This window comes from Coturnix japonica, chromosome 1 (genome assembly GCF_054131305.1).
Source record: "Coturnix japonica strain WE chromosome 1, WE-NBRP24, whole genome shotgun sequence".
Classification (NCBI taxonomy): Eukaryota; Metazoa; Chordata; class Aves; order Galliformes; family Phasianidae; genus Coturnix; species Coturnix japonica.
In genome coordinates, this window is record NC_140663.1 from 111703589 (window position 1) to 111846765 (window position 143177).

The following is a 143177-nucleotide window of genomic DNA, read 5'->3' on the forward strand; positions in this document are numbered from 1 at the left end:
TTTGATAGGAAGTTAAACAAAAACTATTACCTGTCCAGTATGACAACCCTTAGATGCGAGACATTCTTTTGGGGAAATTCACTTGAGGCTCCTATTTCTATTTATTTTATTTTCTCCATACAGCATTTTTAAACAAATGATTACGACAGGCATCCATTTGACTACCCACCATCATCTGTCAGTCATCGCCTTATCTCAGGCAGCTAGTGCATTGCATGGAAATAAAAGGGTAATGTGGGAAAAGAGTGGCCTAGCTCAGTTTGTCTGCTAAATATGCTCCTTTACAAAGAGAACAGTGAGATAAATTAGGTCTCTATCTCCTCAGGTAGTGTCTGCCTCTATAAGATACAATAATCAAGGCACACTCCTTATTTGGAAGAGGAAGAAATCTTCTGAAAATGCTTCTTTGCGTACAGAACCATCAGTCAAAGCAGGCATCCGTGGTGGAGAAACAACTCATCTCTAGTTTTGGACAACTATGCCACTTGTCTTGGTTTTACACTTGCATCTATATCCTTTTTTTAGCTTCTTAGCTGTGTGATGAATTGTAATGGGATGTGTTCTGGGTAACGCAAGTTAAGAGTGGGCTAACGAAGGCGAGTTGCTATATAAATTGTGCTGTTTCTTACAGCTTTTAAGTTTGCTTTAACACACATAATGATGAAATGTTGGTAACCATCTGCTACCAACGTTTGTAAATAAATATAAACCAATTTAAATGTGCCCTGGCTTGCTGCTCTGTTTCAGGCCTGAATCTCTTTTCCTTTTTTCCTTTTCTTTTTCTCATTTTCCTTTCCTCTTTTTCTTCTTTTTCTCTGTTTCTTCCTTTCCTTACCCCATTTTTTCCTTCTTCTTTTCTTGTCTAGAGTTTATGAACTGGCTTAATTTCTTCAGAATCTTTGGTTGCCTGGGGGTGATTTCATTACACTGTTCTTTGGTACCACTCAACACAAATTATTCATGACTGAATAGAGAGAAAAGATGCCTAATTCTGATTATTCAGGGGCGAAGCAAGATGTTAAACTGTAATTTCTTCCTGACAGGCTGCGAAGAGAGATGAATTACAAGCTTTCCTTACATGAGTTCCTTTTGCAAATCTGAGCAAGTGGGACAAACTTGTTCTACTGATAGACGTTAGAGACTTCATAGCATTTAAGAGCCTTAACTAAAGCTCAGCCATGCTTACTGTTCTATAGAAATAAAAGCTGGGATATTAAAAGTCAAAACTTTAGTTTTGGACTTACATCAGAGTTGACTGTATGAATCACAACAGCTCTGGAACACCGCTCATTTCAACGCATCCTCTCCCACACACACTTTGACTTGTGATCACAGAATATCTCGTTTGTTTCTACAACAGGTGCTTACTGGGAAAAGTAATATTATGAAAATTGTTCTAAAACCAGATGTTGGATACTTCTTCAAGCATTTACCAAAATAAATGCTGCTTGTTGACTGTTGCTATCGCTTTGCGCCATAGCGCCCCAGGGAAATAAAAGCTGCTCACTCTCAAATATGATTTCCTTTCTGACAGTTTTGTCTCTGCAGCAAACAGTGCCTCGAGGTTAAGAGCACTCAAAGGGAAAGTCACATTTTGGGGAAAGCATTTAAAAATCATGATGAGAGAAATAAGGTCTTGATAGTCAGATTATCCTATTAGTTACTTTCTGATGGCTGGTAGTTAAGTTTTACGTAGTTTTAAAACACCTCTAGCACATCAAGGGCCTTCTCCCAAGGTATCCCTTTTTCTTTTGTTGGTGCTCTGCACTGAGTTATTATGTCTTACAGAACATGACTTCCAAATACATTTGTTAAATCTAACACAGCAGAAACCTATCTTGATTAATTTTTTAAAAAAGTTTAAGCATTCCTCTCTCACTAGAGAGCAAGATCAAATATGAGCTTAGCTGTATTATTTCACACAAACCAATGATCTTTTTTGCTTCCAGATGACTGCAATGCTTATGAAAGCTGCCAGGATGGATTAAAATCATTCATGAATTTGTAATAAGGGTCTTAGGTTCCACACAGCACGTATTTTGCAGTAGAAAGAATGCACTGCAAAAGGATTCATCCTTGTTAATAGCACACTTTGCAGTTTTGAAACACTGGCCTTTCTGACTTGCACAAACAATTGAATCTCCTTCTGGCTTTGTTCCACTAATGACCCATTGGAACAGAGCAAAATTCTAAAGTCAGAGAGTAAATAGGGTGTTCTTACTGGGACATGCTTACAACAATATTCCATACGCTACAGCAGAGATGGAAATAAAAAGCGAAGCTTGCATTTGAGGAACAAAATGTTCAGAGAAGAAGGAAGAACTATTTGGTTCTCTTGCAGTGATTTCTAACAGATATTAAAAATGTTATTGACAGAGCGTGGGTGGCAGTGTGTGCACGTATGTGTGTGAAAGCACCAGAAGCAGCAGCAGAACATGTATTGGAAAGGAACAAGATGACCTAAAGATAGAGCATCAGACAAAATTAAGAACAAGTCCACAGACATAAAATACCCAAATAAATACAACATATTGTATTTATACAGTGAGGCATTAAATCCCAAACATCACCTCCTCCCGGAGATTAAAAAAAGGCAAATACAATGTCAGTTCATGTTGCCAATCAAGAAGAAACTCAGAGAAACAATGAAGATGTAACAGAGAACATTCTTGTCCTGTGTATGATCTTGGCCAGCCAATTTGGACAGACATATTTTGGTGCTTCTGGGTATGTGGGTCTTAAAGCGCAAAGCAAACTGTACAGAGATTTTGTTTATAAAACTGCGTTCCTTTTTCATACCATATCACAGTGAGTTGTATTACATTAATTTCCTATGCACTTTGGTTCTTCCTGCAAAACCTAGAGAGCACAGGTACACACTTGCATCTGATGCATGCATCCCCCTGGCAGAGATGTTTACGGTAATTGCTGTTCAGAAGCCTAAGGTAGGACAAGGGTAGCACCACAAAGTTGGTCCCTAGTAAGCAAAGGCAACAGGTGGGGGTTCTAAACAGCTTGATGAACTATAATCCACATGGATAAAACTCTACCTTATGTGGACAAAGCCAGAACAAAATCTGTGCATCATTTAAATCATTCTTGATTCTTCAAAATAAGGACCAAGTTATAGGCCTTTGGCTGCCCCAGTTTCATACTCTTAGAACAGTTCAGTCAAAAAGATTAGGTTGGATACTAGGAGGAAGTTTTTCACTCAGAGGGTGGTGACGCACTAGAACAGGTTGCCCAAGGAGGTTGTGGATGCCCCATCCCTGGAGGCATTCAAGGCCAGGCTGGATGTGGTTCTGGGCAGCCTGGTCTGGTAGTTGGTGACCCTGCACATAGCAGAGGGGCTGAAACTACATGATCATCGTGGTCCTTTTCAACACATGCCATTCTGTGATTCTGTGAAGAAGGCAATAAATGAAGGCCATACAGCATATACCATCTCCTTACGTTACTCTCAAGAACTAGGCAGGTCATGCAATATATTTTCTTTATAGCCTGATGGAGGAAGTTGGACTGAGTTATCCAGAAGGATATGAAATGAAAACTTAGTATAAACTGTAGGATCAGTGTGGAAGCTTGGAAGATTTAGGAGCCTGATTATAACACTGAACACTTTAGTTTCAGGTTACCATTTCAGATTTAGACTAGTTTCCATGTTCCCACGAAATATTCTGTTCTCTGCATAATTAGGACACATACTGTGCAAGCCTCTGTCTTCTATCCTGGTTACACAAAGCAGCATGCCAATCTGGGAACGTTGGAAGTTGGCAAATGGACCGCCTCCTTGGTGCAAAAGGCAGCATCTTTTGAGCTACCTTGAGACCAGATCATTGCAGAGTAGGATCAAATGGTCTTGCAGGATCACCAGCTGGATGTTTCTAATAGTGAGAACTGAGGTGGACATACATGACTAAGTGAGAACTTCAGTGGATTTAGAGTTTTAAGACTATATTCAGAAAACCAACACAGTGCATTTTCACATGTCAGAGCAATACTGGTACATATATATAAAAAAAATTCGATTCCTGGGAAAAACTGAGCAGCCTGTAGAAGCTTGCTCAAGTACATCTTCCTCCGAGGAGCAAGACCCAGTAAGTACTTACTGCTTAACCTGCAGCATCAGCCACTTCAGATACTGCAGTCACAGCTACTGCTTTGTTAGGAGTGCCAGAGGATGAACAAGATATATGTGAGGTGCTTTATTCAATGATTCCTTCAAGTACTGATACAGTCACACAAATCCCAGGCCCCATCTTTCCTTTTCTCCCTCTCCCTCTTTCCTTCTCTCCCAAGCAAGTACTTTGTGAGGCTGAAAAGCCAGCTTTCCTCATGCACCTGCTTTTGAAAAGATTCAATTCTTTGCTGCTCTGTGGCACAGTTTGTACCAGCGGAGCAGGAAGGGGCAGTAAGAATCGTGACTATTTCTTCATAAATCTCTGTGGAGCAGATCATTTCTGCTTCATTTCTAGGGCCTCTGAGAATTGCTCCAATATAAACATTGAAAAAAGATCAGAGCGTCACCTAAGTAAAAGAGAGAATCCTGCTGCTGACTAGCCTAACAGACACAATGCTGCCAGCTGGCTCATGCATGTTGTATTCAAATGGCTGCTGTGCCTCACACCAGGCTCAGGCTGATGAACACAGTAAATGAGGGGAAGCCCTGGCTGACTGGCAACTACCACATTCCCTTACCTCAATTCTGCACATTCAGATATTTTCAAAAGCAGGTATTTATTTTCCAAGGAAAATGACTTGTGTAGGCCATGGTTTAGGTTCTGTAATTCATGTTAACTGTGCTGGAAGACCATCACCACATCTTCAAACTACTCTTCCAGCTGTGAAATCCAATTTCAGGGATGCACATCCCTGATGCTGATTTTATGGCCTTGCCTATCACACATGTGGCCTGACATCCATGTTCCTGAAGGAGAAGAAGCATACACAGGTGTTTGAAACCAATCTTATTTAAGGTGATTTCAATGACCAGAAGCCTCTCTTACAAACCCATAACAGCTATCCTGGAAAACAAGCAGATAAGTGTTTCAGGCAGGATCTGATGACTTACTAGCATCCAGCAATAAGGCTACTAGATGGTGCTAATAGTATTTCATCAATACAGAGAGCTGCATATTAAAAAAAAAAAAAAAAAAGCATTACGATGAAAACTGTCATTTACAATCCCACGTATACTTTGGCTCCACTGAGATTAAGTGTTCTGTATGAATCAGTGGTACATGATAGTTTGGCCAATGCTCAGACAGTACATCAGGGAAGAGAATCGCATGTAATTATGCAACATCCTGTTTAGAGGCCTAAGAGGCAAAAATCTAGCAGTAATCACTTCCAAGGCTAGTAACTCAGTTCTTATTGCCTTCATAATGACTGCACAGTTATTCAGTCAATGAAAATGGAGTCTGATATTGTGCATCAAGAAGATAAATTAACAATAAAATGAGTCTCACTGATACATCCGCTGACTACTCTAGTGGAGACGGGTAAAGATACAGAGTGTGCTTTTAAAGCATGCTGTCTCCTCCTTAGGAAGATGAAGACGGTGAAAAGGGAGGCAGAAGCAAAGACTTTCTTTTCTTAATACGGGCTTGCATAAAAGAAACCAACAACCCTGTTAAAATTTAATAGACAAATATTCCATTGGAATTAATAAGCAGTCGAGGGTGTTTTAAAAGCCACTTGGTTTATCATCATTTTGGCTAACACGGAAAACAAAACAAAAAGCTATTAGGGACTTCAGTTTAGGCACAAAGTGCCAAATGCCAGGATGTTGACCTTATTCGTTCTGATACAAAATCCATATTCCAGAGAAATCCACAGTGTTCTAATCTTATTTTGTGTAAGCTTCCTTCATCTCTCCTCCCCTGTCTCTCTTCCCAGCTCCAGGCAGTTCTCTTCTGTGCCGCCAGTTGTGCTGGAAATAATCTCGAGAGCAAAGACTTGGCTGGAGACCCCAAATGTTTTATGGTCAGCGGACACATCCCCTGAAGAACTGCCTTGTGTCTAAAACAGAATACAAAGGATTTTATAACTGCAGCAGTTAGAAGAATCCATCCCATTAATAATGTCACTCGTGACTTAGAAATCAAAACCCTGAGTTCATTCTTTAAAACCCACCTCGTTAAGGCAGGCCATATGACAATAAGCAAAGGCTAATGAGAAGAAGACGCAGCATCTGCCTAAAATTAGAACGCATGACATTTGCATTGCCACGGGCTTGTGGACAACACGGAGGCTATTATATCATAGTATCATAGTCTGGTGCGGGTTGGAAGGGACCTTAAGAGATCATCGAGTCCAACCCCAGGGATTCGAGCCTCTGTGTAGCAGAGCGGCACTGCTACCACTTGCGCCATAGGGGGATTCGAACCCGGGTCCCGGTGTTGCAAGCGGCACTTCTACCACTGCGCCACCGGGGCACATATTATCGGTTTAAGCATCATATGTATCTGGCTCAGTATATAGCGACTCAAGAACAGCACAGTGACCATTAGGGAACAGGCACTTTCTGACACAGCACCACCAGGCCTACGAACAACCGCAATAGCAGCACTCCGCCCACAGCACTAACCATCCCTCCCTCCCCTCCGCCTTAATGGCTCCGATCCCATCCCGCCCCGCCCCGCCCTGCCCCACCGCACGTGCTAGAAGGAAACACAGCCCTGCGCATGCGCGGCACCGCCACCCATTCTCTGCACCATCAGTAGCCGACCCCGGGCACCGGGAGAAAGGAAGGAAGCGCCTCGCCGAACCATGGGCGGCTTGTGTGCCCCGGTGGCGCAGTGGTTAAGGACGCCACTTTGAACCCAGGAGGCCCTGGGTTCGAATCCCCCTGTGGCGCAAGTGGTAGCAGTGCCGCTCTGCTACACAGAGGCTCGAATCCCGGGGGTTGGACTCGATGATCTCTAAGGTCCCTTCCAACCCGCATGAGACTGTGAGACTGTGAGAACCGCTATCTGCCTTCTGATTGGTTGTTGCCGCGGCGGCTGTTGAGGATTAAGCCCTTTAGCCCCGCCCCCTGCTTCGTCCCTCCCACCGCCTCTTCCTCGGCGCTTTTCGCTCTTTCTCATTGGCCAGCGCGGCTCTTCACTCCTCCCTCCCTCCGCCGCGCCGCGCTCTCCAATTGGTCAGCATCGAGCTCCCGTTGCCCCTCAGCTCTCCAACCCCGCACATGCGCCTCGCTCCCGGATCCGGCCCCTCCTTCAAGGCGGCGAACGAAGTTGTGTCCGTCCCCCCGCTGGTCCCGCCCCCCGCCCGGGAGCGGCGTCCTCGAGTCCGGCCCCGCCCCAGGCAGCCCGAGCGAGGCGGTGTGTGTCTGTATGTGTGTGTGTGTTGGGGGGGGGGAAGAGGCGGCCGTTGAGGCGCGCGCGCGCTGGCGCCGGGCTCGAGCCGGCGGCGTCTCCCTTCTCGCCCCTCAGTCCCGCGCGGCGGCTGTAGCGGCAGCATCAAGCTCGGGAGCGGTGCCGCCGCCTCCTCCTCCTCTTCCTCCTCGCTCTCCCCTCCGGGGCACGGTGAGCACCGCGAGCACCGCGGCGCGGGGACGGACTCGCCTCTCTCAGCTCCCTCCTGCCCCGCGCTGCCGGGACCCGCCGCTCTCCGCAACGAGAAGAGCGGCCGCCTGCTTTCCGCTCATCCCCCCCCCTCACACGGCCGCGTTGGGACGGGCGGCGGCTGTCCCCGAACGGGGCGGGCCCGGCCCCGTTGCTCCGTGTGCCCGCGGCTCTGTGCCCTCTGGCAGCGGCTCGGGGCTCCGGGAGGGTCCCCTGGAGGCGGGGGGGAGGGGGTGGTTCGGCGGCCGGAGGGAGGGAGGCTGCGGGCTGACACTGTGGGGGATCCGGGCTGCCGCGTCCTGCCCTCGTCGGACTGTCAGCAGGGAGCGGGCTGGGCTTCTCCGTGGGATTTCACGTCTGCAGTATCGCCTGGGAAACTTCCTCAAGCCCGACATAACTTGGAGCGAAAAGGGGAGGAAAAGCAAAAAAAGAAAGAAAGAAAAGCCATTTCCTTTAATGTTACAGCCGCTGGAAAACACAGCTGACAAGTTCCTCTAAAGATATAATTGCAACATCACTCCTGTAGAGGAAGCGAGACCTGGAACGTAGGACCGCAGGGAAAGCACTTAATCTCTACTCCTTTTGTGCAGTGCAAGAGAAGGCAAGGCTGTTCGATGCCATAGGACTCTCCGGTGGGAGATTTAATGCCTCTTAAAAGTATTTTTAAAGGCTTTTCGGAAAGGTCTTAAGCGCAAATTGCTCGTGCTTGTAAGGCTTTAATCGTGTGAATTGGAAACGAGGTTGGGTGTTGGAGGAGATGGGTGTGCTGCTTTCTGTCGTTTTCTATAGTAAATGCAAACGCGACCATACCAATGCTGGACGTGGTTTGCCAGAATCCCGGGTGTAGTCGCTGCCTGCTGCCTCTGACTGGCGGTTCTGAAAGTTGTGCGTGCTTCCTACTATCTCTGCTCTCACTGACCTTGTTCAGCTGAATCCTTTGTGTTATTGGTGCTTCCGAATCTTGTGTAACGTCTGCCACCGGTGTAGAAATACATCATGTAGATAGGCTTTTGGATGGCTGTCTCGCTTCCCGCTTGGTTTTCCTCGTAGAAATCTTCTTAGAACTTAAGAGACTGAGAATAATCCTTTTTTTCCCCTTCTAATTCAACAGATGCAGTTTATGTTGCTTTTTAGTCGCCAGGGGAAACTGAGACTCCAGAAGTGGTATGTCCCACTATCTGACAAAGAAAAGAAGAAAATCACAAGGGAACTTGTTCAAACAGTATTAGCCCGCAAACCGAAAATGTGCAGCTTCCTGGAATGGAGAGACCTGAAGATTGTCTACAAAAGGTTGTTCTTTCTCACTAACCTCGTAATTGACGTACATCAGAAACAGTGTAATGAGTAGCGAGAAAATAATGATGGTTGATTTTTTTTTTAACCTTAATTTATCTCTGTTTTGTTTTTTTCTTCCCTCTATTGGCTATGGAGGAGACTGACTTCCCTTGAATCTAATTTGATAACCAAGTAGGAATCATTCATGTGTAGCAAGTCATTCATGCGTTTAGAAATGTGCTGAAGAGATGAGCTTTCCTTCTTCTTTCATGAGGAGTGGTGGTTTTTAGTTGCTTAGAAGACCACGGTAAATAGATGAGTAGAAATATAAGGCATGTAGGATTTAATAGGTATAATATAAGCTAAATTTTATCAACATTTACCTCAGGCAGCAACTTCATAAACTTGCAGATACAACTTGCTTTTAAAGGCTCTCATGGAATAAGGGAAACTTTTTCTTCTTTCAGAGTATGTAGTATGTTATTTTACTATGAACGCAAAAGCGTTTCTCCAGCTTAAAAACTCACAACCAGTGTTTTTCTTGTGGTGAAGGTACCGTATGATTCTCTTTGGCAGTGTTTTCCTTTCTCAGTTGTTCGCTATCATTCTGGAGTGCGTGACAAGAGTTTTCTTAGCTTTCTGCTGGTCTTTAGAATGTATGACAATGAAGAGGTGTAGAAATAATTGTCCCTGCAAATAACAGTAATTGTCATTTAGAATTAGTTTAGCCTTGAGAAAAGAAGGCTGAGAGGGGACTTGATCCAGGTTTATAAATACCTGAGGTATGGGGGCCATAGTGGTGAGTCTGGTCTCTTTTCAGTAGTGCTTGGGGACAGGACTAGGGGTAATGGGATGAAAGTACAGCATAGGAAGTTCCGCACAAATGTGCGCAAGAACTTCTTTACAGTGAGGGTGGCAGAGCACTGGAACAGGCTGCCCAGGGAGGTGGTGGAGTCTCCTTCTCTGGAGATATTCAAGACCCGCCTGGACGCCTACCTGTGTGACGTGGTGTAGGGAGCCTGCTTTGGCAGGGGGGTTGGACTCGATCTCTAGAGGTCCCTTCCAACCCCTACAATTCTGTGATTCTGTGATTCATTGCAGTTTGCTAGGCTGCATCTCTTCCATCTGAAGGTAGTGCTACGGAACCTTGAATTAACTCCCTTCCCTGGTTATTTACAAACTTCAAAAGGTTTAGACGTTCTTATTTTCTTTGAGGTAGTAAATAATTCCAACTCTTGACAATATTATTATGTGCTGTCTTTAGGAAAGACAGAACTGGAGCTGAAACAAAGGATTTCTAACTTTTGCCATGAGCCAATTGAGTAGAATTAATAGTAATAATAAAGTATTAGATGTATACATGAAAGCAGGACCTAGAACATCCATGTATGTAACAACATACAACTGAAGACTCCCGGAGTATCTGATGTAACTCTGGAACACTAGGGGGGAGGGAAAATGAGTAAGACTGTGCTTAAGGAAGCATATGTGTTTTCTGCCTTTTAATTTCCTCACAAGACTTCTTGCGTATACGTGTAGACAAAGTTGCTGGAATGCTCTGTGGGTTCCCTTCAGCTTAAAACGCACTTGCATGCATTATCACTTAAGGACTAGATCAGAAAAGCTGGTAATGCATAGGCAACTCTGTTCCCCTTCCTGCCTAGTCTTGCACAGTGGTATCTCTTCTGGCGGTAAGTTCACTCCACAACTGTTCTCTCTCTGTTTAATACTGTTAGCAACTACTTTTTGTGGGGTTTTTGGTTTGTTTTTCTTTTTGCATGTGTTTTTTCTGGCCTAGAAGGCTGATAAAAATCTGGGTATGGCTTTTTGGGTTACTGTAAGTTGTGGTGTTTGTGTATCTCAGTAATCTGCTGTGGGGTCTGTGGTCAAGGAGAATAAAGCACTTGGCTGCTGTGTATCTGTAGACTGCAGTCCATCTGCTAGACTGCTAGTGTGCACAGCTGACTGCAGTAGCAATTTTGCTGTCTGCAAACCAATCTGGCACAGTTAGCCTATGAAATTGCTTAAGATTAGCTTGTATCAAGCTAGTTAACATCTCAGTTTCTGTTCTACTTTTGCTTTATTGGCAAGTTACACAAAGCTAAAACGTTACCAGAATGATAGAGGGGATAGTGAGTTTTATAATCCTATGCCTGGTAACAGTAACTGCTTTTGTGTCTCTGTGGAAAGACTTTTTCCAGTCATCTTACTGTAACTAAGGTTGATGAGTCCCTACTACTATAATCTCTTCGAGAAAGAGAGATCTGTTAGCTCAGAGGCAGACAGTAATACCGAGAAGGCAAGCTATAGTAGTCAAGGTCCAGTACTTCCTGAACAGTGGTTAGCTAAAAGAGAAAGACGTGTAACAGAAACTTTGCATGGTTTGTAGCGTTGCATAAGCTGTACGCGTTTGTTTGCTTGCAGACAAAAGATTACTGCACGTCTTGCTTTAGGGAGTCTGCTTTGGCAGGGGGGTTGGACTCGATGATCTCTAGAGGTCCCTTCCAACCCCTTCAATTCTGTGATTCTGTCTCTCTTAAGATCTTTTCTTATCTGGTTTATTACTGAGAAAGAGCTGAAACTCCCGGTGCAAATGTTATTCAGTATAAACTGTTCCTATTGCTGTTGTACGTGTTGTATGTACGCACTGCTATTATGAGTCTGAAATTGCTGAAATTTGTGCTACGGTTGCTTTTGGAGTGTATTAACTGTCAACTTTTCAGGTGTAAGAGAGAGTTGACCTAGATATTGCAACTCAAAGAATGGTTGGCATTATTAAAAGTATACTCTAGAGTCTCATTGATGTACCTTTGTTCAAGAACAAAACCAGCTCCAATGCAGAATTGACAAGCTGGTAGCTTTTTCTGCTTTCTTGTATTTAACTTTTATTGAGAAAGCTGGACAATTTTGATTAGTCTCTTTAGCTCTGTTTTATTTCATCCTTATCATTTACATGGAATGCTTTCTGGATGAATCTTCAAGATGATGGAACTACAAGCGTCTTTAAAATCCATGTGGATATTTTGCTTTTAGTTCTTGGTTTCACATATGTAGCATTGATACAGTTGCAAAACTAGGTCAGTCATTGTTACCTGCACTTTTTTCATTAGGGAAACAAGTTCTTTTAGATGTCTAAAATGTGCATGGAAATGTGCCCTGTTTTTGGCATAGCTCATGAATTGGGTTGGATGTGTTCTGTAGTTGGTTTGGAAGAGAGTTAGGTTTTCAGGCTGGTGGGCACCAGGAGACTTAAAAAAGAATCTCAACTTCTGATTTCGAGGTTTGAAGCAACTTGCTGGATAGAAAATTGAAATGTAGGAATCCATTAACAGTCGTGCTTTATGACAGTAGAGAGGGGATTGTCTGCAGGCAGCTGATTAGAAACTTAGCGAATACTGTAAATGATTACTATTCATGTGGTCATTTTCTTTTGTAACTAAGTAGTATTGGATCATACACAATAGAAGTTTATGCAGCTTTCCCCTTTTGGCATATAAATCAATATTAAATGTTCTAATTTCTAGTAATTTAGAGAAAAAAGACCTTAAAATAGGATGTGTCTTTTTTTTTTTTTCTTTAAGGATCTCAACTATTTACTGCATTAGCTTCTGACAGTGTTATTTATTTTCATTTAGCGATATAGAATCATAGAATTACCCAGGTTGGAAAAGACCTTGAAGATCATCAAGTCCAACCGCAGCCTAACCAGTACCCTAACTCTAACAACCCTACACTAAATCATATCCCTGAGCACCACATCCAAACGGCTCTTAAACACATCCAGGGATGGCAATTCAACCACCTCCCTGGGGAGCCTATTCCGGTACTTAACTACCCTTTCTGTAAAGAAGTTCTTCCTAATATCCAACCTAAACTTGCCCTGGCTCAACTTGAGGCCATTTCCCCTCGTCCTGTCACTTGTCAGTAGTGAGAAGAGACCTGCCCCACTCTCACTGTAAGAACCTTTCAGGTACTGGAAGAGGGTGTTCTAAGAAAAAGCAAAATAACTTGATGTAAATTTTTCTTGTTCATGTTTGATATACTGAGATTGTAGGATTTGGTTATCATTGGTAGGTAATACAATTAACAAACGTGACTTTTATATGACAGTCTGGGATTTTATTAATGTTATATGGTTTTTAATTGGCGCAGTCTGTACTGCCTTCAATGTTATGACAGTCATCTGTTACCGCAAAATAACCTTAATCATAGGTTACTTTAAAGCTTCACAGAAAAATATGTTTTAAATCTCTCCTACTCCCAAAGAAAGAGCACGTTCTGCAAGTACTGCACATCTCCACTCAAAGCATGTTGATCATCCCATGATACTGTCATGTGGTGAGGGACACAAGCCCAACAGGGGGACGTGATTAGTATCTTTATGTCTGCCTAATTGCCAATTGAATCTGTTAAAATATAACTACAGGGTTGAGTAGGTGGCTATAAAACTAAACAGATGTAATGATAATAGTTAATTAGGTTTGGTAGTTTAACTTGATCAGGTTCTCTGTGCAATATTCTAGTTCTTGTGGCACCTCTGCATCCATCCAAGTAGAAGCAGCATCTTTATCTTAGAGAGGTTTACCAGTACCGAGTTATTGCACATTTCTACTAGAGGTTATAGCCTGCTGAAATTGGAAACTGTAAGATAAATCTTGTGTGGCTTTATTATTGTTGCTTATTTCTGTATCCTAATTAAATAGTGACTGCTCTGCCTGTTCTAGAATCTCAGAACTTCCTGTAAAAATAATGTAATTTCTTTGAAAGAGGGAAAAAAAAATAAATCCCAAGGAAAATTTTAATGATTAGAACTCTCACTGGGTCAGCTGTGATAACCTGTCACCAAAACACAAACTCTCAGGCAACTTGAAATACCTGTTTACGTGTTAGAGGTGGTGTTGTGTTTTTCAGATATAGAATCACAGAATTGTTTGAGTTAGAAGGGATGTTTAAAGGCCAACTAGTCCAACTCCTCTGCAATGAATAGGGGCGCCTACGGCTACATCAGGGTGATCAGAGCTTCGTACAGTCTGACTTTGAGTGTCTTCAGGGATAGGGCTTCCACCACGTCTGGGCAACGTGTGACAGTGCTTCAGTGCCCTTATTGTAAAAAATTTTTTTTCTTCTATCCAATCTAAATCTCCTCTCTCTTAGTTTGAAACCATTTTCCCTTGTCTTATCAAAACAGACCCTGCTGAGGAGTCTGTCCCCTTCCTTCCTTTAGTCCCCCCATTAGATACTGTAAGGCCATTCTCAGGCTACCTTGTAACTTTCTCCGTGCTAAACAGACTCAGCTCTCTCAGCCTGCCCTTATGTGAGAGTGTGTTCATCCCTTGGATCATTTTTGTGTCCCTTCTCTGGATGTGCTCCAACAGGTCTGTGTCTCTCCTGTACCAGGGACTCCACATCTGGACACAGTACTCCAGGTGAGCATTTAACTGCACAGAGTAGAGGGGCAGGATCACTTCCCTTGACCTGCTGGCCATGCTTCTTTGGATACAGCCCAGGATATGGTTGGCTTTCTTGTCTATGAAGGCATACTGTTGGTACGTGTTTAGTTTGCTATCCCTCAGTACTCTAGGTCCTTTTTGTCAGGGCTGTGCTCCATCTTTACATCTGTACGTCCCAGTTTGTCCTGATAGTGGGAGTTGCCATGACTCTGGTGCAAGACTTTGCACTTGGCTTTATTGAATTTCATGAGGTTGTCCAGGCCTGCTGCTTGATCTTGTCTAGTTCTCTCTGAATGGCATTCCGTCCTGCAGGTGTGCCAACCTTACCTCACAGCTTGGTGTGATCTGCAAACTTGCTGAGGGCGCACTTGATTCTACTGTTGATGTTACTGATGAAGTTATTAAACAGCACTGGTTCTGTGCTGACCCTTGAGGGACACCACTTGTCATCATCTCCATCTAGACACTGAGGTGTCAACCACCACTCTCTGGGTATGATCTTGCAACTGATTCCTTGTCCATTGAATGGTCCACCCATCAATTCCATATTCTTCCAGTTGAGTTCTGTTCCTTCCAAGCTCTAGGCCTTAGATGTCTGTAGTTAGAATTTACCTGCAAGCCAACTTAGATGCTGACTGGCAGCTTTACAAACTTTCCAGTGATGTTTTAAGCAGGTGTTCTGTCATCTAGTAGAACACAATTAAAATGACAGGATTTGCAAGCTATGCTCTACCCACAGCGATCTGATACCTTAGCAGAATTAGTGAGCATAGGGGACAAGTTGGCTGGAGTTACGGCCTGCCAGTTATGAGGCTTCCCACTATTGAATGAGTGTAGCTCTTGTGGGGGGATGTTCATGAATTTGGTTCCTTCCTCAAAAATAAACACCTATGAAGTCACTTAGCTAAAAGCAGAAATTGGAGTGTTTTTATTGCTTGCAGTTCCTTTTTGCTCTTCCGTTCTGTATTGCATTTCCAAGTGATATTTTTAAACTGTTTTGGCTCTCTCTGTATTAGTGTCCCTTTTCTGACATGTAGGTAATGCTTATCGTAAAGTATTTCCCTAAACACTTATAACCAACTTATTTTAGGACCAAGGATTCCACTGAGATGGGGAAAAAAACCCACAAGCTGCAATAGGAATGAATATAGCAGAATACTTTTTACAGATTGGGCCATATTTGCTCTTTAGTGTGGTGTATGACTTAGACTGTTTTCAGAATTTTCCTTTTTTGTTGTGCACATTAGAGTTTTCTGACAGACTAAGAAGAAGCAATACTTCTACAAAGCACTTAACGTTTTCAGCTTGCATGCAGGAATTTCTTCATCTTTGTATGGTTACTCTTCATGCAAGCTTATCTACTTGGCAGAAAAGCTTGTTTATCTTCTTTAGACGGTATCTGGACACCCTTTTTTTTCCCCCCTGAAGCCATGGACTACAAAGGAAGAAAATGAGAACAAACTAACGCCTTTGAAAATATGGGTCTGAAGAAACTTGTATTTTTGTAGTATCAACATATTCTTACTAGTGGTGGCTGGTGTGTAAATCCTATACTTTTTGCAGAGTAGGCACATTGAATCTGCATTTGACAGTTACTACTTCAAAACAAAACAAAAAAGCAAACAACAAATCTCCTTGAAGAATGTTCTCTACGTATGTTGATAGATACCCAAGACTCCATTTTGTGTTACGATGAGTAGTTTTTGTTTCTTGGTATTCTTTCTCTAAAACTGCAGCTGGCAGAGCTCGAAAGTGTACTCTGCTTAATAGCTGCCAACTAGAGTCTTTCAAAAGTATGTTTCATTTTCTTTTAAATGAGAACACTGAGAGCAGGCAGCTTTCTTGGAAAGCATTCTATGCAAACTAAACTTTTTCCCCTCTCCCCTTCTTTTTTTTGTACTCAGATAAAATAATTCTGTGCATCAAAAGATGCTCTCAAGTAATAGAGAAACACGAGGAGTTTCCTTTGTGGGTAAATAACACATTTGATAAGATTTATCACTATGTGATTCAACTTTTTGAAGCACTGAAAGGGATCAGCTTACCCATGCTTGTCTGAATATGAAGTTTTGTGTAGATGAATTTGACCTGGGTGCAGGTAGTGAGTGTAAATGTCAGCAAAGCAAGCTACCAGTCTAACATGGAGTTAGACTTAGAAGAAAAATAAATAGAAAAATAGTCAGGAGGCTTGAGAACTTTATAGCGTAACTCTCCAATACTTTTCTTTTTAAACAGCTTTGGCTGAAAGATCTCTTATGCAGATAACATCTTGTAAACTACCACAATGGCTGTAAATGTCCTTGAAGTATTAATGAGAGGGAATAGCGTAGCAGTGTAAAATCAGAAGAACTGTTCTCAGATAGGACTTAAGATGAGCTGACGAGTCACTGTGGTAAAGATATAAAAGGGCAAGGGAATTAGTCTGACGTGTTTCACTGCAAGTGCCTTTACCCTCTTCGCCTTAAGTTCTGTGGAATAGCTTTTCTTCTCTTTATAAGAGTTAAGAGCTTTCAAATGAAAGTGTTTCTGATGAGGTGTACATGATAAAGTAAACCACAGCAATCTGACTTGGCAAGAGAGAGGGAGTGGGACTTGCAGCGTTGTCACGGATGGTGACTTAGTGACTGGGAGACAAATTTAAATGTACTATAAAATAATTTTTATGTGACTCCTACATGAAACCTGTGGCACTTTTCTGGGGGGCTTACAGACTCCCGGCTGGTAAAATTTCTGTGTTAAAAACTTGTATTAATTTCTGCACACAGGAAAAGAATATTCATCTTAAACTTAGCATTTAAATCTTAATGACTTTTTTTAAGCAGGGTTGCCTTCTCTATTTAATGCTGCACATTATTCTCTCTAAACAAGCAAAGCAAAGCAGCTCCTCATTTACACAAATGTCAATTAAAACAGTTCTTGAGATTTCAGGTTTGCAGTGTGTATCTGTGTGGCATATGGTTTTGGCACTTTTCAAAAGGATGAGTAGGTTTTTCTGTTTTGGTTTTCCATCAGCTGTTTTTAAGCAGAAATTGAACAACTCTGTGGTAGTGCACAGTAGAATGGGATGGTCTTTTTGTTAAAGCGGAGCTCAAGATCATATCAGAGGTAGATAATTCCTTGTATTTGAAGGTGGAAGTAAATGCTAGAAACAAGCTGATAGCCTCTCCTGACACCAGAACTGTTAGTAGTAATCAAGTTGTTGACTTCATAGTGACTGGGGTATATGACATTAGCCCTGGAATTATTTGTCGTTAGTTGTATTCTTTAAAGACCAAATCCTAAATTACTAGTTCAGTTTGTTTTTCCCAGTTTGTTTTAATTAGATGTTGATATCTGTATGCTGAACCTGTGTGATGTATGTTTAAAATTGAATGTGTTGATTAGTATATGATTGCTTGGATGTTGCAGGTAGAATAAGCATCTTGCCTCAAAACTGCCAGGAGGCCAAAGAATTAAATGTATTTCCTTTTCCAACCACCACTTAAGTTAATTTAATTCCATCAACTAAAGGGTTTTAAAGACTGAAGCCTTGCTGGACTCAGATCCTTTTGTGCCCAAATGCATGTCTGGTGGTCTCCAAGCTGTTCTTTGATGGAACTTGCATGGCTGTTGATATAGAATATCAGTACTGTAAACTTGAGTTTGAAGGACTACTGAGCATTTAGTACCTCTGAAATGAATGCATTTTACACGTCTTTTGCTAAAATGAAGATTACTTTGTCATTACAGATATGCAAGCCTCTATTTCTGCTGTGCCATTGAAGATCAGGACAATGAACTGATAACTCTGGAAATAATTCATCGTTATGTAGAACTTCTTGACAAGTATTTTGGCAGTGTGAGTTAGTAACTTGTTAATTTTGATGGATTCACTGTTTGTATTATCTTATTATTTTATTCTCACACAGCCTTTTTAAAAACACAAACTTAGCTGTTGAAGAGGTGTATCTTAACAGTTTTTCTGTTGCTTACCTGGCCTAGCTAAACTGACAGCTGCTTAAATAATGCTTACAATATAAAACTAAACTAAGAATTTGGATAACAGTTCTTAATCTGATGTTAATTACCTGTATTTATTTCATTTCTTAGTGGCCTTACTTGAGGTTAGAGAAAATCTTATCCTTAGCTTTATGCGCAGGCTTCCACTTTCTCTTCTTTCTGACAATGCTCTTGTGTGTGTATATCCTGCCCTCCCCCAGCGCTTATGTCTTCTTTCAAGCGAGGCAGTTGGTTGTGAACTAGCAAGAACAGAAGACATCTGCTTTCCCAGATATCGAAACCAAGCAGAACAGAAGTGGTGTGCATTTGCACTTCTAGGAAAACTGCTCATCCTTCTGCTTTCCTACTCTTTTTGACTAGGATACACACAGGGTGAATAAGAAATTGATTGTTTAAAAAAAAATTTTATAAAATTGCATCATCTGCCTGTGGATACTTCAGGGAAAAGGTAGCAACGTTCTATTGCCTCATGAAAAGCCATGTCAGACTGACAGTTGTGAATTGAACACTTTTTTTTTTTTTTTAACAGTAAAAAGGCTTTTAAAAGTGGCTGTTATAATTGTGTAACTTGAGCAGGAAAAAAAAAAAATATATATTGATTTCAATTTTGTTGTTAATTTTATTGTTGTTGCCCTACTTAAAACGTTATAGCCTAAGGCCAATGTCTTGATTTGGTGAAGTTTGTTGAAGCTGTAATTAAAGTTTTCTGAGAGTATCCTCTGAGTACCCGAGGAAATGGCCGTGAGTTGTGTCAGAGGAGGCTTAGATTAGACATAAGGAAAAACTTTTTATCTTGGTTGAGTGGTCAGGCACTGGAATGGCTGCCTGGGGAGGTGGTAGATTCACCATCCGTGGCAGTGTTCAAGAGGCATCTGGATGAGGAGCTACGAGAGATGGTTTAGTGGCTTATGGTAGCAATGGTGTTGAGAGGACAGTTGGACTAGATGATCTTGTAGGTCATTTCCAAGCTTGTGATTCTATGATTTTATGAGTATCCTCCCACTTTGCAGTAATACTTGATGTTCTTTTCAGGTATGTGAACTTGATATCATCTTCAATTTTGAAAAAGCCTATTTTATTCTGGATGAGTTTCTCTTAGGAGGGGAGGTCCAGGAGACTTCCAAGAAAAATGTTCTCAAAGCCATTGAACAGGCAGATCTTCTACAGGAGGTAAGCAAATTAATCTTCTCTGGGCAAAGTATCAGCATGTTAGATTGTGGTTAGAAAAAGCTACCGTTTCTTTCAGCTTGTGGAAGGTATTTTCTGGCACGCTTAGCATGTAGTTACTGCTTAGCTGTTCTAATTGTGCAATGCTACTGCATTATCTGCTCTTTCCATCTTGTTAGGCATGAATGTATTGTAACTTACTGTGATTTTGTGTTCTGCTAGAAATGTAAGTGGCTGTTGTATGTGTGTATATAGGTAATTGTAGATTGTGCAGCTTTAATTTAGTTTTGTTCACGTCTTTGTTTATTTATTTTTTTTTATTAATCAGCAATTAGTTTTTTTGTCATACCTGATGCATGTTCACTTCTTTACTGTTTCATTGCTGAAATCCAGAAGCTAGACTCTCTTCTTTGAGGCTCGTTCAGGTATAGTTCTTCAGATTCTAAAGACCTTCTTTTCTGCTATAGGTTGCTTACTCTGGCACATTTCTAACTTTAAAGTTGACAAAACAATAGTAGTATTGCCATAGAAACACACAGAATGAAGTATAAAAACATCTGGGTTTTCACATTGAATGCTTTTGTCCATTACTAACTTTGAAGAAATACAGATTGCATTTTTCTTTTTTTTTTTTTTTACTATCAGAAGTATTTAATGGGGGGAGGAGTTCAATGACACAAGACTTAATAACGTGTTCCTCTTGTTTCTCCATTCTGTACTTTTCTTTGTAGTTAATTGCTGTAGCTTCGAGGTCAGCATTAATGCCTGAATGTCTAAATGAAATTCATGAAATCCTAGTAGGCTGAAGAAATTTATCAGTCTCTTTGTATGAGAGTCAGTAAAACGTGGTTTAGCAGAGATGATGAATCATATTTTAAACATACAAAGTTTCTCTTATAAGGTAATATGTAAATGTTAGCTGCTTTATTATTACAGTTAATATGAACCTTCCATTTGTTAACTTGCGCAGTCAGTTTATTGTTTAATTCTCACGTGAAAGTTCTGATTTCTACTTGTGGAATGTGCTATTATTAGACTGGGGAAACACAAAGTTCCTTATCATTGTAGTTGTATCTGTAATCCTTTCAGAGTACAGACAAATCCAGATCTTGTTGAAGTTCTCATCCGTCAGCAGCTGAGTTAGTGTAATGAATAGGGCCAGCATTACACAGGTTTTTTAGCATCCTTTTCTAGGAAGGAAATACTTTCACAGACATACAGCTTGTGTTCTGAAGAAGTTGCAGTCTTTTCAAACACTTAAAAGGAATTATCTTAACTGGAAGTCCTGTTTCAGTTTACAAAGTAAGGTGGGGAATTGTCAATTTTACCTTGAAATCTTTTGTTTTCTCTGTGTAAGATCACATTAGAATAGGCAACTAACCTATTATAACTGTCTCCTGCAAATGCAGAGCTAATTACATATAAATTAAAAGTACTGCATTTTCTTAAATTTCAGAGCCCATGAGAGTTTTTTCAGCATTTTCTTAGGGCTCTTCTAAAGCAAAAACTAGGATTTAATTACTGAGCTTGTCCAAGCAATTCACATTCTCTTTTTAGACTAACATAATTCCAAGTTAAAAATGTGCACTCAAATGAAAGTGTTGCTTTTTCAACTGGAGACTTTTCCCTGGCTCTGATAGCATTACCTTTATGCCCTTTACTTCTGAGATTCTTTACTCTTCCCCACCTCCTTGATTTTCTTTCTTCTATCAAGTTTTATTAATTATTTTCTGAATAAATTGGAATTCAGCAGTTGACCATGGATCCATTCTATTGCTTTATTTGATTTTTATAAGCTAATTGATTTTCTTTTCCATTCTTAGTAGAGTTATACTGACTGTCAGTCAAGTATAAACCTACTCTTTATATATGCTTTTTAGTTTATAAGAACTGTGAAGACCTGAGTTTATATTCAAATTGAGCTTCCAATGAGGCTAGACTTCTTTTGTGGATGACATTTTTTTTGTATTAACTGCTACTAAGTGCATGCTGAGTCCAAAGAAGAAGGTTGTTAAAATAATAGTTTGCCACAACTGGAGACTTTTTGTATTTCTATTTAATTTTGCTTCCCAGAATACCTCGAAGCTACTGGAATGAAATGTGTTTTGATTCTAAATGCAAATCTTTTCTTGTGGGGTTATGGTGTGTTTGTTTCTGACCATCTCACATTGTAATTATGTGCGACAAAAGGACTTTGTATTGCCTAATTTAAAAATTATTATTGAATACGCAGCATTATTAATTAGTAATGATGCATACATTAATGTATGAAGTAGTGTACACATCAAAAGCTGTGCAGAATACTTACACAAAGGAAAATCATTACAAATACATTAAGTGGCTGTTTGAGTAATGTTAAAAGAAAATGCAGAGGCAAAAATTGCTGAATAGTGAATCAGTTCTTAATAGTTTTGCTTGCCCTTATTCTTATGGCATTTTTCCAGGGTGTGTTTCTGTTTCCAAGCACCTACTTCAGTGTATCATTAAGTTTCTTAAAGCTGTGCAGTCCACTTAATGCTAGGCTTCACATGACTGAGACACGCTAATTTTTAAAGCCTTTTTCTGCCTTCAGATTCTTGTTAGCTCTTAGTATTGTGATCAGTTCAGGCATTTGTTCCTTACCTTCTATTTATTAGCGCCTGATATAACTTATCAGTAGTCAGTCATTAATACTGACAATGTTACCCTGTGAGTGATAGTAAAAACTAATTCAGTGCTTGCATGCTTCATTGGAAAGCTGTGTCTAGGAGTGCATCTTTTGAATACACTGCTGTTGTGTGTCTTGTTTGATAATTGTTCTTTCGCTGTAGAAATTCTAGATGCTTAACTGGGGATTACAGAGACAAGTGGTTCTGAAAAGGTGGTATTTCATGAAGTCAACTCAATTATGCCAGGAGAAGGATATTTGCATGTAGAGTATATCTATGCGTGAGATGTATGCGCGTGGTCTTTGGAAGAGCTCAAACATGCATGATTTCATAATATTTAACATTTTTAATGCATGAAACTTGACACAGTGCTTCTGCAGAAAGGATCCGTTCTTTTTCCACGTGAAAGTTCGTTTGCTGTGCTTATTTGAACCATCTAAACTAAAAACTAAAACTAAAATGGTGCTTAGAATTGTGCTAAAGTAGTAATATTCTATTATATAAATCAGGCAATTGAACTTGCACAAAATTGCTGATCTTCATTTGAAGTAGATGCAAGTTCTTAAACATTAGTGAAAATTCTTTTGGGTTCATTTCCTATGTAATTTTTGATAAATTATTTCAGAATTCTAATTTTTTTCCCCACCATTATTTTCTTGGTGTGCTTTCAGTAGTTGGTTGTAGAGCCATCTAAAATACATATATATATATCACAGAATTGCATCACAGAATTGTAGGGGTTGGAAGGGACCTCTAGAGATCATCGAGTCTAACCCCCTGCCAAAGCAGGCTCCCTACACCATGTCACACAGGTGGGCATCCAGGCGGGTCTTGAATATCTCCAGAGAAGGAGACTCCACCACCTCCCTGGGCAGCCTGTTCCAGTGCTCCGTCACCCTCACTGTAAAGAAGTTCTGTGTAGAAGCTGTGTGAATGGTTTTGCTGGGCCCTTGCAGTTTGCCTTCTCACAGAGTCCACTAATCCTTCCACATGAAGAATAATAGTTGCACTATGAATCAGCCTCACTTCACAGTTTTAAGCCCTTACCTCATCCTGTATACAGAATGGTGCTTAGTCTGTTAACAATGTGGAAGATGCTTAGACTTGCTATTTAGATCTAGTGTTAGAATGAGCATAATATTAGAACGAGCATCTTTGACATTGAAAATCTGGTCACAAAAAAGTTGTTTTGGGGGATGGAATGTGTTAATTGGAAACTGTGAAGGTAGCGCAAAGTGTATTAGGTGGTTCTTAGAATGTGGAAAAATGTAGGAATGTTAGCATTAGCACTGACAAGCCCACAGTGGATTTGGGAGTGCAGGGCTTTTTTGGTCTGGTTTGGAAATCAAAGCACCTGGTTCTTATGATTCTTCTGAGCGTCTTACCAAAATCATTAATTTAGTCTTAATATTAGCTCTTTAATATGAACTACTGAAAGAGACTTCCTTCCTATGTTGCCAGCAATGTTTTGTGCTTCGGCCATACCCGTGTGCCTCTCAGCATGAAACAAGAATGTGTAATGAAACCATTATTGCAGTGGAGGTCTGACTACCTTATTTGTGGAATATACTTCATGTGTAACTTCTGACTCAGTTCTAAGTAGACAGCTTGGTCAGCTTAAGACTGCAGTTCGTAGAACACATGCTTGGTTTTTATTAGTAGTTAATGGTAAAAAATTTCATTTTTGAAGATGTTTGCAGAGAACTGTATGGCGGGTACTGTGATTGAGAAAAGGTATACTGTTAGTTGATAATATAAAGAGTGGGAAATACTCAAAGTCTGTGTTAACTGGGAATCTCTTTCAACTCTTGGAAGAAGCTGTTGTAGTATTCTGGTAGTTCTTCCTAAAATGAAGTTCAGGTTTCAGTCCCAGAAGAGTGTTGGACTTGTGGCAGGGCAGAGTTAGTCATGTAGTTAGTGCGTGCCTTGTCTGCTTCTATGAAAGTTCTTGACTCTTCATATATTGATCACAAAAGAAGTGATCTTGTATGTGGTACTGATTAGAGACGGTATTTAAGAACCTATAATGAAACACTTTGTTTTTGTGTTATTGGTGTTAGAAAACATGCTTGTTCATGAGATGTGTAAAATAGGTCGACAGGTGTCTTATGAAAGTACATTAGAAAAGAGTTCTCATTTGGGAGTACCTTCTTGAGGTACTGCATGTTTAAAATGTGCTGTTTAAAATGTAGGTGATTGTGAAGTAGTAGGTGAAAAAATGCATGTAGAAAAAGGCTTTTTTTTTCTTTTTTAGATACTTTGGCCTTGACAGATTCTTCTTTTTCCTTCTTTTTCTTTGCAGTATTGGGAATAAAAAGTTTGTTTGCTTGTTGTTAGAGACTAGCATAGCTTGTCACTATGCACATTACTCAAAGCCATACGTAAATGGTCAGTTGCTTTTTTGTTTACTTTCTTGTGTGAGCTGAATAGATGTTTACTTCATTGAGAAAACTATTATAGAACATCACTGTAGTTAAACATATATACATTACTGTACATATAATATGCTTCAGATGGGAAGAACTCATTTGTACCTTGTTTTAGGAAAGTATACTTATGAATTTGTTGGTGCTATGAATTGTTCTTATGGTCATGAAAACTAAACTTTTTAAATTCAAGGCTCACAGGATGCAAAACAAGAATATAATTAAACATTTTGTAACTTCAGTATGTGGAATCGCTAAAATCTGGCATTTATCAATATAGAGTCATAAAATGACCTGAGCTGAGAAGATCATGTAGTTTCAACCCCCCTGCAGTGTGCAGGGTCACCAACCACCAGACCAGGCTGCCCAGAGCCACATCCAGCCTGGCCTTGAATGCCTCCAGGGATGGGGCATCCACAACTTCCTTGGGCAACCTGTTCCAGTGTGTCACCACCCTCTGAGTGAAAAACTTCCTCCTCATATCTAACCTAAACATCCCCTGTCTCAGTTTAAAACCATTCCCCCTTGTCTTATCACTATCTAACATGAATATTAATATGTCAGTTTAACTTCCAAACTTTGTTACCCTTTCATCTTTGTCTGTTTTCTGTTAACTGTTTCATTCTCAGTAGCATTCTGTCTAAGTAAAAAGTTACTTATAACAGTTACAGAATTGCATTCCTGAATTCCTATGAAGATCTGTTTATGACTGTCTTGATTGTAAGCTGGCAACAAGCACTTAAGAAAATTGTCAACTGTTTATGAAGATGTCTTTGTAGTTTCCTGATATATTTAATATAAATTCAGATGGAATGAGCTCTAAGAATATTCATAATCAGAAATGACAGCAATATAACTTCCTAACAAACCTTTAAGTACTCTAAGTTGTTGTTATAATAGTTGCAGAAAGTTCTGTAGTCCTGGATAGCAAAAGTACTTCCTTACTTAAATACATAGTTTTCAGTTGGTGCTGTAGAATAGGCATTCCTCCAAATACTTAACAAATCATAACATTTTTTTTAAAGCATCAGGAGTTTGTCCAAAATAAATAAATATATGAAATAGTAGAAACTGCACCTCTGCTTTTTTTTCCCCCCAATTAGGAGTGAGAAGTGGGGAAACTGGCCTCATTTATTTATTTATTTTCAGTCTCAAATGCCTTCTTGAAAAATTGACATTATTTGTCATACAAGGGCTGCTCTGCAAGTAATGCCTCCTATTTTATTATGTTGGCCCATGATGTCAGAGGCAGATGGTGATAAGGCAGTGGAGGTTGTACCTTCCCACCAATATTCCATTATGTTTTATTGCCGTATAACAGATGGCAGCAGAAGGGCAGTCTGATACAAATGACATCTGATATGGAAGTGCATATGAAGTAAAGATGTGGAATTAAACTTCTCTGTGTGGAAAAAATGGTGCCCACTGACATCTGTTGATGCTTGGTGAACACTTCTGGAGACCAACCAGTAGATGTGAGCACAGTAAGGGGTAGGTGGTGTGTGCTCTTGCTTGTTCATTGCTAGTGAAAATCCATGGCTTATGGTGGTGCCTGTATTGAAAAAATAGTGCTGAGTGTATATGCTCTATCACACAGTGTTACTGTGCTCTTTTGTCAGAGTTTCTTTGGAAATAAAAGGGAGGCATTACTTTCAGAGCTACTTAGGTATCGTACTTCATCCCCTTACTGTTCCAAGACTGCTTATTTTTTCTCTGATAGCTTTAAATAACAATTTGTATAAGATGGTGTGTGATTTGTCTTTTTTTAATTTAAATGCAGTTATATTTTTGGAAGTTTCTCACTTCGGGGATGTTGAGAAGCTTATGGCTCCATTATCATCATAGGTTTGCAGGCTTTGATTGTAAATGTTTTAGAAATCCAGTTGTCTCTCCAGGAACATAGTCAGGTCTTAATCTGTCCTTCACTTTGATTTGAAAATGATAGATTCAGTCTGCACTTCACTTTTTGTGTGGACTTTTAACATCTTATTTTAATTAATCTGTCTCCATATCCATTTTTTCCTTGACATCTTTGTTTGGGGTGTGTGCGTGTGAGATGCTGAGTAATCTGATTTACTTTTTAAAATCAAAAGTTGGTTAGAATATTGTGAGGAAGGAGTCTTCCATGTAAGTGTTGTGTGTACATTCAGTTTGTTTTGCAGGTTGAAATGCTATGAACAGTTATTAGTTTGACAAATTAGTATGAGCTGAGTTCTTGCTGTTTCTAGTAGATATTCAATATGCTCTCTGATATGAATTCCAATACTATTAAACAATATCTACTTCATGCAGCTTTCCATGGAGTTGATTATTTGTTGATATAAGCAATTCTTATAAAACTGTTAAGGGTGTATTAACAGTGTACTGAACTGATACTTAATAGTTCTATTAAGGATATGATTATTATCTCTGTACGGTGAACTCCTGATAGTTTTTTCCAGAAATAGTTTTCTGTTGCTTTTCTGTAGAATCACAGAATGACCTGAGTTGGAAGGGACCTCAAGGATCATGTAGTTCCAACCCCCCTGCCTGGCAGGGCCACCAAACATGCACATTTACTAGATCAGGTTGCCCAGGGCCCCGTCCAACCTGGCCATGAACACCTCCAAGGACGGGGCATCCACAACCTCCCTGGGCAGCCTGTTCCAGGGCCTAACCACTCTCCTAGTGAAGAACTTCCCCCTAACATCCAACCTAAATCTTCCTTCTTTCAACTTAAAACCATTTCCCCTAGTCCTGCTATTGTCAGCCCTTTCGAAGAATTTACTCCCCTCCTGGGAGTAAGTTCCCTTCAGGTATTGAAAGGCTGCAATGAGGTCACCCCGCAACCTTCTCTTCTCCAGGCTGAACAAACCCAACTCCCTCAGCCTGTCCTCATAGGGGAAAGAAGTAGAAGCAGTGCATCATGGTGATATGAAAATCTTAACTCTGCTGAATAAGCCATAGTTGTCTTCAGGAGTTTAGTTCTGTGCTTTCGGTCAATAAACAGTAAATTCTAAGAACAACTGAACAAGATTTCTTGACAGTAAGGGGTATTGTGTCTTCAGAATTCAGTGCCCCTTTTAAATGGGCACATAAACCAGCGTTTTAGTAGAACTTGTTTCCTAAATCTCTCAGACTGCTGGAGAGAGCAAAGCTGAATGTTTGGACCTTGCGGTAGGGAGGAAGAAATGACATTTTACTCCATTATTTGAGATGATACATCATGTTGCAGTGCTACTGTCCTGCACTAAAACACTCATAACTGGTGGAGATGTTTTTAGAGCTCCACAGAATTGTAGACGGAAAAAGTACAAATGCCCCCAGGAGGGATCCCACGGAGTTCAGATTAAGTTCTGATTTTTGTGGCTTTGTCCGTGTGTATTTCAAGTGTTAGGTGTGTTGCTGGTGTATATGGGAGCTCTGTTTTCTATTGCCAATCTGAGAAGAGTAGTTGTTTTGGTGCTGGCTATCAAGTTTCATTGGATGCGTATGTCTTGTAATCTCATATTGAAAATTTGATTTGAAATGGCATAAAGAAGATTCTCAAGATAAACTTGCTGACTTGTAGGCCTTCTCAGACTAAGTACATTTGATTAATGCATGGATTAATGTGAAAATGTTAAAATTCTTGCACCACTCATTACCACATGAAAATGACAAGGTTATCACATATAACTTGGCAAGTAGTGATGGCAACAGTTAGAGGATTAAATGCTATTGCATAGCTCTTGAATTAAGTTGTTTACATTAAAGTGTGGTAGATAATTAGAATGTAACTTTTATCTTCATCTATGGGGCATATCTTGCTTGGATACCAATGTTAGTAACACTGTGTGAAACGGTCACTGCATTAAATATATGTTAATTTGATATCGCCCTGTGCTATTATGTTCTCAAATCTGTTAAGATTGCGCTAATTTACTGATTTTAAGTTCTCATCAAGCACAGGTCAACCTTCCTGAATAACTGCAGAGCTTATTCTCTAGGGTGCTTGTATACTTTAGCTTGTTAAGAAATGAGAAATAAACTAATGCACTTTTTTAATGCATCGTCTTGCGATCCTTGAGCATATGTTCTTTATTGATGCATTTGTTTTCTTAACAGGGAACTGTTAGTAGGACCTAATAAAATTGTATTACTGAGTAACAATAGCTGAAGTAAATCTAAGTTAACTAACTGAATTTATTTTTTATATAGTGCAGAATATTTTTCTAACTTTTATTTTAAATGCAAATAAGCTGTAAATAGATTTGTTTTTGTTTTTTAAAAAGTAGATGGTGTTACATTTTCTTGCTTGATTTTGTGTTTGTAGAGCCAGAATGAAGACTGGGGAGGGATGTCTGAGGATATCTTATGATTAAGAGCAATCTAAGACATTAGCCCCTTTGACCCCCATCTAGACGATTGGTAACTACGAAGTTTACCATTTTGGTGGCATGGATTAAATGGGTGCTATGCAAAGACTGTTGCACGTGTAATTAAATCCTTGCAAGGGTAAACAAAAATGGGTGATGGGCTTAACCTTCTGCAACACTTGCATGACGGTCTTTGAAGAGTGCTTTGAGTGTTCCCTGTTTATTTTCCTTTTTTGTACTAACTGCATCAACTTGAAGCGTCTGACTTCTACTAGCTTTCTTTTGGTGTCGATAATTAATGGGATAATGCAAGTTAGAGAAATGGATACCAAAACTAATAACTAAACTGATGTTTGGCTTTATTTACTTACAATCAACCCATGCAAAAGGGTCCTTACTGGCAAATGAGCTGTTTACATCTGCTGTGCAAAGAAAGTGGGCCCTATAAAGACTGGGTGCTGCTGCAGTTGACTATATATCAAATGCCGGATGCTGCATGACAAAACAAAGCTTATTTGCATATATAGTGCATTGCAACATATTTTTGTCCAAAGCATATGTGGAGTACATTGTGGCAGTCCTACTAATAAAGGTAAGATTTTATCTTAAATAAGGCAAGTTTAAAACACATGGAATTGATTTACTGGTGGAAAACTTAATTAGTTGCTGCTTCTTTGATTCCGTGATGTACAAGTAGTTTAGTAAACAAATTGGCTTTTGTAGTGTGGAACTGTAGGAATAGATACAGTTTCATATGTGGCTTTATAGATACCAGGATTTAGTTTACAGACCAGAGAAAATTACTTCAGTTGACAAACATTTTGTCCCATGTTCAAAACTGAATTCACCGTTGTATGGATAGCTTTGTCATTTAAAAGTTACTTAGTATATACTGTAGTTGATCAGTGCTGGGGAATGAGGAGTAACTAATATGACTGCATATTAGACCTGTAGAATTAGGGCAGCCAGCAAGAGTCACTTATTCAAAATAGAATTACTTACACGTATCTGGACCTAATCTAAAACTAGGAGAAAATGTAGATAATAAAAAAATGATTGCTTCCCACATCTTTCTCTATACAATTATTGTGTTCCCTCTCCTCCATGGTAGCAAGTTTATACATAAGGGGTGATTTTCATGGTGAGGTTAGTATTGATTATGCAAATGTTAAAATTTGTGGCTAGAACTGTAAAAAAAGTATAAATAAGTTGGTTTAGACCTCTGCTAAGCACAGAGCTTTTACTTAACAGTGCTAGTCTATTTTGTTGACTTAGACTGCTACAGAGCAGTCTATTCTGGAACACACAAGCTCGAGCTTATAGAATGTACTGAGCATGATTTCTACCTGTCATGACTCTACAGTTGGACAAATGGGAATGGTGTCTGATGTGGTGAGTGGAAAGGTGAACAGGTAGATGAATGCATGTAATGAAAGGAATAGTTTGCATGCTGGACGTTACTGCTGCTCATGTATTTAGCTGAGGGTGCTTAGTGGTAAAGAATAGCGTGAGATAAAGAAGGTTGGCTGTGGGCAAGATGAGCCTTTGATTCGTAAAGCTTCTGTGCACGGATTATCGTGATACTTAACTAAGAGGTTATCCAGGTTCACTTAATCTGTATTACTCTGTCCAGCATAAACACTCAGGAAAAAAGTAGAACTTGGGTTTTTAAGGGTTATTTCAGAAAGATTTTCTGTGTCTTTGAATTCTGCCCATGCTAAGTTATTGCAAATGTGATAAGATAGATTCAGAAATAGTTTATTCCATACAGAGTGTGGCTAAATTTAACCATTTTGTAACAACGGTCTGTGTATTTGTGTGATAAAAGGCCGGTGTTCCCCAGATGTTTTGTCTTGACTCCTGTCTGCTGTGCACCCTGAAGCTGGTGTAGTTAAGTTCTGATTTACTTATGTTATACTGCAGCCCTGTTATTGCCTGCAATCAAAGGAGTGTGTTAAGTAGCTTCAGCAGCAGTGAACTTGGGGAGTTTTCAACTGTTATTTCTCTTCCTATTTCTTATACGCCCAGTAAACTATTTTCATGGCCATACTATAACTGGATTTCACATCAAACTGATCCTACTTAAATTGTTCATTTATAAAAACAGCAGCTTTTGTTTTCCTTGTTAACAACTCAGTCCTGCAAACATTTGTTCAAAGAACTGTAAGAAAGAAAGATGCTGAAGGAACAGTAAGGAGTGGCACTGCTTAAGTGCTGTTACCAAAGAATCTGGATGATATGGGATATGACACGTCTCTTACGATAATGTGTTCTGGTCATCACTTCAGAAATTCAGCCCAGCAGTTTAAGAAATGCTTTCCTTAAGCAAAGGGGAATAAGTAATGTAAACCTCTAGCTGCAGTGCAGGACTGGAAGAAAAAGGAAGAAAACATTAATGAATCCTAACGTGTGTAGTGTGGCAACCTGCCAAACATGCAGACACTGGTGGAGGAAAACTCAGTGACTTGTTGGAGCTTTGGCTTCAGTACAGAGCACTCATCAGCTGCGTTTGCTTAAAACATCTGTGTTCTTGTGTTGGGGTAACAAAGCCTCCAGTGGATGTTTAGAATCATCCTTCCTTAAAGATCAAACTGTTAATTCTTTGTAGCTCACTTTGTAGCAGCCAATTGGCAGACATAATGCACCGCCTCCCACAGCGATTATCACCTCTGATCCAGCAGATCAGAAATAGCAAGTAAGGAGCGGGAGGCAGCCAGCATTATCCAGTTACAGTTCATGAAGTTTCCGTGGGTATTTTTACTCCTGCTTTTTTGAGAGGGAAGCAAACAAGTCCCTGCTGATCTGATGTTGTATCCTCTGACTGTCGAGGTAGTGTTTTGGACCCAAATAGTGTGCATATGATAGAATGTTTTCCTGAGAAAGACTTGCATGGCGATAGCTGTTTCAAACTGTGTTGTAATGACTAATTTGTATCAGTCATGAATGTTTTTTGTTTCGATCCTGTGTGTCTAGGAGATTGCAGAGAAGATTTTGTCTTGGAGTCGGTACTGGTGCAGGATTGTACTTTGTTTTTCAACAGCATCTTAGCTAAAATAGTTGAACACTTGCAAGATTTCTTGGGTTTTTCTAGGCTCCCTGAGGAAACATTACTTCCAAAGGAGAACAGACCTTTCCCAATAAATATGTAATTGCAGCTTCTAAATACTTACCTAAACAAAGGTTGGGATACAGATGCTCTACTATTTTGAAATCTTTGAAACTTCAAGTGAACAATAGCAATTTTCTATAGCACCTTCTCATTAGAAATATTTCTTAATGAAGACTCAAAAATAGAGTGTAAAGGTAATTGCTTCTGAAGAATTGCTAAACAAGTGCTTGTCAGTGTTAATTTTTTCCTACTGTAAGAGCTTTGAGTTTTTAAACAGAGTAATTCCCAAACTGCAGTGTATTCCATGATGCATTTTGTCTGTTGTTCTTATTTGAGGTTTGTTTAGAGGTTGGGGGGTGGGGGAGAGAACAACCAATGAATCAGCGAGTCTTTATCAAAAGATCACAGAATTATCAAGGTTGGAAAAGACCTAGAAGATCATCTAGTCCAACCATTACCCGGCTAAATCATATTCATCAACACCACATCCAAACGTTTCTTGAACACTCCCATGGTCGGTGACTCCACCACCTCCCTGGGCAGTGCATTCCAATGCCTGACTACCCTTTCCGAGAAGTAATACTTCCTAATGTCCAGCCTGAATCTCCCCTGGCGCAGCTTAAAACCATTCCCTCTAGTTCTATCACTGATTACATGAGAGAGATGACTGCTGTTTTGTTTTGCCTATGTGTTAGAATGGCTTACCTTATTGGATTTGTGCTGGTTTTGATTGGAAAAAGGCTGAGAGTAAAACTTGTGCAAACTTCACCTGACAAAGGAAGCATGCCATGTATCCATGAAGTCTATTTTTTAGCATTGTTAGCAGTGCAAAACACTGAGCTTGAGGAAGCTTGTTTTAGGCATAAATTGTTTCTTTATTGCCTAAAGGAAAGAGTGTTTTCTTGTCCACTGCAGACATAAAATAACTTAAATTGTGGCTAGAAAATACATTTGAATAGAAATTAGTAAAAAAAAAATCAGTGATGCAAATAATGAAATATTGGAGTAGATTGCTTGGAGGACATTAAAAATCTACCATTGCTGGATGCATTAACAGATTAAGTACCTCTACCTAATGTTACAAGTGTGCTGTTTTGAGGGCTGGGTTAAATGAAGTCCCTTCTAATTTTATTATGGCTGATATTTTTAATTAGTCTTAGTCATGACAAAATTGGTTGAGAAATATGTCAGCAGAGTTGGGCTATTTAGATAGCTCTGTGACTCAAATACTACTATTTCTTTTTTTCTAATTTAAAAGTCTCTGAGAACTTGAGCTGAACATTTCAGAGTTTTAACTAATTTTTAAAGCAGGTTTCAAATGCAAATACCTGTTTGAAAAAGGTGAATTTTAGTAACTAGAATCGCAAAACTGCTTAAGTCAAATAAGCAGTATACATTCAACTTTTTAAAGTGATGATTTTTTTCAAGGTAGTATTTTGTGGTAGTTTGACATTGTATTGTGTTGCGAGAACTTCTGTAGCTGCTAGATAGACTTAGGAAGTTGTTAGAACAGATTGCTACCTGGACCTAAAAAAGCATTGTTCAGAGGTCCAGATGTAGCCTGAGTTCTGCGTAGTACTGTACAAGGAGGGCAGCATAACCTAGTTATGCTGGTTACAGAAGTTGACATCTGTCCTTTGCTCCTTACAAGTGGGTATTCAGACCATCACTTCTCTGGAGGCTGTATGGCAGGGAATGCTGTAATAAATTTAACAGATCATAGCTGAAACGTGAGAATTTTACAGAATCACAGAATTATCAAGGTTGGAAGACCTAGAAGATCATCTAGTCCAACCATTACCAATACTTCCCAGCTAAATCATATTCATCAACACAACATCCAGACGTTTCTTGAACACTCCCATGGTTGGTGACTCCACCACCTCCCTGGGCAGTGCATTCCAATGCCTGACTACCCTTTCCGAGAAGTAATACTTCCTAATGTCCAGCCTGAATCTCCTCTGGAGCAGCATAAAACCATTCCCTCTAGTTCTATCACCGATTACACGAGAGAAGAGGCCAACCCCCAGCTCACTACAACCTCCCTTCAGGAAGTTACTGAGAGCAATAAGGTCTCCCCTGAGCCTCCTCTTCTCCAGGCTGAACAATCCCAGCTCCCTCAGCCGCTCCTCATAAGGCCTGTGCTCCAGACCCCTCACCAGTTTTTAGCCCTCCTCTGGATGCGTTCCAGGGCCTCAATGTCTTTCTTGCAGTGAGGGGCCCAAAACTGAACACAGTACTCGAGGTGACGAATTTCCTCCTAGTATCTAATATAAATCTCCCATCTTTTAGTTTAAGCCATCACCCTTCATCCTATTACTATACACTCCCTGATGGAGTCCCTCTCCAGCTTTCCTGTATGTCTCCTGCAGGTAATGGAAGGATGCAGTGAAGTTCCCCCAGAGCCTTCTTTTCTCCAGGCTGAGCAACCCCATCTTCCACAGCCTTTCTTGCTCCAGCCCTCTGACTGTCTTTGCAGCCTCCTCTGGACCTGCTCCAACAGCTCCACATCCTTCCTGCACTGGGGAGCCCCAGGCTGGATGCAGTACTCATGATGGGGCCTCATGAGTAACAATCCCCTGTCTTTTAATGCCATCCAGGATGCATTTGACCTTCTGGGCTGCAAGTGCCCAGTTTTTCTCTGACTAGAAATAGTTGTTCAATTTTATTTTTCCTTTTTGTTGTTTATCAGGCTGTCACAGCACCAGTCTGCCTGTGGTAATGTCCTAGGATGTCTTCAGTGGGTTACAGAGGTCTCACTGAAACTGCGGTGTTTTCTGTTTCACAGTATTGCTGTTATCATTTCATTTCTCAGTTACTGTTGTCTTCCATGTCATCTTTCAGATTTACCTCTACAATGTAAGTTTATTGCTAGTTTAGTTGCAGGTGGTGTTTACATGTTCCATAAGCTAAAAAGCTGTCAGGAGTGAAATGACCGTTTTCTTCCTGTTGTTATCTAACCACCTATCTTGCCTTATCAGTAGACAATAAATTTCTGTCAAGATGAGACACTAATCCTCCAAGAGTAATTTGAGACAGTCATCTAATGTTGTGTGCTGGGGTTTTCACATCAAAGAGATTTCATTCTTTAAGCTATAAAACATAGAAAATAGGAATTGGGTGGAGACACCTGGCGGATGCGTAAAGGGGGATGGAATAGTCGAATAAACTTGTGCAGTAGGTTGAAAAGTATTGGAACTGAAAAGAAACCAAGTGGATAAACAAAAAGGAAATGGACGCTTCCATGTCTTTGTTGTTGTCAGTGATTGCAGGTAAAAACTGAAAATACAGAACTGTAACTATTTGGCATTTTAGACAGTGTGCCCAGATTTCAGTTGTCTTCATGAAGCCAAGTCATGCTGAGAGTAAAGCAGAAGTTCTCCAGAATAATCTTTGGGAATGTTTTATCTGTGGAGACTTCATCAGTTCTGATGTTACTGCAGTGGCTCAAAGCTCCTACGCACTGGGGCTAGTACTGTATACAGTCAGTTTGAAGTTTCCTTTTTCAGTTAAAAATATGCCTAAATTCTCCTGCATTTGGATTTTTACTGTAAACTGTCTCTTCTCTTTAGTAAGAGATTTTGTGAGTTGAAATTCCATTTGTAATTCACTGCTGTACACAGAGTTCTACCCCGAATCACAGGAGATTTCATATAACTTGTTTGCAACTGTCACTTGAGAGCTGCTGGATTTGTAGTTGACTTGTTTATAACGATTTTAAGTAACTAGTATGAAATAATGTTCAGATCACTGATACTGAAAAAGCAGTATAAATCCTGTGAACCTTCTACTGTATTTTGGGGGGGATTTTTTCTAATTAGAGATAACTTCAGAACATTTGAGCTCATATGTTTTGTGGCTCAACTGAGATGACAACACTGCTTTGAAATGTACAGGACAGAAGAAATAGGTTGAGAAGTCATGGGAACTTTCTCAGCTTTTATTCTGAGGCTCCTTTTATTTTCAGGGTGTGGTGCTAAATTAGTTTGAAGCTTTTAATTGGTACAGAATGAAAGATGGTAGCTAATACTCAGAGAGGTTTTTCCTCCTGGAAGATGCTTAATTGGCATATCGAGAATATATAGTTCTCAATAGCTGTTGATCACATAAAATCTATCTTTAGAACACTGATTTATGTACAAAAAAATATTGAGTATTGTGTGATTTGTAACTTGTCTTTCAACTAATTTGGTGGCATAATTGAAAAGCAAAGAACTTTACCTGTTGTGATAGGTGTCTCAGATTCCTCCCATTTTTTATTTATTTTTTTTTTTTTTAAACTGGTAATCTTGAAAAGAACAGTAATTTTTATCTCTAGTATTCCCCCCTGCTGCATTGCCCTGGCATGGTGCTGCTCACAGTTGCATTCTGGAGACCTGTTAGCAGTGAGCCTCTGTGAGAGGGGCAATATGGTAGGTAATGTCAAGAGTTCCTGCAGTATGCTCCCCTGCCTCTGATAGCAGCCAACAGTTGGTATTTGCCCAATGGGCTAGAATGTAGCAGATGCATAGGGTGAGCCATCTCTGGAACTCAGCTTTTAACAATTTTTGGTTGAGAAGAATCATTGGACTTTTGTAATACAGTAATTACAATGTGAAGTACTGTATGTTAGTGCTGCCAGCATACAGTTATGGGGGAGGGGGGTAAAACTGTTATTTTTTTTCCTCTTAGACTTGTCAAAAATACAGTATTTTATTTTTATATAAAATGTAGTTTCATGTCAGGAATACAGGAGAGAATCTTTTTTTTTCCTTGCATATTTGTCTACCTTTCTATTATGTGTAAGAATATGTGCATTTCTTTTGTAGCCACGTCATGAATACTTTAATGTCCCAGTGTACTAAATGGCTTCATTCATCATGCATGCAGAATTTCAGAGGAGATAGACCTGTGCCTTACTCATGACAGAACATTATCATCAGCTTGGTGAATCCAGTCATCTTACATCTAATAGAATACCACAACCATTCTCTGCTGTTGTATTTTCCTTTTCCCCTTCTGTTTTACATTGTTGTCTCTTCACATGTCTCATTTCAACAAAACTTGTGCTTGTCAGCATATGGTTTAACTTTTTTACTGTGTGTAAGCTTGAATTCTTATGCTTAAAAGTTCTGTAGAATTGTGTGAACTAAACATCTATATATTGCAACAGCTGTGCTGTAACACTACTTGACCTGTGTTCATAGAATCATGCTATATACTTTTGAGTTTTGGTGGTATTTAAATATGCCATTAAAAATGGTAGGAGCGAAGGAGTAGTAGTATGTGAAACTGATACATGTGTATACACAAGTATTAAACACTGCACATAATTCTACATAGACCTTGCATCTTGAGTAAGATGCTCATACCAGCATCCTTTTCTGAAGCTGGTACAGTAGTGTGCCTTAGCCTACAAGCGAGGGCAGATAGTATTGTTAGGGCAATCAAAATGACTTGTGTAAATCTGGAAATTACATTTGTATCCCAGTGTTCAAAGCACTGGTGTCAGTAAACAGTTCCTGTCACTGAGGGAGACCTTATAGGTGGTTAGGATGGGAAGGATTTTTAATACTTGAAATACATCTCCTTCAGTTGATATTTGCAGTTTTAAATGCAGAGTACAGTACGTGTTAGCAAACTGCCACATACAGAAATACAATGAACTTTCAGTTAAAAAGAGTGAGCAGACTGGGGAGAGCACCCTCTGTTTGGCTAGTAGAAGAGAATATTTTGTGACCTAAAACTAGTACTATTTTTGAAAATCCCTGAAAAGGTAATAAGCAAAGAGGTGGCTGCTGAGGTTGACTGTAAGCAGTTAACTCTGCATCCTATATGTGGTAATGCACTACATTTCAAATGTTAAACTGACATAACGATGGGTTATTTAGGGGATGGGACAAAAGCTTGGGTTAGACATGCAGCATTCTGAAGTTGCAGAAAACAAGATCATAGGAGTGGTTTTCCATTTCCAAGTTTGCCTTTATTTTTTATTCTAAGACATTAACAATGTGTCTAAATGTCTGGTTAATGCTGCTTTAGCCTGCATTATTTCATGCCTGTTGGCTTAAAATGCTGTGCATTGAGCTGTAATGAGATGCTGTTTTTCTTGTTACCTGTATACAGCTGCTTGCTTCTAAATGACTAGGTAATGAATTAGCTTTCCTGGCATGTTTGAAATAAAAGTATTGCATGCACTTTTGTCTCATGTGAATGGCTTTTTTCCTCATCTGTGTTGTGATATATTTCAAATTTGCATCGTTTGCCTTGGGTGGTTCTGAGCTGCAGGTAGGGTATAATACTGCAGAATGTATTCTGTAACAATTGCATAAAATGTTTGATGCTTCCTAAGACAAGGAACACAGACAAAATATAATATAATCCATTTCATTTGTTTCTTAAAAGTCATAATTAATGAAATACACTAGCTTTTAGATGTTAATTTTGAGATTATATTGTAAATGTGCACATAAGACATGTCTGCTTCAAGGCTAAGGCTGTAGTACTGAAACAGTAACATCTTACTGAGTTTTACCAGTGAGGAGTACCTGTGGGCAAGCAGGCAATGTCCTTGAAATGCATTGCTTTACTTTCATTGTCAGCTAAGGACCTTGATTTATTTGAAGGAACTTAATCTTGATTTAAGTATATGCCTGGTGAAAATGATCTGCAACTTCTACCAGGCAGCAGGGATGATAATGCTAAATTGCTTTAAAGACTGTAGCAGTGGCGCGCAGTATTTCTTCAGTGTTATTGAGCAACTTTTTTTGGTGCAATTTAATACATACACTGCATCACCACTGGCTAATGTCAACTTTCACTCTTGCTTAATCAACTTAGAACTTGGAAATAATGCTTTATTACACATACTTAAAAGACCTGAAATCTTTGAAGTTAAACTTTGTGGGTTTTTTTTTTCCCCGCTTGTATTCTGTTGCTGTAATTGGTTTAAAAGTTTATTTGAAGATTAAGGGTTTGATTTTTTGGTGCAAAGCTCTTGAAGTTTTTAGAAAGGGAAGAGGCATCTCTATTGAATGCAGAAAAAGTAATAAAAGTAATAGAGCAGTGTCTCTTTCTGGAGGATTTCTTTTAAAATACACAAGTAAATCTTTTAGCCTGCCATACTGTCTGTCTTCATCAGGGTCACTGTGTTCTAAGTATATTTAAATATTGCATCAGTGGGAAAACTGTGCATCTTTAATACCCTGGGTACTTTGTGTTCAGTTTTAAGTTGCTTTTTCTTCTTGGAGTTTTTTATTTGGGAGCCACTTCCAAGTGCTCAGCAGTGGCCTTTTCCAAGCACTGACTTATTTGCAAGTGAATTTGCTTTAACATATTATTGTTTTTCTTTCAATGTTAAATAGTCTTATACGCTAACTGAACTTAATGAGGATTGTGAATGTGATCATATTGTGCTACATAGTCGAAATTGGTAGAGACTAAGTTCTGGTGTTTACAAGATTTAAGGCTTTTAATTATGTATTTTACTGACAAATTATTGTTAAAAATATTTAGGAAAGAGTTGAAATATGATTTGTTTGCTGCTTTAACTGCTATCTGCCTTCTTCCTGCTTCATGACATGTCTTGTTTTAGGATGCTAAAGTAAGTTTATTCATACTCTGGATATTAAAACTACTTACATTTCCGTAAAGACACAGTATCCCTTTTTTTATTTACAATTATATTGTTAATATCTAAGGTATCAAAGTACTTTTTTTAAACGAATTTAATTTATGAATTTAATGAATACAAAACTGATGATAACTCTCTGGAATTGTGTATGAAACTTGCTCTGACTATAAACAAGACTAAGACTAGAATTAATGTAAAATTTGGTATTCTACTGGGTGTAGGAGAATTCAATTTCAATCCTGCCAATTTCTCCACCCTGATCAGTTTATTGGTACCAGCGGTACCAAGGTATCTTGACTTGGTTTTGAGTAAATAAAGCATGGGGCCAGCATAAAAAGTCTTTGCTCTTCATAAAAAGCATGAGGGATACTGTATCTAAGTAGCATGGGTCATTTCATTTGTCCATTTGTTCATTCTTCCCTAGCAGAGATCCGTGAAACAATTTACCACAAACATAACTGACAAACTTCATTGCAAGATGCTTCCCCATCCTTCCCCCAGTTCATATCTCTATTACCGGGCTGTGATTTGATCCCTGCTGGTGCATCTGAATTGCTTCTTTTTATTATGCTTCAGGGCAATAAAATCTGCCAGCTATTCCTGTGAACCATGGCAATCTAATTAGCAGCACTTTGAAAAGTGCAGCTAATGCCATGTTTGCAAACCACAGCGCTTCTATACTTTCATGTCTTTCAACTTCTTTAATTAAGCATCTTTCATACTAACTCTCATGTATGGTACTGTTCAGTAGATGTGCAGGATCCATTCACCACTGTCTCAAATTTTCCCTCCTTAGGAAGCAGAGACCCCACGTAGTGTACTTGAAGAAATTGGATTGACATAAGTCTTCACTTCAGCTGATGACATCTCAGTGTTTCATACTGTAAATGTTCACTGCCTTCATTGTAATGTTTAGCTAATGGTGTAAGATGCTGTTTGTCAGTATTACTGTTTTGCTAAGCTGCTTCATTCAGGCCTACAAGGGAAATAGTCCTTTGATAAGGGAACTAGAAATTAAAGGCCAAAAATCACAAATGAAAGGGAATTGGATTTAAATTGATTCAGTGTCTCTTCTCACTGCATTTATAGGAAAAAAAGAATAATGCATTTAATTTCAGTGAGTGTACTGTTTTTATAAGCAAATGACTTCAGGAAATAAATGTATCATTGACATAGCATATCTAAATGAGAAGAATACATGGACACCTTCAAGTATGAAATATTGTAGAAATTGTGTTTATGCAACCAAAGACTTTTTGTTCATCTGCATTTTTTAGTCCGTAGTTGCGATAATTCTGCTTTTATTCAGTTAACATGTTACAATTGGAAATAACTGTTTACTTCTGAATTTGCCATTATACCAAAGAATCCTGTTAGGATCTGCATATCCAACTGGTTAAAACTGTTAAGGTGGCATTGCTTTTTGCAAGACAACTGCAAACTGATCATTTACTAGCAGCGAAAGTGTATTTACATGTAATTATCTTGATCAAAACTGTGCAAGTTACTATATTCAAGAGGGAATGCATGTAGTTTAAAAAAAAAAGAAAAAGAAAAAAAAATCAAAATAGGGAAACTATTTTTAAAGCAGTACTGGCTTGCTCTGAACATACACACAAGAGAAGGAAGTAGCCTTTTTGACTGTATAGAGAGGTATGTAATGAAAATAGGATACTTTTGAACATGGGAGCTTTACAAAAGGGAGTTTTTATGATTTTCTTTTGATCTTTACAAATTAATTTGTATTTATTCGTGTTTTGTAGTTACGCTTTAATGGGTGTATGAGCGCCTTTAAGAAAAAGTGTCAGCTTTATTTTGACTACTTTTCTTGGCTTACACCTTTCACACGTTGACACATCCCTTAAAAACTGTGCAGTAGAAGCAACTGATTTGCAGTGAGAATTTTGTATACTACGTTCATTGCAAATTGGGTAAAGTGAAATGGAAATAAGAGTTTGCCATTTCTTGCAGCCTCTCAGAAGTTGTACGCTAGAACTGTTTCACTTGAAGAAATTTCTTTGATGTATGCTTTTGAGTTCTGGGAAGGTAGTGGCACGCTTTGGAGTAGCAGAGTGCTACTATGTGCATGCATGGTCCCTGAGAATGCTCAGCTTGCTTTCTTTCTCTTCCCATCCCAGGAACTTGACTGTAGAATTCAAGCAAGTAGCGCCATATGTGTTTTCACAAAACTTAGCTTTGGCATTGTCGCTGGAAGCAGTCATGTGGTGCTAGCACAAGCAGTTACACAGCCAGCTGTGGCTTAATCTAATCTAGACTAAATGTAACCCACCAGCAAAAGTTTGGCACTGACATTTGTTTCCTGATCCAGATCCCAGTAGAGGTGCTGGTGGCAGCAAAGGGGATGGTAAGGGCAGAGGTGGGCTGGGTCTGGGACTGCAGCTTCAGTGGCTATTCCAGAGTGGAGCCTAAGAACTTGCAGCATGCAAATTTATCCATTTAAGCCATTTCTGGGATTAAAATATACCAGATTACTCGAGACCATGTTGAACTGAAGGCACACAAAAGCAGTTGTTAGCATTTTAGCCCTGTGCACAAGGGCAGGGATAGATGAGGTTCAGGTGGTGTTTGAAGGACCCTTGGTGTGAGACGGATGTTGTGAAATTACTTTAAGTCAAACCTGAAGCGATTTCCTGTGTATTAAGCATTTTTGAAGTTTACACTGTCACTTGTATGTGCTTGGCTGGGTTAAGCGTTGTTGTGATTGTGACAAATAAACTGTTTGACCTTTGTCGTACTGTCCCATTGGTTTAGTTGTAATAAATGTCCATTTTTACACCATTGCTTTGTGCTTATATGTAATTAGTTCGGATTTTCTGCAGAGGGGAAAAAAAAAAAAGAAGGCTACTCATTGCTAGTTCAAAAAAAGAGGGGAAATTTATTACAGTGCTTAACTTGCTCTGGAGCACTTTATTAAAAAATGTGCGAGAATACTGTGTCCAAGATTAGTTATTTACAGCCATTTAAATTCTACAGAAAGCAATAAATTAGCAAGTTCTTTGGAAGGCTTATCACACTGAACATGGAATTTATTAGAAAGGATGGTAAAGTGATGCCATAGTCCCATTTCATTTGAAATCAAACCACATACTGATTGAGAGAGGGTTCTAGATGATACAAAATCGCTAGCCAGCTCCTCAAGTGGAATTACCTTCACAATGTTAGAATCCTCAGTTCAGCCCCAGATTTCTCTTGGCTGGAAATTTCCAGCTTTCTAAAAGAACTGAACTCCTTGATATTACCAGCAAAAGCATGGGGAAAGCTTAGTGTGCTAGAGCATTTCCTCAACCTAATGTGAAAGTGAAGTTTTGTGTCTTGAATTTCCTGTCCTAGCAGGAGAAGAGCATAATGAGAAGTGAAAAGCATCTGGTAGTTTCTAGATTGTTTAGGTAAAGGATTGTTGTCTTGAATGTCTTCAGTGTAATCGTGGAATCTTTGTTGAAGAGACCTTCCTAACTGTCTGCTATTCCTTCTGAGTCAACGCCGTAGCGATGGTCACGCTGCGGCTGCCTTTGCCAGCTTACCGTGTTCATGGGCTGTGCCTGTACAACTTGCCTTCCAATCTGTCTCATAGTTTTCTGAACCGTAATTTTCAAAGTTACCTTTTATTTATTTATTTACATGTCGGTGACAGATGCTGTGCTCAGCTGATGCATCAGAGCGGAATAAAAGGATGGATGGAGTAACAGGGAGTTATTTTAATTACAGCAAGCTTACAGTGAAAGCAAAATCAGTGGCGCTTTTTATAAGTGTAATTTACTTCCTTATATCATTTAATTTTTTGACTAGCATAGCCTTTCACATTTTGTAAGAAGTGCTGATTCAGGGCAGGAAGTAAGAACATCTCTGAGCAGGCTCTTGCATTTCTTCTGAAAGCCATTACTTTGCTCATCCTAAGGATGCTGCTACTGGTACAGGTATATAAATACACTGAATGTGGTAATGCGCAGCTGAATCCGAGAAAGACATCCTGCTGAAGGATGATGTAATGCTGAAGAAGTTACTTACTTAGAATACATTTCAGACTGTCCGTTTACATGAGCAAGGGAAAAACCTTTGTCTGTGCTTGTTGCCTCTTCATGAAAATGGATGCCTTCCATTCATCCTGTGAGCGTGGGTGAGTCCTCCTGACACCTGTGTGATGATGGCTACTCAGCAAGCATGGCAACCATGATGGGAAGGGAAAAGACTTCAAAGCAGTCACCAGCACAAACCTGAAGGTATGCTGCCTTCCCAGGTGCCTGTGTGCCACCACGTATTCATGCTGCTGGTGCTTAAGGGAGCTCCTTCTCCCTTTTTGCAGCATTCCCTTCTGCTGCAGGACACCTGCTGTCTTACTGTCTTGAAACATTTTGGGGTAAGCACCTGGAGTTGGATGATTTTATGAAGTAGCTGGACTTCCACATTCAAGTTCCTGCTCAGGTACCTTACTTCTTCCATAGGAGAATGGTCAGAGCAGCACCCGTTACCCATCCTGACCTCCTCAACTGTCAGGCCCTGGCAGGAGGGCCCAGCTGCTGCTCTAACCCCCTTCTTGCAGCTCTTGTGTAAATAATGCTTTCATCATCAATCCAAAGCACTTTAGTGATATTTACAAACTTCATAATAAAGTTTGAAAGCAGCTGCTTTAAGCAGTCATTCAAAAAATAAAATAAAAAAAAAAAGCACAAATAAAGCTTGACAACTGTTAATGCACTTTATGTAGACCTTCTATGTGGATTACGCAGAATAGCACAAAGTGAGAACAAGCTATTCCTTGCAAATCTAAATCCATCCTGCATTGTTTCGGGCTTTTCTCCTTTGGAGAAAGAAGCTTAACGTTTAGGAATTTTAGTTCAGAGTAAATAGCTCACTTAGCTAATAAGGAAACAAAACCATGCATACGACACTACTTAAGATTATGAAGTATGGAAACAACATTGAACTATATGAACTCTTAACGTCTGAAAACTGGTTGAATTCCAGGTTTCATGCTAACAAAAGCAAGCAAAATGTCAGATCTAAAGCATTTGTTTCAGTGCAATAAGCAGACAGCATGTGAAACTGAACAGTTACAGCTATCAGTCCTACAGCACACAAGTACAGCCAGGGAGTTTGGATCCAGATATCAAGAAAAAAAGCTGAAGGTTTGACCATCAGAGTAGCAGAAATAAGGTACATTTAAATTTTACATGCATCTCTGAGCAAGTTTTATTATTAATATTATAAGAACCTTTTTTTTTTTAAATACAGCCGCTCAACTTCCCAGATCCCATTACAAAAATGTGGGGAGAAGAAGCCTTGGAATTCTCACGTGGGTCTTAGTTGGCGCATAGTTTCTAATCCTACAGAGGTCAGCTTCACTTATTTCACCCGGCTTGTCACAGATATCACAAAATCAGCATCCCACCACACCCGCCTTAACTTCTGGTCAAGCTTAGTAGTTTATTTCCTTCAGATAACCCTCAGCAGCAGCCTGCTGCATGGCATGGGCTATACAACACACTAGAGCGTGTGTTTTAGAATGCCAGTTGCAGGAAGCAAGGCAGCGCCAGTGGCGTGAGGATCTTACTGGCCTGTTAGCGATGCATCTCAGCAAGCAGTAAAATGACAGTTTAGCTGCATGAGTTTGCTGTACTCTGCATAAGTACCCCAACTAGACAAACGAGCATCCATGAAAAAAATAGAAAACTCAGGGAAGATCTGCATGGTGTAGTCAGAAAAGATACATTATAAAAAACCGGTTGTCGCAAATTTCTCCCATATAGTTTGAAACTTAGTGCTGTCCATTGAAATACGCCTTTCGAGTGAAATTACCCTTATTTCAAAAGTTATGCCATTGAATTACAGTTCCTACATCTGTTAATAACTAAAACATCTAAATCAAATTAACTAAGCTACCGTTCTGTCTACAGTTATGACAATATATAGTGAAAGCTGGGTTTGAACTGAACAACAATATATAGCGCTTTTGTTGTATGACTCCATAGTGGACAACAGTTAAACATGAAAGAAGAAAAGGTATCATCAGCATGCTGGGTGCTATATGCATTAAGAAAAATAATTTTATATTACAATAACAATTTGTAATATATAATAATTTATATATTACAATATATATATTGTAACCAGGAGCAATGTTCATCTGCTCTCAACTGTCCTGGGAAAAAAAAGAATGCTGTGAGAAATGCTATAGTGAGTTTGGAAGTCCAGATTTTTGGTGGGACTTTACGCTGTATTATTGAATCATAACAAATATCTATTTGAAAGCATTTCACATTTGCTTTGGGCTTCTAACAACTTAGAGCTACCTCCTTGAAGGCAGGAATCCCAAATTCTCTAGAGAGGCTGAAGAGAGGGAGGTATCTGCACACAGATCAGGGCAGCTGCACCTTACATACCACAAACTGCTCTCTCCACAAACACACAGATGCCATAAGTGCCTAAGTTAAATACCTGATAAACCGAGTCCATTTAACAGCTTAAATCTTTCATTTAAAAGAGAAATATTTATAAGGACTGTGCTAATTGCAAGTACTTTGCTAACACAGCTGTCATTTCAAGAAAGCTTCATTGTAATAACTTCATTTTTATGTACCCCACTCTTTGCAGTGGCAGTAGGGTGCCTTAAACTGCTTGTAATACAAGCCTGAAAGGGCTTCAAAAAAAAAGTCCTCATCTCAGGAAAAAAAAACAAACAAACCCTGAAGTATTATTTCAGGTATAAACCTTTCAGTTTCTTTAGCCACTCTGCAACATCTCTGCAGTCATCTTGAGCCTTTACAACTTCATTTGCATGTTTAGTGACCAGATTTATACTCTCCCTACCGCTCCACCACAGGTTAAGCAGGAGGTTTCCAACTACAAATGGCATGCAACTAAGAGGTATGAAAACTATTTTCTGTTTTCACTCCAGGATTACAAGTGTGTGGTCTCCTCTCTTACTTGGGGATTAAGGTACTGAATAAGTTGATTGTTTATTTTTTCTGTTCTTCCTACTTGGTTTTAGTCTACTGCAATCCCTACAGGCAATTAGCTCAGCAGCTCAGTCATGGGAGAGAAAAATCCAACACTTACGACCACAAAGCTCCTACTGGGCAACTATTGTACAATCAAACTGTGAAGTCTTTTTAGATCCCTTTTCTCCAAGCATAAGATGATTATATTACTTTGTCTAGAAAGAAAATTCCCATAAACATTTGGTAAACATAAATGGCTCTGTTTTACACAGACTTCAGTTTGCAGTATGCTGTTGTGCGGATTTACAGCACACTAGCTGTTCTGTACTAACTCCTTACAGGGACAGTAAACACTTAACACACACATAACACGGGCATAAGCATATACCAAAAAAGCTTTACTTCTTTCTATTTTGTACTCAGTATGCATCCAAATGTTGCAGTAGTTCAGAGGGACAGAGTAGCTAGAGTACTTGACATTTACACCTTATATAGGACTTTTAATTTTCTGAAGCTTAGCACACAGTAAACTAGGGTCCTTTATTAGGAAGAAACGTTTTAATGTGCAAGAACACTTTATTTGTAACTCAAATGTATCTGGTGCCCTATTGGAAAGGTTTCTTTGTCAGCTCTACATTTTGATCAGTTAGCAATTTCTTAAAATTATTTCTCACTTTGTTTTGGGAGTTTCACTGTTTCTTCCTCTGCTGCTTGACCTCTTTTTGCCCCTACTCCTGGATCGAGAGGAACTCCGACTTCTGCTCCGACTGCGTGTTCGACTGTAACTTCTGCTGCGACTGCGTCCTCTCCTCTTTCTCCCTCTGCTGCGTGACCTCCTCCTTTCTCGACTTCTTGACCTGCCAGACCGGCGCCTTTTCTTGCTTTTGCGGCGATTCTTTTTTCTCTCAGATTCCCCATTTCTCCGGTAAGAATGATCTGGGCTTGGACTGCCCCTTCTCCTTGATCGGCCATAGTAGTCATCACGATGGCTCGATCTGTTTCTCCTTTCAGAGTTTTTAGATAACTGATTAGTCCGTTCTGGAGAAACACGTATGTCTCTATTGGCCTCCCAGAACTCATTGTTTGGATTTTTGAATACATGAAGAAAGTTGCAGTGTTTCCCTCTTGGACACTTCTGCCTTTCAAATAAGCCTGCAACAGATATGGGGTGCTTTTTATGAACCAGACCTGTTAAAACTGCATTATGTACTTAATGGAAAGAAACTCATTGAACTGAATTTTGCTTCTATGAACAGAAAAACATGTACATGAGCACCTATTTTACCCAAGATTACTTCTATGTGTACTTTTCTTGGAATTAACTTTTTAACATATGTTTAAGATGGCTTTTTATGCTTTAGCTTAAAACAATTTTATAAATACTTTTATTAGCCTAAGCTGTCAAAGAATGTACATGGAGCGAAGTCAAGTGCAATAATAACTGCTGATGGTTGAGACACTATTGTTGCTTTTGAAAGAGATAAATTGCTATTTTCTGCACTTCCACCTTATGACTGTTATTATTCTGAAAGCTGGGACCCAAATTTTCCAGTACATGGCAAATCTACCAGGATGATATGAACGCATACGTCATATGACAGAGATATTCCCTTTCCTTCCTAAATCTACACAAGCAAATAAGTATATTTGTCTTTGAAAAAGAAATTAACGTGAACTGAAGCAGTGGGTGAATCAAAGCAACCACTTAACTCCTGTTTTTTTCACTTCTAAGCAAACTTTCAATAACACACGTTCTATTTCCTGAGTGTTTATGCAACTCACCACAAATTGCAGTCTTCCACCTTGTCACAGGACAAAATTCACAATGAAGCTGCCGGCCTGCGTACCATCGGCCACTGAATAGAGCAAGAGCTGCCTGACAGTCCTTTTCCCTTTAAAAAGGAAAAAAAACAACAACCCACATAACCAAACATGCAGTGTTATTGCTGTACAATCGTTTCGGATGTTATTTCCCAGTTTTAAGATCTCATTACAGTATGAGAATAAATCATTTGGATTACACCGTTTTCATTACTGGACTCTGCAGTTTAGTTCTGCAACTTGGTAAGACTGAATACTCACGTCTGATACTGGACGTACACATTTCCTCGTAGGTGAGGCTCATAGTTGCAGCTGACCTAAGGAGATTGAAACATTACATTAGGGCAGTGGAAGGCTCATGCTATACAGCAACTCACACGCGTTGAATTGGCAGCCATTCCAATTTATGACAGCACATCAGCGTGAACTTGCACATTAGTTTCTTCTGAACACAGTTTTAGTAAAATACAAGGTTTAGAAAACAAAAAGATCTTCTGCTTTATTTTTGTATGTTTCCAGCATTTTGCTCTGATTGACACCGTGACCTCTGTTCCAGCCTACAAGGCAGCTTGTACTCAGTTGTCTTACACTGAAGTCTGGGTCAACCCTACTCCACAAAAATCAAATACAGTCATCCTATTCAAGATAAGTAACAATGTCAGTGCAAGAACAAGTAAGAACGACATAGCGATAGGCATGTTTGGGTGGGAAAAAAGAAGAAGCGTGTCTTGTCAAGACCTGCCAGATTCTGGACTAGCTTCCCAGAAAAAACAGTAAGAATAAAACCTTAGGCCATGTTGGAAATGGAAGTCAGTTGAAAGAGGGATGTGCGTTACATGAGTGTAAATGGTAGCAGAGACTCAACCACAGTTGAGATTCTGGCTGTCAACACATAATTTCTAAGCACCTCTAATAAAACAAGAACACCTCCAAAAAATCAAATTAGAGTTGCACAATTGCTTCAGATGCTAAGAAAGCCTTGACTAGAAGCTCTTACCTCATGATTAGCTACAAGGACCCAAATACATGCAACGCAGCAGATAGCTGCATGTAACACAACCAAGATACTACTACCTTAAGGATGTGAGTTTGATGGTAAGACTTTGACCCTTGAGTCAAAGTATGGGGACGTGGGAGTGGATTCTCATCCAAATAAGTGAAGGTTTCTTAGAAAGGTGACTGAGAATTCACTGATTTTACTTAACTTTCCTCTTGCTTGAGATGCTAGTATAATCTCTGTCCTGAGGCAGTTGTCAATACAGGGAAACAAAAAGAGAAAAGGCACTTCATGCCTCCTGGTCACTACAGAAAATCACTTGGCAATGGCAAGCAAAAAGGGATGCTTCGCTAACTTCTGTTACAAGGAGATTCTACCATCCGAGCTGTACATTTTAGTGCAACAAGGCATCGTTCATCTTGAGGTCTATACTTACACGTCACTCATTTTTCCTCATTAGAAATTATAATCTTTATAAAGGGAAAATATGTATGTATGTATGTATCCAGAAACCAGATGCAGAAATTAAGGGTGGATGACAAACCTCAACACCATTTAAATAGCATCTTTACAAGATGGCCAGTTCAAAGTAATTCTTGCTACTGAAGTATATACTACCTTTTAACTTCATTGTTGAGTTTATCGCTTCAGTTCTACAATGACACTGCTTGGGCGCATACTCCAAATAAGTTATCATCTTTCCTTCAGCATAGTTCTAAGTTGCACAGTGACGATAAGTAGCAATAACAGCCCGTACATCTTTACATCATGTAACGGTCTTAATTCACGGGCCCCCTGGGCTTATCACAGGCTAAATACAGAAGGGATTATGAGTTACATGGACTCTTATTCTGTATGAATATCTGTCAGTATAAAAGCACAAGCTTTTATAACAACTCAAGAGAATGGGAGAGAAGACTCACCCAGAATGCTCTGCAGAAGCACTGAGAAGTTTACAGGTGTCATGAAAGATGTACAGTTGAGAGCAGACACAATATAGATCCTCTGAAGTACATGGGATTTACCTAGACCATACTGCACAGAATTCTCTAAAGGCTAGTAAAACACAGCTGATGCGGTATGTGTTCAGAATTTACAAGCTGTTACACTTGTATGCATACCTTGAATTGAACAACCTTCCCCACATTCTGAAACTCAGGGAGCACGTCCTCGTAGAACTCTAGGAACTGTTGATAGGTCTCCTCGTCACTGTACTCGAGACTTGCATCGGTGTCATAGTCATCCCGTCGACACTGCTCCATGCCAAAAGTAATGAACATCCCTCGCACAAGCAGTGTCTTACTAGATGTAGGATAGTTATGCTTACGGGAACACCTGGATGATAGTAGAGAAGGAAGAAAAATATTTGCACTTTTGACAGAAGATGCACTTGTTGAAACTTCGAACACTCACCATTTTGAAAGAGTTAGTACAAAAATAAACATTAACTAGCAGAATATCAATGTATTTCAAGTTTTTGAAATTATTATTTCAAAATTTATTTAGGAGGGAAGACTTTTACTGGTGGTGTTCTCAACACATGGGGAAGAAGAGATTGTGAAGAGGTGAGAGGGGTGCCAAAACAAAGGCATGTCTAGACTCATAGCTGGATGAGACTGACTTTTTCCACTCAGAGAGCTTACTACAAACAAGCCCTATCTAAAGTCTGCATCTTCTTGGCAGCTACATAAGTACTGGATCTCCCTCACTGTGCATCATCTTCAGGCTACCTCCCTCCCATGCTGAAATTCAGTTCTCCCCCACAGACCTTTAGATTCGCTAAGATCATGGATGGTAGACTCCATGTTTACTTCAGCATGCTTTATGATTGCTGTTTCAAACACCTCACAGATAAGTGGATCAGATGCTCCCCAGCATGCTTCTCCTTTCTATGATGTGATCAGAACGACTGTCAAGACTAGTCTACTCTCATATTTAGCAGTGGCAAAGCAACAGAGAAACTGGGGGGGAGACCCCAAGTCTTGAAACCAGCAATTGCAGTCCTGCTGACTCATGTTCAAACAAAATGTCTATTTATTAGAGCCTTCTTCCATTATCTCTTTGAAAGTGAAATGTCTAGGCTAGTTAGCCACTCCTCCTGCCAAAGCTGTTCTTCATTTTTGATCACCTTATTGTCCTTCTGTGTTCTTGCCTTTTACCACATTTCCAATACAAAGCACCCACAGTAATATACAGGAATCAAGAATGAAAGTATCACAGATTTAACAGTAGACAAAGAAGAGAATTCTGGAGTCTACATGCTTTTATTTTATTTTTCAAAGATGCAGCATATGTAAGCTAATCAAGATGAAAAACACCATCTGACACGCCAGGCTTTCACTAAAAGCAGAAATCAATTGTATTCTGCCCAAATACATTAGCCAGAGCTAAAGTAGAAATCACTTTAACCAACAGAACCAGAATGTATCATCAGTATCAACAGCATTGTATTACATGTATTACAGTATCAACTGTAACATTGCTTCAATTCCAGCCAGGCAATGGTTTTGTCTAGTTCCATCATGAAAAACAGAAACCCACCCAAATAAATAGAAGTAATTTATCATAAAATCATAGAATGGCTTGGGTTGGAAGAGACCTCATCAAGTTCCAATCCCCTCGCCACCGTCAGGGTTCCCAACTGCTAGATCAAGCACTAGATCAAGCTACCCAAAGCCCCAACCAACCTGGCCTTGAACACCTCCAGGGATGAGGCATCCACAACCTCTCTGGGCAACAAATTCCAGCACCTCGCCACTCTAGTAAAACTTCCCCGAGATCTTATGTAAATCTTCTCTCCTTCAGTTTAAAACCATTCCTCCTTGTCCCATCACTATCTACCTGTGCAAAAAGTATATTTCCTTCCTGTTTATAATCTGTCCTTAAATACAAGAAGGCCATAGTGAGGTCTCCCCGCAGCCTTCTTTTCTCCACTGAGTACATCCAGCTCCTTCAGTCTGTCTTCATAGGAGGTCCTCCAGCCTCCTGGTCATCTTTGTGGCCCTCTTCTAGACCCTCTCCAAGAGTTCCACATCCTTTATGTGATGGGGGTCCCAGACCTGGACACAGTATTCCAGAAGGGGACTCAGAAATTCAGAGGGGAACAATCACCTCCCTCTCCCTGCTGGCCACCCCTCTTCTAATACAGCCCAGGATACTGTTGGCCTTCTGGGCTGCAAGTGCACACTACTGGCTGATACTAAATTTTGCATCTAGCAGATAGCTATGTCCTCCTCCACAGGGCTTCACTCAAGTTCTTCTCCCAGTCTGTATACATCCCTGGGATTACTCTGACCCAGGTGCAAAACTTTGCACTTCACTTTGTTGAACATCATTTGGCCCACCTTCCAAGTGCATCAAGGTCCTTCCAGGTGGCATCTCTTCCTCCTGCTGTATCAATGGTACTGCCCAGCTTGGTGTCATAAGCAATCCTGCTGAGGGTGCAGTTGATCCCATCATCTATGTGATTGATCAAAATGTTAAAGAGTACCAGTCCCAACACAGATGCCTGTGGGACACCACTCGTCACCAGCCTCCACCTGGACACAGAACCATTGACCACAACCCTGTCTGCAACCTTGCAGCAAAAATTCCTTATCCAGCAAACAGTCCACCTTTCAAATCTATATCTCTTCAATTTAGAGATAATGACGTGGTGAAGGACCATGTCAAAGGTCTTGTACAAGTTAAAGTAGATGACATCAGTTGCCTTCACTTTGTCCACCAATGCCATTACTCCATCACAGAAGGTCACCAGATTGGTCAGGCACAACCTTCCCTTGGTGAAGCCAAGCTGGCTGTCTTGAATCACTTGCTCATGTGCTTTAACATGTCTTCCAGGAGGATCTGTTCCATGATCTTCCCAGGCATAGAGGTGAAGCTCAACAACCTGTAGTTCCCTGGGTCCTCCTTCCTCCTCTTATAAATGGGAGTGATGTTTCCCTTTTTCCAGTCACCAGGGACTCTGACTACTGCCATGCCTTTTCAAATATGATGGAGTGGCTCAGCAACCACATCAGCCAGCATCCTTAGAACTATGGGATGCATATCATCCAGTTGCTTACTTCCTATGCTGCATGCACTGGTATAGAGGCACTTTGGTTGGGCTTTCAGACACATTACCTTCCTAGAGGACCCCTCCCACAAACACCTTGGTCAAATCCGAGGTCTTCCCCCACTGCTTCCTAAAGTAACAGTGTTCCCTGGCTATCTGTCACTCAGTAGTACACCCACTCCCATAGCACTAGTTTAAAGCCCTGGTGATGAACCCAGCCAGACTGTTACCAGGTATATTCTTGCCCCTCCTGGCCAGCTGTGTCCTGTCTCATATCAACATTTGTGGTTTGTCAAAGGTGTGTCCAAGGTCATGGAACCCATAGCCTTCAGAGTGACACCATCCATGCAGCCAGTCATTCAACTGATCCATTCTCCAGAAGGTGGAGACCTTCTCCCAGATCCCAGTCTCCATCTGGCAGGACTAAGGAGAACACTACCTGCACTCCTCATCCCTTCAATATCATTCCAACTGACATAACGTCTTCTTTGATATTTTTTTAATTTCCTGATCACAGCCTCATGCAACCCAGCTTGAAAGACGAGCAGGTGGTAGCAGTCAATCGACTTTATAGTATCTATTATCTTCTTCTTGATGTCCCAGATGTGGTTCCCAGAAAGCAGCAAACCTCTCTAGAGAGGTAATCCAGGTGGTAGATGGATGCCTCAGTGCCTCGCAGCAAAGAATCTCCTTCGCCTGTTTTTAGTGGCACCAGTCATGACTTGAGTCCTTGGTTGTACTTTCTAAGTTGATCACCCCTTTTGTATCCATGGGGGGGGTGACCCCACTTCTCCCAGCTCCACCCTCACCACATAAGAGTGCTGCCAATAGAGGAAGGTTAATGGCTCCCTCAACTGCTGAGGCAATCCCTTGCTTTGGCATGGAATGTGCTTACCCTAGAGACAAGTGCCTCACAGAAAAGGCATCCTTTATAAAGCAAGATCAAGATTCTTTTCAGTTTGCTCACAAGTTAATGAAGCTGCCTTCCACCACTCAAAAAAATTCATGTGCTGGTAATATTCAATTGATTACCTGTCTCCAAATCGGCAGGAACCTGTTTTGATATAGAATGGGCAATTTGCTCTATCCTTCTCTGTTCCTATGTTCTCCGGGGGCTCTGGGTTATGCCAGGTCACACCATTCTCCAGCTGTGGAAAACAAAAAACAAAAACATTGAAACAAAATTATGAAATGTTTTCTTCTGCTAAACAAAGTTTCTTAAGATTTTATAACCCAAAGAACTGTAGTAATAATTCGCTCCTTGGTCAACTATTTCATTTGGAATCCACAAGAATAATGAATATTTTGACAGGCTCTTCCCATTCAGATAAGCCTGTCTGGTACTTCATGCCAGTATACACTGAGCAGCACTTTTTACATCTGGCAGATAAAAATACAGGACTACTTACTTGCCTGCCTTTGCAACAGCTCAAAGCTCAGTAATTTTATCGCTATCACTTTTTATGCAGTTAGGAAACGCTCATATAAAAGTAACCTGTAATTCTGTAACCAGAATTAAAAACAATTAAATTCACAGTACTGGAACTAAAAGCCTCAATACTGCTCATCTCAGGCAATCAAATGAAGATTTCTATAATCCAGATTGGGATAATCAATGTACAGGCATGAGATGATTATCAATAAAGCACATTTTGAGAAATAAATTTTCATTTTCTTGGCCAAAAGATCCGTGTAGCCAACTACACGTGTAGTCATTATAGATCAACTGAAAACTGTTCATTTACAAGCAGGATTGATCCTGCAACCAGTTCTACTTGTGACTTTCAGCCGTAATTTCTTCTCAACAAAACAGCACCATCACTTCAACAGCATGGAAGCAGCAGAACTCTGAAGTGACTGATACCATGCAAAGACTCTAATTCACCACATTTCTGTCTATCCCCTTACTGAAATGGCTGTTAACACATCTGAAGTGCTGGGCAGGTAATAGCTCAGAGCATTTTTCTACTCATATTCGAAAATAAAGAGTCAGACTGTGTACCTAAAGACCCATTTAAATGCAATTCAGAACTGAATACTACTCCAAAGCAGTCAGTGGCAATCAACACTCAATAGGTAACACTCAGTTATAACTTAAATTTCAGATTTATGCAGAATTTTAAGCAGAACATGACTATTCAAAATACTCAATTGTGTATCCATATATACTGGCATAAAAAGTCAAGTTATCTTCTAAGGAAATATGAAAAACCAAATTCATACTCTCTTAGGTTCAAATGAATTTCCCTTACTGCACACTGCCAGCGTGAAATACATACTATTCCAGGCACTCTAGCAGTCACCTTCTCCCCAGACTGTTTTTTACTCTTCAGGATCTGTGCTTTCCTATGCTGCTGACTGGTTTATTTAGAGTCTACCATCTGCTCAAAAACCAAGTTAGTCTCACAGCTTGGAAGGACTGGCAGCTTTGTTTAGAAATTTAATTCGTAAGTACACTGATACTAGTTTCTGTTGTTGCTGTTTCTTTAAAAATAGAGAACACATCAGTATTTCCAGGTTCATTCTTGACTCACATCCCCCGAACAAGAATGAGCACGCACAACTGCACTGCCGTCAACCACTCAGAAATAGACTTAATTATATTCCATCTAGTAAATAATTGTTTACAGCTCACGCAAACCACAACACATTAAATTTATTACAGCCATTGGGTTCTTGACAGCAGATGGACAACACGCTGCATGGCAAACACTGAATAGCAATTAAATTATTTTTCAGTTCTTTTTTGAAGAAGACAGAGCATACCTGGCTTTCAGCTTGATCCAGCATCTTCTGCACAGCTGCCTATAAATGGTGCAAACACAGGACTAGTGAAAACCCCACGGACAGGCAAATCATCTGGTTTCTTTAGTTAAGAACCTAATTTACAATACCCCATGATTATGCACAGTGAATATTTGATGGGGCTTGCTTGAAAACCCTAAGTTTTATTTTTGCTTTGAAGGATTTCACATGCTACAAAGTCATTAAACGGTACATCAGACTAAACTTTCGTGTAGATGATTTTCTAATCAAAACACTAGACAGCTTCAAAATTCTCATTTTATCCAAACTATAAATGAACTACTGAACACTTAAATTCACCTTTCCATCTGGGACTCAATGTAATTACAGCTGAATTCATAGTCATATCGTTGTGCTAAGCTTTTTGACTTAGAATATTCTATGCAGCATAAAAAGCGTGTTATTTAGTAAGCCTTTCTTAAACCCAACTCTGTTGGGTTGAATTCATAAACCCATTAAGCTCGGCTGTATCTAGTCTTTTAAACACGAGTAAAACAATGAGAATATTCTTTCCTTTTCCTCTAACTGGGCTAAGCAATGCAACAGTCACGTTCCAAGACAAATTAGAAATCAGTCCTTACAAAATTATTCCAGGAAGCTTAAAGAATACAAAGACACTGAGATGTTACCAATACAAGAAAAATACACTGGTGTTGTTCTAATTTGGAACATCACAGAATCACAAAATCAGAGGGGCTGGAAGGGACCTCTAGAGATCACCTAGTTCCAACCCCCCTGCCGAAGCAGGTTCATTAGGCATAATAAGATAATAAATTAAAAAAGAGGAACAGAAAGTTAGAAAAAAATGTAATTGGACATGAAGTCAACAAACAAACCTAGAAACTATTTTCCCATCCTAAGGAGCAAAAAAAGCCATCTTTTCTATCAGTCAAAATTTGAATAAGCTCCGGTCTGAAGAGAGGCCAAATCAATGAACTAACTTTCCACTGCCAAAACATGTAGCTCCACTCCCTGCTGACCACTCTGGGTGATTGTCAGCGCCCTCCTAGAGCCAACATAGCTCACTATACCAGTAACATAGTAATACAGAAAGAAAACAAATTATTTTAAAGAATTTTTTTTTTAAAAAAAGAAAAAATCCAGTTTCCAGCTAGTTTAGGAAACCAACTTAGGCCACTGAGGACTGAGCAAACTTAGCCATGAGAAAAGGGTAGGCCACAAAACCCTGCTGTTACCAAGTCATAGTTCTAAGAGAACTACATCTCAACCTTCAATAAAGGGGGAGACCATCACTTTCTCTCCCTACTCTGCAAGTAAAGGAAAGGACATGTAACACAAGAGAAAAACAGACGGGAAATACAACTGCTGTTCTTCTTCTTTCATCATATTACGTAACAAGTGAAGCAATCAACTATTAAATGCAGGAGACAATACCATTTGCTCATGTCTATTCCTCAGCTGTAGTTACAAGACACCTCCCAGCAGTAGTGCTGAACTTGAATCTTTTCCTAACATGGAGAAGCTGATATGTCACAGATGCAACCACCCTTTACTGGTGATAGGCCAGTCCTCATTTTTTATGGCATCTTACACCCAAGTTATTCAACTCCTAAAACTTGAAAAGAATGTATACTTAAAAGAAATGTTATAAATTACTAGCATGTTCAGCATAACTTTTTTGTCCATTTAATGTGCTCTGAAAAAAAAAGATACGTCCTGTTGGATGATTCAGGTAAAGAAGAGCTGTAATGTATCTTTGTATTAAGAACTCTGTTAAGGAACAGCAAAAATATAACTCTATATCCTCACTGGGAATTTTCTTCACCACCAAGTTCAACTGGGACATTAAATAAGGACTATCTTTACTGTAAAATGTAAAAAGCACAAATACCAGAAAATGCATTCACGGTGTGCCCCTGGTGTAAAAAGGTACATAGAGATGCATTAGAATCAGTTGTCCTTCTTAGGTAAATGGAATTACTAGATCTTCTTCAACAGTGAAGTATAATTTCAGCAACTTAGAATAAACAAAAGTAATTAACAGATTCATGCACTCATAATTAGAATAAAATCCCTTTTCAGCACGCATTGACTAGTACACCATATAATGCAAGAGGATATGTAGTATGTTTATCCTCCCACTGCCAGGAATCACCTCTCTTTCTCTCTTCTCCTGTTGCTTCTGCTGTGCCACCTCTCTCTCTTTTCTTTGCTGCTCTTCCCATTCTTCTTTGATCTTTCTCTTTAAGATAAAAAATGAAAAAGTTACTCAAGGAAACAAATAAATACTTTATAATCACTGAAATCAAACTCAAAACTATCACACTTTATTTTGACTCTTTGATCATAAGATACCATATCTCTTACCAAAAAACCCATTACATGAGTTTTTTAGCATCTTTTAAATTTTGCTCTTCTAGAATGAAATAAAGAAAAGCGCTTACATTTTTAGCCATATCAACATCAACAAAACTTGGTACAGTAGAGCAGAAGATATTAAAGTTATTACTAAATCTTCCCTATTACCAGATATAACACTAAGTTTATATATCACCTCTTCTTCCTCTTGACGTTTTCTTGCAGCCTCTTCTTTTTCTTTCTTAAGCTTGAACTCTTCTTGAGCCTTTTCTTCTCTCAGCAACCACTGCTCGTGTAGTTTTTGTCTACCAATGAAACCACATACCTCTCAGGCAGATGTTCATGATTACCCATAACAGATGCAGTGACTGTGCATATAACTGAAATTTGTTAGTTTGGCATTATCCGCAGTTTATCAATATATAATATAAAAATATTCATCAAAATTCACACTCTAGAGAACTCCCATGAAACACAGAATATAGACTGAAGATTCTATTTAATATACAAAATACATTGTTACTTTTCAAAGCATCAACATGCATTTGACACATGCTGGTTTCTAGTTTTTTCACCTTTCTGCCTCAAGTTTTTTTTCTTCTTCCTCATCTTCCTCTTCTTCGAGCTCCTCCTCTTCCTCCTCTGACACTGATTCATCTTTTTCTGTAGCTTCTGAGAAAGACAAAAGAAAAAATGCATCCAAGTGGACACTACATTCATCAAATGTATGCATATATATATCCTTTATTTAAAATAAATCACTACCAGTTCAACTGGAACTATACAATTTTTTTTGCTCTTACCTGAGTCTCTCAATTTGGCAAGTGCCTGCCGCTTTTTTTTCCTCTTTTCTTTCTTCAGAATGGCTCTGTATTTCTGATGGCTGAAGATGAGAAATTATTTATGTTACCACAGCCTAACAAAGACATTTCAGTGTCATACATGCACTCAACTGCATCATCAGCATAAGCCTCCACAATTTCAAAATAAACATATTTATATGAAATATAACTCTACAGGGATGTCTGACATGGCACAACAGTTGCCAGAGATCACAGAATCATAGAAGGATTTGGGTTGGAAAGGACCTTTGAGATCATCTATTTCCAATCCCTCTGCTATAGGCAGGGACACCTCCCTCTAGACCAGGTTGCTCAAAGCCCCATCCAGCCTGGGCATATAGTCCTCAGGCTCTCTTTTCCTCTATGGGATCTTGGCCACACTCATGCCTAGTGTGTCAGTTTGCCTGACAGCTCTGTGTGGCTGCTAGGAAGCAGCACCTTGTTTTCATTTCCCTGGCTGCCCAGGGAGGTGGTGGAGTCTCCTTCTCTGGAGATATTCAAGACTCACCTGGACACCTGCCTGTGTGACGTGGTGTAGGGAGCCTGCTTTGGCAGGGGGGTTGGACTCGATGATCTCTAGAGGTCCCTTCCAACCCCTACAATTCTGTGATTCTGTGATTATGCACAACATCTTTTCACATATGTAAAAATCTTCTCGTGCCACCTCTTCTCTGTCCTTTTTTATTTCTAGCTCCATTACTTCTAGTCAGTTGGTAATGACAAGGATGATCTTCAACTCTTCCCGCTGCCATGCCAAATAGTGACAGCAGACCAAAAGCCTCAATTTTAGACCATGTAATTAAACAAAAATCTGAATACTCACTCCTCTGCTTATGGTTATTTGCAGCTTCACAACCTGCACGACACTGCATGCCACTCATAGCACTGTGGTGGTTACCCAGGAAGCTGAGTGCCCGAAAGATGCATCACAGAATGACCTGGGTTGGAAGGGACCTCAAGGATCATGTAGTTCCAACCCCCCTGCCTGGCAGAGCCACCAAACATACACCTTTACTAGATCAGGTTGCCCAGGGCCCCGTCCAACCTGGCCTTGAACACCTCCAAGGACGGGGCATCCACAACCTCCCTGGGCAGCCTGTTCCAGGGCCTAACCACTCTCCTAGTGAAGAACTTCCCCGTGACATCCAACCTAAATCTTCCCTCTTTTAACTTAAAACCATTTCCCCGTGTCCTGCTATTGTCAGCCCTTTCGAAGACTACATGCTCAGCTTTCTGCCTTGGCTCACACTAGCCCAGAATCTCCTGTAATGCCCACGACCAGGGTCTCCCCCTCTTAAACGGACGCCTAAGCCTGACACAAAAACACCCGTCGTGCCCAGCTCTCAGGTGCCACCCCACACTCCCAGCTCCGGCCCCATCCCATCCCGGCAGCACCCCGTTCCCGTTCCCCATCACGGGCAGCGCCGCCGGTTCATTCCCAGCGCTCGGGGCGGAGGGGCGGCCATGGCGGCACGTAGCTGCGCCACTCCCAGGCCCGGCCGCGAGGCGGCTTCCATCCGGCCTACCGCACAGCCGAGCGGCCTCCTTTGGAATCAGGCCATGGCCCTACACAGAGATCCCCGTGCTCTTCCCATTCCTCCTCGATGCGATGGGGAAGCCCGGCGCGGGCCGCAAGCCCGTCCTTACCTCAGCTTCCCCAGAGGGGACTCCGGCAGCAACATGGGCGCCGCCATCTTGCGTTCCCAACGGGATGTCACGTGAGTCCGCGGCGGAAGGGCGCAAAATCCCTTCCGGTAGCCGGAATGATCCCATTAGTGGCATTGAGGGCGGAGATGGAGCCTGTTGTTGGAGTGCGGCAGGGTGCCTTGCAAGGCAATGCGTTGCGTTTCGGCTTATTAAAGTGCTCACACGGAAAGGAGATCGATCCAGGACAATGAGTCTCCTATCGTTTTCCTAGCTGTGCTGAGTGAAGCTGTGTGTGTTGTGCCCAGGGGCTCTGTTGCATAGAGCTGCTGATGGTGAAGCCTGACAGTGCAGAACTCTTGCACTCTTCATTAACAGCATGATATCTCTTATTATTCATAACGAATCACAGAATGACCCGGGTTGGAAGGGACCTCAAGGATCATGTAGTTCCAACCCCCCTGCCTGGCAGGGCCACCAAACATACACCTTTACTAGATCAGGTTGCCCAGGGCCCCGTCCAACCTGGTCTTGAACACCTCCAAGGACGGGGCATCCACAACCTCCCTGGGCAGCCTGTTCCAGGACCTAACCACTCTCCTAGTGAAGAACTTCCCCCTCACATCCAACCTAAATCTTCCCTCTTTTAACTTGGATCAATTTCCCCCAGTTCTGCTATTGTCAGCCCTTTCGAAGAAGCTCGAAGCTACTGTGGCTACTGTATTCAGCAGCTCTATTTGCCCATCGATCAAGGAATACTCGGACAATGACCCTTCCAGTGGGTACTTCACCATGCTTCAAGTTGTGCATTGCCTTTTTAAATGGACTTGACAGTGCTATTTTACTGTTTACTTGTGCAGAATCTACATGTTAAAACGAGATATAATTTGCAGCTTTAGATACAGAAGATGGCAGTATTGTGCATTTTAGAACTGATGAACCGTACTCATTCATGAATGTTTTGTAAAAATCATATTCCAAACAATCATGTTTCATTTAGGACTTACAACTTTTCATCGTTATTTTAGTAGAGTCATAACAACTTTAAACTGTTTCTAACTCAACATTGAGAAGTTCAGCCATTTCTTTCATTAGTATCATACATTTCATTAAGTGCAGTGAAAGTGTTTTTGTCAGAAAGAAACAAATACTGCTGTTCCAGATTGGCTAGATCCATTTATGTGTCCAAAATAATGTAGCTTTCTGGCCAGTAATTGTTGCCTTTATACTGGAGTTGGAGAACAGACACCTCTCCACATATGGTTTATTTCTGTGGAAAAGAATGTTCACAGAACACGCTCTTCTGTGTTTCCCAAAGAAAAATATGCATACACTGTATGGTTATATAGACTCATGGAATCTTTTGAATTAGGAGGGACACTAAAAGGCCATCTAGTCCAACAGCCCTACAATGAACAGGCACACCTACAGCTCCATCAGGGTGCTCAGAGCCCCATCCAGCCTGACCTTGAGTGTCTCAGGGATGGGGCATCCACCACCTCTCCAGGCAACTTGTGCCAGTGCCTCTTCATCCTTACTGTAAAACAAAACTTCTTTTTGCCCAATCTGAATCTCCCCTCTTATAGTTTAAAACCATTTCCACTTGTTCTATCACAACAGACCCTGCCAAAGAGTCAGTCCCCTTCCTTCTGGTAGTCCCAGTGCTTTTCACTGCAAAGTGCCTGTTTAAAGGCAATATATGAAAAATCTAGAGGGCAAATCCTTCCCACGCCTGCTAGCTAATGGCTACACTACCTTATCAAGGGGTAAATATTTTCTAGATACTGTCTACTCCTGTGAGCACTGACAGAAACTCTGTAAACATTGTAAGATACTGTAGAGTACTTTTCCAATATTTTAGTGATAACAGTGATTATGGGCCACGTCCCACACTCGGTTCCCCCAAAAGTTAACAAAAAGCTCCCATTTCAAGACTTAGGCTGCACCTATAAAAGCCAGCACCGATCTTTTCAATGCTGCTGACATTCCTGTAGATGTTCATCTCACCAGCTTCTGAAATCTTCAGCGGATGCACAGCACTGCGCTCAAGGAACTGCAAAGCTCTTGTACAACCAGACCTGCATTTCTCTAGGTAGATTTCCATGAGTGACTAATGCTGACAGTAGCACATTGACTCTTTCCTCATAAGAGTTGAACACAACTATTTAAGACTAAAGATTAACTTCCTCAGAGTTCAAAACTGTTAATTTGTCGAATTTGAAAACTGAGGGTAAGTTTGGCCATAGCTGTTAATTAACTTATATGACAGCTATCAATATTTTACTTTCCTGGGATTTTTCCATTTTGAAGACATTGAAAGAAGCAGAAAAGTGCATTGCTAATCAGATTGAGAGAATGGAAGGGTTTGTTTTACAGTATGAGATAGTCTTTAAGTCTCAGTCCTTTCTTAATTTGTTTAGGAGTCTGAATTACAGTATACTGTTAAATATACACGTACAGACTATAGAACTTCTGGAGGTCACAAGCACTGAAAAAAATGATACTGCTATTTTCAGTCAGCAGATGAATTTGCTGAGTACAAGAAGAGAAATAGTTCTTTGCAATAATTCAATGATACTTTTAAATTGATGACTGTGCATAGAATTCTGTAGGCAAATGCTTTAAGTTGAGCCAGGTGAGGTTTAGGTTGGATATTAGGAAAAAAATTCTTCTCAGAAAGAGTGGTGACTTATTGGATCGGGCTGACCAGGGAGGTGGTGGGGTCACTGTCCCTGGAAGTGTTCAAGAACTGTGTGGATGTGGCACTGAGGAATGTGGTCAGTGGGCATGGTGCTTTGAGTAGGTGGTTTTAGTGGCCTTTTCCACCATTAATGATTCTATGATTCTCCATGACTATCACATGTGGCTCAATAGTAGTTGGGAAAAACAAAGTTATTTTAAAAGAAAAGCTACTAAAAATCAAAGAGCCTCAAAATTCTGAGTTGAAAGCATATTCTGTAAGCGTGTTAGATTGACATGTGTTGAAACAAATTGGTGTCTCACTGATCAACCAGTGGCAAATAAATTCAAGCATACTCAAGTAGCGCTACAGTTCGAGCCAAACTGGATGAAAAGAGGCTTGGCAGAAAGTTATGAGTGCGTGTAGTTTTGTTAGTGAAAACAAGGTGGCATATACATCTTTTATATTGTGCTAATATGCTCTGATATGATAAATCAGTGAAATACACGATCCTGGGTGGAATTCAGTGGCCATGGCCAGGGAATCCAGCCGTACACACCAAGGCTGTTCCTGCTGAGCACTTTGTGCCCACTGTGTACTTTGACACTGGCTCCCTGTGATTATAAGGCCTGATTTCCAGTGACGACGCATCCCAACTGCAACCATTTTCATTTGCTTGTGGGAAACCAGTGCTTTGCTTTCCCCTGTTTTCCCATGTACTGCAGTATGTCCCCCCAAGGTACAATGGAGTTCAAACATTCTTTATTGAAGCAATGAATTTAGCGTGACGCTGATAATGCTCACCGTCTTTTTAGCTTACAGACTCTACAAAATCTGGTAGTCTTTCCTGCATCTGTATGTTTTTTAGTGGTCTCCATTTGTTGCATGTTAATTTAAGCCATCATTAAGAACGAGCACGTCACTTTTTTGTTTTCATAGACATTGATTGCACATCTAAGCAGATAACAAATCCAATAGTTTTGTACTCTGAGCTGGTTGTCTAGAGTGAGTAAACAGCCATCCAGGAATCAGCTTGATTTAATGACTTTTTGAAATGGGGTATCATTTCCTTTAACAGTGACTTCTAAAAATAAGATTAAATTAGTGAAACAGTAAATTCTCAATTACCTGAAAGTTCAAATACCTCATGTAGTAAATACGGACCATTGTATTCCATAAATTCAGTTCCACAGTTACATAAAGTGTTCTCACCGGCAGTCATTCTTCTGAAGGTTTTTGGGTTTGCAGTCTCAAGACACACTTCTCTGTGCTAAAGGGCTGACTGAAAGGAATTTTAAAGAAGTCTCCAATTTAGGAACTAGCCATTAATCAGAATGGCTACAAGGGAGGGGATACAGCAGCAGAATGGAATGAAATAATCCTGACTTGCTGCCTAGATGGCAAAGGCTGTTCAAGTATTTCTGAGTTTCAGTGAGTTTTAGTTATTTCAGTTGCTGAATTCTTTCTCCTTTGTACATACTCATTTGTCTTTGAAAAGGTTTGGTTAAAAGTGTAATATATATCATTAATATATTGCCATACATATGTGAGTGTACGTATACACAGCATATCATGTAAGCAGAACTAGAATATGTCTTTATGAACTATGCATACCTGCTTCCCTACGTAGTCTTTCCGTTGTGAGTTCTCACATTCCAGTTGTTACTGTCACAATCCTCCAACAGGAAGAAAGCAATTCTCTTTATTTATAACTGATTTCAGTACAAAGTGATGTCTCAGAAGCTGATTTTTTTGTTACAGTGTGGGGGCAAATGAACCACATGTGCTGTGAGTAGCGTGTGCTATCTGGCTACCAGAGCTACAGGCTGGTCTCGTGTTGGATGGCTCAGACATGTAGGTGCGTGTGCCTGGGGAGAAAACAGGAACTTATCACTGTGTAATGCTTTGCATTATTCCAAAAAGGGAGAAGGAGAATTAAAAACTTATTACAGCCTTTTAAAATATATATTTTATTTTTTTAAATTATTTTATTTCATTGTATTTTATTTTTACTACAGAGAAAGGTAGTAAGTGATGAAAAGAAGACATTTGTTTCTAGTGCCCGTTTATCTAAAATAAAGGGGGTTAATTATTAAACCTTTTGCTTGGTTGCTTACTTGTGCTGCTGATGCTTTAATCCTGGGTCACAGAAAGTTTAAGAGTGCTTTGCACTGGAGACTTACTTCTTTTAGCCTCAACTTTTCCATACTGAAAGGATGTTAGGAGTTCTGCTGCTTGCTTTCTCTATAGTTTCTGTTGCTTCTGCTGAGCTCTGCAAGCCAGGTAAGTTGTGGAGCTGCTGATTCACACTGCTCCTGAGGGAAATTTAGCTCTGGGTGTATCCCTGCATAACGGTCAGCTTCTTATGTTTTCCTTCTAACTGGTTGCCTCCAGTTTGAATATGGAAACTCTGAGCCGTCACTTTTCTGAGTTTGCAAATGAGGTGCCGATGTTATTATTTCCTATTCTAACGAGGTCATGGTAAACCTGACTGAAAATTTGTAGGGGTGCTGCATGTTTCATGCTATTAGCTTCTGGTTCTCCTAACCAGTTAATCTGCTAGGGCAGCTTTAGAAGCTGCGGTTAGTAAATTAGAGAAGTAAATGATTTAAAATCGTATCTTGTCTGAATATCAATGCGTTTTTACCTTTTTTCTCTTTGTGTCAGATGCACAGAATGCTTTCAAAGTACGGCTTAGTATCAAAACAGCTTTGGGAGATAATGCAGTAAGTAAAGTATCTTCACATATTGTTCCTAACTAAATATCTGTCAAAATAGAACGAATACACACTGTACATTTTCTGAAGTCAGCACAAGCAATTTGTTCTGAAGTATTAATTGTAATGGCTTCTCAAGTCATTACATTTGACCAGCCCGCTCCTTAAAAAGACATTTGTACTGAAGCGTAAAGCTTGTCTTTTATTTAAAGTCTTTTATTTTAAAAAGTCCTTTATTTATCCCCTCCCGGAAAAACAGTGGAGATGATGCTGCACTTTGTGCATGAGGGACACCACATAAATCTAATTCTGTATTTTGGGAAAACCACTTCTGCTTGAGACTGCTCGTTGTAAAGTCAAGCATGGCTGAGAAGATAAGCTAGAAAAGATTTTTAGGTCTTTATGAAATGGGATTTTATGTCCGGCTCTCAGATAAGCCTGATCTGTAGAGATCATTCAAGCATATCTGATCAATTCCCCACTAATGTAAGTTTCAGGTAGTGCCCTTTCTTCCCTGCCTGTGGTGCACAGGTTAGTCTCATGAGGACTGAATGCTTTCTCTTGATTCGAGTCCTTTCAATTTCATGTAGAAGTGCTGGGATGAATAATAGGGGGCTGTAATACACAGAAGTTTTGGAAATCAGGTGGCCAAATGGTCCTTCCTGTCCTGAAGTGCTATGAGATACAGAAGAGCGCGGTACTTCATTTGCAGTACTGAATGCTTGCTGCAGATCTGCAGCGTGCTACAGGGCTCTGCATAAAATTTAGTATGAAATATCTTGGACAGTCACCTGCATTGGAAGTCTAGTGTTTGATTGTTAGTTACCCTGGAAAATAAAATGCCATAGATTAGGTGTTAGAAGAGACTGGATGTATGAGAATCACCTTCTGACCTCAGAAGCCATTCTAAAAATACCTTGAAATATTAGATAATATAAACTAACATTATCAGGGACCTAATTCCACCGGGAACTTTATAAACCAGATAAATTTAGAAGAAATAATCAAGATACCTACTAAAGTATTTGTCTATGGAAATTGATATTGAAGTCAATCCTCTTGGGCAAGAGATTTTAATTAAAAAAATTGTGCAAGCCTACGTTGTTTAAAAATTTATTAAAATAGTGTCATCCCGTGGCTGAAAATATGGCAAAATCATTAACGAAACTTCTTATAAGAACTACTAATATTTTTTTTTAATCTTGGTTCAGAACCTTAGAAAATAATAAAAACGTTTGTTCCCAACTGTGCTACTTTAGTGTATTTTTTAGTTCTCCAACTATAGTAAAAAAAAGATTTGTTTGATGATTTACAGATTTTCTGTTTTTCATCACAAGAAGGGACTGATACAAATCATTAATCTCAAAGATACTTTATATTACAACAACAACAACAACAAAGCAATAACTGTGAAGCCTTTTGTTGGGTTTTGGTAGATAGATAGTCATTTATTCCATTTAACAAAATGTACGTTAGGCCTGAAAATGAGACAACCTCGAACTTAAACAAAGTTTTAGAACAACATGCCATACAAAATTATCCACGGATAAAGAAGAATTTATTAACTTCACAGCTAATGGTTCCTTTTCAGAGCCATCGCAGTCTTCTTTGCCGACACCTGAAACTGAAAACTGAAAATGTTATCAAACTGAAATTCATTTTGGTTTAAGAATTTGTTAAACTTTGATTTTGATTTTTAGCAAATAATAGGGTAGGTAAATCTGTCATAGTGTCACAATGGGAGAGAACCAGCTTGGAATATCTTGGTGTGATGCTTTGCTGTTTATTTCTGTTTTGTTCATTTACGAGTCACTTCAACCTATATAAAAGCAGAAGACCCTGATAACATGAGCATTTCACTATAGGACTGGCAGGATAACTCTGGTTCAGGAGCATAGGAAATAGATTAGTATAGTTTTCTAAGTGATTTAATGCATAGCATGCACTTTGTGTGATGCAAACACGGACAAACACTTTTTTTTTTCATTTGTGCACAATGTGGACTGTACTTTTAGGCATGGAATGCCATTTTTGGTGTATTAATATTGTTCTCAGCACAGTGGAATGAAAATATCAACTAAGATACAGTAAGTTTCTAGCTGTTTTCGTGTTACTTAGTAGTAATGGATGTACACGGCAGAGACATTACATGCTATGCAGTGGGAGCAAACTTAAACAAAAGGAAGTTGATTTACGGGACTGTGTCTCTCCAAGGATGGTATTAAATTTACTATTAGCTTCTACAGAGACTGCTAGTCACTGGTTGTATTAACAGTAGACAGTTAATTCAAAAGGGCCAAAGACAACCACAGTGAGCATATGTGATGTGTGATGCATTTCTCTCATATATACATGTAGTGCCATAAACATAAACATACCAAGTACACGTACTTGATAGTCTTATATTGTATTTGTGTCCATGTAAACATGAAAGGGAGTGTGTTTCATCATTGTTCACCATCCATCTATTTAAATACACATGCATTTAAAACCATGATAAATAGTTTTATGGCTCATACCTATATTTCTTCCTCTACAGCATTGTCTCTTTTTCTTTTAACGCTATTGCTGACATTACTGTCATGTTTTCTTTAGTGACATGGGATCAAAATACAAGCTTTTAAATATTTTTATTCAAACTGTCCCTCTTTTGCTTTCAGTTTAAGCTCCTAGACTGGCACACATCATAGAGTAATTACCTCTCTTCCTTCGCAAGGCAGGAGTGGTGAGTCAGAACCGTGATTCCCAGAACTGCCTATGGTTTTTAATGCTAGTTTAGGTGCCTTATGCTCAGCTCTGTGGTCCCTGTCTGATCATATCTCTACCTATTTCACCCCTCTTTATCTGTTTTGGTATGATAAATATGATCGGCATGATGTTTTGCTCCTCCTTCCCTATTCAGGTTCCCAGTCTCCAGAATACCAAAGCAAAACATGTCTTGGTGTCTGGAAGTTAGGTCCCTCCTTCTTTCTACAGCAGTTCCATACATGCAAAATCAGAATTTAAAAAGCAGAATTAAGATTTGATATTTTCAATTGTGTTTGGTTAGTCTTTCTTTTGAGTATGTTATGAAGTATGAAAAAGTAGTCCCGGGTTGTCAACAGGGTTAAGTATCCACACTGTTGGGTTTCTGGTTTGGATGATTACAGTGCAGATTTTTTTAATGCTAAAAGTTAAAGATTAGGTTTTTGTTCTGATTGACTGAAGAAAACTGCATCGAACCTCCACTAATATCATTCCAAGGAACTATTAATCTTTGTAATCTGCTGAAAAGGGGAAATTCAATCAGTGTGTCATGGTCATGGCTCTTGTTATAAAAATGTAATACGTGCATTTTTTGCTGGTCATTAGAATTGAATATGGGAATGAAAGCCCAGGGGAAACTAGTGAAGGTTTCTCAGAAATATGAAATGATAGCAGCATGATTTTTCAGCAAGACAACACAGAAACGTTTTGGAAGCCTGTAGTTTACTTGTTATTGAAGGAGAAAGGATGCTATTTGCTTTCTTTTGGCTCAGATTTGATGTTGTAATTCATAGTTGATTCTATCTTCATATTATAAGAACAGCATGCAAAAATAAGACCATCATCTCTCTTTTTTTTTTTCCTTGTGTTCTGACATCTATCTCCCAGAGCCTGCCTACAACATTATCTTTTTTATTAACTGGCAGAACTAAAAGGTCTTTGAGAGTAGATTTAAACCTTCTTCAGTGTGGCTCATTCAGCTAAAGAAGCAAAGCCACGGGTGCAGTTATGTTGGGGGAATTCTGGTGAAAAGCCTGGTCTTTGATGTAAGAAGCTTTACATCTTCAGTTTGGCCACATTCAATTCGTTCAGTTCTTGGAAAAGTTCTTTTCATTTTGCATTGCACTTTACAACAAACATTTGGAAAAGTTGCTTCTGCACACCAAATACTGGGTAGGAATTTATTTTCATAGCACAGTCAATGATCTATTAATTTTCTTGATCTATATGGCACTTCAAGTTCAGTGTCTCCTTTCCTCCTCTGTCCTTCCAGCACTGGAGCTAAAACTGATGATTTTCCATCTTCCTTTACAGTATGCCTGGGATGCAAATGAAGAGTACCTGTTCAAAGCAATGATGGCTTTTGCAATGAGAAGATACTCCAGCAAGAGCACAACTCAGTAAGTACCTACTCTGATTTGCATTATAGTTATTAATGCTGCATGTAGCAGACCATCCTCTGCTGTACTGATGTATAGAAATCATTATTTACAGCTTCTAAAAGCTGAATGTGCCAGTGTATTTCTTCAACACTCGGTTATACGTTAAATTTTGCACTCTGTATCTGAAGCAGCGTCAGTCTTTGGACCACCTTCCCCTCTGCTGCTTTCAGTGGGGCTGTGCTAATTTACTCTATCAGAATCTGGCCAAAAGACACAATAACTTCTGGTTACCACACTGAGAGGAGGATCAGGGGTCCATCAGCAAGGCTGAACAGTGTGTTACAGATCCTTGAATAAAGCAGCTTTGGTGCACATTTACGTGGTGTTCAGCTTCAGCTGTGTGCTGAGGATGAGCTGACCCAGAGAGCTGGAAAATGGATAGCTGCACTGGTGCTGAGTTCTGTTAAGGGATATCCATCTCTGATATTACAGTGGCTGAGTTACCTAACGTCAGAACGTTTCATATGTTGCAGTTCAGACATAGATCAGCCATTAATTGGTTTGGGGATTAAACCTACCCTAAGGCACTGAATATTCTTCTCAAGCTTCTGATCTTTGCAACTTATGAAATTAGATGCCAGATCAGCAGACCATTTAGCAGGCTGTTTCTTCAGTATGTTCTTCCCTTCTTAAACAAGAAACCTCATGAGTGTATTCCTAGAGGCTTATTATTTTTTCACCGTTTTTCAATCTAAAAGGAAAGATTTATGGCTCTGGTAGGCTAATGAGGATAAGGTTTTCAATTTACTCTCTGAAAAAACTGCTTCAGGCCAGCAATGCATCAGATGAAGCATATTGCATATTTGCAAAGACATTAGTTATCTTTAGTCATATGATGATTATTGTGGCTGCTGCATTTTCTCTTAAATAGAAAGTGCTCTCCCCGTTCCATGTCACAGAAGTGTTTGGTTCCTTGCTGATTTACTTGTATTCCTTGGAAGGTGTCTCATTTGAGCAAGGAGCCATTACACCAAGATTAACAAAAATAGTCAAGTATGTTTCCACCGCACACCTTCAAAAATGAGTACAAGATAGCAGCTAATTAAAGGTTACTATGCAGGGTTGCTTTTGTTGTTTGTTTTTTTTCCAGGTTTTCACGAGAGTTTTCATTCATCTCTGATCCATAGAAGTTTTCTTCTGTATATCCGTTTTAGTCCCAGGTCCTCTTTCTAAGATTATTATTCTGCTGTTCCTCTTCCTTCAAAGCCATGATGCTTTTACATGGCAAATCCTATGTTACATAACAGTGACTTCACCCTTTTCAAGTGCTGCAGCTGTCTGCAAACTCAACTAATTTTAGGAAGTTTGGTGTAGGAATGGGAAAAAGTCAAGCCAGTATGATGGGAGTTAAAATTTTAATGGATGTTTTCTTTATGTGTTCTGGGGAGTCACAGCATTTGTGCTCGCTTAACTCCTCCCAAGACAAATTTTCCTATGGACAAGTACAAAATGGCAGTCTTACTTTGGTTTGGAGGTAGGCTTGCATGCATCAATACCATCCTGCTGCTAAGTTTTTCAATATCCAGTCCTTTTGCAATGGGAATGGCAGTGTGGGGGCACTCTTCATCCAGGAGGGAATAGCAGCTTGCAGAGCATACTGGAGCAGCACTCTCACATAACTGGTGAGGATAGTGGCAGGAGCTGGCAGGATGGTGAAGAGAGGAGCAGGAGTGGGAACGTAGACAAGGAGAACTTAGATAAAAGGCAAGTACCTCAGATGGTCACAAGGCAGGTAAATTCCAGACTCTACTCAACCTTGATCCCAAAGAGTCTTGCTATGCCATAGACCAAGTGAAATCTTATACCTTTGGTCACTAAACAGTTTTTCTGCTAAATTGCTGGTTAGGTGGAGTTTTTAATTTAGTGTTTATGCTACAGGCATTTTTACAGGTAAATACCAGCAGTTTTTCTTCATAAGATGTAAAAGTATCATGCACGCTGTATCTCAGTTTTTCTAAAGTTAATTTCTAAACTTAACTTTAATAAATCATGGAACTGTGTTTAATGTTTGAAAGGTTTGATAAATTGTCAAGGTTATTTGAAACAGGAAAAAGACTCAGTCCATTGAATTACTCAGTAATTATTAATGCAGATAAAATAAAAGTTTGATTTGCAGTTGAGAAATACAAATCCTTTATTTCATGTTCTCTATATGACCTTTTGATTCACTCTCAGAACATACATTCAGGAACTACCTAAGCCAACCTTTGATCTATCAGTGTTAAAAGATGATCGTCTACAGCCTGTTCTTAACTCTTCTTTTTCTAATCTGTGACTCATTTGAAATAATATGCATCTATTTTGGGTTTGAGACTCGTTAATCTTTAGAGTAGAAAGAATGTGATCACTCACGTTTAAGTGAAAGGATTTGTTTTTGTGTTATATTCCCCCAGTTTGTATGTAGGAAAGCTGCCATTTTCATCATGGAGTGACCAGAGTTCATCAGCATTATCTGTCCTCCTAAGATGGATATTTTTGGTACTTTAAAAATATTCTGACCACTTAGAACAACAATATAAAGTTCTAGTGATAGAGCTGTTGTGTCACGTTGAGCTCATGGCTGCGAGTCCCAACAAGAAAGAAAACAAAGGCACATTTGAGAGAACAGATGTTCAGCACTAGGTGGGAAGATGCTTGGCATTTTCTGGAGAGCCAGAGGTATTCACTGGGGTCTCAGGGCCAGTGCTTCTCTATCAGCTAATGGCTGCCATATATACCCATTGCCCTTTGAGTCTCCGGCAGCAATTCTTATCTTCTGTATCTCCATAAGGATCAATGATGCTGTTTCAAGCCAAGGATTCTTCAAGGTTTCCTGCCCTCTCCTCACTGGTGTTCACTTGCATATAGGAAAAGAGATCGATTTTGGGCTGGGAATACCAGGACCGGGATCCTGTCATTTTGGTACTACACCTATCCTAAAATCCCTGTGGCAAAAATCTATAATCAGCTAAGGAAATAAACAAATGTCTGTACGTATGCTTATAAATACACTTAATTTGCAAAGTGCATTAAAAAGTCAAGATTTTCAAACCTAAACAGTGTAAAGGCGCAGTTTTCTAACACTTCAACAAGCTTTGAATCAAACTTATGTTCATATAGCATAGGGGAAAAAAAAAAGCATACCTGCTGCAAAGGAATGGTCCCATTGGTGCTTGTTGGACTAGTCCATTTTGGTATTTGTGCAATCCTCTTTGAACTTCTTGTGAACAGTGTTATTCTTTTTGGAGCCTGGAAAGATTTACAGCATTCAGATTCTGCTGATGAAAAGTGGCAGTGAAGTTGGGTTTTAGATGCTGATAATCCTGCAAGATTTTAGGCACAACAGGGAGCAGAAATGAGGCAAAATTTCTGTATCATAGTGTGAGCCGTGCTGCCCAATTCTGCTCCTTCTGGAGACAGACACACTGTCCCAGTGATGACTGCCTGCTCTATGTCATACTGAAAGCCTGAGTGCTGTAGGGATGACCTCATTCTTAAGAGTCCCTTTGAGTCTATGAGGCTGTAGAGAATTACAGCATGTTCTGCCACTCCTTAGAGACCAAATGCATCTTCCTGTTGGGAGAATGAGCTCTGTTCACTCCCCACTTTTTGAAAACACATAGAGGAATGCACACACCTATTTTCTACTTGGATCAGTTTTTGAGTACATCACAGGAATTCCAGGTTTAAGAGCTGCGGCAGTGTGAAGATTTAGATCCTACTGTTATAAATTCTCCTGATGGAAAACTTCCTCTGCAGATACAATTTTAGATATTCTGTGAAGTCAGCAAGAGTTTGTCAGCCACCAGCTAAAAGTAGACTCTTTTTCCCCCTCCTGTAAGTTTTGTGCTTTGCTTTTATTTTGACAGGAATAAATCTACTTTTATCTTCTGACTGTTGCCAGAAAACTGATGTGAACATCTTTTAAAATCCCAGAGGATGGCTTTCCTCTTTTATTCAGGAAAATTATCTGTATTTGCAAAATTGATGTTCCAGAGAGGTAAAAGTGGATATTTCAGCTCTGCAAAATCATTGCCTTCCATTTTACTGCATGTCTCTGTGGAATGTATACGTTTGCTGTAAGTGAAAGGTTTCCCTTCCCAAACTCTCTGATACCTGAACCACCACTCAAAAAGAAGCTTGTAGCAATAGGCAAAGTATTTTCACAAAATATCAAGAGTGAACCATTGTGAACAAGCCAATGCCTGTCCTGCTTTAACTGCTATCGTCATCTTGTTGTTGTTGTTTTGTTTGTTGTTGTTGCATTTATGGGTAACATTTTCTGCCTTACATTCTTTCCTACTTTGAGCTTTCTGCTCTTCAGGCAGTCATTTAATTAAGTTTATAATTAGCCAGCAGATGGCACTACACAACAGAGCTCTGTGGCAGGTCGCTGCTTTCAGTAGGGAATTTGTCACCCTGGGAAGGCTCAGAAGCTGGAAAAGTTAAAACTTGCATTTTGGTGATGGATAAATCAAACCTTGAAACCCGTGATGGTAATGGGCATTACAAACATCCCTGTGGTTAATTAGAAGATACAAGACAGGGCAACTTTACTGTGCTTGTGGCCAGGCAGATGGTAGGCAAAGGTAAACAAAGTTTGGGCTGCTCCCCGAAAGCAAAAATGGTCTTCATCCTGAGTCATGGGCTATTGGAATATCTGCTCACTACTTGGATATGGCCAGTAAATCTGAATCCTGAGCCAAAGTCTTTGGGTTATTTCTAATGATATAGAATGAGTTTTACTATTTTTCCACTGTTATCACTCTAGCTCTCAGTCTTTCAATTTGTAACACTTCAGATATCTTTCCATGATGCATATTATTTTCCTTGCCATGCTGTAGTAAATAGTGTCTTTACAGCAGCTGCTGTATATCACACCTATTTGGCTGGTTTGTTAGTTGTGTGAGTAAAATTGGAATAGACAGAAGAATACGAGGACACCATCTGTAATTAGTCACTATTTATTTATATTACACCTGTACTAGTATTCAATTCTTTAGTCTACATACTTATGATGATGTCATTCTGTGAGATATTTCTAATTATATTTCCATTTTTCACTAGTATTAGTGGTAGATTTCAAGTTCACAAGACTCCAAAGAAACACATTTTAAAGATATTCCGCTCTCTTTTTATATAGTGTGCCATGAGAAGCTTCATGCCTGTGGCCTTTTGCTGTTAACTTCACATAAAACCAAGTCATCTTCTCTTGAAACATATGAGATAAATATGTCATAGCACAAACCAGAGGGCACAGGCCAGTGCCAGTATGATGTTTATATTTAGCCTGTTGACTCCACTCTGTGCCTGACAGTGCAGAAGGATGTCAGAGAGAATAACGTCAACTTCTTTGTTCTTCCCTCCCTGCAGGTTTCCTTTCCTCCTCCATAAAAGCATTCCCTATAGGAGGACTGCACTCACTTGAAAATTGTATGGAACATCAACCATGTCTAGCTTCTTAGTAGCCCCCAAAATATCTTATTTTATTAATGCATTTGCCCAGTGGGTAAATATGGCCTTTCTCACAGCCCAGATGATTAAGATAAGATTTGTTTAAAATAGATTAATTACTATTATTATTATTTTTCATTTCATTACACTAAATGTATGTCCAAGACCAGGCAAGTTTGTAGTAGATTCAGAAATCATTTGAAGACTCACATTTGGTCTCAATAAGCTTAATTTTTTTCAGCTGTACTGAGGAATGAGAAATGCCATGGATGATGTTTCTTTCTTGAGCATGGATGGTTATCTTCTTCCCCACTTTAGAAAACTACTAAATATTTCAATCATTTCTGTTTCAACCACCTGCAGAATTTCCAACGTGCTGCTCTGCAATGTGACGGATCGGGTGTCATTTTGGTTTGTGGTCACTGATTCCTCCAAAAACACGACAACTGTTCCGGGAAGTGAGGTAGAGGCAGCCATCAGGTACAGTTGCTAATCCTGCAGCCTCTCCTTCCCTGCTGACTGAGGATGATTCTTCTCTGGTCACAAATGAGCTCTCTGCCTCTTTAGGGACCAATCTAATCTAAGTAGTTAAAACACCAATGAGCTTTTGTGCCTTCCATGAGAAGGGCACTTGAACTATTCATGAAAAGAACTGGCTGCATCCCAGCTTGGCTTAAATAGTCTTATACTCACATTGCTGTCATACCAGCACTGTTTGGAGTGCCAGTCGCTATAGTAGCTGAGCACTACTTGTACAAAATACCATGTGATACAAATCAGTTCACTTTCTACTCAATATTGCTTTCTCTACCCAATAAGAACAAGAGTGTAGAGCTGAAGAGGAGGAAAAAAAAGCAGTAATCTGACTCTGATGGTCTGTCAAAGCTACAAAAGGGGCTTATGGGGATGACTCCCACAAGCAGCATAACTCATGTATCTTTCTTGAGCGCTGAGTAGAAAACAGACCTCTTTGTTTTTAGATATTCTGTACTTTGTCTCGAAAATTCATGTTACCTCGATAGAGGTGTAATACCTAATTCCTGATGAATGACTATGCCTTCTATTGGGAAGATTAACTTTTAAGCTTATGAGTAGATTAAACTGTTTCCTACAGCGACACCAAACAATAGCTTCATAGCATTAGTGGAGGAAGCAGATTATTTATTCACCGAAGCTCTCTAAGTGTTGGAATGCAGGTGGTTTTTTTGTTTGGTTTTTTTTTTTGGTTTTTTTTTTTGCATTTCTGTTATTCTTTGAATCATTCAGAAGCATAAGCAGATTTATTTAAGTCTTTTATGTGCCCTTTTAGCTGGGGAAATTGGATGCTATTATAGCATGTTTTTTTAACTGTTGTCTTTCATCCCATAAAGAAGAATATGCTATTTAAAAAATAATAGTAATTCCTGTCTGACTTAGAAAGAAGAAAAAAAATAATCCATAAAGCTACATTTTTTATTCTGTTGCTTCTGATGGCAGGTTTCCATACTAAATGATTATTCTAATTCTTTATACTACAGTATCATGTAAGAATGCTACCCACGGACCAGGATGTTGGTTTATGAGTTTCTTTCAGAAACAAAGAACAAAGAAAACAACATTCTTAGAGCTCTATACGAGTCCCAAGATCTTGCATAAATATACACAAGATATTTATGAATATACAAACACATCTGCACCTGTAGTTACCCGAATGTGTTCCGGCGCATAATTCTGTAACTCTGGCCCTTAGATGAGGGTTAATAATGCTTACTTCGGCTGCTCACAATGAATCATTTATATTAATAAGGATGAAAATCTCTTTAAATCACAGGCAGCTTACCTTATAATGAGCCTTATAATATGCCATGGCTTTCAGTCCTCTCCAGGAGTGCTAGCTTTCTGTTAAGGATAAGAACTTACTGGTATTCAACAGGAATGTTAGTCAACATTATGATTTCCAAGAAGGGAATTTGCAAGAGTCTTAATTTTGTTTCCCATATATCTTACAGGGAATATTTCTTAGGAAATACTTACTCTGCAGTAAATTAATTGAATTGTATACAAGAAGGAGGTTGAGTTTTATAACTGCAACCAAAATCTCTCAAGACCAAGATGTGTAATATATTTTATCAAGGCTTTGAGGCATTTTGCAAAAGCTAATGAAAGATTTTGCTAAAGCCTTTCAAGGCTGGTTAGATTCAGATCTGGAAGTTACTGCAAATGTTCCAAAGTATTGAATGTGGCTGAAGATACTGAAGATACCCATTCAAGGGTATAAGTTGTACCATTCATTTGAAAAACTGTATTTCTCAAATTTACAGTTGTTCATGATGGAAAAAAAATGAGCAAAATCTACTTAGGTACATCCTATAGAGAAAGACGTTTTGGCAACAGGGATGGATTCTTCTGGACTAAAGCATAATCAGTGCCTCATGAATCTAAGAAAATCTCCAGCAGCAAGAGCAGATGTACATGCCCATAACATTCAGTACAGTTCAGTTTGAGGAACTAAGTTGCAGTGATAAAATCCTTTGAGCACTGCATGGTGGATCTACCAGTGCCGTGCAATTGTGGAATGATGTGTGAACAAGATGTCACAACCACCATTACAGATTATTGTCTTCAGCATGTAGTCCAAACCAGAAACCACTAGTTTACTTTACTTCACATCTCATCAGCGTTTTCCAGTTTTTCAGATAAATACATATGCCACTCTGATGTTCAACACACTGTAAGCACGCGTTCTCAAGCCCCTCGTCTATTAGACACTTGTCTATAGATTACAGACAAGATCTATGCTGAAGTGAAGGTCTGTGCATTTTGCCAACATTGTGTTAGATCAAATTCAACCCCACCAGACTTGCAGCATATACATGAAAGTATTTTTTTCTTCCATCTTTTTTATTTATAAAATATCATTTTAAAGTGTTGTGATGTTTTCTGTGTTTCTATGAAGGATGAACCGGAACAGAATCAACAGTGCCTTCCTTCTGAGTGACAAAACATTGCAGTTCCTGAAGATATCCACAACTTTATCACCACCTGTTGAGCCCTCCACACCTGTCTGGCTTATTGTATTTGGTGTTGTTCTTTCTCTCATTGTGGCTGGAATTGTTTTCCTCATTGTTTCAGGGATTCAGCAACGCAAGAAGTAAGCAGCTTAGCTTTTCTTTTGGTTTAACTGCACACTGGCAAATCTACCTCAGATTTAACCCTGGTGTATCCCTGCTCCATCCATAGTTAAGAGCCCTTGTGCTCTTTGCTGAGGGTAAGGTTTATGTTTTATTAGCTGTGAACTAGATGCCTAAGTAATGCTGGAGTATACTGAGAAAACAAGGAGGATAAAAGCCTGATCCTAACATCTATCTAATTAGAGACAATAGCTTTTCAAAGAGTTTTGCTGTCATATTTCTCAGTGTTTAGACTGCTGTAGGTGAATCTCCTCTCACGGACTAGCCAAATAGCTACCAAGGGAGAGCAGGCTGTCAGTGACTGCACCCTTTCCAAGGTTGTAGTGTCAAAACCTGGCATGGCTAAAATAATTCTGCTGTAGTTTGAGAAGCCTAAGTAGAAGACACAATAATGATTAAGGTATGGCTGAAGAAAGCATACCCTGTGAAATGGAGCATCATTTCAGCTACTACTCGCATCCTGATTGTCACACTGATGAACCTAAGGAACATTCACAGGTGCGTTACCAAATCACACTGTGAGCCCAGGTGTTTGCTGTTTGGCTGTAGGGTACGAAAGAGATACTCATTTTTTTCCCTCTCAGTTTCTGCCTTGTGGCAGCACTTGCAAAACAGAGAAAGTCATTCATTCCTTTTGTGAATGTGGGTCCAGCCTGCTGTGAGCAGGTTGAAACAGGCCATTAGGTGATATTTTTATCCCTTCATCTCCATTGGCTCAGATCTGAGAATAAGGAATGGAAATTTCTCCCTAAGTGAGATCCTGCCTTGGGAGTGAGTAGTACCTGAGCTACTTCTCTTCAGAGTGAATAGTGATCTACCATGTCTTCAGCTACCATGAAGATGAGATAAATGCAGCACTGTGACTTCAGCAACTGAATCATAGTGGAATGGGAGAGGAACTGGAAAAAAGAAGGTTTTTTGTTGTTGTTTTGTTTCTTTAACAACTAGATGGTACGGAAATTATTAAATGTACTGTGAACTATATCCCCAGATATATCAGGGCAATGGAGTTATATGTGAAAAACAACATGTTGCTGAGATTTTTTTCCTTTCTGCCTTGTTATCATCCTAAAAAACAACATTAAGAGATCTCAGAAGAACAGCACTTATTGTGAGGGATAAGTAGTGCTCAGAGAGAGAGAGATACAGTCTGAGTCCTTTCAGTTATATTTGCATTTGGAAGAGCTCCATGAATTTGTGAACCCCATTTGCTGTTGCAGAGAGAGACTGGACAGGTACTTGAGATCCATGTATATTTTAAGTCCTGTTGCAGTCTTCCATGTGACATGGGCTGAGTTATCCCCTGAATCTAGGCAAACTTGTCTGTAAAACTGGAGGATAATGTTTCTTTCTGGAGCCCATACCTGCCTTCTGTGTGCCTGTGTAGTACCATGGTTATATGAATCTGTGCAGCGTCCAGCTCACAGGGGGGTTTTGAACATCTAACATGAATGTCATATAAATAAATTATGTTAATTAGCCACGATTTTTAACTAAAATAATCCTTTGTGATTTATATCAGGCTAAAAGACATCATTTTCCCTTTCTGTTTTCAAAGTAGCTCAACTGAGCTTGAACAGTTCTGTTACACTCCTTTCACTCCCCTCTCTGTCTCCCTACTGTGTCTTTATGCAATCTTTCCTCAGGGCAGGGTCATCCACGGTTGATTTCTAACACTCCTTTCAAATTAATGGCATCTGACAGCAGAGCTGAGGGAGAGAGGGGGTAAAACAAGTATGTATTTGTTCCTTCTACTCTTGGAAAGACTGGGGAGGTAAAAGGGATGGTCTGAACTATTTGGCTTTTTGAAAGAAGAGAGGAGAATTTCAGAAGTTCTCACCTCTTGTTCAGGTACCAAAGTATGTGACAAGTTGTGAAAAGCCTTCAGCACATTGGTAATGAGTTTTCCTGGAAACCTGATTGGAGCTGACAGCTGTGATGCCTAGTAAGCTGTACTGGAAATCTTGTCTCAAGGACAGTGTTGATTTGTGATAAATCTGGAATTTTGTCTTTACTGGTCTTTAAAATACCAGTTAAATACCTCAACTGAAATAAGCACAAATGGTGTGCTGCAGCCTGCTTGTACTCAGGTAGCAAGGAAGCATATGATAGACCTCTAATAGAATATCAGTAATGAGTTAGACCTGTGCATCATTTCTTGAACTGGAAGATTTTCTTAATTAGGTTTTCACTCTGCATCACTGCCAACATGTGAAAATCCAGGCCCCAGCTGCTTGCAGCCTGAAGTCATTAGCTGAGCTCCATGTTATTATAGCTATTGACTTTACAGAAAGCTAGATCAGATATAATTTCATGTTTGTTCTCCGTTAACAACAGCGATATGACACCTCCCTCCCTACTAATAGATCTGGCACATACGCAGGGCAGGACTGTTTTTTGAGTAAGTCTTAAAGTGGTCAGGCAGTTGAATGTAGCAATCTTTGTAGGGTCCTTCAAACCTATTCTATTCTATTCTATTCTATTCTATTCTATTCTATTCTATTCTATTCTATTCTATTCTATTCTATTCTATTCTATTCTATTCTATTCTATTCTATTCCATTCCATTCCATTCCATTCCATTCCATTCATTTCTGTTTCTATTCTCCTTACTGGCTATGCTGGCTTAGATTGAGGCATACCCCCTTCCCCTACTTCCCATTTTTAGCAGGGCTTCCCTCTATTACTGTCCAAGCACCTATTCTGCAGTTGAAGGCCCTCCTGAGTTCGATTCGATATACACACCTTGAATAACCCATAATGTTTTCACTTCCCTTGACTTGTTGAGTCTCCCCTTGAACTCAACAATTCTTAGCTTCTCTGAATCACTACAGCAACAAGTTCTGCACATCTACTCCTCTCTTTTCTGTTGATTCCACACCTTAGTACTGTCTTTGTTTTTTGTCCATGCTTTTTCTGTTAAAGAACCCTCCTTTCATCACTGCAAGAGCAGAAGGGGCAGCCAGAGGTTGCCACTGCCCCCGCCATTTATTTTTAGCAGGATTGTTATGCAAAGAATTTCCCAAAGGCCAATAAAATTTTATTATTCTTAATATCACTGTTATTAACAATTATACTGAGTCAGGTTGTTATTATTGTCCTGAGTCAGATTGTTACAGTATATGTTGTGGGATAGGAAGAAGGAGTAGAGCTGACCTTTGAGTTTCTTATCCTCTGAAACCGCTGATGCTGCAGGTTGTAAAGTACAGAACATTTTTCCACTATGAACTAGGAGATCTCAAGGTTAGAATAAATCTGGAATTAAAGGAACGCTGTGACATGTTGACTGATGTTTCTGTATAATGTCTTCTTGTGGTTTTCATTTTAGGTTATTTTATTTATTATTTTAATATGGTGTTGTGAGAACTGTGGCACAGAAAAATGAAAGCCATGCAATTGTTTAGTCTAGAAAACAGAAGTATAATAAGATACTGAGTTGGAAGGTAGCTATTAATGAAGTTAGAACTAGAAGTGCAGATTTACAGTGCTAAGAGTGCCTGACTTCTGGAGAGGATCATCAGGGAGTCTGAGTGTGTCCAGATCTCCATCCTTGGAGGCTTCAGTCAAAAGCTGATCTGTTCCTAAAAAGTAAGTCTTAATTTATCTAAATCAATTAGGTGAAATCTCTGACATACATGACAGACTAGATGTGTAGGGCAGTCCTTTCTGACTTCAAGCAAAACCAGATTGAGAGGTTTTTTTCCATTTTTTTATCCTACACCAACTTTACCCTTCTGTCATTTTACAGGACAAGGAGCCAAAGTGACATGTATAACATGTTTACAACATTTTTACTCCAGGTTTTCTGATTCCCAATCCTGATCTCAGACCACTTAAACCCGAGTTTCCTTCCCCAGGAAGGAAAAGCCTCCTGCCTTCACTGGTGTGTTTACAACAGCAAAGAGGCTTTGAACGTGGCTGCCTGCTTTTGCACTTGTAGGTGGTCGTGAGCTAATGCAGCTAAAGTCAGTATAAGAGCAAATAATTCTGGGGAGCTTCTACAACAGATTATGCCTTTCAAATACATAACCTACAGTGAACTTCAGACTAAGTGTGCAGTTTTCTGTCTGTGAAATCTTGGTGGAGTGCTGCAGGTCAATAGAATAAGACAATTTTCTCTTCCTTGTTTTTAGGAAGAATAAAGAGTCAACAGAGAGAGAAAATTTAGAAGAGAAAGGCGAAGTGACAATAACAATAGAAAATGGGATTCCTTGCGAAACACTGGATTTAAAAGCAGGCCACGTTAATGGAGTCTTTGCAGCAGATGATGAACGGTTCACATCCTTATGAAATGCTGCCATTGCTATCTGGTGCTCTTTTGAAAGACTCCTGTGCCTACCTTATCTCGTCTCTACTCCTGAATGTCAAACATGAAGACAAGAAAAATGTCCTTTCACTTAATTTCCCTTGAGAGAACCTTTTACTGATAACACATACACTGGAGCTTCCATTACAGTGCTTTTGTTCGTGAGCAAAGCAAAAGAGGACCTCACATTACAGCCATTTAAGATTTCAGAAAGATGTGTGACAGAACAGAGCTGAAACCTGCCTTGTGTCAGGCATTGAAATTTAAATGATTATTTAAATGTCTATTGTTGTTTTTCCTTGATATAAACGTGAGGCTGCATTATTCTTGACTGTCACAGGGGAGATCATTTATCATTGTCAATTCTGTCTGGGCTTTCTTTTAAGCCATATAGAAAAGTTTTCTCTGTAAGCTGACTTCTGTTTGCTAATACACTGTATGCTTTTGGTTGGAATAGTGATCAGTGCATGAGGCTTTTAGTTTATTTGGGGGAATAAAAGCTCTCATAGCCCCTGTAAAAGCAGGTTAAAAGAAGAACTGAGCCTGAGTAATGGAGAGTTTCATGTGTGGGTAATTGCAGACAGAGGATATAAATATGTTGAAGTAGAATAGGACATTTGTGGTCACCAAATGGCTACCCACACCACTGGGGGTAGGTTCTGACCATTAGCTATCACATTTTCTCTGTCATGTTTGGAGACAATGTTAGTAAACTCATTTGCTTATTATGGTTATTCTGTACATTTGGATCCTTCACCCATAGGAACAGGTTAAATCAGGATAAAAGCTCTTTGTAAAGGACCCTCCAGTATCCTGAAAGTTAAGGAGGTTTTCATGCCCTCAGGTACGAGTTCTTTAGCATTTTGGCTGTATCAGGCATCTTTGGCTACCCATTTGGCTTGGCTCTGTCTGTTGGGAATGGGATGAGCAGAAGTGGGAGGGAAAAGGGGAAACAGCAGGGTGGGGCAGGGAAACTGAGCAAGTGGAGTGCAGAGCTGGGTGAGGGTGGGGGGAGGAGGGCAAAATATCAAATAAAACTGTGTCCCAACAACCATTTGCCTCATTTGGTCTCCTTCCATGTCCTAGTGCTGGGCCTCTCTGGACAAGGAATGTGACTTCTCCATATTCTGGAGTGTGAGCTGCTTGCTTCTCAGTTACTGATGATAACATTTCATTGCTTCAAATAGCATTCAGCAACACAGAGACATATTTCTTACAGGCACATCAAAGGTTAAGCTTGCCATTGTTTAAGATCATTTGGAGGGAAGATACAGAGTACAGTCTCATTATTGCTTCCTCAGTCCTTGCTCCCAGGTCTTTCACTCAGTCATAGTTTTATGTTGGTAATTCCGATCGCATCATTTCCAAACCTTTGCACTCTTCACATTCTTTATATGTCAGATAGCTACACTGCAGTACGGCCACAATGGATTGCTGTAGCAACAGCTCCTCTGCAAGAGCAACCCCAAGCTACTGTATAAAAACTGCCATTGTTCTCTATTCTGCTGTATGAGACCAGAATAAAATTGATTTAGTATGACAAAGGGCTGACCATACCTCAGCATACTTCCATGGCTTGAGTGAAGGTGTGATTCAGACTGTGACACTGGCCAGCAATTGGAAAACAGATTGAAAGGCTCTGAGCAAAACAGTGTGTGGTGTGGGCTTAGCACTGGTGGCACGTATTTAATCACTGGCTTCCTCCCGGCTCACCTCTCAGCAGTGTAATTACTTTACAGCAGTTTGGTGTAATTTTCTGCTAATGATGATATGGGATTCACCCACAGCATACATCTTGCTTGCCTCTGCACTGACAGAAAATGGCTTGAGAGAAGTAAGTGATACATGAGCAGACAGGTATCGCACTTAGCGACGCTTAGAAGTCAGTGTTGGTGTTAGCTCTTTAATTGAAATAGCTGCTGCAAATGAGGTTAATCAAGGGCATGCTTCTACAGAGAAAATAAATCTCTTTTCCAGTCTCTCTGCATAGCAGAAACCTATTAGAAAACAAAGAGCGCTTTGATTTGGTAAAGCCTGTTCTCCAGCACCTGCAAATGTTACAAAGACAATTTAAATCTGCTGAGGACCTGGCCAGATGTTTTATGTAACTTCCACCATTTTTTATTTCTGCTTTTTTTTTTTTTTCTCTAAACCACCTGCCATCCAAAGACCTGATGGTAACAGGAAAGTAAGAAACAAGAGACAGAATATACAGTAAAATGCTTCCTAATACAATGAGTCAGTTGTGTTTGTGCTGAGCCAATGAATTTCAGCAAAGGAACATGGTGTGCTCGAGACAGAGCTGTTTTATTTTCAGGAGCTGCCTTTGAGAAAAAGAGAGAGAGAAAAAGAAAATTCAATTAAACAGAGCAGCAAAAACAGAGAAGTTCTGTTTGAGGATCTGCAACGTTTATTACCAGCTCCACATTCCCCATGAGTCAACATTTCAGGAAGGATGCTGCTGTTCTGTTCTGCTTACTTGTGAGAGGGTACTGATGTCTGCGTTAGAATAAGCACAAATCATGCACGAGTAAGTTGTTTACATTGGTGCTCAGTATCTGCGCACTTGGAACATTGGAGAACATTGGGAACTTTAAAATGCTGACCTTAAACTACAGGCTGAACAGATTTTGACACAACCACTGTCTGTGCAGAACCTTGAGCACTGCATTGACCACAGGATGATTGTATAGATTAAATTGGTAGCCCTTATAACTTCATAATTTAGGGAAGATGGCAAACTGGGCAGATGCTAAAGACCTTATCGGACCCATTCTGCCACGTGCTTTAAGGCAATCTGACTGTTTGAAACTGATGTCACTGTGTATTGGACAAAACTGTGCTGTCACATCAGCATTCTCCTCTTCTCCTCCAGAACAAAGCCCTGGGAGGGGTGGCCTGTCTGCAGCACTCTCCTCTAGATGCACCCCCCTCTTAAAGTCTGGTAATCAGACCTGAACTGAATATTCCCCCTGTGGCTCTGCCAGGGCTGAAAATCCTGGAGTTGTTACCCCGTGAGCCTCTTGCAGCCATATGCTCCTATTTGTTCAACCAAGTCGAACATTTGTTTGTCATACTGACCTCCATGAAGAGGGCTGTGCCCTCACAGAAGGCTTCATTTGTTCTGCATTTTGGGGGAAGATATATCTGAAGGCACTCCACTGTTTCTGCTGCCATTCACAAACAAGAACGGTGAAATAGGCACAAGGAGCCTTAGGGTAAAATTGAGATCTTGTTCTTTCATCACCTTAGAATAAAATAATTCTCCAATGAATGCAAACCACTGTATTAACATTAGAACTTCTGGTTTGTTAACTCATGTGTTGGTTTTGACCAAGCAAGGAACATTAGCACATCTTGAAGAGTTTTTCAAGTGTAACCTCCCACATGTGGGAAAATAAAAGACCTACCTTAAAGCTTGGGAAAGAACTGCAATAAAGACTGAAAGTAACTCCCAGTAAAAAGGGGGTTCTTATGTTTCTTGATACTGTTATAAATATATCTCAGGCATTCAATCAGTTCATAACCTGTGACATATGAAATCAGCTGCTCTAAATGTGCCAGGTTTTTATAGAAAACACATTGTTCAACTGTCCACAACCCATTAGCAATGAGCAATCTGTGCTTGGTTTCCTATGAGCGGTTCCTTTTGGCCTCTCATGGTTTTTGTTTCCCTTTAATGTGGCGTGTAAGAAGAGGTGTGTGCAATGGAGTGACGCTTCAGCTTCCTAGGCTACTGGGCAGTTGCCAAGGAAAAGTTTGCTGTTAGATATGCCTAGTTTGAAGGGCTAAACTTGGTAGTTTTCACATCACATAAAGCTGAAGTACATTGACAGTGGTCAGTGACACACACTTGCTGGCACAAATCTGTCAGTGCATTCAGCTTTTTGAATACACTAAGCTCCGCGGATGCACTTACCATAATGCATTTGCATTTACAGCTGGGTATTCTGTGGCTGGATTGATGTCGGCAGTTCTGCCCAAAACGATGTGGAGGAATTACAGCTTTATAGTACGGCTTCAACTTTGCTCTCAGCAAATTCAGCAGCTTCAGTGGGAACTGGATTTTGCTCAGGATCATAAAAAATTGTCTGTTTATGCTACTCACATATCTTTCTTCCTGCTCTGTTTCCCTTTTCCTTAGAGATGACAACTCAAAGCTGTCAGAGCATCTTATTTGCTACAGCAATAGCTAAACAGAAAACACTTAATTTTTTGAGAAACGGCACGAGCTTTGCTTTGTTCTGGCACTATCCCTCTATCAGTTTCTGCTGCTCTCCTATCTTTGAGATCTTAATTGCTACAAATTACCATCTGCAGCCTTTATCAGTTGTGGACCAGCAGGAATTTTAGACTTTGGACTTATGTTCTTCCATGATCTGAACAACACTGCAGAGGCTGATGTGTGGACACATAGAGGTTTGAAAATGAAGTAAGACCACTTACTGCTTTCCCTTAGTTGCTGGGGCAAAGTGGCTCTTTATAGCTGGGCAAAATATAAGGATTCAGTATTAATACTAGGAAAAAATTCTTCTCTAGAAGAGCGATGAGGCAGTGGCACAGGCTGCCCAAGTAGGTGGTGGAGTCACTGTTCCTGGAGGTGTTCAAGGAACGTGTGGATGCAGAACTGAGGGATATGGTCAGTGGGCATGGTGGGGATGGGCTGACAGGATAGATGATCCTGTCAGTATTTTCCAGCCTTAACAGTCCTATGATTCTATGATTACAAGGTCTTGTGCCCCTGTGTGGTTTTCTCTTCTACCACCTTAACATACAGTCTCAAGTCTGACAGCAGCCTTCCCCAGTATAAATGAGGATACTTCACAATATCCTAGTTTAACCTGCCTACTTGTATGCTTTTCTCTCCCTTCCTGAGAACCACCCAGTTTCATTGCTTCATCCTAAACCTTGCAAAAACACTTCAGTTTCCTGATGCTTCACTTATCAGCAACTTTCATCAGCTCTCAGTGTTGTTTTCAGGTGCAAAGTTTGCTCCTGCCTATGAGTTGCTTGACCCTTGGGGGATGCTCAACGAGCTTTGAGCAGCTGTCAGCCATTGGATCATAAAGGAGCAACGCAGCGGTGACAACTTTTTAGGTCTGAGATCCAGTCATTGGAATGTGGCCATGCAGTGTCCTGTCCCTGGCTCAGCCACAGGGGATATGTCCGAGAAATGTCAGACAACATGCATGCCTAAAAGTTACTCATGTGGGAAATAGGCTGCTCTGGGGATTAGGAGGACTGTTTGCCCAGCCCCTGTTTGGAGTGTGAGGATGAGGGAGAGGCTCTGGGATTGCCCCCGGCGATGCCCAGGAGCCATTGAGGCAGTGCAGCCCTCTCTCAGAACTGCATTAGGGCGATACGCAACCCCTGGGCCTTCGCTGCCTCTGCAGAGCCTCTTTACAGGGAGCCGTCAGAGCAAGGATCTGCCAGGTATTTAACTGATGTGAACCTCTCTTTGGCAAACAGCAGAGAAGCAGGGCAGCTACAGCCTTGCGCAGGCAATGAGATAGCTTTTGGTCTTCCTGGGAATGCTCCAGGCCAGGCACCGTGCAGCTGCATCCCTTCCAAGCCCCTCTCTGCAACTCAGTTTGCAAGTTCTTATGCACTGAGCAGAAATGCAGAATGATGAAGTATAGCAGAGAGCTTAAGTGGTACTCCTGTCTGGGAAAACTGTCCTGATAATGGTATTTTAAGCTATTTTAAGGGTGTGGTGCCCAATGCACAATGCACTGCTTTCTTATTGAAGCATACCCTAAATGCGATTCTCTCTTATCACAGCCCTCATTTCATAGCACTGCTCAGTCAGCACTGTGAATAATGAGGCAGAAGCAGCTCTGTCAGAACCAAGGTACATCAAACATTCATGGGCAGCTCTTTAAGAGGATTGGGAGCAGCTCGGGGCCACAGCTCACACTGCAGAGCCCAGGGTGGAGGGGAGGACTGGCAAACTGGAGGGTGAGCACATTGTGTAACGTCAGTGCAACCTCAGCCTCTGCACCACAATGGTGACAAACTCTCAGTCTCAGTACAAAGCCAACCAGACCAGCCACAATTGCATATAATAACAGCTCTGGCTGAGACCAGAGCTTACCTTTAAGTTTGTTTTCTTCTGATAGCTGCTGCATCACAGCCCCTACTAAACTTCATTTTCTCAGTTTTCTGTTTCTCTTTGCTGTGTCACAAATGGTCCTGCATCCAAATACAGCTTCTGCATGTAAAATGGGAATTTTTGAGCATATAGGTTGGTTTTAGCATATCAAAATGTACTGGGCTCAGTGATTGTGCAGTTACTTTACCAGTGTAAAAGAGAAAAAAGTTAAAGTCATCACAGTCCCTGTTCTGTATTGGAAAAGAAGAAATCACATCAAGGTAATAGACATCATTCTTTGCTTTAACAGACAACAGGATTCATGGGTAAGGGAGAAACTGCAGCCAAAAATGTTATAAAAAAAAAACCTGTCAACACTTCACCACGTGGCAGTTTCATAAGCAAATTAAGGAAAGATGAGCAAGACAAGAATCACAAAAGGCACATAATTACTTAAAAAAGAGACTCCAGCCCATCAGTCAAGGAGATGGGCTGTTTTAATTGATAGCTTCCCTGGGTCTTGCTGTATCCTGTACGATCTGGATGTGAGAACAGAAAACCTGGTAATAGGTTTGCAGGCGTTGCCAAACTGTGAGTCTTCTGAAGGATTACAATTGCAAATGATCATATGGAAAAATGATCTGAAATCATCATGATGGACTTCAGCCAAATCTGAAATGCTCTTATTAGTGCTGCCCTAGTGCCAGGTATACAGAGAGAAAAAGAGGACGGGCTGGACAGAGAACAGTGCTACTAGAAAGTAACTCACAATCTGAATATGAGTCAGTTTTGGCTTATGTTTCCAGAAAGGAAGGGAGAATCAGCAAGGTACAGAGAGTAAGTCACAGACAGCAACCCTTGTACTGATGACTGATAAGGTTTCAGTTATGATCAGTTTTAGAAATCATCTCTGAAGAAGCACAAATTGCAGAGGGTCTGGATGGCACCAGCAAGGAAAACATGCAATGCAGAGAGTGTGACCTCTGAGGAAGGGCTGCAGGAATACTGTTGTCTTTCCTTTGGGAAAAGAAGATTCTTGGGAGATTCCACACAGACAACAGAGATCAATTATCCCTGCTGTGTGGGACATGGGTATCAAGAGATACTGAGAAAAAAGGAAAGAAACCGAGCTGCCATCAAAGACACTGGAATGAATCTGTGAGATGAGGTTAAGGTAACACTCTAAAAGGAGAACTCAGGAATAATCCATGTTCTCAGCAAACATCTGGGTGGGCTGATCCCTTGAGGCTTTGCTTGCTGGGGCCTTTGCTGGTAGTGGCCCAGCTAAGGCCGCTCTGTGCTCAGCCCTGTGCAGACAGGAGGGATTTGGCAGTGGAGGGGCTGGTTGCAGCTTCTCCATGTTACAGACTTGCAATGCTTTCAAAGAAGCTCTGCTGGGAACTAAAAACCAACCCCGTGGATGTGGCTGCAGCCACATCTCAAAAAGTGCTCCCACCCCCCCTTTGCATTATCCTGAGCAGAAATGGGCTAATTTACAAAGTACTGAGGTACTGTCTGATCAATAACACTCAACCCAAGCTGCATTTCCAGAACGAATTCATACATCGATTTTCCCATTGATCTGCAGTAAGTACTCAGATCCTAGCTAGATTAGCAAAGATATTTAGAAATTTAAGTGAAATCATCTTAGTAATCTTAGTACTTAAATCCAGTTGATTTATAGTTAAGGTTAGATCACTACACCAGAGGCTATGATCCCACTACATCACTTGCTCCTTTCTGATAATTCACCTTTAAAAATTCAATTTCATATGCCCTACTCATTTCAAAAAGGAGTTTGCAAAGCCTTTTAAAACACGGACCTGAACATCCAACCAGATACCCTATGTCAGGATATGGGGAATTACTTTCTACCTGGGAAATAAGGTCATGGCTTGGTGTTGCAGTGAACTTTCTAAATATTTTTACAGCTTATCACCAACCTGTTAAAGGATTCAAAGATTCTGAGCTACCAAAGACACTGGCAGGCTATAGATAAAGTGAGCAGCAGTATCATTGACAGCACACTTGGGAAACATTAACTAAAAGTAAAAGCCTTTTATAAGAAGGCCATAAAATGGTGGGAGTAATAATGTTCTTCCAAAGTTAATCATTGACTTTTGTTTATTTGGCTTTTTACAAAAACTTTTACCTTTCTTTCCTACAATGGATAAAACCTATAAAAGGCCTGGAAAATTGGGCTCAGCCTCTTTAGTTCGCATTTGCTATGCATAAAGGCTGATGAGAAGAAGGCAGAGAAGCTCACCTGAGGAAACCTACTTCATCCAGAGGTTCTTAGTCTGCTCGTGAATATGTTGGTTCGCTTCTGGCTTCTCTGTGGTCTGAGCGCTGTTGTGACTCCTCAGGATGTCACACAGGAAGCCCAAAAATTTCTGGCAGAGTTCAGTGTGAGAGCAGAAGACATCAGCTATGAAAACTCACTTGCCTCATGGGACTACAACACCAACATAACCGAGGAGACAGCCAGGAAAATGGTAAGTGCTCCATTCCTTGAGTTTTACTAGCAGTTGGGAATCCAGTGGTTGCTTTCTAGATTGTTTTGGCTCCACCAAGGTGGATATAAATTTGGGTTCTGCTTTAGAGGCTTGCATTAACATAGTAATGCTTCACCAGAGTGCCCAGGCCGCTGACAGCCCCTACAGCCTGAGGCTGGTGCCTGGGCTGCCCACACACTGCATGGGGCTGACCAGAAGCTGGACTCACTCCCAGCCATCACTTTGAGTCACCCCAGTGAGAGGAGGGAAAAGACAAGGGAGTGCTGAATACTTGGCCACAAAATCAGCTGGATGGAGAGAGACCTTCTTCCACAGTCCCCGCTGTTCCAAGCTCACCCATAATGGTGTTTCTGAGCAGGTTACCACACATTTTCTGAATGCAAATGTTCTGTTAAATGTTTGCTGGTGATCTTGTATGGGGTTCTGTATCTTTTACACATCAGGAGACCTCCTCAGTGAATTAATCTCATAACTCTAGCTGTTAAGAGATTAGCTGGAGGTATTAAACTGGGAAAAATGAAGTGAGATCAGATTTCCAAAAAACCAACAGTGGAATTTGTACTATAGTGGTCTAGAACTGATTTGAAAGTCAATTTATATCTCAAGAAAGAACCAAGGTATTTGAACTTGCAAGATATTTTAAGCAGCTTGTTCTGCTTTCCAGCATCAACATCTTGCTGCTCCAATCAACTGGGTCTCTTGGCAAGTGCTTGTGTTTGCTGGAGCAGTCAGCCATGCTCTGACCAGTTGCTGATACTGTCGTGCTGCAGCCTGGCATCTCATAACCTTGGAGCCATTAAAAATGAACAAAAGCACCTAGAGATTTGTAGCTATGTGCCTTTTAAGGTTAACTCAAGTCAAAGAGAAAACCAATTCAGAACATAAAAATGAAGCTGAATATCCTATATCTGCTTTGGTGCAATGGCATACGCCTTCCACTTTGTCTTATAGCTTAATTAAAACATGGTTTAATTATAGTACTTCTTAATTAAAGAAAGGAGACGGGTTGCTGGAAGAAATCCTAATGGCTAATCATTGTCAATCTGGAATGTTTTCCAAGGCACCAGGTACTTAAACTGTAACAATTCCAAACACGTAAAATGAAAGCCCCATATAGCACTTCAAGCATTAATGAGATGGTAATAAAATACGTGAGGAGATACCAGCAATAAGAACCAATTAGTCCAGTGCTTAGAGAGGATATTTTCTCTCACTTGATCTCTTTGGTAGTGCTTGTAATAAACCCACCGCTTCCCATCTTCCTTTTGTATGGGAGGAGCACATTAATGACTACTGTCCCTTTTGACTCCTTCCCTTCCATTTTCCTTCTAATTTGGGCTGCAAAAGTAATAACTGTTCCTCTGACTTACCAACCAGTTTCTTTTACTGTGGAAAAAACATACTGCAAGCTTAATGCTCCGTAACCACAGAACCCCTCTCCTTCCCCAACTGGGGATTTGCAAAGTGAAGCTCTTCCTTTTGGGTCCTCATCAAGATCTTGCCCAGCTTTACAAGTTGCTGAGAAATGGGCAGACCTGTTTGTTTTGCTCTTGTGAAGGAGGAGTGTTTGGAAAGATTGCCAGGGGCTGTGTGGGCATTTTATATCTGTTGCTGCCCTGAAGCACAGGGCTGGACAACCTGGTCACTGCCCTCAAGGAAGTCTTGGTCTCACTGTGCATTTATTGCATCCTTCAGCAGCAAGATGTAACAGGTTTTACAAATGCCCTCTCCACACCCCAGGCAGTTGTCATACGGGCAATTAATTAAACTATCCCAATGGCTGAGGTTAATTAGTACTGCTCTTGTTGCCATTTTGGACGGGTGCTGATGTGCTAATCTCCCCGTACAAACATATTTGAAAAAAGATGAAAAAAAATGAGAGGGGTATTTTAAAGATGGCTTCAAGACTAAGTAATATTCATATGGTTGTTGCTTCATGTACTGACATTTGGAGTTTCATGAATATGTGACTGCAACTGACACTGGCTGCCCATAGAAGCTGTGGTGCCCCATCCCAGGAGGTGCTCAAGGCCAGGTTGAATGGGCCCTGGGCAGCTGAGCTGGTGGGGGGCAGCCCTACTCATGGGTTGGGGCTGGGTGGGTTTTGAGGTCCCTTCCTTTCTTTCCCTGCACTCTCAGTGTGTTTGTTTGAAACTCTTGCAGAATGAGGCAGGTGCCAAGTGGGCAGCATTTTATGAGGAGGCCTCCAGGAACGCCAGCCGCTTCTCACTAGCTGACATTCAGGATGCTGTTACCAGGCTCCAGATCCAGTCTCTGCAGGACAGGGGATCCTCTGTGCTGTCGCCAGAAAAATACAGCAGGGTAAGTAAGTTGCTGAGCACAGCTCATTTGTGCTACATGAGCAAGGGTATGGAGCTGTTTCCATCCTGCTTGGCTCGAGATCGTACTTTTTACCAGAGCACGTACCTGCACCAGGTGACCTTAGAAATACAAGGGGCGTCTGGCTTAGAAGTTGATTCCCACTCATGTCAGCAGTTTGTTGTGTTATCCGTGCAATAAATTGCAAACTTGCACCCGCCCCAGAGTTGCCCTTGCACAAGTGGACAGATTAGTCATATGGGAAAGAAGGACCTGTGCTGAGTGCACAGCTATGTGCATAACAAGGGTAATAAGCAGAAAGAGGTAGGTGAAAGGACGTTCAGTGAATCAGGAAGGTGGAGATAGAGAGCCTTTCTTCAGCAAGATGCTGAGTCCAACATTTAGGAAGATTCAGAACAAGGTTTGAATTTTCACTGAAGGGTTTGCATAAAACATGTTTATGATAGCAACTGTATGTAGAAATGCAGTGAATAATGCAGTGAGCTCCACAGACCCAAGGGTTGAGTTGGCACCTTTTGGTTGAAGATCACGCTGTAAGATAACACTGAGATAGGGAATCCTACAGTCCTCCTTATTGAGGAGCCAGGAGTTGGATTTGATGATCCTTGTGGGTCCCTTCTGACTTAGGGTATATACTACGTTCTGTGGTTCTATGGAAGCATGCTGTGATTTTTTTGGCTAAGATCAGCAGAGTTAGCCACAGTGAATGTAATGCAGCGGACTGGCTGGGCTTTCTGTCTGGTCCAAATGCGATGTGTCTCTGGAAAGGCAGATTGCCTCGCTGGGGGTAAAGGTTTGTATAAATATGTATTTATTTTGGAGCACAGCAGTACGCTAATAGTAGTGCTGTCTCTCTTGAGGTATTTTCTTCAGTATCCTCTACATTTAAACACATCCAGGTTCCTAGGTAAAAAGTCTTTTGGCTGAACTGGTTGATTTTTGCATGAAAAGTGACTTTCTGCAGTCTGATAGGATTCTGTATTCTTGAAATATTTTTTCACTGACACAAAAGTTTCCTGGGATCCTCATTCATTTTAATGTTGACTGTGATGAAGTTGGAACTAGTCATCAATGACTCCTCCCACTGACAGATCTAAATGGTTTTGGTTTGAAGCTTAAATGGATCTTCTGAGCTGAATGATTCCATGATTCCAGATGAATCTGACCTTCAGCTGACCCAGAATCTGGGCAGCAGCTTCTCAGTGGTGGGCCTTGAGCAGGTGTGTGAGTGGATGCAATGCAATGAGCTCAGCCTGGCTGCCTGCATAGAAGAGGCCTTTCTTGCTGTTGCATCAAACTATGAGGAGGCTGTAGATAAATCCATGTTCATGGGAGCGTGTTGCTAAACTTTATTGCTTTATTGCTTCTGTCTATTGACAGTTCAAGTTCATTAAATGCAGAGCTCTGCTGAATGGATATTAAGGACCTGTAGATTACGTCACATATTCAAGAGATTATGTGTCTCTTCCGGTTAGGCCCTGCCTTAGTAATGTTTTCAGGCAAATTCTTTCATTAATCTCTACTGAGCTTAGATATAGGCAGAATAGTTAAGCTGGTGGGTGAAGTGTTGAATAGAGCTCTTAAGGAATCAGCATGACTGGCTGTTATTTTACACAGAGTATGTTTTTAATGGGATATCTCACATCTAATTTGCAGCTGAACTCCGTGATGAACTCAATGAGTACCATCTACAGCACTGGGATAGTCTGCAAAGCCACTGAACCATTCGACTGTTTGGTGCTGGAGCCAGGTGTGACATTAACAAGTGTTCCTATGGTGCCCTTCGTAGTGTGAGCTCAAAAACTGAGGGGAATCCATGAGAGCCTCCTAAGTGTGAGAAAACAGTTTCCCCAGCTAAAACTGTAGTTATATCCTGCTATCTAAAACTTAGTCAAAGTTTCATTGCAGCTTGCAGTTCAGGGACCTTGGGGATCGTGATGGGTTGAGAAGCTGGACATGAGACAGCAGTGTGCTCTTGCAGCCCAGAAGGCCGACTGCATCCTGGGCTGCATCAAAAGAAGGGTGGCTTGAGGGAGAGGCCAGTCCGCAGAACATTGCCAAGTCAAGGGGAAGCAGGCAGAGAGCTTGGCTGATTTAACTGACTCATCTGTCTCTTAAAGATAAGAAAGGGAAAACCTTAAATCAAAAAGCATGCAATAAAATAATGGGATTTTTTTAATATATCAAACACAAAATGTTATCTTCTTAGCTCACGGCGTTTCTTTTGCTTTGCCTCGTTTGCCTGCTGTGAAAGAAAAATAAAGGGATTCTGCTTTTTCAAGGCCTGGTTCTTATTTTTTTTGTTGTTATTCTGATAGGTCTGGATAATATCATGGCCAATAGCATAGATTATCACGAGCGACTGTGGGCCTGGGAAGGCTGGAGAGCTGAAGTTGGCAGGATGATGAGACCATTATATGAAGAGTATGTTGATCTTAAAAACGAGGCTGCGAGGCTTAATAGTGAGTTGTATTTTCTTTCTTTTATTTTTTCCTGACTTCTCTTGAGCTTAATCTTGCACAATTTGCACAGAATTTACAAACCAGATCATTTTACATGCTGATGATGGGCTTTTTGTACATATTTGATCTCAGTGTGCATGATGCAAAATAAAATGCAATGCAGACATGTGCCAAAGAGCAAATCAGAATTATGTTGCCAGCCTGGAACAAAAGCGGGATATCATTGTTGCACTCTTCCCAAATGCCATAATATTGCCCTTCAGTAGATACTGCCTTTCCTAGAACTGTGTTATTGTGCTTTGAGAGCAAGCTGATTTTCCAGCCTGGTGTTACTTCAGTTCTGGGGAATGGCTGTTGCTGGTCTGCATGGGGTCAGCAGGGAGCTGCTCTGCTGCTGGTGACTGAGCTGTGTTCTGTGCTGTATCCTGAGGTGACGCCTCCTGCTTTTCAGATTATTCTGACTATGGAGACTACTGGAGAGCGAATTATGAAACAGATTATCCAGAGGAGTATAAATACAGTCGTGACCAGCTGATTCAAGATGTGGAAAAGACATTTGAGCAGGTAGGGGAAGGAAAAATCTCTTATGGGGCTCATGGACTGTAGGATTATGTGCTAATGTTGTGAATGAAGAATATAGACCTGCTCTAGACTATCCAGTCTTAGTTTACATGGAGTTGACAGCTGTTGGGGGGTCATCAGTGGTGTTTTTATCTCTGCAGTCATTCAAGGACAAGCCCAGAATAAAGCAGAAGGCGTATAGGTTTGTGTCCTTTTTTGGAGAGCCCTTTTCCTCTTGATCTTTTCATTGTAAAGACTTTGTACCAGCCTCTAAAAGGAATTCTAAAGGGTGCACCTTCCCACAGTCCCCAGACAGTTGCCACATGTGGGGATGGTGCAGTTTGATCCTACTGGTTGCACCTTGCCAAAGGCTTAAGGTCCTTTTCTCTCTTCCAAGTAGACCTCGTGAGGGTAAATAGCAGCCTAGTCACTCTAAGTCTAAAATTAGAAATGTTCTCTTACTTATAGCTGAGTAGCACATCTGGGGCTAGAGCATGGCCTTGGTGCTTAAACTCTAAGGTGAGGTCAGAGCTCAGCCACAAGCATGGTGTGCATTTATCTGTAGGGGGAAATCCATCAAATACCTTTGAGGCTCTCTGTTCAAGAAGGACAAGTTGGGTAGAGCCAAGAAAAAATAATTTGCTTCCTCCTCCTCTTCTGCCTCCAGATAAAACCTCTGTACCAGCAGCTGCATGCCTATGTGAGGCACCGTTTGGAGCAAGTCTATGGCTCTGAGCTCATCAGCCCCACCGGATGCCTCCCTGCACACTTGCTGGGTACGACAACATGGCCAGTTCACGCAAGCCTGACCTTGTATGCGGGATGACCACCTTCAAGGCACATGGGAACAGAGTAATCTGCCTGTTTAATATTAACAAACAGGGTACAGATAAGAGAAAGAGAGAGGAGAAATGGGATGCCCCTGGCAGAGTTGGCATAGGTGCCCCAGCAACAGGGGCATGTGGGAAGGCAAGTGTCTTCATCCCTGCTGGAGCCTTGGGAACCCAACTTGAAACTCCAGCACTGCTCTAGGATATTTCCCTCCCCTCAGCAGTACTTGAGACTTTCAGAGAGGTTTTGTTTTTCAAATCAGGATTTTCAAATCTTGTCTTTAGCATTGGCATTCCATGACTTTGCTTTCAAAGCATGCAGTATCAAGCTGCTGTAACTGTAATATATACAAGCACAATAGTGGCAATCACATGGGTGAGCAACATTGGTGTTCAGTTTTGAGCAGACCTTTAGGAAGGTGATCAGTCCTGGAACTGTACTGTACACTCTCTGAATGGCTAATTTTGGGGAATAAAAGATTGTTGATACGTTGACATATTCATGACTTCCCAGTGCTACTGCCCTCTACTTTGTGTCTAGATCAGACCTGTGTAGGCATATAAGCGTTCCTGTTTATAATATTGAAAAATTCATAGACTTGTCTGACGGTCTTGAACAATACACAATTATGTAAAGTTCTTCTATGATTTTTTCTCCTTTGAAGGTGATATGTGGGGTAGATTTTGGACAAATCTGTATAACTTGACCGTTCCCTATCCAAACAAACCAAACATTGATGTAACTGATGCTATGGTTCAAAAGGTAAGACATGATAAAGTCTTTATTCAATATGTGTTATGTTATTAATTTAGTTGAAGTAAAAGTTACATGTGTCAGCCACTCTCTAGAAAACAAAAGCTGTCCTAAGGCGAGTGCGACACCATCAGCAAAGAATTGCTTTCTGCTCTTCATCTTAATGTGTTCATTCATTTCCTACTGTACCTTTTCCCTTAACAGTTCTCATCTCTTTGTTATTCAGTCTCTTTGACCTGGCTTAATCAAAGCTCTGAGTCTATTTCCTGAGACACTTACCCATTAAGAGATACATTTTGTAAATATAAATATTGTAGGGTTGATGGAGCTGGCTGGTATCAAATATGAGCTTTGCAAACTATTACCATAATCAAATAATTTGTATATCACAGGATTTTTGCCAGCCCTGTTTATTTGGGTGCAGCTAGGAAACTGAAATGCTGCCTACCTCTTATCTTTTGATAACTGCATAGCACCATAAGGTCTGTGTTTGAGTTGTGCAGTGTTAACAACCGTGACTCTTTTGCCAGACTGAGAACTGGGTGAAGGTAACTCTCTGTACTGAACCCTACTGCTTTTATAAAAAAGAGGGAGTCAAATGGAATTTGGTTTTTGAAATGTGATTGTTTTCCTGATATCTACCTTCCACAAATAGGAACAGCTCCATTCAGATGTTATGCTGGTAGGAGCAGACAGCTAAATTTGATTCATAGGCAGTATGCATCAATCTCACCCATATTTTCTAGCACTGCACCCCCTGTAGTCTTCTATTTACATATTATGAAGCACCACTGTGAGGACAGGAGGCATTGCTTACAGAGCCACAGGGGCAAAGTCTGGACTCATATTTGTTTCTGTGGATGAGCCTAATTTAGGACTGGTGTCTAATTTAGCCATCTGCCACATTAATCTCTGTAAAAACTCAGCCCAGTCAATGTAGGCATTTGAAAATACTCTAGGCTTTCAGTTACAATCTTACTGGCAACTCCTACAGATATATTTGCCAGGTTTAAAGTTCTGGCTGAGCCCTCCACTCACACATTCGCTATGATCACAGCTTCACTGCCTCCATTAAGTTGCCCCCTCACTGAAGTGGCTGAAGAATCAGATCCCATACCTGGCATGTTGCTGAGCCTTTAATTATCTCCACGACCTTATCTATTACTTAGGGCTTCTCTTGTCTGGGTCAGGTGCTGTCTGCTGATTCTGATTGCATAAGCTTACTTTGTTTGTGGAGAGAACACTGAATTCCAGTTCCCAGCAGAATTTACAAAAGTGCCTAAAAGCAGATGCTGCCACCTGACTTGCAGTAAGTCGGGTGATGCCCTGAAGTTGTGGAGAGGCCAATGTGAAATCAGCTGCATTCCTTTAAGTCAACATTTGAGAACAGGCTCCATGCAGAAGAAATGACCAAAGGTGACATTGTCTGTTTCAGAACTGGGATGCAATGAAAATATTCAAATCTGCTGAGGATTTTTTTGTCTCCATTGGCCTCTACAACATGACTGCAGGCTTCTGGACAAACTCCATGCTCACAGAGCCCACCGACAACAGGAAGGTTGTCTGCCATCCTACAGCATGGGATATGGGGAAGAATGACTACAGGTACTGCAGTCTCTGTGACCCTTTCTCATGGCATCTCCTCAAACATTCATTTTTACACTGAAGGTGCACCATGCTGTTTTATGATTCCACTTTTCTTTATTCATCACTCTGACTGATAAAGAGAAAATGGAAGACAAGGGAGATCCTGTGGGATTGTAAAACTTACTGTGTATTTCTTCCTGTGAAGATCTAAGGACTATTCTCAAATTTGAGCAGAACATTGACCATTATACGAATTAGAGAGGAAATTACTATGTTTGGGGGCTTAAAGAGTAAGCATAAACGTAGGTTCTTTTTGCTATCAATGGGATTTATGGACACATATGCATTCTGCAGCAATGGCACAGGACCCTGGGCAGCAAATGAAAACTCCCTGAGATGCCACCAGCTGCATTTAGCAGACGTATCAGAACTGGTAGGCAGACTTCCAGATCTTCTTAAAAAAACAAACAAGCAAACATCAGTTTACTTAATGCTTGGGAAAGGAGAGGGACAGCAAATTCTCACACAGTGAAGTCTCCTCAGACAAGTTCTGTCTTTTATAAGTGGTACCTGCATGAGGATGAAATGGCAGGAGTGACCAACACACAGGTTTTTTGGCACTACCATCTGCTTAGAAATGGATGCTGGCTCTGACTCATGCCATGAGCTTATCGCCAGGTTTCAGGGAGCAGATGCTTCATATAAAACAGCCATTTTCTCATGCTCCCAGTGCAATTTCAAGATTAATGAAACTGTTTTGCAGGGTTTTCCTCCAAGCCCCGCCTTTGCAAGAGAACATACTAGGGTTGCTCAGGATGCAGGCAGGGCTCAGGCAGCAGCCAGACCAAGCACCATCTCTAACCACAGGTGCTTTTCTATGGCTCACAGGATCAAGATGTGCACCAAAGTGACAATGGATGACTTCCTGACAGCACACCATGAGATGGGCCACATTGAGTATGACATGGCATACTCCGTGCAGCCTTTCCTGTTGCGAGACGGGGCCAATGAGGGCTTCCATGAAGCAGTAGGTGAAATCATGTCACTCTCTGCAGCAACACCACAGCACCTGAAATCTCTCGACCTCCTCGAGCCAACTTTCCAAGAGGATGAAGGTAAATAAATGTATCAACAATAGGTATTTAACTAAAAACACTTGTGAGGACTTCACAGCCCATCTAGGTGAGCCTCCAATGAGTCTTTTCTATTTCTAGAAGACTATTTTCTTGAAAAAATTGGTATATAAGGCCATACTTTTCTCTATCAAGGTACTTATTTAGCAAATTAGGTGAAACTAGGCCTTGAGATTTACATTCCCCTGTATGTGAATACTGAGTGGACAACGTAGGTGAGGTAAACCCTCACTATAATGCAGTTTTGTTTGGCTTCTTTGAGTATTATATTCTAAGGATGGAGATGTACTAAAATCTTTAGCCTAGAATTCCCTGGGATGTTTTTCACTGGAAGAAAATAGCATGTAAATGCTTAAGGGTTAGGTTATTGAAGAGGCAGGGATGGAAAAAAAAAAAAAGTAAGATGCAGAATCATATACAAAATTTAAGTGATTTTTTTCCTCACATTTTTTCAGCTGTATTCTTTCTTCCACTTTTTCCTTAGTGAAAACCTGTAACTCAAACCAGATGTAAGTGTTAGCTATAAAAGGCAGGAACTGTAGGTGCTTAATTAGATACTAACTGCTATCATAACCATTACCTTAACTGCTTATCTCTTCAGAAACTGAAATCAACTTTCTGCTCAAACAAGCACTAACAATTGTTGGAACAATGCCTTTTACTTACATGCTGGAGAAGTGGAGGTGGATGGTGTTTAATGGTGAGATTACAAAGCAGGAATGGACAAAGCGGTGGTGGGAGATGAAGTAAGTTTGAGAAATGAGAGCTTTTTGCAAATAACTTCAGAAACCATCCATTCCTGGTCCCTCAGTTTTAGGAGATGCCTGTGTCCCCCCATGCCAGATCTGTTTCTTGGGGTATTTCTGCAAAACCCAGCAGGGTGCCAAGTAGCCACTGTGGTATAGATGAGATGTCACAGACAGAGTATCCCTATGAGCCCTGAGTTCAGCCCACAGATAACTCACCTCCCAGAAGATTTTCTCCTCATGGATGAACACAGCCTGTGGCCTTTGCACAGAATGTTCCAAATCCCAGAATCAACATTGCTGTCCCCTTCATGCAAGCCTCAGGGCATGCTCATAGCTTGAGCACAGCTCTTCCCTGAGTCTCACTGAAGTGATCTCTGGTTTGCTACCCACCCTTTTTAGGACAAATGGAGGGTGGAGTTCATCGCACTTTCCAGTCTGAGAAGCATATATATCTCAGTTTAACAAATATGTGGGCATGATTTTCTCTTTATCTTTTTCTTTCCACTTTACAGTGGTTGGGGATGTAAATTGTCCAAAAGAGCCCAGACTGATTCTTTCCTCTCCTATATATATATATTCCTGCTAACTACTACCTTTCTCAGTTAAGAAAATACAGTTCCCTTGGCAAGTAGCAGCCAAGGGAGCCTCTTCATATTACCCTCACCAGACAATCTGTTTCCACCACTCTGTAGTTCAGGATGAAAAGTAGCTTCATTCAAGCTGCCATCATTTCCTGGGATGGTTAACATGGGACCAGAGTAATTCAAAGAAACCAAACAAGCACCACAATAAAGATGGTTCTATAACAGGAATGGAAACACAAAGCCACCGTCATCAAACAAACCCTATAATAAAACATGATGTCAGCAAACCTTCAGACCTACTGTAAAAATCAGTCAGCTTTGATTTATTCAAAAGTAGCAGAAATGTCAGAGAAAGGGAGAGTGACGAATTGCTCAGGGAAGCTTATCACATCTGTTATAGTGACACCACAAAGCTCTGTGTTGGAACAAGATCTTGTCATACTGATTTATGAAAAATATTTCCGATTAAGCTTTTTACTGTTTTCAGAAATCAGGGCATGAGTTTGTTGCCACAGTACTGATCCAGAAACATGCTCTCAGGAAGAAATATAAAAGCCTCCTCTCCAGGCCAATGGGACAGCAGGTCATACCCCCTTTGGGCCACGCAGTCTCTATATGCTCTCACCAAGCATGAAACCGCAAGTGTTAGTGTACAAAGTTGGGATGTCCCCGGGCATGATGTGTGCTTGAAATTTCAGTCTTGTAGCATACTTCACACCCTTCTAGCATACTTCACACCACCAATTACTTTCTGTATGCCTTTCTATAATACATGCACTATCCTTGCGCCATTGGTTTCAAAGCAGCATCTTCTCTGTGGTCTCCAGCTGTGGAGCAGTTGAGGTTACCAAGAGTTGTATGCACCTCTTTTGTTTGGAAGGAAGAGAGGTTCCTGTATGTATCAGAAGCACAGAATCAGATACTTATGCTCTTATTAACTATTAATGGAAATCCTGTGTTTTTTCCTTTCCTCCATCCCCAGGAGAGAAATAGTTGGTGTTGTTGAACCAGTCCCTCATGATGAGACGTACTGTGACCCTGCTGCACTGTTTCACGTGGCTAATGATTACTCATTCATAAGGTAGACATACATTAACGGAATAAGATGCATTACCTAAAATACATACTGTAGATACTTAAAACACTATATCTTACTCTGTTTTACTGAAGGCTATTGATTTCAGTGGAAATATTCTGTGGACATCCTGGGCTTCTTAGTAGCAGTCTCTGATTGGCCAGGAAGCTGCTGGGCTTTTTACCAGCTGAAGCAGATGTGTGCAGCCCTCATTCTACTGGGAACACATTGTTATGATGTTCCTGCATCCTGGAATCCAGCGTGCCCCTTACACCATCGCTTGGGCCATGTGCATGCAGCTGTAAAGCACCTAACTCTGAATGTTCATTTGTGCCCCAGCCACCTCATCTCAGGATGCTCAGTCAGAGCAGAGAGCTGAGCCTTAAAGACCTTCCTTGCTCCTGAGTTATAGAATCATAGAATCACCAAGGTTAGAAAAAACCTCCAAGATCATCTAGTACGATCATCATAGACAGCGGCATTTCTTCTGTATTGCATTGTTACACCATAATTAGCACAGCCTGTAAATGCTAGCTGCCTCCCTCCCTGCAGTCAACTTTCCCAAGCCAGAAAAGAGAGCTGACTGCAGAACTTAATAAACCCTGGGGACTCACAGTTTCCATGACAGACAGCTAATAAAATATGTGCCTTCATGCTCCCTACTTTCCTTTAGATATTACACCCGGACAATTTACCAGTTCCAGTTTCAGGAGGCACTCTGCAAGGCAGCCAACCATACTGGCCCTCTTCACAAATGTGACATCACCAATTCTACAGCAGCCGGTGGGAATTTGAGGTAACAAAGCCAGTTTCTCACATTTCTAAGTCAGGACATAGCAAAGCTTAAGTCATCCTTGACAGCTTTCAGAGACAATGAAGTTACACCAAGAGTTGACTTTGCTTGAGAATTTAGCATTTGTCTTCTCAGTTCATGTTGGCAATTTGAACAAATTTATATCAGCTGAGGGTGCAAACATCAGAGATTAAATTGCCTGTTAATGAGAAAATAATTTATTTTTGTTAGTAAAAGCATTTATATTGATTGCAGATTGTCTTGCTAGAGGCCTAAACAGAACATGTTAATAATATGTATTACCTCTCTTTCCATTTACACAGACAATTGCTTGAATTAGGTAAATCCAAGCCCTGGACTCAAGCGCTGGAAAGTGCAACAGGAGAGAAATACATGAATGCTACACCCCTGCTCCACTACTTTGAGCCTTTATTTAACTGGCTGCAAAAGAACAATTCTGGCAGATCCATTGGCTGGAATACAGACTGGACACCATGTATGTACTTCCTGTGGGCAAATTAAGGGTGTTCATTAGTCCACATAGCCCTTGACCAGCAAAGTCCCTGTCTTTCAGTAGCTCTTGAAGGCTTCTCTGTATGGAGGTGGGTTATAGGAGATTACACTGAGCAGTAAATTTCACTTATGGAAAATCAAAGCAGTACAAAAAAGTTACTTCTTTTTGTTTGCTGTGCTGTGCTATTCAAAGAAGGGAACTCAGGGAGAAAAAGGAAGAGACAGAGGAAAAATTCCATTCTGTTGTGATGGTGTTGAGTGTTGAGGAATCCACACTGTTTATTTGCAATCACTGCCAGTACTGGAGAGTCCTGTAATCCTTAGCCTGTCCCTCATGTTGGGATTCTCCATGCCAAACACCAGCACTTGCATCTGAGCTTCCCATTCCTTCTACTGGAGCAAAAGAATTGTTTCCTTCAGGACATGTCTGAATAAGGCCAGAAGACTTCCCCCTGGACCTACTCTTTCTTTCTGTCCACTACAAAGCAGGGCATGACAGTGTCATGGCTGATGGCTCAGGTGTGGATGCTGGCAGTGGAGGTGGCTCAAGGGAAATGAGATAAATGCCACCAAGCTGGCCTGGGAAATCAGGTGAAGCTGCAAGGAAAGTCAAGCTGTCCCTCATTTCCCAGTAACTTTATGTCACTGTAGCTCTGACACAGTCTTTGTTTCTTTTAAAATCAGATTCTGACAATGCCATCAAGGTACGCATCAGCTTGAAAGCAGCACTGGGAGATAATGCGGTAAGTGTACTTGCACGGGGATGCTCTTTGTATTGCTTAGGCGACAGAAGTGCTGTTCTGGACGTTCTTAGGAAGTGGGGTAGGGTCGGGCTGGTTTTGTGTCTGAAGAGTGGCATCAGCAGAGATGAAGGGTTATCACACAGAAAATGTCTTGTCTGGGTTTGTCATCCACACAGCATCTAGAGTTACTGGAGGTACCTCTCCAGGGATCAGCCTCACTCACATTAAGGAATACATCTCAGCTGGATGGGCTGAGTTATTCTGTGGAAATACCAATTACTTTTTACCTGGTGGCTAGCACAGGAGGAACTGTGCACTTAAAAATCACACAGCTATGCTGGTTTGTCTAAGTAAAAACAAAGACTTTATCCTATTTTCTTCCATCATGGCTACAGTAGCTGTCTTCAGAAATTAAATTCAAGTAGCTACTTCACATTAAATATGGAGCTAAAAGAGAGAGACCAAGTTCCACTGAATGTTATAAAATGTTTTCCTGCTACAACTCTTCTGGATCTCTGCGTGTTTCCCCATTTGTGCCAGGCAGCACAGGCAGAAAAGGGCTTTTGTTCCCATGAGTGTTCCTGCTCTGCCCGATGGCACCAGGTGGGACAATGAAACTGAACAGCAGTCAAAAACACTCAGCAAAGCAAAATATGGCATTTTAAGATTTTAAGCAGAGCGCTGGCTTAGCCCATTTGTTTAGCACAGCCACCTGGCTGACAATTTGCTTCTACTTCTAAGTATATCTCTTGATGCCAGTCTCACAGGGACAGCCTAAGAGGTTTCAGAATACACACTCCTGCTCATGCTAATATCTGTGTACACCTTGTAGATCGTGAGTTATTTTCCAAGAATGTGTATGTCATCAGCAGGTCATTTAGACCAGTGTGTCTGAGCCCATTGGACTGGCAGGGCTGCAGTACCATGGGCTCATTTTTCATAGGAATTAATGCTCTTGCTTCTATCACTCTCTCACATGCATGCCCCACTGGTGCTTTATGGCTTCCCAGGCTGCTGAGTCGAGTTAGATACAATTCAAGACTGATATAAGCAGCATGAATAGGTTCCATATTACAGCACATTTATTAGTCATTTTGTTTAATGTTTAGCTTAATATCATTTTTATGCCTGCCTTTTGCCATCGTAGCTTTTGTTGTGCAATTGAGCAGCTGTAAAACAATCTCATACAGATTACTTAGTTTAAATTATTGTATGGACAGTAGGTTTTGAAGCTCTGATGAGCAAGCCACGAATTTTCCTCCCAAAACTAGTCCCCATCACCACTGTGCGAGAAACCTAATCTGGGAGCTTTCTACTTTGCCCCTTTCAATGATTCACAGCACATACAAGCTGGGAATATGGTGCAAGTGTTTGTTTAAGTATTTGGAGGTGTCTTGGACCATCAAAGGAAGTGGTGGTGTCACTGTCCCTGGAAGCATTCATGAGATGTGTGGATGTGGCACTGAGGGACATACTTCATGGGCACAATGAAGATGAATTGCTGTTTGGACTAGGTGATCTTACAAGTGTTTTCCAACCTTATTAATTCTATGATCCTGTGATTAGAGCAGTGGAAGATGTTCTGAGTACACCGAGTTACTCGAGGATAAGGGGCAGCTGTATCTCCACCAGGCAGTCCCGCAGCTCCCAGAGAATGCCCTGGATGGCATCAGAGGGAAGGTTCAGTAGCACAAAGTGCTATCAAACCAAGCACTGTATCTCATGGATAGCCTTGTGTCAGCTATGCCAGAGTGTGTTCTGCAATTACCCTCCTAATTTTTCTTAGGCTGATGAAATTAAAGCTGCTGCCCAAGCATTACCAGCGTAGCTGATAAAACAGAAATACTCACAACTATTAGAAAGAAAAGCTGTTAGAAGTTCCTTGCTGAATCACTCTGTCTATCTTACCTAAAATAAAAATTTCATGAATGGGAATCTCTTGCCACCATTTGAAAACAAACATGGCTTCAGACATCTGTTCACAGTTACACCCACTGGGTGACTGTTATGTTTGTGGTCTCATCACATAAGGCATGTTGAAATGGAAAAAAGTCATTCTGCTGCCATGTAGATGCATTTTTCCCTGGAAAAGTCTTTTTGAATTAGAAGCCAGGTGTGCATTGCCTTTCAGCCTGCACGTGGGATGTTGCAGGGAACGCAGGAAGATCGTTTTACTCTGAAAGCAAACAGTCTCTGTGACAAAGAATAGGCACCAGGTGGGATTTTTGAGATGCCCAGAGGACAGCCTGTGAGTGGTCACTTCTCTCATAGAATCATCAGATTGTTAAGGTCAGAAAGACCACAAAGATCGTCTAGTCCAACCATCAGTATGTCACACCATGCATGCTAATCATGCTCCTCAGAGTCACATCCACGCGGTTCCCAAACACCTCCAGGAATGGTGAGTCCACCACCTCCCTGGGCAGCCTGTGCTACTGCATCGTCACTCTTTCTGAGAAGAAATTTTTCCTAATATCCAACGGGAATTTTTCCTGGCATGACTTGGGGTCATTCCCTCTCATCCTATCGCTGTTACCTGGAAGGAGAGGCTGACTCCTACCTCACCACATTCTCCTTTCAGGCAGTTGTAGAGAGCCCCGAGCCTCCTCTTCTCCAGGCTGAACAATCCCAGTTCCCTCAGCCACTCCCCATGAGGCTCCTCACAGCTTCATTGCCCTTTGTTGCTAAGTACTGCTGCACAGTGGGCTGGGCTGAGTTGTTGGTGCTTGCAGAGATTTGTGTCCCTTTTGCAGCTTCCAGGTCATGCTTCAGAGAAGCAGGTTTTGATTCTAGTGTCCCATTGTGGGTTAATTTGGTGTCACAAAACAGCTGGGAGGAGTCCATAAACCAAAAGGGCATTTCTTATATCGCCTCTCTGCTCTCAAGGGAAAAAGAACAGTAGAAGCACTGATGAGAAGGGCTTTTTACAACATCACTCTTTCTCCCCCACGAAAAAAATCAAACAAGAAAGCCAAAGAAAAATCATCCAAAAAACCCCTAAGAATCCCAACCAGTCAATGACATACATAGATGAGCTGCCTTCACACGGTACCTGTCGGCTCAAAGCATGTTTATCTGCCTTAATAGAACAGATCTACAAATGAAATGATATGGTTAAAACAAGGTCATTAAAATAATTAAAATCAAAGGTGAAATCATTAGATTTCAACTCAGATGCACAATAATTATTGGTTAGCCTTAGGGAGATGCCTTGGGCTGCATCAGCTTCAGCACCTCGCATAGAGCTACCAGGAATTGCAGAGGGACAGCGTGATGGAGTGTGTGGCAGTGGGGGATGCCTTCTTGGTTATTCTTCTGCAAAGTGCCCAGATTAATGGAGCTAAAATGTTTGAGCTTCCTGCAATGCTTTCATGACACAAATAAATAAAACAGGAGTGCATGCCAAGCATTACAATTACTATTTCTAACTTGCCCTACAACTATCGCCTCTGACAGTCTCTTGTTCTGTCCTTGCAGTATGTGTGGGATGCAAGTGAGCTCTTCTTGTTCAAGTCATCCATTGCCTATGCCATGAGGAAATACTTTGCAGATGTGAAGAAACAAAATGTTGACTTCCAGTGAGTGGTTTTCTTACCCCTGCCGGCTGTGTCTGTATTGCTGGCTTGCTAGCAGTATGAATTGTTGGAGTTATTAATTATTATTTCTGTTGAATACTAAGAGGAAAGGTGATAATGACAATGTCAAACATCAGCTGGTTGTAAAAGGCAAAGTTCCAGCTTCTTTACATACTGTTCCTTCTCTTCCTGAGAAGTCTGAAGTTCAGAGCAGTGTGCTGAAGTTAGGCTGCTTATCAGATGGAGAAATGAGCCTTGAGAATTTCTGCACAATGCAGATATAAGAATATCACAGAAGAGATACTGATTTGAAAAAAATCTGACAATATATATTTATGAGATTGTATATTGAGAAGTTTTGGGCCAAGGAAAGATAAGCTTTTTGAACATAGTGCATTAGAAATCTATGCAGACTTATGAATCTTACCTGGGTTTGTTTACAAACATCAAATCTATCATCTGCGACTGATTTCAGTAAGACAAATACCCTTTTTCTTAGTCTCCTGAAAAACTACCAGGTGCTATCTACTTAAACTATTTGGTATTACTGTATAGAATATTAGACATATAATTTGCGGGATCTATACCTAGCAGAATATGAGATTTTTTTAGACTTGATACTCCATACATCACCTTACTTACAAAACCCATCCCAAACACTCAAGAGGTCCAAACATTCTTGTTCTGTAGCTGATTGTGTGCTTTAGGAAATTATGCCAAGTATTGTCCCAGGTATGGGAATAGACTCTCTCCATCTAAAGGTACTTCTTAGCACGTAGAAAATGAAATTATATTATAATTTTCAATTCCAAGCTGAGATCTCTAGGAAGTCTTCACTTGGCACAGACCAGCATTGCCTGTCTAATGCAACCCTTCCTTTACCTGAATTTAAAGATAATGTCATCTCAACAGTGAAGAAACCTTTATCTTCTGTTTCTCAATCAGGGTTACAGACATTCATGTTGGGGAAGAGACACGAAGAGTCTCCTTCTACCTTACAGTCAGCATGCCAGGTAATGTCAGTGATATTGTGCCCAGAGCTGACGTGGAAAGTGCCATCAGGTGAGATTTTCATTTCTGGGGGAAAAAAATGTATGTAAGGGTGGAAGGAAAAACAAAGCTTAAATGTAATGAAAAAGAAAGTGAGATAAGAAACTCAGTTCTGCAGTTTGCATGGAAATATTGGGATGAGAGAAAATGTTATGACAGAAGGAAAACAATCCATCTATCTGATGGTATCTTGGACAGAAGCCAATGTAAAAGGCTTCAAGGGGCTTGTAAAACTGCCATAACACACGTAATTGCATCATACTTTGCCAGGAAGTGTCATTGCTCAGATTCTAACGGGAACTATCCTATATTCTGAAATATCGGAGCATGGTAATGGTGTGTGCATTCACAAGCGCATGAATGTTTTTTCCTCTTGTTATTGAAAAAGCAGCGCAAAGTTTATTCTTTGCAAGGACTGAAATGATGCATTAGAAAGAAAGCCAAATGTATTTGTTCAGAGAGAAATGAAGAGGTCAGAGCAAGAGCTAGTTCCCACTTACGGGTCAATGAACAGCTTTTTGATAGCACACTTTGACACAACTGTAAGTCACTGCAGTAAAAATGATAAGTAAAACTGCAAGAGTGCAGCTGGTCATGGATAAAATACAGGAGTAAAAGAAGAGGGAACAAATCTAAAAGTAGCAACAATATAAGATGGCATTGAAAAAGTAGTTAGAGGAAGTAGTGAATCAAGGGAGAGTACAACCAGGGAAGTATTGTCCAGACTGAACTGACAGAAGCAGAGGTTCAGGGAAAGACACAGAAAAGACAATGGGGAAAGTGTTCAGGGCAAGAAATATCATGGATCATGGTTGTGGAAGGCTGCAGGATGGGGATAGGTAAGAAGGCAAAGCTGTGATTTTCTGTCATATAACCAAGCTAGTTATGGGTAAACAGAATGAGAAGCAAAGCACAAATAGAGAATGAGATTAGAAAGCTGGTTGCCTCATTTTGATAAGCTGTTCGATCTGGTTTTAAGAGCTTAGGCAGTGTCTGAACATGTTACTTAAGCTGAAGCGGGTTAAGGGCTTAAGTTATCGTGTTTGTTATCCACCAAGCTGTGACAGAAGGAGTATGGGGCTTAGCAGTACCTCCTGCAATCAGCTGATTAGTTCAGTGGGAGCTTAGCATACTGGAGAATTATAAAGGAACAGAAAAATGTTTATTTCCTCCAAATAAACTTTTAATGTGCTCTTGATGGCAGGATGTCTCGGGGACGAATCAGTGAGGCTTTCAGACTGGATGACAACACGCTGGAGTTTGAGGGCATATTACCAACCCTGGCTGCACCTTATGAACCACCAGTCACCACCTGGTTAATTCTGTTTGGGGTGGTCATGGGTCTGATTGTCATTGGATTTATTGTCTTGATCATCACTGGTCAGAGAGATAGAAGAAAGTGAGTGGTGTTTTTGATACTATGATAATGGCTGCTGGGAGAAGACCCCATGGCTAAAGCATCAGGGTGCTTACAGATGAGCCCTTCCCTACCCTTCAGCAGTGATGGCTAAAGGTTCATCTCTCTGATGAACATGATGGCTTTGGCAGTTTAATGCAAGTTCCTTTTCATCAGCATTTTAACCATGGCAGCTAAACATGCCATGGCTGCAGAGCTGTGACATGGCCATTCTTCTGCCAAACCTGTTGCAAGGCTTGTGGAGAGCCTGCTTGGAGCACAATGCCTGCTTCAACGAAAGGTTTTACCCACATTTGTCAGCACCTGCAATCCTCAGAGATCTCATTGGAGGTTTACCAGGGATGCCATTTCTCTTAAAAATTATTGCATTGACGCAGGTGTATTTGGATTGTTTTTTTATGTCTCCCCATTAATGGGATTTCTGAGAATGTAAGTTGGCTTCCTACAGTTCCCCTTAGAACAAAATCACTTTTGATATAAATATTCCCAATTAAGAATTCTGTTATTTACAATAGCCTATTCTGGGGATCTGGAAGGACTTGAACATCACAAGGGCTTGTAAAATAAAAAGAATTTTCCTTACAGGAAAGCAAGAGAAAGAGCAGAAGCAGGATCAAACCATGAAGTGAACCCTTATGCTGAAGATGGAAGAAGCAACAAGGGTTTTGAGCTATCTGAAGATACACAAACATCCTTTTAGAAGACATGCTATCTTGTTTTTGTTTTGTTTTTCATTTCACTTGCAAGAGTGGTGTCTAACAAGGACCAAAAAACTATGGATATTGTCAGACACAGTGACTTTGGGTGGGCAACACTAACTTAATCTGATGTTTATGTGGTAACTAGAAAGCACGCAAAAATGCAAGACTTTTATGTCCTGTGGCTTTTCTATGAATTATATTCATCATAGTACACACTGTCTGTGCTACATTTCATAGGTGCGCTGTGTCCCATTTATCTTTGTTTCCTCTGTAATGAGAGAAAATCTTGGAAGCATAGAGTTGTATATAGCTGAAGACAGATGAGAGTAACTCACATATTTGTGACAGCCCTGAGGAATATCTTGCCAGATGGAGAGCTCAGAAGTCTACCTAACAGACATTGAGAAAAAAAAGGCCACCAGAAAAATCTTGGTGATGAACTCAGTTTGGTATGATTTAAGAGCAGTTTTTGTACCTTCAGGAATTTGTGTCAATGTAAAATGGATGTTGAATGATGACTAACAAGCACTGGAACTTTGTTAGGAGGCTGTAACATAAGTTAGTTATTTTTTTTTAACTGGTTGCTGGGTAAGTACTGTAGAGGCCAAATAGCGTACGTTCCTTCATAAATAAATAAATACCTAAATAATCTGTGTTATGTTCATATGAAAACATGAAATAAATTTCCCTAATACTTAATGATTAGGAAGACAGCTATTGCCTCCGTGATACCAAATACTGTGTTACAAATGTGGCACGTTACAAATATGAATTGTACAATTACGTAGGTACTATTACTTACTATAGTAAATTTGCCATATTTACAGTATTGTATAATTCACTATTATTAGTGCTATAGTGTAATTATTATTACAAATGAGTATTTCACAGACATAACAGCAGCGTAGAATATCTTGAATTGGAAGAAACCCAAAAGGATCATGAAATGCTGTCACATAATTTTATATAATAGTTTTGAGAGTTTGAGAGTTTATTTTTATTTTTTGTAAATGTATGTGTGCATGTACAGGCATATGTTCATGCATGCAAACGTATACAAAAGAAAAGCCAGGCTTGGAACTGGGCAGAAAATAAGAACTCTACTTCATGGAAGTGTTTCTACATTTCATCACTTTGCACTGTTGCAAAGTTCAGAGCCTCCAAAATGCATAAAAAGGCAACCAAGAAAAAAGACATTATCTTCTCCTTGCTTTCACTGCATGTATTGGAAACTACAAAAAATGCTGATTTCTACACTGAATGTCTAACTCATATGCTTAAAGTTACATAAATGAATCCTCTGTAGTATTTTATCGAGGAGCATATCATGACTTTGTCATTTGTCCTGCGTTCCCCTTTGCATATGATTGTCCTGCACCTGTCTCTAGCCTTCATTTTCATCAGCCCATGTATTATATGTAGAATCTCAGATATGTCTCATGCACTTCACAAAAGAATTAAGAGGAAGGTTGCAAACAGACAATCTTAGCGCCATGCTCTAACAACGTATAAAATAAATATTAGTGTTACATGTTACCATTGGCCTTCCTACTATATCCTGGGGTACATCGGAGGAGGTGTGGCCCTCAGGGACAGGGAGGTGACTGTTTCTCACTACTCTGCCCTCTGCCCTAAAATCATCTAGTCCAACAACCAATCCATCAAACCATGTCCACTGACCAGAAATGACCAGAAACCTTGGGTGGAGATTAGGTACCCACAGATAGACCTCAATCTCTGTGATATCTTCTCAACTCCAGCTGACCTTGTGGTGGTAGCATCAGGAGGAGCAGATGCATTAATAAAACAAACAGCAGAGCTTCAGTCCAGAGGGACATGAATAAACTCAAGGACTGAGCCAAGAGAAACCTTGTGAAAATGAACAAGTGCAAGGCTGTTCTGCATTTGGTTGGAAATATGTAGCGTGGCAGCAGACTGAGGCTTAGGAGGGCCAGTCTGAACCTGGAAATGTAAAGATGTTTGTGAGGAGGGTATTACAGTGCTGGAACAGGCTGCCTGTCCCACGCTATGAGAGAGGCTGTGGAATCTCCATCTTGGGAAGTGTTCAAGACTCAAGGAGACAAAGACATGGCTCGTAGAGTGGTGAGGACAAGATGCAGCTGAAGATGATTCAGAATGGTAGGCAGATGAAAGTAATAGTTGCAAACTGTGCAGGCATATAAAGTTGTCTATACCACATATCTGATCACCAAAATATCCCCAAATCTCAGTACTTAGCTAGACCTTAAGATAAATAAATTATTGATATGTAATTCAACTGTATGTGTTTTACCCACTTACAGTACATCAACAGAAACAAGGAATGACAAAACGGGAAACAATGTAATTAGGCATCACAGACACCCTCAGATCTGTTTTCAAGATAAGCATTTCCATTACAACAAAGCACCCATTTCAAAGGAGAGAAGTTTTTCAGAAATTACTTTATTTCACAACTGCTTCATTTTTTTGCATGTATTAGATGGGCATTGTACTAACTTTAGATTCTGTTACAGTGATGAAACTTCAGATGTATTTGGTATATCCAGATGGAGTGAAGTTGCCTTTAATTAGCATAGTGCTATGCATTTTGAAAGTTGGGTGTTCTTATTTAACAGTTCAGTATTAATATCAGTAGAGAATGTTCTGCTGCTCAGTAGTAAAATATCTAGCTAAGCAATTATAGTGTTTTAAGGTTTTATTTTTTCAATTTTTCACTCTTAAAGTTTTATACAGACCTGCAAAATTTACCATTTATTATTGCAGTGACTACATGAAAAATGAAAAGAAAAATTTAAGTATGGAAAGAAGCAGTAACTCCCTAAGGAACTTCCTGTATGTAGTAGAGTTGCAAATACCTTAGGTAGGCAGCTTAGAATAAATTCAAAATCAGACATACACCCCAAGGGCCAAAATTAAAACCAATACTACTAGTAAAAAAATGGATGTAATATTTTACCAATAGTGATTTCTAAGTAATTGAAAGTGAAATAACTACCTATGTTGTTGTTACTTGCAGCAGTTCTGCATTTGACCTCAGGCATCAGCTTCAGGGAATTACAAAAGAAAGATGCATTCACATGAGTTGTGATAAACAGAAAGCCTACCTAGCATTTATTTCCTTGTTTACATTTCCAGATAAGGTTAAACAGTGATGATGGCTTGGAAACATGGAAGAAGTGTATATAGTTGCCATATATCTCAGTGCCTGAGGAGTCCTTTGAGACAAGGTGGACAGAATGAATTACATTCTTCCACAGCATCCTTCTAGATCCTGTCACCTGCAGAGTATCATAAAAGCTTTCCCCATATATTTCTTGCTCAAATCCCTAATTAAATTAGAAGAAGACTAATATATAGTATAACAGAGGTGGCTAATGTCAGGAAGAGTTCAGATTTCACTCTCTCACAGAAGGCAGGTGATATGGAACAAGTACACACAGTCATCTGTATGTGAATCTTCTTCAAGGCCTGCTGTCTTCTCTCAGAACCTCAAAAAATGATAAGAGCTGATGAAAGGCAGGACGCTTTTCTGGCAGCTGGATGAGGCAAAGATAATGGAGAAAGTTATTTAGTTTTAAATGCATGCAGAAATTTGGAGAGACAACAGTGCTTAAGGGACAAAAAAATTAAAGTTATTTTTTATGTTTTTCTTTTGTTGTGATAATTTATTCTTCTTTCTTTGAGTTAACATTCTTCTCAAATTTCTGCCAATAATATTTTAAAAGACTGTCTTCACTGTTATTTCATGGTATCACCAACAATATGCCAAAGGGATCTTTGCTGGGGGTGAGGAGCAAGTCATGGTCCACAAACAACAGATTAAAATTGAGCAGAAGAGAAACTAGAGTTGAAAAGAATCAAATCAAAGAATCATCTCAGGATAACATCAGCATGATCAGCATTTGACTCTTGGAAGACTCACAGATGGGATAGCACTCTCAATCTGTTCTAAGGGTGTGGTTTTTTTTCATTCAACTTTAGCTATCTAAAAAGATAGAGGTCACCTCTAAATTAATTAAATCACTTATATGTGAATAGAAATAACACAAATTCTGTGGTGGCTAAAACAGATGGGGAAAATGTTCGTGGGGAGGTACAACTAGTCATCCTGTAATGATAGGAATTTAACTGAGAATTCAAATTTTAAGCCAATAAATTAGTGAGAAGAATCTTACCCTGTGTATTACACTGCCATTGAAATGCATTTTAATGTGCATGCAGATACACATACCTCATGCCAGCAGTTGTACATTATCTGGTAGGTGATATCTGAAACCAGTTGCGGTCTATAAAGTCTGTATCCTTGAGAAACTTTCTCAATCACCTGCATGTTATCGTACAGCTCATAGGGCTGCTTTCCCAAAGTGAACACCTCCCACATTAAGATACCTGCAGAAGTATCCGTAGCAATGGGAAGCAAGAAACAGAAGATAAGAAATGAAAACCAAGAAATGTAAGAGAATCCTTCTTTCCCAAAACAGGATGCACATGTAACACATAACTGATCAGACTCCATGGAGAGTAATGTCCAGAAATACAACCATCCTCTTATGTGTGTATATGTACACAGGCAGATAGTGTTAGAGAAGGAAAATGACAGTTACAGTTATGCATATTTTTATAGAATAAAACATAATGAAATTTTTAATGATTTTTGAAGTGAGTGAGACATAAACTTTTTTGGTATCAGAAAGATTCCCAAATGCTTTGTGGTCTCTACTACATGTACATATGAATATGTGCTTCCACTGCATCAGTGGAGAGTAGTAAAATGAGCAAAGACCCTCTGAATGAACATAGTGTTTTCCATTGAAGTTAATGCTGATATTGAAATTAATGACAATAATGCCTGGAGTCAGGATTTCATCCATAAGAACAAAAAGAATTTTTTTCACCAGCCAATCCACTTTTTGATTTAATTGCATATATTATAAAAACCTTGTAAAGGTCACAATTGAGCTGTTTATGCACCAGTCACATTAACAATATTGGATAAAGTTAAAGATACCAGCTAAAGTTAAAGATAAAAAAGAAACATCCCATTTTGGAAGCACTTCCATCTGCTCTATTCAATCTCAAGGACAATGTGTTGCCAAACTTCCATCAAATCAGCAGCTGCTAACATCATCTTACCGCATGAGCAAATCCATGTAAGTGAATTTAAGTCTGCTGACAAATGGCTCCCCTTTCCTTTCTGCTTTTTTTTTGGACTTTTAGAAAGACTGAACAGACTCTGGGGATTTTTAAATCATAGCTTGAAAACCACTGAAGTGGAAGCTCAAATGTTTGAAATTCCTGCATAGAAAGTTCTTTCATAGAGCATTTCAGTGCAAATACATTTTGTTGTTTTTTTCCCCAAGATGCAGTGACCCAGATCCTCTGGAACAGCTGGCCCATGCACAGCATCCATTCTGGCCTCTTGGACTAATAGAACAGCTCTTTGATTTGGGCAGCTAAGGTTTATGTTCTACAGTCAAAGCCACTGTTGATCTCCAGTGTCCACGTTTCCCTTTAGTGTGGCGTATAAAACACACTTAAAGCACGTGGGGAGTGGTCAAGGTTTTGTATTCCTAGAAGAAAAAACCTTGGGCTAAAAACTCAAAAAAATCCTATTTTGATTCATAAAAACATTAAATGAGAGCATAAGCTGTAATTGCTTTTTTACATTATTTCAGCATGTGTCTAGTATTTTCATATACTAAGATAAGGAAATTCAAACATGATAACATATACTCATATGTATTTATATGCAAAATTCCATACATACCAAAGGCCCATACATCTGACTTGCTGCTAAATTTGGTGAAATGAAAAACTTCTGGTGCTGACCACTTCACTGGAAACTTGGTTCCTAGAGAACTTACATACAGATCATCCAGGACAAACCTAAAATGGAAGAAATGAACTTGGTTGTGGCTAGTTAAAGGAAAATTCTGGCCAGGAAAATCCCAGGTGGAATCCCAAACCTCCAAAGCAGATGCTGCAGAGACATTAGCTGTAATCAATAGTTCAGATAATTGTTATCAACATATTAGAGAAATAATCATAGAATCATAGAACCACAGAATGGCTTGGGTTGGAAGGAACATCAAAGATCATCTAGATCCAACCCCTCTGCTGGGGGGTGGGGGAGGCGTTGTGCTGTGCTTCCTGTTGCAAAGTCACCTTGTGTTTACCTTGTGTTTTTCAAGCTTGAACTTTCTGAGCTGCAGTATGTGGCCAGTGCCCATGGTTATAACACCTGACACTGATGGGATTTACTTTGTTTCATCAGCTTTGCATCTGCAAGCAGCCATAGTCAGCTTTTAGGTATCTCTTATCCACCTCATCATCACCAGACTAAGCAGTGTTTGTCCCCTCAGCCTCTCCTTAGAGGACATGATTCTGCTCATCCTCTCCCACTTCCTTCTACTGAGGCTGCTGATGCATGTGTTTAGCCCATGGATCAAGTGCATATCTTCTAGAAAATGCAAACTAAGATTTCCTTAACAAATGTGAGTAGCGAAATCTCAGCTGTGTCTAGCCTTTAAGCACTGAGTTTTTGAGACAGAAAAATGTCTTTATTGAACTCCATAATAGTTTAGGGACTAGTTTATGGATAGGAGACACAAAAAGCTGTAACACACTGTGGCTTAACTTTACTAATTGCATGTTCTTAGCTAATCACTACCAGTGAACTATAGATACACTAACACCGTAGCTCCACAAGGCTACCAGTTCTTTTACTTACCTTGTCATCCCGAAGTTAGACAGCTTCACAGTAAGATTGCTGTCAACCAAACAGTTCCTAGCAGCCTTTGGTAGAAAAATGAGAAAATGGATGAGTAGAAGAAGACTGAAGTGGAGGAAATAATGTCACATTGTAATTTCTATCCACTAACATTTCAAAGAGTAATGAAATTCTTTGAATAAAGCAGCTAAGTAGGAAATTGTAAGGGATTAGTAAGTAGCTCTCTCATTTTGCTTTTGACTACTGATTAAAAAACATTATTTATCATTACCTCAGCTTTACAAATAAGGATGCTGAGAGATGAGTAAATAGAGGTGAGGAACCCACATTCACCTGGACAGACAGCAACAGATCTAGAAACTAAACCCAGTCTTTCAAAGTGCATCCTTTTTTGTAGTCTCTGAATTTACCAAGGCATCAAAAGCAAGAAGGAAAATGTTGATTTGACTATCCACAATGCAGTATAAGCAGAGTGGAACAATGAAAATTTATATAAACAGCCTGACTTATGGAAGTTTCAGTAAGCATAGAGTTCTACAAATGATCACCAGAGAACACTTATCTAGAGTTGTATTTTCTGTCTCTGCATGCTCATTAATTTTTGTGACACACTTTGAATCTACATCTTGAAATCAAGCTCATGTTTAATCTCTGTCTTCCTGTGGTGTACATGGTGTATGCCTGTTTTCAGAGATTGATTTTGTATTTACTACTTGAACATGCTACCCACGTTGTGTCATTCCTTATTTCTGAAGGACAGTGTAAAAATTAGTGATGTGTGGATTGAACAACTTTGTTTGCAAATAGAAACAAATGTTTGAAAGTGTCATCAAGACAGCATTTACAATAGTACTTGAGGAGATGAGATCCCTATTGGAAAATTAAGCAGATCTATAACATAAACTATTATCAAATATTCCAATATATTACTGTCTGGAGTTAGAAGTCAAAATACTGCTACTGGCTCTGAAATTTGGGTTTATTCACATTTAACAGAACCAAAAGTAACTGCTTATTTCCCTCTTATGCTACCATTTTTTATAAATATATTTTGTATAAAATTTGGTCCAGGACCTTGAAATGGCTGATCCTCACATTGAGAGCAACTTGAAATACTTTCTTGAAAACAGTAACTTATAAATGCATTTTAAAGAGAAGGCAACTGCAGACTTTCAAGTTCTTTTCCTGCTTGCAAACTCCCATTTATCCTAATAACATCCATACTTCATAAAAGACAAAAAGCTCCCAATTAGATAATTTAGAGATTTATCCCTAAAAACAGTGCCCCACATCTTTAATGCTGCACCTCTTTCTCCTGGAGGACTAGACCATGAGTTCAGATTGAACTTTTTGCTTTACTGACGCTACAGTTTTGCTTCAAAGTGCTGCATAAATCCCTTAACCTAGAGCCCAGACATGCAGGCAGCACAGTATGTAGTGCTGGGGACCTACTAGTCCAGCTCTGAAGCAGAGGTTAGCTTGTGGGCAGTGCTGTTTACATGTGGCTTTAAAGCTCCTAGCCCAGAGGTGCCTTGTACTGAGCCAAAGAGCCTCTGCTCTGCAGTCATTACACTTTTCAGGTGAGTGCCAAGTGAGACAATGCAGCCAGATGTGCTCCCAAACTATGGGACAGAACTGCCTCTGCCTTTCCTCTTTCACTTCTCCTGTGGGATAGCTTACCAAATCCCTATGTATGAGCTGACAGCTCTCCAGAAAAGCCATAGCATCACAAACATCATAGCAGATTTCCAGAAGCTGAAGGGGCTGTAATTCCTTCCCATGAATATGTAGGTAGCTGAGCAAACTGCCATTTGGCATATATTCCATCACTAGATAGATGGGATACAATTTTGAGCATACTCCATACAGTCTAACAAGTTTGGGATGATTAAGTTTCCTGAAATAAATACAAATAAAATAGTAAGAGAAAGAATATATATAATTGACCATTCAGTAAATTTATTTCTTCAAATATTAATGCAGCATTCTCTGAGAAATTCTTGAGAATGAACACAGTCTTATCTTAGACTTTAAAGTATTCCTTTTCAAAAGAAACTGAGACTCCTGCTCATTACTGTGAACCTCAGTACTGATGGTAACTAAAAGGAGTATTGATGACGTATCAACACCATAGTCAAAATCTCAAATAGGATTTAGTGGAGAAAATGTACAGCCCTATTGGTGTGACAAAATGGAACCGAGTGGGCAGGGTGGTCCGTATACTTATAAGTTTTTCACTAAAACCATGCTGCAAAATTTTCAGATTCAGAACAATGATTGTATCAACTAGTTGACAGGGAGGGAGGTAGTGCATGAGTTATCTCATTCAGGACACTAGATAACTGAAATGTTCTTGAATTCATGTGCTTAATATCATTTCATGGAATTTCACTGGACATTCTAATACTATTCCTCTTTGGATTCAGAGACTAATACTTCAAATCACCTCTTTATATTGTTGATATTTTACAGTCATTCACTGCATTCCTACCTGCAGGATGGCAAGAACAGCCTTAAAATCATTTCTGCATATGTGCTAAGGACAGTAGTTTTAAGTGACCTGTGTGGAACCTCTAATGTTTTGGAAGAGATGTTAGCTGCAACTTTTTGTAGGTGATCCCACCAGTTCGTGTGAAATTATTTTGGTAATACTCCAAATGTTCTACGTGGCTACCTATTTAGCCTGTGTCTAATGTACTTAACATTATTTAAGGCTATTTTTAAGAGGAGATTCTTTTTCCGGTGTCTGCTTTGCATTACTGATTAATGTTTGGAGAAATCATTGTTTCCAAATACGTAAGCAAGGCTTACATCATGGTCTGAGCTTCTTCTATGAATTCATGTTCTGACATTACTCCCTCTTTAATCATCTTTACAGCCACATCATATTGTCCCTTCCACTTTCCCAGATGCACTGCTCCAAACTGACCATTTCCCAGCTCTCTCAATGGGACAATTTCTTCTCGCTTCAGCTCCCAGATTCCTAGCAGGACAGAGAAATTTCCTTAAGCAAAAAAATAAAAATAAAATGCAAGCAAATAAAAAGAAATAAACAAATGTCAGGTGTACTGCTGCTGTTTTCTCTGAAGGGCTACAAAATCATGGTGCACTGATGTAACATACTCATCTCTCAGTTTTGTGTTTGATGGACTTCCTACTAGTATTGTTTGCTAATGCTTAGGTCTAAGCCTTATAAGTTTTGCATCAAACGATAAATATTCCTATAGGGGATTGAAAAACAAGTATGATTGTGCCAGTTAATATTGCAGAGGAGGAAAAAAATGGGAAACTCACCTGATCTTTCATGTTCAATATAACATTTCACACAGAGTGTCTTAAAAAGATATAAAATAAATGTGATGTAGGCAAACTAAAATGGCCACAAAACAATAAGTTCAAAGATTCTGCTACTTTTCACAAGTCTGAAAGAAGTAAGTCATAATTTTCTTGTCTTGTTTTTATTGGTTGCCAAGACTGATGCTATAAAATTATTTTCCTACCATTTCCCAATGAAGCTGTCGCTGGGACCTTATTTATTTGCGTAGATACCACATGCCGGAGCCTTGGCACCATACCTACAAACAAAACCCATTCAATATCTCAATATATAAATAACTCCACTGAATCAAATAATATACAGGAAATTAATACACAATCACAAACACACATACCATATTCTAATCATCCAGGTAAATACAACAGTCCTTAGCAGCTTCATCACGCCACAAGACTAAGCACTTCAGGGCATTCTAAACATTTTTTTAAACAAAATTTTCTGCATAATACCTCCTGCAGAGGTATTGCAAGAAGAGCCAGTAAAGTTTTAGAAAGCACTGTATAGCAAAGCAAAGCAACTATTTCAATTGTGAATACAGTATCTCAGGTCCCACCCAAATTCTCCTCATTGCCTCAAAATTTAGAATATTCAGCATTGGAAGTTGTTTGTGTTATCTCTGAGGAGCACAGAAGACTAAGCCACAGCCAATCAAGTTGAAAGAACACAAAGGGTTACCTGCTGAGTTGTGCTGGTGGTAGTGTATCAGTTTGGGAATTGATTCAAAACACTGATTTTCAGTGAGGTAATACTTATTCTCAGGGGTTTTGTGCACATGGTAATGTTTGACTGTTCCTTTTTTACTTCTGAAAAACACAATGTAGTATTGTGTATGTTAGAGCCTTGCAAAGTGCCTTCCAGCCCTCACAATGGCTCTACATCTAATTCTGAACACCTATGAATAAGAGGACCACAGTTAGAATTAGTTCTACTCTGCCCCAGAAGTCAACATTTTCACCTCTTCTTCCACTTTCCAGTTTCTACCAAATGCTTCCCTTCCCTTCCCTTCCCTTCCCTTCCCTTCCCTTCCCTTCCCTTCCCTTCCCTTCCCTTCCCTTCCCTTCCCTTCCCTTCCCTTCCCTTCCCTTCCCTTCCCTTCCCTTCCCTTCCCTTCCCTTCCCTTCCCTTCCCTTCCCTTCCCTTCCCTTCCCTTCCCTTCCCTTCCCTTCCCTTCCCTTCCCTTCCCTTTCCTTCAAGAGCCAGTTCAAATAACCAATATGACCTGAAATTGTTTGTGGTTCACCTTCAGCACAACTCAGAGATTTTGTTGGAGACAGCTCACACCCAGTATAATTTCCATTGCATTCTCATCGAAAGGATACCCATTTTTTGAATACTCACTCATGAAATTTGCTGAGTACAGACACAGTATAAATTCCTGCTTGGCTAGATTTCCTCACCACAAAAGCACCTTCTTTCCCCTAAATAAAAGAGAAGAGAAAGAAGGGATAGAAGAAAAGAAAAGAAAAGAAAAGAAAAGAAAAGAAAAGAAAAGAAAAGAAAAGAAAAGAAAAGAAAAGAAAAGAAAAGAAAAGAAAAGAAAAGAAAAGAAAAGAAAAGAAAAGAAAAGAAAAGAAAAGAAAAGAAAAGAAAAGAAAAGAAAAGAAAAGAAAAGAAAAGAAAAGAAAAGGAAAGAAAAGAAAAGGAAAAAGAACAAGTTACCAGAGTCTATGAGGTTGGGATTCACCTCACTGAACTTTAGACTTCTACACTGGAATGTCCATAGATAAGAAAAGATGTGACTCATCTGATGCCTTTTAAGAAGTACTTTAAGACAAGACAAACTATGCCTCAGAAATATTTATTTCTCCCCATAAAAAGGAGGTTCATAACTGGTTGTGGTACCCCAGTGTAGATGTTTAGAATTAGGTGAGTTGTACTCCATCCCAGCCTTGAATCAAACAGTGTGCCATTTTGGTTTGACACAGGCACAGATTTACTGCAGGGTAGACAGAGGGTAGTTAAAGTTTCTCCTCCCTTGTATCCCTTCCAGAGGCAGTCTGTGACCAGACACTGCTCCATACATTCCATGTGAAGAAGTTCTTTCTCTGCTATACTTAGTAGCTTCGTATAATTCATTAGGCCAATCTCAGTTTTTCTTGCCAAAGTATTTCTGAATGGTAGAATAGCTAGAAAGATTTTCACTGTGTATTAATATATTTGGAATATTTATTTATTTATTGGTGATATTCCAGTCCTAGCTTTCACTACCCACTTTTACTTCTGTTAACAGCTTACCACACTAGGTTAGATATTCCGTTTTTTAGAGTTCAATTTTGGGGTGTACAATCTGTTAATCTGTGCAAGAGCAACAATGCCTCCAGATATTTTTGGAGATCTATTTATCAATACTAATGGAGTACAAGAGCTTCTAGCAATGTGTTATGCAACAGCTATTTGAAGAGCATCAGCATCCTCTAGCTACACAGTACAGCAAAGACCAAAACTTTTTGTTGGCTGCTCATATCCAAGCAATAAGGGATATGTAGTACCTTCTGATAGAGCAGCTGCTCAGACTGGGCGCGGGAGATACCAGCAGCGTACCAACTGTAAGAGAAGTATTAGGCTCATTACGGACAGGTTAATTTCTGAGCAAGGCACAGCAACCTCATGAAAAGTTCCATACACTGTAAAAAATGCTTTTAAAAGCTAGAGTTGGGACTTGTCCTGCATGTGTAATTTTAGGCCATGATAAGAGAAAAACCACTAGTTAATCTGGTTCCAATGGACTTCTATAACCTTTAGATATCTGGGCCCATGCTGTGACTCTGGCTTTTTACAGTAAACCCTTACAGGCAGATCCTGCAGTCCTAAAGTTCTATCAGGAGCTCTACCAGAAGTAGCTTGTTTGTTCTGGATCAGGACATGTCCATTTCCCCAACAGCTGTGAGCTGCATAATTTCTCCTTTGATCTTCTGTTTTTCACAGTATTTGAGCAAAGTGAGAGGTCCCCCATGGTGGAAACAAGACAAACATGTTACATCAGATCATTCTGGGGAGCTCACGTAAAGCCTTTTTAACAAAAGTTCATTTTATGAAGGATCCTTTTATTAGTGTAGGAGACTGATTTGTCCAAACACTTGTCTTTCTCCTGTCTAAAACCAAATTCATTCCTACTGGTGGAAGCCCGTGACCAGTGATGCTACTGATGACCTCAAAGCTGATGGCACAGAGAGGTGGTGGATGTCCTGTCCCTGGAGACATCCGAGGTCAGGATGGACATGGCACTGAGCACCCTAATCTGGCTGTAGGTTTCCCTGTTCATTGCAGGGGAGTTGGACTAGGTGACCTGTAATGATTCTACAATTTTATATATCTAATTGTTATTATGAATTTAACATAAGTATATGGAATGTCATTGTTCCCTGTATGGGTAGAGTGGAAATACAACTTCCACCTGAAGAATCTCTCAGTTATCATGAAGATATATCCTACATACTCACTCATGCTGAGCCATACTCTGTTCTTCTGCTGATGTGTTCTCACTGACACTTGAGTTTTCCCTACAAAGACAAAACAATACACTGAAATGATGAAAAACTAGTCATGAAAATTGTTTTCCTCAGGTTAAATGCCACACTGCATATATTTTTGAGTAACTGTTTCTATTGTGCCACGTTCTAAGGTGAATATTCAAAAAATTGAGACATATTTACTTCTCTAGATTTTTTTCTGACTTGCTAAACACTTAGGCAACCTTTTCCTGCCACTATACAATGTGTTGGAAAGATAAATATGCTCTGTACATGCTGTAGCAAGTAATGAAACTACACGTCTTTACTGAATTTATGAAGAGATTGCATCTACCACTTCAGAATTTACATGGAAGACTTCCTGAACTGTACAACGCTAAACTTCCCAAATAAATATTTTTAGCATGACAGGCAATAGAAAGAATTCTAAAACAAATTATTGTGCAAAAATAACAATGATTGCACTTTATGCTGCCTTTTACAGAATGTTAAAAGAATGGTGGCTTTTTTGTTGTTGTTATTGTTGTTTTGTTTGTTTTGTTTCGTTGTTGTTTTTAAAGTAAACATCTAGATCCTATCTAGTATGGTTTACTATAAGAAAATCTGTGAAGCTTCTTTAAGGTTTTCATTCAAACACTGACACACACTTAGTGCTTACAGTGTCATAGCATCTTGCCATAAAGAAAATTCATGACTGACTTACAATAAAGTTGGACTCATGTTGCTTTGTACTGGAATGCTCCCATACAAACAAATGCATGAGCATGCTAGCAAGGCTGACATTTTAAAACTGAATTCAGAGTACAAAGACTGAAATCCCAGCATATTGAAGACAGTGGCAAAACCCTACTGCTTTAAATGAAAACAGGTGATGGGGGAAGAACTGATGTTCTTTGCATTAATGTATGAGTCAAGACGACAAACTGCATTTGATTCTACACCTTGTAGTAAATTATATGCTTAGTATTCAGAAGGTTATTTAAGAAAAAAAATATTCAAAAAAATTTGCGCAATCTTTTCTAGAGTGGTGAGGAGAGCATTTAAGCAGTGGATGGGTGCATAGTGATTCACCTCGGCTCATCATCATTCAGGAATAACTTTCTCAAGTAAGTGCTTGGTACAAAACCTTCATTCCTGCAAAATAAACATTTCACAGTTCAGCTATCGTATATGACTTCATCTTAAAACTGGTCACTTAAAGTAGGAAAAGGGATTAATCAAATATACACTTGTTATAATGCCACAAACAGAAATGCTCATGGTTAAAACATTCCTGCTTTTTTTACATGACATGGAGAAAATGCAGAGGTAATTTGTTTTAGAAGACTATATTTCAATGAATTATGCTTTTCACTGTTCACTGAAATGGTTTATTTCTCGGCGATTGGCATCATCATAAGGGAGACTGGAATATCTGTTCAACAATATCATTACATACCATCTTCATTGCTGTGAAAAAGGATGCCAGTGACAAACAGGCGCCAGCAGAGTATCCAAGGTCAGACACAGAAAGTCAGCAGGTAGGCTCAGCACTCTTTCCCACACAGTGCCAGATGTAGTTGAGAAGCTAAGCTAAGTCAGTATGGGCAGCTGAGCTAGCATATGAAAGAGCTGGCAGCATGGCACGTTGGACTAAGAGGACCCATAGTCATCTACAGTGGTAAGAGAGTGGGTTGTAGGCTGTGCCCACCAGAAAAATAAAAAGGGGGAGTAAGGTGTATATTTGCATAGGAATGGAGACAGAAAGGAGGGGTTTCTTCACCACAGATCTCAGTGGAGCAAGAAGAAATCCAAGAATGCATGAAATCTGAAACAGGTAACTACCATCTGTTTGTTCCTACTACATTCAAAACTCCAAGATCTTTGAAGTTTCCAAACAGAACTTTAAGATTTTGCTGTTCTATATATGGAGTTTGGCCTTGCAGAATTGATGCTGCAAAAGCCTCAGTTTTACTATAAATGCCCCCTATTCTCTTGATTTCTTTTTGCTCCTTCATTCACCTCAGAACCCTCTGCTCAGGTTCCATCAGCAGAGCTGCCTGTATCATAAGCATTTGCATAGCCATCAAATTTCCAGTGATGACATTTAGCAGCAAATCTCAGCTTACTGATTTATTATTGTCTTTGAATTGCTGGGGTTGTGTGCTGCTTTCTTAACACAAACAGCACGCCAATCTTGTCAACTATAAAATACAGACACTTTAACTTAAGGTTGATTTATTTGTTTGCTTACTTGCAGATGTGAACTTAATCAGAGAGTTATGAGTGGATCAACTAATTCCATTCTGCTCCAAACCAGTCTGGATGTTCCTTTGCTTAAAAATTCTTCCCTTCCACATTTCTGTCATGTATGTAAAATCAAATTCAAAGAGCATCCATCATGAGACAGACAAGAAATAGTATCTCTTCCAGGCAGCTCCTGTTTGTTGTGTTGCCTTTGTCTCCAGCATACTCTGAAAGATGTTTCTTATTTAATGACTTGGGAAGCAATTTTCTTTTCTGCCCCAGCTGGATATTAATGAAAAATGTTGTATTTAAAGCAGTCAGAGGGGATTCTTGCAGTTGTGAACCTCAAAGAGAATAATTTAATGATTCTATTCTGTGCTGGATGGAACTGTTTCATCAGTTCTCACTGGTCTCCCATGCTGCCACTGATATTGCAATAGTGACAGTGTTGGTCTAAAGATGAGTTTTACATACATGAGAGGCAAAGTCTGTGAGGAGAGATGTTATCTTATTCACTGAAACTAAATTGTTGGAATAAATGTCCAGCTTCAGAGTGCACACGACCTTCTTCAGGCACATGTCAGAATTAAAGCCACTGGATACTACAGGCAGTGACTGCACACAGGCAGTGACTGTACTAAATCTCACCCAGTCTGGAAGCCAAGGAGGATAATGAAAATGGAGTTGTACAAAACACAATGAGGCTTCTGTAAAAAGGTTTAAAAGCTACTAACAGTTCCAAGCTAACACTAGCTCTATAGATCCTGTAAGGTACCAGGACTGCCTGCAACGCTGTGCACATGGGTGAGACACGTAGAAGATCATGATCATGGAAAAGAAGTATGGTGCAATGTGTACTTACCCTTCCAAATCTCTTACTTTCCACCAGGCAAAATCTTCCTCTTGCAATACATGGTATTTATTGCTTTTGACAAGACGGATAGCTGAATTTCCTAAGGGTTCATAGTCGCATTGGGCCACAGCCATATTTAGAATTCCCTTGTTTGATGATGCAACCTGAGGCAGGCTTCTACGTCTCAGCTTTTGAAGACAGAAGAAGTAAAATAATAGAGAGATACAGCACAGAATACAGTAAGAAAAGATAAGCAACATACACAATCACAGGTATCTTCAAAATGAATGACACTGTTAAACAAATTAGTCAAAGCTAATAAGATAGATAGACACAGGCAAGTACCTTTTTTTTCTCATTCATGTAGGACATTCCAGAAACTGATGTCCATATTTGTGAGACAGTTAAAAACAGAGCCAAAATCTATCACCCATGGAGTGCAGGCTGACACAGCTGTCAACAGGAAGTTCTCATTAACAGGATGACATAATAGACTACACTCCTACCAAAAGCCTAACATCATCTGAAGCTGACAGCATTTATTGGGCAATTGCAATACATGTGCATTAGACACCATGTGAGCAAACAATTTTACTATAACTAAGTGCATTTACATCCTTTTGTATCAGAAAATTCCAACATAGCATCACAGTACTATAACTTACATATATATATTTTAGTGACTGTTGATCAATATTAATAATTACCATAAAGCATAAGATACATTAATCAGTCATTTCTACTAATCCCTGAAAGAAAAAGCTATACAATTCTAAATTGTCCCCTCATTATCTTTTATTGACCATCTTGTATGTTTCTTTGCTAAGCTTCTTAGATATAAGGAACCCCACTTCTTGGTGACAAACCTTCTCTATGCAGATTTAAACAAGTATAGGTATATAGGATTCCTCTTTGACCCACATCTTCAGGTGAAATGTGCCTTCCTACAGAAGTCTGTTTCTACCTATCACTGCTATTTGTTTAGGAGGTCTATAGAAATAACTTGGATGAGAAGCCTGACTTTAAAGTTAGTTTGCATGACTCTAACTATAGGCAAAAAGGCATCTTAGACTTAGGCATTGAAATGCATTTAGAAATTAGAGAAATGTCATAACTGAGAAAATCGAGGCATTCCAATTCTGTAAGAACAGGGAAAACTACACGTGGAACACTGTCAGCTAAAGATGGGGGGAAATAACAAAGACTCAGAATAAGAGGCTCCAAGTGCCAACTATTTATCTCATGCAATAATTTTATATTGAAAAGCACCATAATGCAATATCAATATCAAAATGCAGGTAAGAATGTCAAGTGTTCTGAAGCAGGCTGTGATTCCTTTAAGCCAAATCTTAGCAACCACGGCACTGTGTGCTTGTTTGCTTCATCTTTATTGATATTTCTTTACTTAATTTAAGCAAAGAGAAACCAAGAATCCAATTGATTGACTCCATGGAGCCCAAAGATATGCAGGATTTTTCTAGTAAACACACCGAGTCTCAAACTGATCTGACTGAGGTCCCATGGTGATGCTCGTCTGTCTAGAACAGAATCCTCATTTGCCTAGACTTAGACCTGTGATTCATCAAGCATTACTGCTTCAGCACAGGAAAACTAGTTCCAGTTGGCCATGTCTGACTACTGTGAAGGGGAGCTTTTAGCTTGAAGGCCTTTGTTAAAATTAGGCCTTAGGATGTCTGCTTGTTTTGTGGATAATGACAGAAATAGAGTGGCCATCAGAAAGATGGAGAAAACTATAATACATTTTCATAAAAGCATCTAGTAATTTTAGAGCGAGTAAATATTTAGTAAATGTATTTATGGGCTGATTTGAACCTCTGAGATCTGGCTTTGGTAATTTTTTGAGATTAAACTGTTCTTTCTTAATTCCCTGTTTTGCTTATGGAATCATCAGGTGTCATGCTTTGAGGGAGCTTTCATCTTTTTGTGAAACAGAAGAAAGTGCAAAGTGTTGGCCAAAGTAAATGGCAGAAATAATTATGATCAAATAAAGGAGTTCTGTTTTGTCCAACCAGACAGGGGAAAGATCCAGCCAAAGATGAGCACACCAGATTTGCATCTCTGGGTTTTACTGCTGGATTTGTACTTGTCTTTTGCAACATTTCTGGATGGACTTCTGCACAGCCTGGTACAGATTAATGTTTTGGTTTGTGTCCTTACATAATGTTTTCCATATCCAGCACTGGTTGAAAGCCCTAAAGCTTATGCTTTTCTAATAGTATTTGAATACACCTTGTTACTTCCTTTATGCTAGCAAAGATATTATTGTGATTTCCACATTGATGACTTTGTCAGCACCATCTAGAGATAGCTTTAGGGGACAAGCTGAGATTTAAGTGTGATGGGCAAATGTGGAATGCCCACTATCTGCTAAACCATGTTCCCACAGTACAACTGGAGGTATGTGCTGCTGCATCTACTCTTCCAAAAAAACTGTCCAAAAAATTAGCATGAGGAGATGTGTGTGCACTCAGTGGACTTCTACCTGACCTAGAAAAAGTATTTGACATTGCAAGGACATTGCCTGTCAGACACCAGCAGAGATGAAAGTGTTTCTAAGACAGGTAGATCCTGCTTATCAAAGCACAGAGGAAATGCCTACTGGTCCCTCTGAAGGTATGGTTGTCACTTGTGTTCTCTGTAATAGCACTACCCTTTAGGAATCAGCTCTTCTGTGGCAACAGTGCAGTGTTCAACTGATGGAAGGGACAGAGACATCAAAGGTGTAAGCTGTAAAGAGAAGAACTGGTGCCTCTGGTCAATTGAGGAAGGAGAAAAGAAACTAGACTTGCAGGGACTGGAGAGGCAAGGGATATGAAATGGGAGGTAGATGGAAGGAAGATTGGCAGTCCAGTTGTATCTTTGATGACCAGTTTGAGTAGGTGAAATGACAAAGTAGAATGTGCTGAAAGCTTATAGAAGTAGCTCTGAATCTAAATATAGACTGCTGACAGCTCATCGTCATGAAAACTCAGTATTAGCCTTCTAAATCCAATCTGTATGATACAGCTTGGGGAAATGAAATCAAGTTCTTCTAACCAGATGTGGTACTTATTATATTTACTGCAACTGTTTTAGAAGTATCGACCTTAATACTGTCACGTTCCTGCATTTTAAACTTCCCTTCAAAAATAACACCTTTGAGATCAAGCAGATAATGAAAATAAATCATAAAAGCCTAGCAGAAGCCAGCATGTTCAGCAGAACATTTGCATGACTGATGATCTCTCCAGATAGACAAAGCATCTCTTGATGGAAGCCAGGCAAAGCAGACCGCAGAATTCAAAACAAGTTATGCTGCTGCATGTTCACAATGCCATTATTTCAAATATTATTAACAGAAAAAAATACCAAAAGCTTCTTTGATCATAACCTGTTTTCAAGGCTTTATTATTATTTTTGGAGCTCCATTTTATAGCTCATGGTTTTGTCTTGTTTCTCAACACTATGCAGTTCTTAAAGTCCTAGTTGTTATGCCAATTGTATACATAAGAATTCAAGCTTTCCTTCTTCTTTTTTTCCCTTTGTTTTTTAAAATTTCTTTCTGATCAGCAAAGAGAAGCAAGGAAATGGGCACAGAGTGCATCCAAAAGATACAAACCACAAACCAGAAGACAAGTGAAAAGAAGGCAGGAGACACAATGTTTAAAAAAGACTCATGATTTTAAACCCAATCTTTCGGATGAGGTTGGACTGGTGATCTGAGAATATGCAGACCATTCTGCTAGCCCTTTTTAAAATAGATGAAGATCAAACAATATTTTTCTCTTCTATTTCCTTGCCATTTTTACCTTCACCTCACAAAACTTAGTAACTTGGCTGAGCAGTGAAATTAAGGTCAAAGGTAGTAGGATAGCCCCTACATTTGTATTACAGGAGAAACATAAGATACTCAGAAAATAATACCTCCTATTTATTGTCATGGAAACTGCAACAGATAAAAAGAGCACAATAACGCTATTTGATAGAGATACTTCTGTGCCATTTTGTCAGTCTGCCCCTCTGCTGCCATCTATCACAGAATATTGGCAAGAAGGTTCAACCTCTACTGCCATAGCACCAACAACTGCCTCTAATCTCGTGAGTCAACATAATAAAACAGGAAGCTTTATTTTCAGAACACCATAAATAGAAGAGAAAATAAACATAGAAACAGATCTTCCAGTCTGTTTTATTCCTATTCCTTTCAGCCTTTTCCTTTTTCATCAAGCTTGTTAAGTGAACTGGTAGTGGCTGAGGATTTCAGCACACTGAAGAAGGAGTTCTGTTCCTCCTCCCGACATGCTGCTGGACAGCAAATTGCAGTGCCTTGATCAACAACTGCTTGCATTGGTTTACAGTGATAGGATAAGGGGGAATGGTTTTAAACTGAGACAGGGGAGGTTTAGGTTAGATATTATGAGGAAGTTTTTCACTCAGACAGTGGTGACTGTAACAGGTTGCCCAGAGAGGTTATGAAGGCATTCAAGGCTGGGCTGGATGTGGCTCTGGGCAACCTGGTCTGTTGGTTGGCAATCCTGCCCATGGCAGTGGGGTTGAAACTAGGTAATCACTGTGGTTCTTTTCAACCCAGGCCATTCTATGATTCTATGATGACCATATATTAGAGACTGAGGCCAACTTCCAGTGACAGCCTGCAATTCTCTCACCTTATAGCACCCTCTATCATCAGTATATAAAGTATTTCTCTACAGTCTGATACTCAGAACTTTGACCTACCAGTGTTTGAGGGACTGGAGGCAGTGGTTTCACAGACCAGGTTGAACAACACAGAGTCACATCTGAAAGACAGGGATTAAAAAACATGCTGTGAATTTCAGCAAGAATTTAAATCTTGATGCTTTCTCATTTGCAGAACTATATAGTGGCAGCAACACTGACATTTCTTTTCCCTGTGATATAGAACTGCTTTAATTCAGTATTTTCCAACTTCCTCTTAATTCATCTCAGTATCTTTTAAAAAGTTCATAAACCGCTGTTCTCATCTATGCCAAGTGTCTGAAGTAGGCACTTGTAGTCTATGAAATAGTCATTAAGAATCCTGCTTTTCACTACCCAGAAGCCAGAAGACACAGTCTGTCTGGAGTTTCCTGTGCACAGGCAGTCTCTCCCTGTGCTCTGCATGTCTCCACTAACAACCTCAGGAACTCATTCAGGAACAAACATAAAGTAGACACAGCACAATATCTTGCACGCATTATTATCTCTGGCAGAAATGAAGCATTCAATGTATCAAAATACTCCTTGTAATTCTTCTCTTGGATAAGTCATCCATGGCTGACAGTGAGGTATTTCCTTGTTCTTACAACTGACTGGGGGTTTCATGGCCCTGTTGGCTCATGTAACAAATGCTTTGGAAGCTATATGAAGCTATTCAAATTACTGCTACAAAACAGCTGACAACTCTTTACATTAGTCAGTGTTCCTTAAACTGTACTAAGAGCAGATAAGACTATGTCTTTAATTCCAATTTTCAAAAGCAAATGCTTCTATGTTACTGGGAGTGTCACAGACACAAATCAGGTTCCAAACTACACACACGTACAGTTTCAAATTCATCTTTTAATTTTGGGTACTTGATGTCACAATCAAATTTTGATCATGACTGAAATTAGTAAATCTATGAGTGCTCTACATTCCAAATAATCCAGCTTAAAAAAGCTGAAACCTAAATATTCATAATTCACAGTTCTGTTTTCTGAACACGAGTTGAATTTCCCATTAAGCATGCATACAAACATGATGGAATTCCCTTTTGACAATATGAAATCTGGGAGGGTACTATTTTATAGATTTTCCTCTCTCAGTCCTCATAGATAAAATATAGAAAAACTCAATAATCACAACTATTTCTATAAAAATACTTTAGGAAAGAATATTAAAAGAAAAAATATCTATGTTTTGCAAGTTGAATCACATTGTTTCTACATGTCTGATCATGGGAACCTCATCAACTGAGGAGCTGAGCATAAAGCTACAATTATTTTGAGATCTTAAGCATAAAGAAGAAAATACTTCAATTTAGATTATTTTGGGGTAAAAATGTCACAGTCTTCTTTGATAAACACAACAGATATCATTTAAGTATTCACAGTGTCATAGAATTTTTGGAGTTGGAAGGCAATCCAGTCCAACTCCCTTGCAATGAACAGGAATACCTACAGCTTGGTAAGGGTGCTCAGAGCCCTGTCCAGACTTACCTTGAATGGATCCAGGGACCTCTTTGAGCAAACTGTTCCAGAGCTTCACCACACTTACTGTAAAAAACTTCTTCCTTATATCCAGTCTAAATCTCTGCTCTGCTCTTCTAGTTTGAAACCATTTCCCCTTGTCCTATCACAACAGACTCTGCTGAAGAGTCTGACCACTTCTTTCTTGTAGCTCCTTTTAGAAAGAAGGGGATGGGACAGATTCTTTAGCAGGGTCAGTATTAGTTCTCCCATTTGGATTTGGCATATAGTGAAAAGCATCTGAGACTAGGTAAATAGAAACAAAAAAAGACATTACATTTCTCCCAAGTCGTACATCCAGGAGCCGCTTTACAAGTCTGATTGCAACAGAGAAACCTCCCATTGGTGAAGAATCTTTTATGGTATTTGCTTAGTAAATTGGTATTTTCTTTAATTTCTGGAAAACATAAAAGAAAAAAAAAACAAGAAAGAAAACATGAAAATCTGCAACAGTGAAATCTTCATTTTGTTTAATAGAAGCAGCTGCACTCAACTGTGGGACCTCAGTGCTTACTGACTCTTAGCTCTAGACACACATCCTCACATTTCATTCTCCATACTGTTTTGTCCTCTATGATATATTTCTACCTCTTCTTTTGACATTTGGGTGTCAAGAAAGACAGTGAAGTTCCATGAAATAATCAATAGACGAAGTAGGATCCAACAGCTGTGGATCTTACAAAGATCCAAATCATGTATCTTACAAAGATCTCACAATCAATAATAAAAATAATGCAACATTTTTATATCAAAATATACTGAATATTTTCATAGAACTATCTATTTTAAGAAAACAACAATCTGTGAAACTCAGTATCAGATACTCAATACCTGAAACAGCAAATCCAATCTGTTTATCTGCTAAAATATATCTAACATTTAAGCATGCCAAAGGGAAATGCTAACAAAGAAACATTTAGTTTATAATCCAAGCATTGCTTTACTCTACAGAACTAGCCCTGGTGCAATTTTTGTGCTAGTGGTATATTAGTTCTGCAAGTCATAACAGCATTTTTTGCTTCAGAAGACAGCTAAAAGAAATGTAGGATGAGCTGAGTGAGACTTTAAAAACTGATTGCTTCTGGACAGGGTTCCAAATATCTTGAGCTGACCCATTTTTAACCCTAAATTTTTTGAACATGTAATAGAGGACAGAAAGTATCAGACACCTTTGGTGACCAGTACTTTAAGACACTTATTGAAAGGCATAATCATTGCAAACATATCACTCACACAATCTTACTCTTCACAAATTTTATTTCAAAAGATTTTACTTTGGTATATCAAAACCCTATTAACTTTCATTGGTTGGAACATATGATGAAAACATACTTGAAAATACCAGTGCATTTCAACTACCCAGATTTCAAGTAAGACTTGAACAGGTGAGAATGAGTTGCATAAAATAATAGAGCAGAGTACTTTCCTATCTCCCCTGAAGTTATTTGGTTATTTGCATACTCTGGCACACAAAGGGCAAGTGTTACCTCTATGCAAAGCTGCGAGCCACTTGTTCCGTCTCTCTTCATCAGGTGCATAGACATAGAGCAGGCCATCTTTGTACACAATCTGGAAGAGGTTGCCAGCATGGTGAGAATGTGAGACCCAAAATCTTTCTGCCAAAACTTGGCAACCAAAATTAGGCTTTGAAGATTCTCTGATATCGAACTTCTACAACTTACTAATGTTTCTTGGAGGTTGTATATGGTACTGTCATCACATAAGCCTTGCGTATACCACCTTAACCACTGTGGATCATATCCAAAAGAACCACTGAAGACAAAAGGGGCAGCATAGAATATTTATAGATAGACCTGTCTTCTATATACAAAAGACCTTACAATTCACAAAGAAACTCATTTTTCCACTTCAGTTTTTCCAGACTCCTCTTCCAGCTTCTGGCTGCTGTTAGACAGGCCAGTGCCTGTCACCAAGTACTCAGAAACAAATACTGAGGCAGAATAAAAGCTTGGGGCAGTTTTGGATCAGGGAATTCTGATCTAAAGGTGATGCATTCATACTCTGTTGCCTTGGATATGTTAGTTCAGCTGTCTTTGAAAGCAAGTAACTAGTATCTACAACTTCCCACAGCAAGTAACCCAATAAATTAGCTATACAATATGAACAATCAGCTTATTTTTCTTGTGTTCAACATACTTTCTGCCAGCTTCATTTCATTCCTACCTAATAATTAATAGCATCTGCTTTGCTGTTTGGGTGATACTTAGTATAGGTTGTGTGTGTGTGAGTGTGTGTGTTAAGTCCAGGGCTTCCTTTCCCTTGTGTACATTGCTTTTCAGTCATCTGCAATGCATTTCAAGTATTGCTTTATTGCTTTGTTTGTACACTGAAGAGCACTTGTCATTAAATGTGTACTCTGTCTCGTAAACATACCAGGCTGATCAATCCATTTTCTGGCTCTTTAGTTAAATGGTGGAGCTCTGTGAGCTTTTCTCTTTAAGGCATGTTATCCAATCCACTAGACACTTTGAAGCCTCCCCTCTGACCTCCCATCAGTTTGCAACATCTTTCTTAAATTAGAGCCACCAGAACTAGACTCAGTATTCTCCTGCAGTTCACAGTACTGTCAAAACAGAGGCAGTACAGCCTGCTTGCTTTTATTCAATGTGTGCCTCTGTCAATGTCTAAAGATGCCATTAGCTCCTTTGCCCACAGCATCACACTGGAACTGGTGAAAATCAGCTATCAGAATCCTAACCCCCTTTTCAGAGATCCAGTTTCCCACAATGGAGACCCCATCCTGTGACTGCAGTGTGTATTCTTCCCACTTCTCTGAGTTGTGAATTCCTGAGATAAACACAATAATTCAAGACAAGTGCACCATTCCCTGCCATAAAAGTGGTGAGACAGAAGGGAAAGGAAGAAAGGAATGACGGTTAGGAGCAAGTAGGAAGTGAAAACCTGAGCATTTCTCAAGAGGATGCCTTTGGCCATGGCAATTTTTGCAGAGTCATTGATTAACACACTATCAAGCAGCCTGCTGCTGGTGGCTGTGCTGCTCCAGGTGGTACTCCAAGGGGAACTACGGCCTGTCTGTGCTCAGAAAACTGATACAGATGAAGGCTCTGGGGAGAACATGCTGGGGAAAGAGATAAAAAGCAACAAATCTGAAGTTACGGTTTCCTTATTTAATTCCTGAACAGTGCTTTGTGCAGCTATATTTTCTGGTACATGCACAAAGCATAGCTTTGAATTTACAGACTGAGGCCTAAGAATAGTAATCAGGCAGTCTTGGGTCAAAACCTCAACTTGACACTGGGCAAAAAGATGGGAGAGGCAATAGTGAGAGTTAAAATGAGATTTTTTAAGTCCCTAATTATGCCTTAAAAATTTCATAACCACATAAGTGTATTGATCTATGTATTAAATCAAATATGATAGAAATTTGAACAAAAGAGAAAAAATTCTAGACCCAAATTTTATCCCAACCAAGTAAAAACATTTTAACAAGGTCACGACCTGAGTAATAAGGACAGATTTTCTATTTTTAGGGAGTATGTATGGCAACCAGCCATAGCAGGTATTGGCAACTGGGGCAGGAGTGATCAGTGAAATCCTAGGATGATTTGAACATTTCACATGAAACGAACATGAAACAAATTTCATGACAAACCTGAAAAGGATATTGTCTTGCAGGAGGTGTTGATTCCTCAACATTCACCATCTCAACACATCGGATTTTCTCAATCTCGATAGACCCCTTCTTCCTTCCTCTTTTCTAAGAGAAAATAAAGCAGATTGTAACCTAATGTTAACTCAGTATGGAGCATTCTAGATTTACTGTTCTGTGTAATTTCATGTCTCCAGCTTCCATAGCTTCAAGGTTGTTAAATTTTAATAGTAACAAAAAACAATTTTGGTGCCCCAACCACATTTATATACCAATCAAAATTGCTTTTAAAGTCAATTACAAATTACAGGACACAGCCCTACATCTGAGAAAACATCTGCTGCAGTTGTAAGAGTACAGCTGAAGAAGGGAATTGAAAGGAGAAAGAAGAAGGAGGAATTAAGTGGAAGACACTTGAACTGCAAACCAGAAGCCTAGCTGTGGCATCTGTATTTTTTGCTAAGGTGCAGGAGCATATTCTCAGTGGGTTTCCATGCAGGATCCTAATGAAACATAACTCACCAGAGGGACACAAAAAGAGAGAAAACTTTGAAATAAGTTGCCAGGGTAATATATTTGCATTCCCAACAGGAGACTTTCTGAGTGAAATCTACCCTCATGTGATGCACAGTCAGTCTCTAGAAATCGATAGCTTAACCATCTGCTTTATACGAATGAGGGATAAGATTGGGAACTAATTATGCCTCACACAAGTAATTTCTGAAGCCACTTATTTACATCACTTCAGAGGGAGGCCTGAATGAGGAAAACATCCCTATTCATCCCTATTCAAGACAATATGTAAACATATGCCACAGTTAATTACTTGCTTAAGTTTTGTTGTCTTGCAAAGGATGCAAACAGATGCTCAATGGCAAACATAGCTCTAAGTTGTTCTGAATAGAGACGCTCTTAAGCATGCAGCCAAGTGATTTCTTGAACTGAAAAAAGAATTTGTAACCCTCTAATTTTCCAGTTTTACTCAAAACAGAGTACACCTGCTTTTCTAATGCATCGCTTCTAATCAAGTTTTGCACTAGAAGAATCAGGTGATGGTTGGAATATCTTTGAATAGTTTACTTAAGAAAATGAGTTTTTACCTCTTTGCTGTATTCGTAATAAGAAAGGCTGTTTTTTGTCAGAACAAACAACCTTTTCTTGTAATTAGCTGGTGACATTTTTCTCTTCTGTTGTGACTTCTTTAAAAGAACTTCTTCTAGAATGATCTTTTTCTCCATTTTATTTCCCTAAAAGAACATTGTAGGAATTTTTATTATCACTATTGATAAATATGACAGCACCAACTGTAGAAGAAGTAATAAAGAATATATTGAGTCATTGTCTTCTATATGTGTTTTGAAATCTATAGTAATACATGGTTACAATGCATGTATTTAACACTGCATAAACAAATGAGTTTGATTAACTTATTCTTCAGGGGAAAGAATCGCATTATAGGAAAATGAAGATAAATATATACTGTATTTCTAAATAAGGCACTTCTGTTACTTCACTGTCTGAGCATCTCTTCTTCTAAAGCCATGCACACTATCTGGCAAAGAGCACAGTCTATGCACAAATGTATTACATCTGCAGCATATTATGGAAGTCATTACAGCAGCAAAGAGAACAACAACAACAAAGAAAGCCCTTCTATGTACAGACTAGAAAAACAGACCTAGTGCTGACAAGTTTGTTCCCTGAGCTGGAAATTTTCCATTTCTTTCTTTCAACTGTAACAAATGCACATTTATGGAATGGTGAAAGGTAGAAAAGATCAGTAAGTAAAAATCTTCTTGCACCACATGTAAGTACATGCATAAATGTGTTTTTCTTAACCTTGATTATCATAAAGTAGCAAATACCAGGAAGGATGCAACCTTTCTATAAACTTAGTATGGTTTCAGGTTATCTTACCGAAGTATAAAGACCAAATATCCTTTGCCAAGTGTGCTCTGGAGCTCCAAAGAAAAGTGTTCTACTAGGCTGTGCACTTTATGTGCACCCTTGTTCACCACAGAGAACACAGCAGAAAGAGAATATTTGCATGATGCTTATCATACCCACATGATGTATCCACTGAAACCTAACTGAGCCCAGAAATCAGCAATTATCTACTAGGAACAGTCTGAAGAGGAAAAGTGGAGCTTTATGAGACATGCCTTCACACCTCTGGCTGCCTTCTGTGCGGGTGGACAGAATGCCTACAAACACCTACTATCAATTCCCTTTTGGATAGGCAATGCATATTAGTCCTCCTGGTGGGTCAGAATAAGATCAATTTGACATGTGACATCAGAAGGAGTGACAAGGCTGGGGTAGATTAAAATTGCATTGGAGAAGAGAATGAATTTTCCCCCTCACTTTAGGTATTTTTGCTGTGTTCAGGGGAGGTATTTGCTCTGACTGTAGAAGTCACTAGTGACAAGCTTCATACTAGTTCAGACAGAGTAGCTTAGGGAAGCTGTCTTTGCAATGAAAATATTAGGTTGGTTAGAAGGCATAAAAACCTTGTCATTTCTACAGTAAGAACTACTTTTCTTAACTTCATGCCATCTCATTTCCTTATACTGGGAAAGCATCTAATCTTGAGCTCCAACCCACTGCAGTTCATGGAGCTCACGAAGATATTTTAGGCCAGAAAAAAATAGGTGAGTTAGATGGAATTTTAGATCATTTATTTAAAAGCAGTATGCAATATGTGCAAGTCACTTCCTTACCAGAGTGCCTTGGCTGTACTTAAAAAAATATATATATATTTCCAGCTTCTGACTTTTCATTACAATCTGAGGTAGGAAACAATTTTAAACTCTAAAAGAAAGTCTTGACAGCTAAACGACTTCCTGTCTGTATCCACTGCGCGATGCCCCTCTCTTACTACTTGTGGAAGAGAAATCACAATAACTGAAACTGTGCCAAATAAAACATTCAATATATTTTTAAACAAGATTATTGCTGCAGGAATAAAACATGTTGCTCTGCCTTTTCCCTGCCCAAGCTGCCCCTCCTCTGTGAGAAGACTCTTGTGCTGAGCTACAACTTGCTTGCACCGAGCACTCTGTCATGCTTAAGGGGGAATGCTTTTGGGAAGAAAGACTACAGAGTGGTCTGTGCTCTGTGCAAGTGTCTGCCTGTTGAGAGAACTGTGAAGTGTGGTGTCCTCCCTCTTTCATGGACGGAGCTCATTTCTTTCAACTGTGAAATCTCACATCTCTGGAAGAAAAATCTGTATGGGATTAGACACAGACATTTGTTCTGTATGGTTTGAAGAGGTGTGAAGGATTTGTGGATATCTGATTATATTTTCATGCTTAAAATTTGCTGCTTTGTGTTAAAAAGAGTTGTGCTTGTGCATAGAATCATAGAATCATTAAAGCTGGAAAACACCACAAAGATCATCCAGTACAACCATCAGTCCATCACATCATGTCCACTAATCATGTTCCTCAGTGCCACATCCATGCTGGTCTTGAATACCTCCAGGGACAGTGACTCCACCACCTCTCTGGGCAGCCTGTCACCACTCTTGCTGAGCAGAATTTTTGTCTTAAATCCAATCTGAAACTTCCCTGGTGCAACTTGGGGTCATTGTCTCTCAATCTATTGCTGTTACCTGGGAGAAGAGTCTGACTCCTACCTCACCATAACCTCCTTTCAGGGAGCTGTAGGGAGCAACAAGGTCT

General features: G+C 40.0%; 5 protein-coding genes and 2 long non-coding RNA genes across 31 annotated transcripts; 3 read left to right on the forward strand and 4 right to left on the reverse strand.

The window, feature by feature from the left end:
* Nucleotides 1–5682: 5682 nt before the first annotated feature.
* On the reverse strand, nt 5683–6347 carry LOC107325682 (uncharacterized). The gene is made up of 2 exons (XR_001559742.3): nt 6136–6347; nt 5683–6021 (listed from the first exon to the last, which is right to left on the reverse strand). It is a non-coding gene; the product is annotated as an uncharacterized LOC107325682 (long non-coding RNA).
* Nucleotides 6348–7270: 923 nt separating this feature from the next.
* Nucleotides 7271–42390, forward strand: AP1S2 (adaptor related protein complex 1 subunit sigma 2). 21 transcript variants are annotated; one of them, XM_085531653.1, is made up of 7 exons: nt 7296–7327; nt 8034–8169; nt 8680–8858; nt 18023–18131; nt 19325–19462; nt 28828–28922; nt 40388–42390. In XM_085531653.1, exons 3-6 carry the CDS (start codon nt 8680–8682, stop codon nt 28870–28872), a joined length of 471 nt encoding a protein of 156 aa, XP_085387779.1. In that variant the 5' UTR covers nt 7296–7327; nt 8034–8169; the 3' UTR covers nt 28873–28922; nt 40388–42390. The 21 variants fall into 21 exon arrangements, with proteins under 21 accessions (XP_085387806.1, XP_085387765.1, XP_085387779.1 ...); XM_085531651.1 differs by lacking the exon at nt 7296–7327 and adding an exon at nt 7435–7529 and having other exon boundaries at nt 8034–8200; XM_085531645.1 differs by lacking the exon at nt 7296–7327 and adding an exon at nt 7435–7529.
* Nucleotides 42391–42464: 74 nt separating this feature from the next.
* Nucleotides 42465–61103, reverse strand: ZRSR2 (zinc finger CCCH-type, RNA binding motif and serine/arginine rich 2). Of its 2 annotated transcripts, none has more exons than XM_085531507.1 (11): nt 61033–61103; nt 59347–59426; nt 59119–59215; nt 58740–58848; nt 58341–58427; nt 56186–56224; nt 54452–54567; nt 50487–50700; nt 48630–48685; nt 48330–48439; nt 42465–47699 (listed from the first exon to the last, which is right to left on the reverse strand). In XM_085531507.1, the coding sequence occupies exons 1-11, from the start codon at nt 61077–61079 to the stop codon at nt 47218–47220; spliced, it is 1437 nt and encodes a 478-aa protein (XP_085387633.1). In that variant the 5' UTR covers nt 61080–61103; the 3' UTR covers nt 42465–47217. The 2 variants fall into 2 exon arrangements, with proteins under 2 accessions (XP_085387633.1, XP_085387638.1); XM_085531512.1 differs by having other exon boundaries at nt 56186–56278; nt 57899–58427.
* Nucleotides 61104–65837: 4734 nt separating this feature from the next.
* CLTRN (collectrin, amino acid transport regulator) lies at nt 65838–84573 on the forward strand. Of its 3 annotated transcripts, XM_015886554.3 has the most exons (6): nt 65839–65992; nt 66377–66435; nt 70486–70571; nt 76410–76526; nt 78982–79176; nt 83350–84573. In XM_015886554.3, the coding sequence occupies exons 1-6, from the start codon at nt 65926–65928 to the stop codon at nt 83504–83506; spliced, it is 681 nt and encodes a 226-aa protein (XP_015742040.1). In that variant the 5' UTR covers nt 65839–65925; the 3' UTR covers nt 83507–84573. The 3 variants fall into 3 exon arrangements, with proteins under 3 accessions (XP_085387820.1, XP_015742040.1, XP_085387818.1); XM_085531692.1 differs by lacking the exon at nt 66377–66435 and having other exon boundaries at nt 65857–65992; XM_085531694.1 differs by lacking the exons at nt 76410–76526; nt 78982–79176 and having other exon boundaries at nt 65838–65992.
* Nucleotides 67526–78060, reverse strand: LOC107325560 (uncharacterized). 2 transcript variants are annotated; one of them, XR_014940553.1, is made up of 4 exons: nt 77866–78060; nt 73737–73841; nt 72076–72254; nt 67783–68050 (listed from the first exon to the last, which is right to left on the reverse strand). It is a non-coding gene; the product is annotated as an uncharacterized LOC107325560 (long non-coding RNA). The 2 variants fall into 2 exon arrangements; XR_001559712.3 differs by lacking the exon at nt 77866–78060 and having other exon boundaries at nt 67526–68050; nt 73737–74175.
* Nucleotides 84574–88784: 4211 nt separating the features above from the next.
* On the forward strand, nt 88785–113695 carry ACE2 (angiotensin converting enzyme 2). Its single transcript, XM_015886577.3, has 19 exons — nt 88785–88955; nt 91800–92108; nt 94293–94451; nt 96126–96219; nt 96788–96931; nt 97383–97495; nt 98160–98268; nt 98988–99085; nt 100512–100681; nt 101552–101778; nt 102398–102542; nt 104112–104210; nt 104878–105000; nt 105321–105493; nt 106195–106253; nt 109731–109831; nt 110774–110890; nt 112083–112277; nt 112881–113695. Exons 2-19 carry the CDS (start codon nt 91926–91928, stop codon nt 112993–112995), a joined length of 2424 nt encoding a protein of 807 aa, XP_015742063.2. The 5' UTR covers nt 88785–88955; nt 91800–91925; the 3' UTR covers nt 112996–113695.
* A 2641-nt stretch (nt 113696–116336) lies between these two features.
* Nucleotides 116337–140737, reverse strand: BMX (BMX non-receptor tyrosine kinase). The gene is made up of 18 exons (XM_085531724.1): nt 140595–140737; nt 139498–139602; nt 137351–137432; nt 136141–136260; nt 134353–134414; nt 129625–129803; nt 127608–127670; nt 126507–126566; nt 125556–125610; nt 124405–124484; nt 123742–123869; nt 123230–123304; nt 122541–122712; nt 121410–121626; nt 119730–119794; nt 118767–118885; nt 117231–117388; nt 116337–116535 (listed from the first exon to the last, which is right to left on the reverse strand). Exons 1-18 carry the CDS (start codon nt 140730–140732, stop codon nt 116461–116463), a joined length of 1953 nt encoding a protein of 650 aa, XP_085387850.1. The 5' UTR covers nt 140733–140737; the 3' UTR covers nt 116337–116460.
* Between the last annotated feature and the right edge of the window lie 2440 nt (nt 140738–143177).

Coding starts and splice junctions, on each gene's coding strand:
- AP1S2 (XM_085531639.1), top strand. CDS start 8,680: ATGCAGTTTATGTTGCTTTTTAGTCGCCAGGGGAAACTGAGACTCCAG. Junction 18,132..19,324: donor TTGACAAGTATTTTGGCAGT/GTGAGTTAGTAA, acceptor TGTTCTTTTCAG/GTATGTGAACTTGATATCAT. Junction 19,463..40,387: donor AGGCAGATCTTCTACAGGAG/GTAAGCAAATTA, acceptor TTCCCTCCTTAG/GAAGCAGAGACCCCACGTAG.
- ZRSR2 (XM_085531507.1), bottom strand. CDS start 61,079: ATGGCGGCGCCCATGTTGCTGCCGGAGTCCCCTCTGGGGAAGCTGAG. Junction 54,568..56,185: donor TGGATCAAGCTGAAAGCCAG/GTATGCTCTGTC, acceptor TGTTTTCCACAG/CTGGAGAATGGTGTGACCTG. Junction 47,700..48,329: donor GTGGAAGACTGCAATTTGTG/GTGAGTTGCATA, acceptor TATCTGTTGCAG/GCTTATTTGAAAGGCAGAAG.
- CLTRN (XM_015886554.3), top strand. CDS start 65,926: ATGTTAGGAGTTCTGCTGCTTGCTTTCTCTATAGTTTCTGTTGCTTCT. Junction 70,572..76,409: donor TCCAGCAAGAGCACAACTCA/GTAAGTACCTAC, acceptor AACCACCTGCAG/AATTTCCAACGTGCTGCTCT. Junction 76,527..78,981: donor GAGGTAGAGGCAGCCATCAG/GTACAGTTGCTA, acceptor GTTTCTATGAAG/GATGAACCGGAACAGAATCA.
- ACE2 (XM_015886577.3), top strand. CDS start 91,926: ATGTTGGTTCGCTTCTGGCTTCTCTGTGGTCTGAGCGCTGTTGTGACT. Junction 97,496..98,159: donor TGGAAAAGACATTTGAGCAG/GTAGGGGAAGGA, acceptor TTCTGCCTCCAG/ATAAAACCTCTGTACCAGCA. Junction 99,086..100,511: donor CTGATGCTATGGTTCAAAAG/GTAAGACATGAT, acceptor TGTCTGTTTCAG/AACTGGGATGCAATGAAAAT.
- BMX (XM_085531724.1), bottom strand. CDS start 140,732: ATGGAGAAAAAGATCATTCTAGAAGAAGTTCTTTTAAAGAAGTCACAA. Junction 124,485..125,555: donor AGCAGCTGCTCTATCAGAAG/GTACTACATATC, acceptor TCTTTTATTTAG/GGGAAAGAAGGTGCTTTTGT. Junction 119,795..121,409: donor AGCTCATACATAGGGATTTG/GTAAGCTATCCC, acceptor TTTCTACCAAAG/GCTGCTAGGAACTGTTTGGT.